Source organism: Ranitomeya imitator, chromosome 4, assembly GCF_032444005.1.
Source record: "Ranitomeya imitator isolate aRanImi1 chromosome 4, aRanImi1.pri, whole genome shotgun sequence".
Lineage (NCBI taxonomy): Eukaryota > Metazoa > Chordata > Amphibia > Anura > Dendrobatidae > Ranitomeya > Ranitomeya imitator.
Window position 1 is genome coordinate 323,342,127 of NC_091285.1, and position 144,179 is coordinate 323,486,305.

Consider the following 144,179-nt stretch of genomic DNA (forward strand, 5'->3'; position numbering starts at 1 on the left):
TAGGAAGATGGCAGACGAAGGCCAGGAGAGGTATGTCAGTGACTGAAAGAATGATATCATCAGCTCACAGAAACTGACCATGTACCGGAGCCTACAGAGAGACTACAGACTGGCCCCATATCTGGAGAAACTCCCGGACCCCAGAGACCGCAAGATCCTGAGCCGATATAGACTCAGTGCCCACAGTCTGGCCATCGAATGTGGCTGACACAGGCAGAGCTACAAGCCCAGGGAGGAAAGACTGTGCCAACACTGTGATCAGGAGGCCATAGAGGACGAAACCCACTTCCTGCTACACTGCTCCAAATACTCAGCAGTGAAGGACACTCACTTCAGGAGACTCTCACATCTCTTCCCGGACTTCATCACCATGAAGGAGGAAGAGAAAACATATATCCTGCTGGGAGAAAAAGAGAGAGCGGTGGAGATAGCAGCACAGTATGTGAGCGAATGTCATAGACTGCAAGAAAGAGAACTATGATGCCATGGACTATAGCCCCCACAATGGATCTGCCCCCATCCACCTCCCCTATGCCATGGACTATAACCCCCACAATGGATCTGCCCCCATCCACCTTCCCTATGCCATGGACTAAAGCCCCCACCCTGGATCTGCCCCCATCCACCTTCCATATGCCATGGACTATAGCCCCCACCCTGGATCTGCCCCCATCCACCACCCCTATGCCATGGACTATAGCCCCCACCCTGGATCTGCCCCATCCACCTCCCCTATGCCATGGACTATAGCCCCTATCCTGGATCTGCCCCCATCCACCTTCCCTACAGCCCCTACCCAACATCCCCACAGTCCCTATCCCTATTGCCTTTATACACTTGCTTTGGCAAAACTGATGTGTATTTGGTCCTGCCAATAAAGCTTCTTTGAATCTTGAATCTATCTATATATATATATATATATATATATATATATATATATATATATATATATATATATATATATATATATATATATATATATATATATATATACATATGTTTTGCACTGGGACCCCAAGCTGTCAGTGTCTTCCTCTGTATCATACATCACACCAGAGGGAAGCAGTTCCAGCCATCATATTAGGGGTTAGCAGGGTAAATTGATAAGTTGATAATTTTGTATGGCTCCTGAATGATGGTGTAAATATCCAAAAAGTTCACTGGAAGAAAAAAAAAAACGTTTTCCACACCTGAATCAAGGTCTACAGATCTTACTTTACCTTCCTAGCTCAGGTCTTTAAATACCTAAATGGGGAGGCACCTGTATTTTAGAGAATGGACTATACATATCAATCAGGAACACAGCAGGAGGTACCTCCAGCGTTCAAATAATGAAATCAGTTGTACATATGCAACAAAGCAATTGTAAAGTGTTCCCATTGCATTCAGTGTGTGGCCATGAAGAGGGAGCACGCATCACATAGCTGAGCTGTAGACTAGCAGATTCAATAACAAGAAAATATTTTTTTATTTTTGTGGATAAGCAATATCATTCTTATGGAAAATTTTTAATATTCACATTAATTAAGAGTAGTTATAAATGCTAAAATGAATTTACTTTGTAAAATAGCTGTTATATTTAAACAAACCTCTAGATTTGAGCAAGGTTGAATCATTTGATACTTTATCGAAAGTCCTTTTATCAAAGAGCAAAGTCTATGTCTACTTTGCAACAAAGGAAATGTGGTAAAGCCATTAAGGATGCTTTGAAACCTGATCTTGATTTTTTTTTTTTGCCTCTCCAGTTGGATTTCATTAACTAAACATACACCCTTTATGACAAAAAGAGGCAGACCTCAAAACCAGCCTTATTACAGAGAAGAAAGACTGACAATTTCTCAATCACTGACGGGGAAGGTAAGCTCTATCCACATTTATTTACATGGAAACATGGATATTAAAATTAGGATCTTACAGACTTCTAGATACACACAACATATGATGAGCAAACACAAATAAGGAAGAAATAAATAGTACACTCAAACGTACACTAAGGCTAGTCATGTACAGAATAGAATTATCTGTAGACCAGAACAGATCAACCTATTCTTTGTAATATCTTATGAGTATAGGCACCACAGACGTCAGATTCCCAGAAGATATCACAAAATTTAGTTGAATCTACCATTGGTCTGCAGGCACATATCCTATGTCTATGGACAGTTTAAAATATTTGAAAGTACAACCTTCCAATGAACTGTATACTTGTATATGCCTGTATTTTATAACTTTTTTTTTTTTTTACTATTTTTGCTATTCTGTGGTCACAATCCATTTTTTCAGCATTTTTTGTATTATCATAATTCAGATGTTAACAAGATCATGTTAAATACAAAATTATCATTGCAAAGTTATCTCTTGTGTGTAAACATTTCTTTTGTTTTCATCTTGAATTTTTATTCTAATTGCCTTTCAATGCATGGATTCTTGTGGGTCTCATGTGTTCTGTCACTAATGAGTTCAGTATGGCTTTAGCCACAAGGTCATATTCATCGGAATTTAGGTTGCCCCCTGTAACTGTTAAATGCCATATGTTGAGCAACTGTGTTAAGCAATGTTTTGTTTTTCCTGGTAAAATTCTTATATACATTAGGACAAAACTGAATCCAGATTGGAGCCCACTATATGTTTACACACAGTATATATTATATAGTGTAAAAGAAAACTTTATACTGTGTCTTAGGAATCCTCATGTAGTTCACTTACATAACTCAGCTGGCATATATTTGTTCATACTTGGTCATTATTGACATTACAATTAGAAAGGTAAAAAGTTGGAATTCTAACAATTCTTGACAACTTGGTTTAGCTACATAATCTTTATGCAGTAAGGTGTATACTGACTAATATTAGTGATGAACGAGTATACTCGTTGCTCAGGTGGTCTCCGAGTATTTGTTAGGCCGGTTTCACACGTCAGTGGCTCCGATACGTGAGGTGACAGTTTCCTCACGTACCGGAGACACTGACTCACGTAGACACATTAAAATCAAATTAAAATCACATTACAGTGATGAATATGCGGCTCCACCTCCCATAGGGGTGGAGCCGCATATTCATCACTGTAATAAGCGGCACCACGTGACCGCTCATACAGGAAGAGCTGTGACACTGAGAGGAGTCATCGGGGGAGCTGGGTAAGTGTTATGAAAGGCAATTCAGAATCACAATGGACATGGAGGTCAGAGCACATACAGTGAACTGACAATAACCCAAAATAATAGAACGAGCTCTGAGACGTGGGAACTCTGCAGACCGCAATCCCTAAGCCTATCAAACCACACTAAAGGTAGCCGTGGAGCGCTCCTGACCAGAACCTAGGTGCCTCGTCACAGCCTGAGAAACTAGCTAATCCTGAAGATAGAAAAATAAGCCTACCTTGCCTCAGAGAAATTCCCCAAAGGAAAAGGCAGCCCCCCACATATAATGACTGTGAGTAAGATGAAAACACAAACATAGAGATGAAACAGATTTAGCAAAGTGAGGCCCGACTAGCTGAACAGAACGAGGATAGGGAAGATAACTTTGCGGTCAGCACAAAAACCTATAAAAAACCACGCAGAGGGGACAAAAAGACCCTCCGCACCGACTAACGGTACGGAGGTGGTCCCTCTGCGTCTCAGAGCTTCCAGCAGGCGAGAAAAACCAATAAAGCAAGCTGGACAGAAAAATAGCAACAAAATAACATAAGCAAAACTTAGCTTTGCAGAGCAGCAGGCCACAGGAATGATCCAGGGAAAAAACAAGTCCCACACTGAAACATTGACAGGAAGCATAGATCAAAGCATCAGGTGGAGTTAAGTAGAGAAGAAGCTAACGAGCTCACCAGATCACCTGAGGGAGGAAACTCAGAAGCTGCAGTACCACTTTCCTCCACAAACGGAAGCTCCCAGAGAGAATCAGCCGAAGTACCACTTGTGACCACAGGAGTGAACTCTGCCACAGAATTCACAACAGTACCCCCCCTTGAGGAGGGGTCACCGAACCCTCACCAGAGCCCCCAGGCCGACCAGGATGAGCCACATGATAGGCACGAACAAGATCGGGAGCATGGACATCAGAGGCAAAAACCCAGGAATTATCCTCCTGAGCATAACCCTTCCATTTAACCAGATACTGGAGTTTCCGTCTTGAAACACGAGAATCCAAAATCTTCTCCACAATATACTCCAATTCCCCCTCCACCAAAACCGGGGCAGGAGGCTCAACAGATGGAACCATAGGTGCCACGTATCTCCGCAACAATGACCTATGGAATACGTTATGTATGGAAAAAGAATCTGGAAGGGTCAGACGAAAAGACACAGGATTAAGAACCTCAGAAATCCTATACGGACCAATAAAACGAGGTTTAAACTTAGGAGAGGAAACCTTCATAGGAATATGACGAGAAGATAACCAAACCAGATCCCCAACACGAAGTCGGGGACCCACACGGCGTCTGCGATTAGCGAAAAGTTGAGCCTTCTCCTGGGACAAGGTCAAATTGTCCACTACCTGAGTCCAAATCTGCTGCAACCTGTCCACCACAGTATCCACACCAGGACAGTCCGAAGACTCAACCTGTCCAGAAGAGAAACGAGGATGGAACCCAGAATTGCAGAAAAACGGTGAAACCAAGGTAGCCGAGCTGGCCCGATTATTAACCCCTTTCTGCCATTAGACGTACTATTGCGTCCATGTGGGGTGGGCTTTACTTCCCAAGGACGCAATAGTACGTCATATGCGATCGGCAGCGCTCACGGGGGGAGCGCCGCCGATCGCGGCCGGGTGTCAGCTGTTTATCGCAGCTGACATCCGGCACTATGTGCCAGGAGCGGTCACGGACCGCCCCCGGCACATTAACCCCCGGCACACCGCGATCAAAGATGATCGCGATGTGCCGGCGGTACAGGGAAGCACCGCGCAGGGAGGGGGCTCCCTGCGGGCTTCCCTGAGCCCCCCGCAGCAACGCGATGTGATCGCGTTGCTGCGAGGGTCTCACCTCCCTCCCTGCTCCCTCCAGCCCCGGATCCAAGATGGCCGCGGATCCGGGTCCTGCAGGGAGGGAGGTGGCTTCACAGAGCCTGCTCAGAGCAGGCACTGTGAAGCAGCCTGCACTCCTATCAGATCAGTGATCTGACAGAGTGCTGTGCAAACTGTCAGATCGCTGATCTGTGATGTCCCCCCCTGGGACAAAGTAAAAAAGTAAAAAAAAAAAATTTCAAATGTGTAAAAAAAAAATAAAAAAAAATATTCCAAAATAATGAAAAAAAAAATAAAAATATTATTCCCATAAATACATTTCTTTATCTAAATAATAAAAAAAAAACAATAAAAGTACACATATTTAGTATCGCCGCGTCCGTAACGGCCCGACCTATAAAACTGGCCCACTAGTTAACCCCTTCAGTAAACACCGTAAGAAAAAAAAAAAAAACGAGGCAAAAAACAACGCTTTATTATCATACCGCCGAACAAAAAGTGGAATAACACGCGATCAAAAAGACAGATATAACTAACCATGGTACCGCTCAAAACGTCATCTTGTCCCGCAAAAAACGAGCCGCCATACAGCATCATCAGCAAAAAAATAAAAAAGTTATAGTCCTGAGAATAAAGCGATGCAAAAATAATTATTTTTTCTATAAAATAATTTTTATCGTATAAAAGCGCCAAAACATAAAAAAATGATATAAATGAGGTGTCGCTGTAATCGTACTGACCCGAAGAATAAAACTGCTTCATCAATTTTACCAAACGCGGAACGGTATAAACGCCTCCCCCAAAAGAAATTCATGAATAGCTGGTTTTTGGTCATTCTGCCTCACAAAAATCGGAATAAAAAGCGATCAAAAAATGTCACGTGCCCGAAAATGTTACCAATAAAAACATCAACTCGTCCCGCAAAAAACAAGACCTCACATGACTCTGTGGACCAGAATATAGAAAAATTATAGCTCTCAAAATGTGGTAACGCAAAAAATATTTTTTGCAATAAAAAGCGTCTTTCAGTGTGTGACGGCTGCCAATCATAAAAATCCACTAAAAAACCCGCTATAAAAGTAAATCAAACCCCCCTTCATCACCCCCTTAGTTAGGGAAAAATTAAAAAAATGTATTTATTTCCATTTTCCCATTAGGGCTAGGGTTAGAGTTAGGGCTAGGGTTAGGGCTAGGGTTAGGGCTAGGGTTAGGGCTAGGGTTAGGGCTAGGGTTAGGGCTAGGGTTAGGGCTAGGGTTAGGGCTAGGGTTAGGGTTAGGGTTAGGGCTAGGGTTAGGGCTAGGGTTAGGATTAGGGTTAGGGCTAGGGTTAGGGCTAGGGCTACAGTTTGGGTTGGGGCTAAAGTTACAGTTAGGGTTTAGATTACATTTACGGTTGGGAATAGGGTTGGGATTAGGGTTAGGGGTGTGTCAGGGTTAGAGGTGTGGTTAGGGTTACTGTTGGGATTAGGGTTAGGGATGTGTTTGGATTAAAGTTTCAGTTATAATTGGGGGGTTTCCACTGTTTAGGCACATCAGGGGCTCTCCAAACGCGACATGGCGTCCGATCTCAATTCCAGCCAATTCTGCGTTGAAAAAGTAAAACAGTGCTTCTTCCCTTCCGAGCTCTCCCGTGTGCCCAAACAGGGGTTTACCCCAACATATGGGGTATCAGCGTACTCAGGACAAATAGGACAACAACTTTTGGGGTCCAATTTCTCCTGCTACCCTTGGGAAAATACAAAACTCGGGGCTAAAACATATTTTTTGTGGGAAAAAAAAGATTTTTTATTTTCACGGCTCTGCGTTATAAACTGTAGTGAAACACTTGGGGGTTCAAAGTTCTCACAACACATCTAGATTAGTTCCCTGGGGGGTCTAGTTTCCAATATGGGGTCACTTGTGGGGGGTTTCTACTGTTTAGGTACATTAGGGGTTCTGCAAACGCAATGTGACGTCTGCAGACCATTCCATCTAAGTCTGCATTCCAAATGGCGCTCCTTCCCTTCCGAGCTCTGCCATGCGCTCAAACGCTGGTTTCCCCCAACATACGGGGTATCAGCGTACTCAGGACAAATTGGACAACAACTTTTGGGGTCGAATTTCTCCTCTTACCCTCGGGAAAATACAAAACTGGGGGCTAAAAAATAATTTTGGGGGCAAAGATTTTTTTTTTTAATTTTCACGGCTCTGCGTTACAAACTGTAGTGAAACACTTGGGGGTTCAAAGCTATCACAACACATCTAGATGAGTTCCTTAGGGGGTCTAGTTTCCAAAATGGTGTCACTTGTGGGAGGTTTCTACTGTTTAGGTACATTAGGGGCTCTGCAAATGCAATGTGACACCTGCAGACCATTCCATCTAAGTCTGCATTCAAATGGCACTCCTTCCCTTCTGAGCCCTCCCATGTGCCCAAACAGTGGTTCCCCCCACATATGGTGTATCATCGCACTCAGGACAAATTTGGCAACAAATTTTGGGGTCCAATTTCTCCTGTTACCCTCAGGAAAATACAAAACTGGGGGCTAAAAAAATAATTTTTGTGGGAAAAAAATTTTGTTTTATTTTTACGGCTCTGCATTATAAACTTCTGTGAAGCACTTGGTGGGTCAAAGTGCTCACCACACCTCTAGATAAGTTCCTTAGGGGGTCTACTTTCCAAAATGGTGTCATTTGTGGGGGGTTTCAATGTTTAGGCACATCAGTGGCTCTTCAAACGCAACATGGCGTCCCATCTCAATTCCTGTCAATTTTGCTTTGAAAAGTCAAACGGCGCTCCTTCCCTTCCGAGCTCTCCCATCCACCCAAACAGTGGTTTACCCCCACATATGGGGTATCCGCGTACTCAGGACAAATTGTACAACAACTTTTGGGGTCCAATTTCTTCTCTTACCCTTGGGAAAATAAAAAATTGGGGGCAAAAAGATAATTTTTGTGAAAAAATATGATTTTTTATTTTTACGGTTCTACATTATAAACTTCTGTGAAGCACTTGGTGGGTCAAAGTGCTCACCACACCTCTAGATAAGTTCCTTAGGGGGTCTACTTTCCAAAATGGTGTCACTTGTGGGGGGTTTCAATGTTTAGGCACATCAGTGGCTCTTAAAACGCAACATGACGTCCCATCTCAATTCCTGTCAATTTTGCATTGAAAAGTCAAACGGCGCTCCTTCCCTTCCGAGCTCTCCCATCCGCCCAAACAGTGGTTTACCCCCACATATGGGCTATCAGCGTACTCAGGACAAATTGTACAACAACTTTTGGGGTCCAATTTCTTCTCTTACCCTTGGAAAAATAAAAAATTGGGGGCGAAAAGATAATTTTTGTGAAAAAATATGATTTTTTATTTTTACGGTTCTACATTATAAACTTCTGTGAAGCACTTGTTGGGTCAAAGTGCTCACCACACCTCTAGATAAGTTCCTTAGGGGGTCTACTTTCCAAAATGGTGTCACTTGTGGGGGGTTTCAATGTTTAGCCACATCAGGGGCTCTCCAAACGAAACATGGCGTCCCATCTCAATACCAGTCAATTTTGCATTGAAAAGTCAAATGGCACTCCTTCGCTTCCGAGCTCTGCCATGCGCCCAAACAGTGGTTTACCCCCACATGTGGGGTATTGGCATACTCAGGACAAATTGTACAACAATGTTTGGGGTCCATTTTCTCCTGTTACCCTTGGTAAAATAAAACAAATTGGAGCTGAATTAAATTTTTTGTGAAAAAAAGTTAAATGTTCATTTTTATTTAAACATTCAAAAAATTCCTGTGAAGCACCAGAAGGGTTAATAAACTTCTTGAATATGGTTTTGAGCACCTTGAGGGGTGTAGCTTTTAGAATGGTGTCACACTTGGGTATTTTCTATCATATAGACCCCTCAAAATGACTTCAAATGAGATGTGGTCCCTAAAATAAAATGGTGTTGTAGAAATGAGAAATTGCTGGTCAACTTTTAACCCTTATAACTCCCTAACAAAATAAAATTTTGGTTCCAAAATTGTGCTGATGTAAAGTAGACATGTGGGAAATGTTACTTATTAAGTATTTTGTGTGACATATCTCTGTGATTTAATTGCATAAAAATTCAAAGTTGGAAAATTGCGAAATTTTCATAATTTTCGCCAAATTTCCGTTTTTTTCACAAATAAACGCAGGTACTATCAAATAATTTTTACCATTGTCATGAAGTACAATATGTCACGAGAAAACAATGTCAGAATCACCAGGATCCATTGAAGCGTTCCAGAGTTATAACCTCATAAAGGGACAGTGATCAGAATTGTAAAAATTGGCCCGGTCATTAACGTGCAAACCACCCTTGGGGGTAAAGGGGTTAAGGGCGAACTCAGCCAAAGGCAAAAAGGACACCCAGTCATCCTGATCAGCAGAAACAAAGCACCTCAGATATGTTTCCAAGGTCTGATTGGTTCGCTCGGTCTGGCCATTAGTCTGAGGATGGAAAGCCGAGGAAAAAGACAAGTCAATGCCCATCCTACCACAAAAGGCTCGCCAAAACCTCGAAACAAACTGGGAACCTCAGTCAGAAACAATATTCTCTGGAATGCCATGCAAACGAACCACATGCTGGAAGAACAAAGGCACCAAATCAGAGGAGGAAGGCAATTTAGACAAGGGTACCAGATGGACCATCTTAGAAAAGCGATCACAGACCACCCAAATGACTGACATCTTTTGAGAAACGGGAAGGTCAGAAATAAAATCCATAGAGATATGTGTCCAAGGCCTCTTCGGGACCGGCAAGGGCAAAAGCAACCCACTGGCACGAGAACAGCAGGGCTTAGCCCGAGCACAAATCCCACAGGACTGCACAAAAGCACGCACATCCCGCGACAGAGAGGGCCACCAAAAGGATCTAGCCACTAACTCTCTGGTACCAAAGATTCCAGGATGACCAGCCAACACCGAACAATGAAGTTCAGAGATAACTCTATTCGTCCACCTATCAGGGACAAACAGTTTCTCCGCTGGGCAACGATCAGGTTTATTAGCCTGAAATTTTTGCAGCACCCGCCGCAAATCAGGGGAGATGGCAGACACAATTACTCCTTCCTTGAGGATACCCGCCGGCTCAGATAAACCCGGAGAGTCGGGTACAAAACTCCTAGACAGAGCATCCGCCTTCACATTTTTAGAGCCTGGAAGGTACGAAATCACAAAGTCAAAACGGGCAAAAAACAACGACCAACGAGCTTGTCTAGGATTCAAGCGCTTGGCAGACTCGAGATAAGTCAAGTTCTTATGATCAGTCAATACCACCACGCGATGCTTAGCTCCTTCAAGCCAATGACGCCACTCCTCGAATGCCCACTTCATGGCCAGCAACTCTCGGTTGCCCACATCATAATTACGCTCAGCAGGCGAAAACTTCCTGGAAAAGAAAGTGCATGGTTTCATCACTGAGCAACCAGAACCTCTCTGCGACAAAACAGCCCCTGCTCCAATCTCAGAAGCATCAACCTCGACCTGGAACGGAAGAGAAACATCTGGTTGACACAACACAGGGGCAGAAGAAAAACGACGCTTCAACTCTTGAAAAGCTTCCACAGCAGCAGAAGACCAATTGACCACATCAGCACCCTTCTTGGTCAAATCGGTCAATGGTTTAGCAATACTAGAAAAATTGCAGATGAAGCGACGATAAAAATTAGCAAAGCCCAGGAACTTTTGCAGACTTTTCAGAGATGTCGGCTGAGTCCAATCATGGATGGCTTGGACCTTAACAGGATCCATCTCGATAGTAGAAGGGGAAAAGATGAACCCCAAAAATGAAACCTTCTGCACACCAAAGAGACACTTTGATCCCTTCACAAACAAAGAATTAGCACGCAGGACCTGAAAAACGGTTCTGACCTGCTTCACATGAGACTCCCAATCATCCGAGAAGATCAAAATGTCATCCAAGTACACAATCAGGAATTTATCCAGGTACTCTTGGAAGATGTCATGCATAAAGGACTGAAACACTGATGGAGCATTGGCAAGTCCGAACGGCATCACGAGATACTCAAAATGACCCTCGGGCGGATTAAATGCAGTTTTCCATTCATCACCTTGCTTAATTCGCACCAGATTATACGCACCACGAAGATCTATCTTTGTGAATCAACTAGCCCCCTTAATCAGAGCAAACAGATCAGATAACAATGGCAAGGGGTACTGAAATTTAACCGTGATCTTATTAAGAAGGCGGTAATCTATACAAGGTCTCAGCGAACCATCCTTCTTGGCTACAAAAAAGAACCCTGCTCCTAATGGCGACGATGACGGGCGAATATGCCCCTTCTCCAGGGATTCCTTCACATAACTGCGCATAGCGGTGTGCTCAGGCACGGACAAATTAAACAATCGACCTTTTGGGAATTTACTACCAGGAATCAAATTGATAGCACAATCAAAATCCCTATGCGGAGGTAGGGTATTGGACTTGGGCTCATCAAATACATCCCGGTAATCAGACAAGAACTCTGGGACCTCAGAAGGAGTGGATGACGAAATTGACAGAAATGGAACATCACCATGTACCCCCTGACAACCCCAGCTGGACACCGACATGGATTTCCAATCTAATACTGGATTATGGGCTTGTAGCCATGGCAACCCCAACACGACCACATCATGCAGATTATGCAACACCAGAAAGCGAATAACCTCCTGATGTGCAGGAGCCATGCACATGGTCAGCTGGGTCCAGTATTGAGGCTTATTCTTGGCCAAAGGCGTAGCATCAATTCCTCTCAATGGAATAGGACACTGCAAGGGCTCCAAGAAAAACCCACAACGCTTAGCATATTCCAAGTCCATCAAATTCAGGGCAGCGCCTGAATCCACAAATGCCATGACAGAATATGATGACAAAGAGCAGATCAAGGTAACGGACAGAAGAAATTTTGACTGTACAGTACCAATGGTGGCAGACCTAGCGAACCGCTTAGTGCGCTTAGGACAATCAGAGATAGCATGAGTGGAATCACCACAGTAGAAACACAGACCATTCAGACGTCTATGTTCTTGCCGTTCAACTCTGGTCAAGGTCCTATCACACTGCATAGGTTCAGGTTTAAGCTCAGGTAATACCGCCAAATGGTGCACAGGTTTACGCTCACGCAAGCGTCGACCGATCTGAATGGCCAAAGACATAGACTCATTCAAACCAGCAGGCATAGGAAATCCCACCATGACATCCTTAAGGGCTTCAGAGAGACCCTTTCTGAATATTGCTGCCAGCGCAGATTCATTCCATTGAGTGAGCACTGACCCCTTTCTAAATTTCTGACAATATACCTCTATCTCATCCTGAGCCTGACAAAGAGCCAGCAAATTTTTTTCTGCCTGATCCACTGAATTAGGCTCATCGTACAGCAACCCAAGCGCCAGGAAAAACGCATTGATATTACTCAATGCAGGATCTCCTGACGCAAGAGAAAACGCCCAGTCCTGAGGGTCGCCGCGCAAAAAAGAAATGACAATCCTAACCTGTTGAATTGGGTCACCAGAAGAGCGAGGTTTCAAAGCCAGAAATAGTTTACAATTAGTTTTGAAACTCAGAAATTTAGTTCTATTTCCAAAAAACAAATCTGGAATAGGAATTCTCGGTTCAAGCAAAGAATTCTGGACCACAAAATCTTGAATATTTTGAACTCTTGCCGTGAGCTGATCCACACATGAAGACAGACCTTTAATGTCCATTGCTACACCTGTGTCCTGAACCACCCAAATGTCTAGGGGGAAAAAAAGACAAAACACAGTGCAAAGAAAAAAAAATGGTCTCAGAACTTCTTTTTTCCCTCTATTGAGAATCATTAGCACTTTTGGCTTCCTGTACTGTTATGAAAGGCAATTCAGAATCACAATGGACATGGAGGTCAGAGCACATACAGTGAACTGACAATAACCCAAAATAATAGAACGAGCTCTGAGACGTGGGAACTCTGCAGACCGCAATCCCTAAGCCTATCAAACCACACTAAAGGTAGCCGTGGAGCGCTCCTGACCAGAACCTAGGCGCCTCGTCACAGCCTGAGAAACTAGCTAATCCTGAAGATAGAAAAATAAGCCTACCTTGCCTCAGAGAAATTCCCCAAAGGAAAATGCAGCCCCCCACATATAATGACTGTGAGTAAGATGAAAACACAAACATAGAGATGAAACAGATTTAGCAAAGTGAGGCCCGACTAGCTGAACAGAACGAGGATAGGGAAGATAACTTTGCGGTCAGCACAAAAACCTATAAAAAACCACGCAGAGGGGACAAAAAGACCCTCCGCACCGACTAACGGTACGGAGGTGGTCCCTCTGCGTCTCAGAGCTTCCAGCAGGCGAGAAAAACCAATAAAGCAAGCTGGACAGAAAAATAGCAACAAAATAACATAAGCAAAACTTAGCTTTGCAGAGCAGCAGGCCACAGGAATGATCCAGGGAAAAAACAAGTCCCACACTGAAACATTGACAGGAAGCATAGATCAAAGCATCAGGTGGAGTTAAGTAGAGAAGAAGCTAACGAGCTCACCAGATCACCTGAGGGAGGAAACTCAGAAGCTGCAGTACCACTTTCCTCCACAAATGGAAGATCCCAGAGAGAATCAGCCGAAGTACCACTTGTGACCACAGGAGTGAACTCTGCCACAGAATTCACAACAGGTAAGTATTTTAATGCCAGCGGGCGGGCGCACAGGAGGAGGGAGGGGGGAGATAACCAGGAACTTTATTTTAATTAAAAAAAAAAAAAGATTTTTCATTCCTTCTCTCCTGCGAACGCTGCTGGGAAGAAGGAATGAATTCTGGATTCAGCACCTAAAGCAGGGGACAGCTCTTAACTCTAGCACTGTCTCCTGCATGGTGCCTGTGGTACCCAGTCGGCACACGGACGGCATACGGCTGCCACACGTGTGCCACACTGATGTGCCACGTGAGCACACAGACACACGGACACGGATAACTCCGGTACCGATTTTTCCGGTACCGGAATTATCTGGACATGTGGGACAGGCCTTAGTGCCCGGAGATTTAGTTTTTGTCCACGTAGCAGCATGATTTACGGTTGCTAGACAGGCTGAATACATGTGAGGATTCCCTAGCACGCCAACATGTGTTCAGGCTGTCCAGCAGTCGTAAATCATGCAGCCGAGGTGACGAAAACGAAATCTCCGAGCACTAGCAAGTACTCGGAGATCACCTGAGCATGCTCTGGAAAACCCGAGCAACAAGTATACTCGCTCATCACTACTGACTATACACAATTGTGGAAACTTTCAAGCGTTTTACTCATATCCCCATCTGCACATTGATAAAGAACATGGAACTTTTACAATAGAAATGTTCAAAGGGATGCGTTTTTCAATTAGAATAAGAATTAGATGTTTTAAAATGGTTTTTGGGGACTTTGATATTGATGGCTAATTCTCAAATTTCCTATACACAAACTAGCTGCATCTGTGCAGTCTCCCTGTCACCCCCCCCCCCCTTACACATGAATGCTTATCTTGAGTATCATTTACACTACAAAATAATTGTGAACGAGTTTTGTTAAAAAGTCTCCTTTCACGATTGTCTTACAGTGTAAACAGGCTGCCGATCACTCGATAAAAAGCAAAATTCTTGATCATTGGGTGAAATTATCTTTTGTGCATCACAAAAGATCATCGTTCTGGGCTGTTCATCGTCCTGTGTAAACAGGACTCGCTCTGCCAAGAACTAAGGCAGATTTTGCGTGCTAAGCAATATAGATCACTCAGTGTGCATCGCTTAGTTTGGTCTGCCTGTGTAAACAGGTCAAATACCCACTGATCTGTAAAAGTTTACCGATTGGTGGTCGTAAGGTGCTTCTGGTCAGTCCATGTAAACGAACCTTTAGTAAAGAACCTGTGTTTTCCCAAAAGGGAAGGAGAGAAGGCCGCTGCCAGAGGTTATCTCCCAGGAGAATAATATGGTTGAGTGTTTAAACTACCCACGCCTTCTGTCCTCCAACATCATGTGTCATGGGAAAGTGTGAAGGCCCCATACACATCAGGTAATCACCCACTCTTGCCAAAATCGACTGGTTTACCTGACTTTAATTTTCTATTTATGACTTTAGAGCAGGCAATTTATATCAGTTGGTGGGCATCTCTGTTGTGAATTCCGTTCTTGGGCTCCCTCCGGTGGTTGTAAATGGCACTTTGGTGAATTCTGCCCTTGGGCTCCCTCTGGTGGTTTTGAGTGGAACTGCTGCTCCTTTGGTTTAGCTTTAGCAGCTGCCTTCACTAATCGTCTCTCCTGGCTCTGCTATTTATCCTGGCTCTAGTCTTCAGCCTATGCCACTTGTCAATGTTTTCTGGCTGGATTCACATCTCTGCTTGGATTCTCCTGGTTTCCTGACCAGTTCTGCTAAGATAAGTTCTGGCTTTGCTCATTTCAGTCCACATGTTGTGGACTTATTGTTCTGTGCATTCTATTTTTGTCCAGCTTGTCATTATGGATTTTTTCTGTTAGCTGGAAGCTCTGGGAAGCAGATTTACCCTCCACACCTTTAGTCAGGTGTCGAGATTTTGTAAACTCTGTGTGGATTGTTTTGTAGTTTTTATACTGACTGCACAGTATCCTTTCCTGTCCTATCTATCAAGGTAGACTGGCCTCCTTTGCTAAAATCTGATTTCATCTCTGCGTATGTTATTTTCCCCTCCTCTCACCGTCAATATTTGTGGGGGGCTATCTTTCCTTTGGGGATTTTCTCTGAGGCAAGATAGGTTTCCTGTTTCCATCTTTAGGGGAAGTTAGATCTTAGGCTGTGCCGAGGGGTCTAGGGAGCGTCAGGTACCCCCCACGGCTATTTCTAGTTGCGCTGCTAGGTTCAGGGTCTGCGGTCAGTACAGATACCACCTCCTTCAGAGTTTGTCTCATGTTGTTCCTAAACCACCAGATCATAACAGTACAAGTGGCCAAAAATGAATTAAATGTATCTCAAAAGAAGGAAAAGAAATTTCTGAACCATTTTTTTTCCTGTGCTCTGGTTTGCCTCTTTTTTCCTCTTGATATCTAGGTGGTGCAGGATATATGCTCTGGCATGGATGCTCAGGGTTTGTTTTCTCGTGTGGATCAACTGGCTGCAAGAGTACAGAGTATCCAGGACTATGTTGTCCAGACTCCGGCTTTAGAGCCCAGAATTCCTACTCCGGATTTGTTCTTTGGGGACAGATCCAAGTTTTTGAACTTTAAAAATAACTGCAAATAGTTTTTTGCTTTGAAACCCCGTTTTTCAGGTGATCCCATTCAGCAGGTGAAAATCATCATATCCTTGCTGCGTGGTGATCCGCAAGACTGGGCTTTTTCTCTTGAAACAGGGGATCCGGCATTATTGAATGTAGACGCATTTTTTCAAGCGCTCGGATTATTATATGACGAACCTAACTCTGTAGAGCATGCTGAGAAAACACTGTTGGCCCTGTGTCAAGGTCAGGAAGCGGCAGAGTTATACTGCCAGAAATTTAGAAAATGGTCTGTGCTCACTAAATGGAATGAAGAGGCTCTGGCTGCTATTTTCAGAAAAGGTCTTTCTGAAACCCTTAAAGATGTTATGGTGGGCTTTCCTACGCCTGCCGGTTTGAGCGAATCTATGTCTCTAGCCATTCAGATTGATCGGCGTCTGCGCGAGCGCAAAGCTGTGCACCATATGGCAGTATCCTCTGAGCAAAGTCCTGAACCTATGCAATGTGATAGGATTTTGACTAGAACAGAACGGCAGGAATTCAGACGTCAGAAAAGGCTGTGTTTTTACTGTGGTGATTCGGCTCATGTTATCTCTGATTGCCCTAAGCGTACTAAGAGAGTCGCTAGGTCTGTTACCATTAGTACTATACAGCCTAAATTTCTCTTATCTGTGACCCTGATTTGCTCATTGTCGTCCTTTTCTGTCATGGCATTTGTGGATTCAGGCGCTGCCCTGAACTTAATGGACTTAGAATTCGCCAGGCGCTGTGGTTTTTCCTTGCAGCCTTTGCAGAGCCCTATTCCTTTGAGGGGCATTGATGTTACACCCTTGGCCAAGGATAAACCTCAGTACTGGACACAGATGACTATGTACATGGCTCCTGCACATCAGGAAGATTGCCGTTTTCTGGTGTTGCATAACCTGCATGATGTTGTTGTGCTGGGATTTCCATGGTTACAGGAACATAATCCGGCACTGGATTGGAAAACTATGTCTGTGACTAGTTGGGGTTGTCAAGGGGTACATAGTGACGCTTCTTTGATGTCAATTTCCTCTTCCCCCTCTTCTGAGGTCCCTGAGTTTTTGTCGGATTTCCAGGATGTATTTGATGAGCCCAAGTCCAGTTCCCTTCCTCCACATAGGGACTGTGATTGTGCTATTAACTTGATTCCTGGTTGTAAGTTCCCTAAGGGCCGACTTTTCAATCTGTCTGTGCCAGAGCATGCTGCCATGCGGAGCTATGTTAAGGAATCTTTGGAGAAAGGGCATATTCGGCCCTCTTCGTCACCATTGGGAGCTGGTTTCTTTTTTGTTGCTAAGAAGGATTGCTCCTTGAGACCCTGTATAGATTATCGTCTTCTTAATAAGATCACGGTCAAATTCCAATACCCCTTGCTTTTGCTTACTGATTTGTTTGCTCAGATTAAGGGGGCTAGTTGGTTTACTAAGATTGACCTCCGAGGGGCATATAATCTTGTTCGTATTAAATAGGGTGACGAATGGAAAACTGCATTCAATACGCCCAAAGGCCATTTTGAATACCTTGTGATGCCATTTGGGCTCTCTAATGCTCCATCTGTGTTCCAGTCTTTCATGCATGATATTTTCCGCAATTATCTTGATAAATTCATGGTCGTATATTTGGATGATATTTTGATTTTTTCCAATGATTGGGAGTCTCATGTGAAGCAGGTCAGGATGGTGTTCCAGATCCTTCGTGATAATGCTTTATTTGTGAAGGGGTCTAAGTGCCTATTCGGAGTTCAGAAGGTCTCTTTTTTGGGTTTTGTTTTTTCTCCCTCGTCTATAGAAATGGATCCTGTTAAGGTCCAAGCTATTCATGACTGGATCCAACCCACATCTGTGAAGGGTCTTCAAAAATTTTTGGGCTTTGCTAATTTCTATCGCTGTTTCATTGCCAACTTTTCCAGTGTGGTTAAGCCCCTTACTGATTTGACGAAGAAAGGCGCTGATGTGACGAATTGGTCCTCTGAGGCTGTTGAGGCCTTTCAGGAGCTTAAACGCCGATTTACTTCTGCCCCTGTGTTGTGTCAACCGGATGTTTCTCTTCCTTTTCAGGTTGAGGTCGACGCTTCTGAGATTGGGGCAGGGGCCGTTTTGTCTCAGAGGGAGTCTGATTGTTCTTTGATGAAACCGTGTGCTTTTTTTTCCAGAAAGTTTTCGCCTGCGGAACGCAATTATGATGTCGGCAATCGGGAGTTGTTGGCTATGAAGTGGGCATTTGAGGAGTGGCGACATTGGCTTGAGGGAGCTAAACACCGTGTTGTGGTCCTGACCGATCATAAGAATCTGATTTACCTCGAGTCGGCCAAGCGGCTGAATCCTAAACAGGCTCGATGGTCCCTGTTTTTCTCCCGTTTTGATTTTGTGGTCTCGTATCTTCCGGGATCTAAGAATGTTAAGGCTGATGCCCTCTCTAGGAGTTTTTCGCCTGATTCTCCTGGAGTCCTTGAGCCGGTTGGCTTTCTTAAGGAGGGGGTGATTCTTTCTGCTATCTCCCCTGATTTGCGCCGGGTGCTTCAGGAATTTCAGGCTGATAGGCCTGACCGCTGTCCAGTGGGGAAGCTGTTTGTTCCTGATAGATGGACAAGTAAGGTAATTTCTGAGGTTCATTGTTCAGTGTTGGCTGGTCATCCTGGGATTTTTGGTACCAGAGATTTGGTTGCTAGGTCCTTTTGGTGGCCTTCCTTGTCGCGCGATGTGCGTGCTTTTGTGCAGTCCTGTGGGACTTGCGCCCGGGCCAAGCCTTGCTGTTCCCGCGCTAGTGGGTTGCTTTTGCCTTTGCCGGTCCCTGAGAGGCCCTGGACGCATATTTCCATGGATTTTATTTCAGATCTTCCTGTTTCCCAGAAGATGTCTGTTATCTGGGTTGTTTGTGACCGGTTCTCTAAAATGGTCCATTTGGTACCTTTGCCTAAGTTGCCTTCCTCCTCAGATCTGGTTCCATTGTTTTTTCAGCATGTGGTTCGTTTGCATGGCATTCCGGAGAATATTGTGTCTGACAGAGGTTCTCAGTTTGTCTCTAGATTTTGGGGGGCCTTTTGTGCTAGGATGGGCATTGATTTGTCTTTTTCTTCGGCGTTTCATCCTCAGACTAATGGCCAAACTGAGCGAACTAATCAGACCTTGGAGACCTATTTGAGATGCTTTGTGTCTGCTGATCAGGATGATTGGGTGGCTTTCTTGCCATTGGCCGAGTTTGCCCTTAATAATCGGGCTAGTTCGGCTACTTTGGTTTCACCTTTCTTTTGTAATTTTGGTTTTCATCCTCGTTTTTCTTCTGGGCAGGTTGAGCCTTCTGATTGTCCTGGTGTTAATTCTGTGGTGGACAGGCTGCAGCAGATTTGGACTCATGTGGTGGACAATTTGACGTTGTCTCAGGAAAGGGCTCAACGTTTTGCTAACCGCCGTCGGCGTGTTGGTCCCCGGCTTCGTGTGGGGGATTTGGTTTGGTCGTCTTCTCGTCATGTTCCTATGAAGGTTTCTTCTCCTAAGTTTAAGCCTCGGTTTATTGGTCCTTATAAAATTTCTGAAATTATTAATCCGGTCTCTTTTCGTTTGGCTCTTCCAGCCTCTTTTGCCATTCATAATGTTTTCCATAGATCTTTGTTGCGGAGATATGTGGTGCCCGTTGTTCCCTCGGTTGACCCTCCTGCCCCGGTGTTGGTTGAGGGAGAGTTGGAATATGAGGTTGAGAAGATTTTGGATTCTCGTTTTTCGAGGCGGAGGCTCCAGTATCTTGTCAAGTGGAAGGGTTATGGCCAGGAGGATAATTCTTGGGTTGTTGCCTCCGATGTCCATGCTACCGATTTGGTTCGTGCTTTTCACTTGGCTCGTCCTGATCGGCCTGGGGGCTCTGGTGAGGGTTCGGTGACCCCTCCTCAAGGGGGGGGTACTGTTGTGAATTCCGTTCTTGGGCTCCCTCCAGTGGTTGTAAATGGCACTTTTGTGAATTCTGCCCTTGGGCTCCCTCTGGTGGTTTTGAGTGGAACTGCTGCTCCTTGGGTTTAGCTTTAGCAGCTGCTTTCACTAATTGTCTCTCCTGGCTCTGCTATTTAACCTGGCTCTAGTCTTCAGCCTATGCCACTTGTCAATGTTTTCTGGCTGGATTCACATCTCTGCTTGGATTCTCCTGGTTTCCTGACCAGTTCTGCTAAGATAAGTTCTGGCTTTGCTCATTTCAGTCCACATGTTGTGGACTTATTGTTCTGTGCATTCTATTTTTGTCCAGCTTGTCATTATAGATTTTTTCTGTTAGCTGGAAGCTCTGGGAAGCAGATTTACCCTCCACACCTTTAGTCAGGTATGGAGATTTTGTAAACTCTGTGTGGATTGTTTTGTAGTTTTTATACTGACCGCACAGTATCCTTTCCTGTCCTATCTATCAAGCTAGACTGGCCTCCTATGCTAAAATCTGATTTCATCTCTGCGTATGTTATTTTCCCCTCCTCTCACCGTCAATATTTGTGGGGGGCTATCTTTCCTTTGGGGATTTTCTCTGAGGCAAGATAGGTTTCCTGTTTCCATCTTTAGGGGAAGTTAGATCTTAGGCTGTGCCGAGGGGTCTAGGGAGCGTCAGGTACCCCCCACGGCTATTTCTAGTTGCGCTACTAGGTTCAGGGTCTGCGGTCAGTACAGATACCACCTCCTTCAGAGCTTGTCTCATGTTGTTCCTAAACCACCAGATCATAACACATCTCCCACTCCGACCACCTACTTCAATCAGCTGATTAAAATAGCCATGGTACTTCAGTGAGTGCCACATCCCACCTTACCAGGCACATTTCCATCTATTTTGCAGTAGCATTACTTGTTATTGCAGCTCAATCTCATTGAAGTGAATGGAGCCGAGCTTCAATACCAGTCACAGCTACAACTTAACCCACTTTTTTTGTTTTTGGTATTTTGTTTTCCCTCTCAGGCCGGGATCACACATGCGTCACTCAGAAGCGGAGCGTGCGGCCGCATGTATTGCTATGCAGCCGACGCTCCGCTCTTGAGTGACGGCTGCAATGCCGGGTATTACCATGTGAGACTCGGACGTATTTCTCGCATGTGTAATCCCGGCCTAAGAGCCATAACTTTGTATTTTTCTGTCACCACAGTCATAGGAGAGCTTGTTTTTTTGCGGGACAAGTTGCAGTTTTGAATCCCACCATCCATTTTATCATACAATGTACTGAAAATTGGGGAAAAAATATCACGATGTAGTGAAATTTTGGGAAAAAAATGCAATTCTTCCATTGGTATTTAGGTTTTGCTTTTACAGCATTCATTGTGTGTTAAAAGTGACTGGCAGCATGATTGTCCAGGTAAGTACGATTACGGTGACATGAAACTTTTCTAGTTATTTGTTATTTTACTTGTGAAAAAATTCTGAAAATTATAGAAAAAATGTTGTTTACTTCGACATTTTCTGAGACCTGGAACTTTTTTATTTTAATGTCCACAGAGCTGGCCAAAGGCTTATTTTTTGCACATTGAGCTGATGTTTTCTTTGATACCATTTTGAACTACATATAACATTTTGATAGCAATTTATTTTTTCTTGGAGGGGATGGAGTGTGGCCACCAAAAACAGCAATTTTGATGTTTCAGTTTTTTTATTCACCATAAAGTTACATACATCAGATTTATTGCAGACATTTCTGCACCTGAAACCAGTTTTGTTCATTATAATGAGATGTTCTAGAAGCAAGCATGTGGATTGTTTAACTTTTATTTACATGAATGGGTCAGTTGCAAAATTTTTTAGACAAATTTGCTATGAACACTTCCTTTAATATCCTTAAAATAAGTAATAATATATTATGTTTGTGTCAATCGTATTATAATCATGAGTCTACATAAATGGAAATATTTCTGTTCAGAGAAAGTTCTAGTTATGAAATTCATGATGTACTAAATAGAAATAACGCATTTCTTTGTACATCCGCTATTTTTATCAAACGCTTTACAAAAATATTGCCAGCTATCTAGATCCAAATTACAATATATGTTAACCATTAAAAAAAAATCAATATATCAAGATTTTTTTTGTCAACTGTAACATTTTACTAACACATGAAACTATACATTGGTGTTGTACAGTAAAGGAATGGAATAGGACTGGATGTGTTTTATTAACATTACAAATAAATGAATTAGTATTGCATAATGATAAAAGTACAAACGTGTTAGCATTTTGTCTTTTTTAAAAGACGTGGAAAGGAATTCTACTTTATGGTAATTTAAATATTAAGTACAATTCACTAATTAAAAGACACTATTTTTCTTGTTAAGGTATAACATGATATGTTCTCAGAACTGGTGGACATCAGTTTCAGATTCATTTCACTTATAATGTCTCGACTTTGCAGTATGTTGAATGCCAAAAACATATTTCCCTGGTGACCTATTTTTATAGTCAGGTAGGCCAAATATCTTTCTAATAAATAGTCTCCAGAACTTGTACGTTAGTTAACAAAATCTGAAAAAGCATTTGTTATAACACAGTTCAATCAGAATGTAGTAAAATAGTAAAACATAAAGGACTTTCAAATAAACTAATAAGTGTGCAAAAAAAAAAGAGAGAGAGCAAACAAATACTCCTGTGTAATTAATTGTAAGGAGTACAAGCATTTTTGTAAATAGGCATTTCCTAGTTGTCAGTAATAAAAGCATCAGGAAGGTGGAGGAAAATGAGGGATCTCACTTATGTGATCATCGTAAGGGCAGTCTCACACGTCCAGATAATTCCGTTACCGGAAAAATCGGTACCAGAATTATCCGTGTCCGTGTGCCCGTGCGTTTCTGTGGCACATCAGTGTGGCACAGGTGCGGCACACGTGTGCCGCCCGTGTGCCGACTGGGTACCACACGGAGCGTGCAGGAGACAGCGCTAGAGATAAGCACTGTCCCCTGCATCTGGTGCTGAATCCGCCATTCATATCTTCTCTGCAGCAGCATTTGCTGTAGAGAAGATATGAAAAATCCCTTTTTTTTTTGTTTCTCGTGTTTAAAATAAAGATCCCTGTCCCCACCCCCCTCCCACCCCCTGTGCGCCCGCCCGCTGTTATTAAAATACTCACCCGGCTCCCTTGCAGTGTCCTGTCCTCGCCGCACCTTCTCCTGTATGAGCGCTTACGTTCATTACAGTAATGAATATGCGGCTCCACCCCTATGGGCAGCCACACGTGACCGCTCATACTTGAGAAGGCCTAACATAAATGCATGTGTTGTGAATGCCCTAATAAATACTCCTAGACACTATCTCACAGCACACTACAGAACTAAGAAAAGCCTCCTACATGTTCTTTCTGAGCTATGCACAAAATTTGTCAACAGTCTTTAGGTTTTGCTTCATTCTATTTGTTTTTTAAAGACCTTTTACATAAGGCAATAATTTAGCATAAAAAGTTAGATCCAGCAAATGTTCTGGTTTTATTTTCCGTTTATAATGTGTGTTGCTGAGTCCAGAGACCTAAATTGATTGCTCAACCCACTCTGAGAGCAGCATAATGTAGAGATAGAAACCCTGATTACAGCTATGTGTTACTTACTGGCCTACTTGCTGTAGTTTTGATAACCTTCTACTGCTAAAACAGTAATTTTATCACTAGAGGACTCGGAAACATGCTACCATGAAGTCCTCCATATGCATGCCCTCTGGGTAACCCCACTGCCACCACTGATTGGAAGCTTTCTGCCTATGCACAGAGTACATAGAAACCTGTCAATCAGTAGTGTAGGCTGGGTTATACAGACCTCATCATTCAGAGTACTGTTAGGAGAGGTGTAGCTAGTAGTTCAGCTCAGGGGGGCAAAACATCTGAGTGGGCCCCTAATCCCTGATTACAACTACGCTGGCTCACTCTAATTATGGGTATAGGGGAACCTCAGCAGATGACCCTGCTGTAACTGACAAAAAAAATCTCCACAAAGACCAACATTGATATTACCGCCATATAGTGACCATATAGTGATACAGTGGGTACAGAAAGTATTCAGACCCTGTAGTGCAGCGGTAACACTATGCAGTGATGAGGCAGTGACCCAGCCAAGTTCAAAGCAAAAAGTCTCTTTAATGTTTAACTCACAAATAGTGCACAACACACAATATCCTCCGGATCGCAGCCAGGAACCATATCCTCTGGATTATAGCCTATAAACACGCCAGTCCACCTTCTAGACCAGTGGCTGTGGGCAACTTCACCGCTGTGTAAGCTGTGGGTGCCAGGAGTTTGCTCTGCTGGGCTCCGTGTTACTCTCGCACAAGCTGAGCTTTTGCAGATCTGTCTGTTCTACACCATGAAAACTCCACTCTGATATGGACACACCCAAGCCCTATACGGCAGGGTTTTTAACTTGAATCTGTGGCCTCCAGCCACATGGAAAGCCTGGCCCAGAATGAAACAGACTGCATGACTACCATCCTGCAGTCTGTTTCAAAACACAAAAGCCCAGAGCAGATTTTCCCTAAATCTACCTTGGACAACCAGCATGTCCAAGACCTATATTCACTTTCGTCTGCATTGCAACCACAGCTACACCTGTGACTGCAATGCCTTCTCATGGCCTCAATATGCCTCTGCGCATCCTGGGGGAAACATACATCAACCCAGTCACTGCGTCACAGACCCCTTTAAATTTTTCATCCTTTGTTTCATTGCAGCCATTTGGTAAATTCAAAAAGTTAATTTGTTTTCTCATTAATGTACACTCTGCACCCCATCTTGACTGAAAAAAATCAGAAATGTAGAAATTTTTCCAAATGTATTAAAAAAGAAAAACCGAAATATCATATGGTCATAAGTATTCAGACCCTTTGCTCAGACACTCATGTTTAAGTCATATGCTGTCCATTTCCTTGTGATCCTCCTTGAGTTTTGAGATGGTTTTCCTCCTCCACTGGAGTCCAGCTGTGTTTAATTAAACTGATAGGACTTGATTTGGAAAGGCACACGCCTGTCTATATAAGACCTCACAGCTCACAGTGCATGTCAGACCAAATGAGAATCATGAGGTCAAAGGAACTGGCCAAGGACAGAATTGTGGTAAGGCACAGATCTGGCCAAGGTTACAAAATAATTTCTGCAGTACTCAAGGTTCCTAAAAGCATAGTGAACTCCATAATCCTTAAATGGAAGAAGTTTGGGACCACCAGAAGTCTTCCTAAACCTGGACATCCAGTCAAACTGAGAAATCGTGGGAGAAGAGCCTTGGTGAGAGAGGCAAAGAAGAACCCCAGGATCAGACATAACTGCAACAGACCGGACATAACTGCAAGAGAAGTATGCTGCCTTCCAGGTGCGATGATCAAGGATGTGACCGATAGGATACCAAAGCTCTTCAGCTCCAAGGACGTCCACCCATTTCTTCTGATACATGTTGGCACCAATGACACGGCAAGGAAGGACCTACCGACAATCTGCAAGGACTTTGAAGAGTTGGGGAAGAAAGTAAAGGAACTGGATGCACAGGTAGTTTTTTCTTCTATCCTTCCAGTAGACGGGCATGGCACCAGGAGATGGAACAGGATCCTTGATGCAAACAACTGGCTAAGACGATGGTGCAGACAACAAGGATTTGGATTCCTGGACCACGGTGTGAATTACTGGTATGATGGACTCCTTGCCAGAGACGGACTACACCTCAACAAACCTGGGAAACACACATTCGCCAGAAGACTCGCTACACTCATCAGGAGGGCGTTAAACTAGAAGAAGAGGGGACGGGAAGAAAAACATTAGACTCGAACAAAGACGACCCAGGAAAACATACTCAGAAGGGAGGTAAGAACATTTCTAAAACAATCCACAGTGAGGAGATTGGAACAAAACAAAATCCTCTAAACTGCATGCTCGCAAACGCCAGAAGCCTGACAAACAAGATGGAAGAACTAGAAGCAGAAATATCTACAGGTAACTTTGACATAGTGGGAATAACCGAGACATGGTTAGATGAAAGCTATGACTGGGCAGTTAACTTACAGGGTTACAGTCTGTTTAGAAAGGATCGTAAAAATCGGAGAGGAGGAGGGGTTTGTCTCTATGTAAAGTCTTGTCTAAAGTCCACTTTAAGGGAGGATATTAGCGAAGGGAATGAGGATGTCGAGTCCATATGGGTTGAAATTCATGGAGGGAAAAATGGTAACAAAATTCTCATTGGGGTCTGTTACAAACCCCCAAATATAACAGAAAGCATGGAAGGTCTACTTCTAAAGCAGATAGATGAAGCTGCAACCCATAATGAGGTCCTGGTTATGGGGGACTTTAACTACCCGGATATTAACTGGGAAACAGAAACCTGTGAAACCCATAAAGGCAACAGGTTTCTGCTAATAACCAAGAAAAATTATCTTTCACAATTGGTGCAGAATCCAACCAGAGGAGCAGCACTTTTAGACCTAATACTATCTAATAGACCTGACAGAATAACAAATCTGCAGGTGGTTGGGCATTTAGGAAATAGCGACCACAATATTGTGCAGTTTCACCTGTCTTTCACTAGGGGGACTTGTCAGGGAGTCACAAAAACATTGAACTTTAGGAAGGCAAAGTTTGACCAGCTTAGAGATGCTCTTAATCTGGTAGACTGGGACAATATCCTCAGAAATAAGAATACAGATAATAAATGGGAAATGTGTAAGAACATCCTAAATAGGCAGTGTAAGCGGTTTATACCTTGTGGGAATAAAAGGACTAGAAATAGGAAAAACCCAATGTGGCTAAACAAAGAAGTAAGACAGGCAATTAACAGTAAAAAGAAAGCATTTGCACTACTAAAGCAGGATGGCACCATTGAAGCTCTAAAAAACTATAGGGAGAAAAATACTTTATCTAAAAAACTAATTAAAGCTGCCAAAAAGGAAACAGAGAAGCACATTGCTAAGGAGAGTAAAACTAATCCCAAACTGTTCTTCAACTATATCAATAGTAAAAGAATAAAAACTGAAAATGTAGGCCCCTTAAAAAATAGTGAGGAAAGAATGGTTGTAGATGACGAGGAAAAAGCTAACATATTAAACACCTTCTTCTCCACGGTATTCACGGTGGAAAATGAAATGCTAGGTGAAATCCCAAGAAACAATGAAAACCCTATATTAAGGGTCACCAATCTAACCCAAGAAGAGGTGCGAAACCGGCTAAATAAGATTAAAATAGATAAATCTCCGGGTCCGGATGGCATACACCCACGAGTACTAAGAGAACTAAGTAATGTAATAGATAAACCATTATTTCTTATTTTTAGTGACTCTATAGCGACAGGGTCTGTTCCGCAGGACTGGCGCATAGCAAATGTGGTGCCAATATTCAAAAAGGGCTCTAAAAGTGAACCTGGAAATTATAGGCCAGTAAGTCTAACCTCTATTGTTGGTAAAATATTTGAAGGGTTTCTGAGGGATGTTATTCTGGATTATCTCAATGAGAATAACTGTTTAACTCCATATCAGCATGGGTTTATGAGAAATCGCTCCTGTCAAACCAATCTAATCAGTTTTTATGAAGAGGTAAGCTATAGACTGGACCACGGTGAGTCATTGGACGTGGTATATCTCGATTTTTCCAAAGCGTTTGATACCGTGCCGCACAAGAGGTTGGTACACAAAATGAGAATGCTTGGTCTGGGGGAAAATGTGTGTAAATGGGTTAGTAACTGGCTTAGTGATAGAAAGCAGAGGGTGGTTATAAATGGTATAGTCTCTAACTGGGTCGCTGTGACCAGTGGGGTACCGCAGGGGTCAGTATTGGGACCTGTTCTCTTCAACATATTCATTAATGATCTGGTAGAAGGTTTACACAGTAAAATATCGATATTTGCAGATGATACAAAACTATGTAAAGCAGTTAATACAAGAGAAGATAGTATTCTGCTACAGATGGATCTGGATAAGTTGGAAACTTGGGCTGAAAGGTGGCAGATGAGGTTTAACAATGATAAATGTAAGGTTATACACATGGGAAGAGGGAATCAATATCACCATTACACACTGAACGGGAAACCACTGGGTAAATCTGACAGGGAGAAGGACTTGGGGATCCTAGTTAATGATAAACTTACCTGGAGCAGCCAGTGCCAGGCAGCAGCTGCCAAGGCAAACAGGATCATGGGGTGCATTAAAAGAGGTCTGGATACACATGATGAGAGCATTATACTGCCTCTGTACAAATCCCTAGTTAGACCGCACATGGAGTACTGTGTCCAGTTTTGGGCACCGGTGCTCAGGAAGGATATAATGGAACTAGAGAGAGTACAAAGGAGGGCAACAAAATTAATAAAGGGGATGGGAGAACTACAATACCCAGATAGATTAGCGAAATTAGGATTATTTAGTCTAGAAAAAAGACGACTGAGGGGCGATCTAATAACCATGTATAAGTATATAAGGGGACAATACAAATATCTCGCTGAGGATCTGTTTATACCAAGGAAGGTGACGGGCACAAGGGGGCATTCTTTGCGTCTGGAGGAGAGAAGGTTTTTCCACCAACATAGAAGAGGATTCTTTACTGTTAGGGCAGTGAGAATCTGGAATTGCTTGCCTGAGGAGGTGGTGATGGCGAACTCAGTCGAGGGGTTCAAGAGAGGCCTGGATGTCTTCCTGGAGCAGAACAATATTGTATCATACAATTATTAGGTTCTGTAGAAGGACGTAGATCTGGGTATTTATTATGATGGAATATAGGCTGAACTGGATGGACAAATGTCTTTTTTCGGCCTTACTAACTATGTTACTATGTTACTGTGGCTGAGCTCCAAAGGTGGAGTAGGGAGATGGGAGAAAGTTCCACAAAGTCAACTATCACTGCAGCCCTCCACCAGTTGGGACTTTATGGCAGAGTGGTGCGACGAAAGCCTCTCTTCAGTGCAAAACATATGTAAACCCGCATAGAGTTGCTAAAAACACATGAAGGACTCCCAGACTATAATAAATAAGATTCTCTGGTCTGATGAGACGAAGATAGACCTTTTTGGTGATCATCCTTAGTTGTATGTGTGGAGAAAACCAGGCACTGCTCATCACCTGCCCAATACAATTCCAACAGTGAAACATGGTGGTGGCAGCATCATGCTATGGGGGTGTCTTTCAGCTGCAGGGACAGGATGACTGGTTGCCATTGAAGGAAACATGAATGCGGCCAGGTACAGAGATATCATGGATGAAAACCTCTTCCAGGGTGCTCTGTAACTCAGACTTGGCTAAAGGTTCACCTTCCAACAAGACAATGACGCTAAGCACACAGCTAAAATAATAAAGAAGTGGCTTCAGAACAACTCTGTGACCATTCTTGACTGGCCAGCCAGAGCCCTGACCTAAACCCAATTGAGCATCACTGGAGAGATGTGAAAATAGCTGTCCACCAATGTTCACCTTCCATCCTGATGGAAATGGACAGGATCTGCAATAAAGAATGTCAGAGGATTCCCAAATCCAGGTGTGAAAAAAAAACAGATTAATTACTGGTAATGCTCTTTTATAGAGCCCACGACAGCACCCACTGAGAGACGATCCGCCCCTAGGAACAGGAAACCTACAGAGAGATAAAAGGGGTGGCCCCCCCTCGCTCCTCAGTTGTATTACAGAAAATAGAAGGAACCGCCACTAGGTTTTAGTTAACAAGACCATAACAATTATATATCTATATACATATCTACAATTTCTCAATCTTTAAAGTTCATTATCCACTCCTCACCACCTAAGTACCATGTGTGATTTAAAAGGGAGGATTGTGAGTGGGTGCTGTCGTGAGCTCTATAAAAGAGCATTACCAGTAAGTAATCTGTTTTTTTCTATTTGCCTTGACAGCACCCACTGAGAGATTTACAGAGACAAGTCAGAAGAAGATGATAGGTCTAGCCTGTAGTGCCTATAAAAGGTAGAAGGTGAGGACCAAGTTGCAGCCTTACATATAAGGTCTATAGGCACGTCCGCTTTTTTGCCTAGGAAGTCGACATAGCCCTTGTAGAGTGTGCTCCCACCTTTTCTGGTGGGTCTCTTCCTTTAGCTTTATATGCTAGAATTATGGCATCTCTAATCCAGAGGGATAACGTATTCTTTGTGACCCTGGAGCCCTTCTTTTTACCCTGGAAAGATACAAAGAGAGCCCTGCTCTGCCTCCAGTCCTTGGTCCTGTCTAAATAGGCCAAAACAGTTCTCCTTACATCCAGACCATGAAGTTTCTCTTCCTCTGGAGTCAAGTGGTTTTCATAAAAGGTAGGTAGAAAGATCTCCGGGGACCTATGAAATTTAGAAGCGACCTTGGGAAGATAGATTAATTTTAAGGACAGACCCGTCCTATCAGGTTTTATTGACAAAACGGAGGATCTATTGATAAAGCTTGGAGACCCTAGCTGATACCAAGGCGACTAAAAATGTTGTTTTCAACTAGACATATTTCAAAGAGGCTTTACTACAAGGCTCAAAAGGGCTTTCTGTTAATTCGTCCAGAACTAAATTTAGATCCCATGGTGGGACCTGTGGTATATGGATCGGTTTTGATCGTTGACATGCAGATATAAAACAAGATACCCATCTATTACCTGCAATGTCATAATTAAAGAGAGCTCCTAGAGCTGAAATTTGAACTTTCAGAGTGTTTACAGATAGACCTAATTCAAGTCCATTCTGCAGAAACTCTAATATGGGAAATATGGGTATGTCAGTAGATAATTGTGCTGTGTGAAACTCAAGAAACCTCTTCCAGACCTTAGCGTAAATCTTTGTAGTGGATGGTTTTCTGCTTTTCATAAGAGTATTTATTAAACCAGAGAATCCTTTAATTTTTAATAATTGCCTTTCAAATTCCAAGCTGTCAAGTTCATACCCTTGACCTGAGGGTGGAAGAAGGGCCCCTGTGACAGTAGGTATCTGGTCTGTGGAAGAATCCAAGGATCGGAAATCGACATTGCCCTTAGCCATGAAAACCATGTCCTTTTGGGCCAATATGGAGCTATCAACATTATTCTTGCCCCTTCGTCCCTTATCTTCCTGATAACTACAGGAAGAAGATTCCACGGGGGAAAGGCATATGCCAGACTGGATGTCCATGGAACCTGCAGGGCGTCGAAAACGTCCGGATTGTCCTGTCTGCACAACAAGGCGAATGTTTTGACCTGTCTGTTGGATCTTGTTGCAAATAAGTCTATTTGAGGTACACCCCATTGGGTAGTTATCATTTTGAAGATCCGTCTGCTGAGCATCCATTCTCCTTGATGAAGGGTGTGGAGGCTGAGAAAATCTGCATGAGAATTGTCTATGCCCCTGATATGCACAGCTGACAGGGACAAAAGATGCCTTTCTGCTAGATTCATGATATTTGTTGTAACGCTCATGAGACTGTTTGACCGTGTACCTCCTTGATGGTTTAGGTAAGCCACTGAGGTAGTGTTGTCGGAAAGAATTCTTGTATGGGAGCCTCGTAGCTGCGGAAGAAAGTAGAGTATGTCATAATATATAGCCCTTAATTCTTTGACATTAGAGGAGTCACTAGTCTCAGCCCTAGACCATTGACCCTGAACTATTTCATCGTTGAAATGTGCACCCCAGCCCCAAGGACTAGCATCCGTGGTAATAACGTTTGAAGGGACTATTAGCCAAGGAACTCCACCTGAAAGATTTTTCAGGTCTAACCACCATGTAAGGGAGTGAACTACTTCCGAAGAGAGGAATATAGTGTGTTCTAAATGCCCCTGCATTCTAATATCTTCCTCTAGGACCAAACTTTGTAGTTTTCTAGTATGTAGTTGTGCCCACCTTACTGCAGGGATACACAATGTTAATGTACCTAGCAAGGACATGGCTTTCCTTAATGACATACTAATTTTTCAAAAGCTAGGTTCACTTTATTAATTATGGATATCTTCTTTTCCTCCGGAAACAGACACCTCTGACTTACTGAGTCTAGAAGAAGTCCTAGAAATCTTTGACACGTCACAGGCTGGAGTCTGGATTTTTCCCAGTTGATAATCCAGCCAAGTGTTTGCAAAGAAGAAACCACCTCTCCCAACCTCTGTTCACATTGAAAGGGGGATCTTCCTACGATTAGGAGGTCATCCAGATGTGGAATAACCAGGGTGTCTTTAAGAAGCAGATAGGACATTACTTCTAACAACAATTTGGTAAAAATTCGGGGGGCCATGGACAACCCGAAGGGCATTGCTTTAAATTGGAGATGACAAATCTGGCCTCCTAAAGACACAGCTACACAGAGGAACTGTTGATGTGATTCGTGTATAGGTAGATGATAGTATGCATCTTTGAGATCCAGAACTGCCATATAGCAGCCAGGAAACAAGTTCTTAATAGCTGACCGGATGGACTCCATTTTAAAGGTTTTAGATTTTAAAAAGGTGTTTAAGAAGAGAGAAGATAGTATTCTGCTACAGATGGATCTGGATAAGTTGGAAACTTGGGCTGAAAGGTGGCAGATGAGGTTTAACAATGATAAATGTAAGGTTATACATATGGGAAGAAGGAACCAATATCACCATTACACACTGAACGGGAAACCACTGGGTAAATCTGACAGGGAGAAGGACTTGGGGATCCTAGTTAATGATAAACTTACCTGGAGCAGCCAGTGCCAGGCAGCAGCTGCCAAGGCAATCAGGATCATGGGGTGCATTAAAAGAGGTCTGGATACACATGATGAGAGCATTATACTGCCTCTGTACAAATCCCTAGTTAGACCGCACATGGAGTACTGTGTCCAGTTTTGGACACTGGTGCTCAGGAAGGATATAATGGAACTAGAGAGAGTACAAAGGAGGGCAACAAAATTAATAAAGGGGATGGGAGAACTACAATACCCAGATAGATTAGCGAAATTAGGATTATTTAGTCTAGAAAAAAGACGACTGAGGGGCGATCTAATAACCATGTATAAGTATATAAGGGGACAATACAAATATCTCGCTGAGGATCTGTTTATACCAAGGAAGGTGACGGGCACAAGGGGGCATTCTTTGCGTCTGGAGGAGAGAAGGTTTTTCCACCAACATAGAAGAGGATTCTTTACTGTTAGGGCAGTGAGAATCTGGAATTGCTTGCCTGAGGAGGTGGTGATGGTGAACTCAGTCGAGGGGTTCAAGAGAGGCCTGGATGTCTTCCTGGAGCAGAACAATATTGTATCATACAATTATTAGGTTCTGTAGAAGGACGTAGATCTGGGGATTTATTATGATGAAATATAGGCTGAACTGGATTGACAAATGTCTTTTTTCGGCCTTACTATGTTACTACTATGTTACTATGTTACTAATTTCTTTAAATTTATTATAGTCTTGAACGAACTGTCAGGTTTGGGAATCAGAAATAAGGGAGAGCAAAATCCCTTCTCTCTTTGAGATGTCAGAACTTCTATTAACACTCTTTGCCAAGAGAGATTTAATCTCTAGCTCTAATGCATTCTGCTGTGGCTGAGATTTTAAGGAAGTCAAAAGGATAGAACCCGGAGGTCTTCGGATAAGGTCTAAGGTTAGGCCGGATGAAACAATATTAATGGCCCAGGAATTAGCAGTTAGGCTACGTTCACACTAGCGTTGCGCCGCCGACGCAACGCGCGACGCACGAAAAAACGCGCGCAAAAACGCGTGCGTTTTGCGACGCGTGCGTCGTTTTTTGACCAAAATCGGACGCACAGAAAATGCAACTTGTTGCATTTTCTTGCGTCCGACTCTAGCGTCGGAAACGACGCAAGTGTCGAAAAACGCCACCCTAAAAACGCACGCGTCCCCTATGTTAAACATAGGGGCGCGTCGCCGCTGCGTCGCCGCTGCGTCGCCGGCGCAACAGCGACACACATTGGCGGAACGCCAATGTGAACGTAGCCTTATTTCCCTCCATTAGTGACTGAAATTACGTAATCTACCGCCTACTGGCAGGGAAGAACTAGCGAGATCTATCAGATGGTTTGAAGGGGCATCTATTAAATAGGTTCCCCTTCTGTCTAAATTCTTTGTTATTCCAGCGATCTTTATAGTCTCTTCTGCCAAATGCTGGTTTTCTGAATGCCCTTCTGTAGGAGGGAATGAAAGGATTAGGAAACCCTTTTTTCATCTGCATTAGTCAGGATATCGTCAAGTACAGTTCCAAAGAGGTACTCGCCCTGACAGGGTATTGAACACAGCTTAGACCTGGATTGGGCATCCCCTTTCCAATTCTTTAACCATAAAGCTCTACGGGCTGTATTGGTTAGATTAGCAGTCCTAGCTGCCAAACGGAGAGAGACTATAGAGGCATCTGATAAAAAAGCAGCAGCACCCTTAACCAAGGGAATCGTAGCCCGTAACTTCTCTCTCGACATTCCGTTTTTAATATTCTGGTCCAGCTCATCCAGCCAAACCAGCATAGATCTGCCCGTACATGTGGCTAAAATTGCCGGTTTGAATGCAGTTATGCAGGCTTCCCAGGATCTTTTTAGAAGTGCATCCGATTTGCGATCCATAGGATCAGACAAGGCCCCTGCATCCTCTACAGGCAAGGAAGAGCAGCGAGAAGTAGAAGCTACCGCAGCATCTGCCTTAGGCACTTTAGCCCAGGTTGCTAGGTCCTCGTCATCAAATGGGTAGCTTCTCTTACAAGCTATGGGCATTAACCCTTTCCCCTTTTTGTTCCACTCTCTTTTAACCACATCTTTAATAGTCTGAATTACAGGGAACACCCGACCTTTCCGCTGGGAGAGACCCGCAAACATAACTTCTTGCGGAGTCTGTGGTTCTTTGGATTCTGAAAGACCCATTGTGTCTCTTACGGATTTAATTAGATTATTCACACCGTCTGTCGGAAAACAAACAGTCTTCTTCATCTGAAGATACCGATGCCTGTGAAATATTTTAATCTATCTCCCCACTCTCAGAAGATGTATCTGCTGTGGGTGAGGGCAATCTCTTGCTGGATTTTCTTTCTATATTCGTAGAAGGGCCACTAAAGGACTGTAGTTCCTGCCGTATCATTAGACGAATGTCGTCCATTTTGACTGACCCTTCCTCCTGTAAAGTACTACTTATGCAAAACTGGCATAATCTTTTGGGATAAGCATCGTGTAGAGGTTCAGTACATAAAGCACACTGCTTATGCTAGGTCTTTCCTGTCTTTTTGGCCTATGAAAGCAATAGAAACAAATAGGCGACCATGAGACCAGTGAAGTTTAAATCAGAACTTACCCGGTTGTATAATCATATACAATACCGGCTGTGATGTCTGCTTAGTCTGGGGTGTGGACCAGGTTGATCCTCTGTCCTTTCCCGATTTTTCAGTGGAATCACTCATCTTGGAGCATCCACTACCCATTTTGCTAGTATCACGTGGTGGTGACATTAGCTCCTCCAGAGGGCGCACAGTATTATCACTTGGGGATGACATATTGGTGCACCTGCTAGCGTAACTGAGTGCCTTATATAGTGGAGGTGAATTCCTGCAGCCACACACACTCCTCCTCCTTTTTTTTTTTTTTTAAATTGCCACACCTGTAGAACCCGTTCCGGATAGGACCGCATCTGCACCGCTGCACTATGTGCCCCAGAATAGGTTCATCCACAGCAGCCGCCCATCATTCCTCCATTACCGCGCTCCCGGAAGTATACCTACAGTGGGGCAAAAAAGTATTTAGTCAATCAGCAATAGTGCAAGTTCCACCACTTAAAAAGATGAGAGGCGTCTGTAATTTACATCATAGGTAGACCTCAACTATGGGAGACAAACTGAGAAAAAAAAATCCAGAAAATCACATTGTCTGTTTTTTTTAACATTTTATTTGCATATTATGGTGGAAAATAAGTATTTGGTCAGAAACAAAATTTCATCTCAATACTTTGTAATATATCCTTTGTTGGCAATGACAGAGGTCAAACGCTTTCTGTAAGTCTTCACAAGGTTGCCACACACTGTTGTTGGTATGTTGGCCCATTCCTCCATGCAGATCTCCTCTAGAGCAGTGATGTTTTTGGCTTTTCGCTTGGCAACACGGACTTTCAACTCCCTCCAAAGGTTTTCTATAGGGTTGAGATCTGGAGACTGGCTAGGCCACTCCAGGACCTTGAAATGATTCTTACAAAGCCACTCCTTCGTTGCCCTGGCGGTGTGCTTTTGATCATTGTCATGTTAAAAGACCCAACCACATTTCATCTTCAATGCCCTTGCTGATGGAAGGAGGTTTGCACTCAAAATCTCACGATACATGGCCCCATTCATTCTTTCATGTACCCGGATCAGTCGTCCTGGCCCCTTTGCAGAGAAACAGCCCCAAAGCATGATGTTTCCACCACCATGCTTTACAGTAGGTATGGTGTTTGATAGATGCAACTCAGTATTCTTTTTCCTCCAAACACGACAAGTTGTGTTTCTACCAAACAGTTCCAGTTTGGTTTAATCAGACCATAGGACATTCTCCCAAAACTCCTCTGGATCATCCAAATGCTCTCTAGCAAACTTCAGACGGGCCCGGACATGTACTGGCTTAAGCAGTGGGACACGTCTGGCACTGCAGGATCTGAGTCCATGGTGGCGTAGTGTGTTACTTATGGTAGGCCTTGTTACATTGGTCCCAGCTCTCTGCAGTTCATTCACTAGGTCCCCCCCGCGTGGTTCTGGGATTTTTGCTCACCGATCTTGTGATCATTCTGACCCCACGGGGTGGGATTTTGCGTGGAGCCCCAGATCGAGGGAGATTATCAGTGATCTTGTATGTCTTCCATTTTCTAATTATTGCTCCCACTGTTGATTTCTTCACTCCAAGCTGGTTGGCTATTGCAGATTCAGTCTTCGAAGCCTGGTGCAGGGCTACAATTTTGTTTCTGGTGTCCTTTGACAGCTCTTTGGTCTTCACCATAGTGGAGTTTGGAGTCAGACTGTTTGAGGGTGTGCACAGGTGTCTTTTTATACTGATAACAAGTTTAAACAGGTGCCATTACTACAGGTAATGAGTGGAGGAAAGAGGAGACTCTAAAAGAAGAAGTTACAGGTCTGTGAGAGACAGAAATCTTGATTGTTTGTTTCTGACCAAATACTTATTTTCCACCATAATATGCAAAAAAAATGATAAAAAAAAACAGACAATGTGATTTTCTGGATTTTTTTTTCTCAGTTTGTCTCCCATAGTTGAGGTCTACCTATGATGTAAATTACAGACGCCTCTCATCTTTTTAAGTGGTGGAACTTGCACTATTGCTGACTGACTAAATACTTTTTTGCCCCACTGTATCTACTTCCGTGGCGCACTCCATACTGCGCATGTGCGCGTCTGTGATATCGGCGCTATGCGGCAGCGCCTCTTACCGGACTCCAGGTGCTCTCGCTCCACACACCACTCTGGGAGAAAGGCGGCAGGCCTCCGGCCCCAAACTTGCGATGCTCTCTCATCGCCGGGTCACTGCTGAACAGGCTCGCTCCACCTACAGCATACAGTAATTTGCATAAATTACTACATTTTTGTTTTTTTTTCAGTCAAGATGGGGTGCAGAGTGTACATTAGTGAGAAAATAAATTAACTTTTTTTTAATTTACCAAATGAATGCGATGAAACAGAGTGAAAAATTTAAAGGGGTCTGAATACTTTCGTACCCACTGTAGATATCAGTCCTACAGAACATACAAGTGATTACAACACAGTTATAGATAGTAACTTACAGCTGACATTCTTTCTGATAGAATTGTTCACTTTTCCCCTTACATCGTAACATGTATAAAATGTCACACACTGTATATAGGGCCCTCACTGTATGATGGCCTGATATTAGCCTTCATAATGTATAATGGTCCTTGCATTACCTCCCATGCTGTATAGAAACCCATGCATTAGCTACCATGCTGTATAATGACCCGAGCATTAGCTCTCACGTTGTATAATGGCTCCTGCATTAGCTTTCACGCTGTATAATGGCTCCCACATTGGCTTTCACGCTGTATAATGTTCCCCACATTTCATTCCCATGCTTTATAGTAACCCCTGCATTAGCTCCCATGCTGCATAATAACCAGGGGCGGATTATCAGAGGGTCAATATGGGCGGTAGCCCAGGGCCCAGTGGTCTGGGGGGGCCCTGGGCTACCGCACAGATTGACCCTCCACGAATTGTCTGAATGCCCGCCGGCATTTGTGTGCCCCCGGACCCGGTGGGCAGAGAGAGGGGGCCCGCATTGGTTGGGAGGTGTGTGTATCAGCCGGTCAGCTGAGAGCTCCGAGTCCCTACACCAGGCCTGCACAGCAGCACACCACATAATGGCTGATCTGTGCACAGGACCTGTGAAGAGGTCACAGGATGGGAGGAGTCAGGGGTCACATGATCGGGAGGAGGACCTCCGTGTACAGGACTTTGCTGGTTGCTATGGCGCCGGAGGAGGGTAAGGCAGCGTATGTGTGAGGTCAGGAGGTGTTTACAGGGTGGATGTAGCAGAGCCGTGTGTGTACGAGGTGTATGGATCAGAGCAGCGTGTGAAAGGTCTATGGAGCGGAGCCGCGTGTGTACGATGTGTACGGAGCCGTGTGCATGAGGTGTACGGAGCGCAGCCGCGTGTGTACGAGGTGTACGGAGCAGAGCAGCGTGTGTATGAGGTGTACGGAGCGGAGTCGTGTGTGTACGATGTGTACGGAGCCGTGTGCATGAGGTGTACGGAGCGCAGCCGCGTGTGTACGAGGTGTACGGAGCAGAGCAGCGTGTGTATGAGGTGTACGGAGCGGAGTCGTGTGTACAAGGTGTACGGAGCACAGCCGCGTGTGTACGAGGTGTACAGAGCACAGCCGCGTGTGTACGAGGTGTACGGAGCGCAGCCGCGTGCGTACGAGGTGTACGGAGCGGAGTCGTGTGTAAGAGGTGTACGGAGCCATGTGTACAAGGTGTACGGAGCACAGCCGCATGTGTACAAGGTGTACGGAGCGGAGTCGTGTGTAAGAGGTGTACGGAGCCATGTGTACGAGGTGTACGGAGCACAGCCGCGTGTGTACGAGGTGTACGGAGCGGAGCCGTGTGTACGAGGTGTACGGAGCACTGCCGCGTGTGTACGAGGTGTACGGAGCACTGCCGCGTGTGTACGAGGTGTACGGAGCACAGCCACGTGTGTATGAGGTGTACGGAGTAGTGCCGTGTGTGTACGAGATGTATGGAGAGGAGCCGTATGTGTATGAGGTGTACGCAGCGGAGCTGTGTGTGTGCAAGGTATGCGGAGCAGTGTGTGCAATGTGTATGGAGCGGAGCGGTGTGTGTATGAGGTGTACGGAGTAGTGCCGTGTGTACGAGATGTATGGAGCGGAGCCGTGTGTGTATGAGGTGTATGGAGCGGAGCCGTGTATGAGGTGTATGGAGCAGAGCCGTGTGTGTATGAGGTGTATGGAGCAGAGCCGTGTATGAGGTGTATGGAGCGGAGCTGAATGTGTACGGAGCGGAGCCGTGTGTGTATGAGATGTATGGAGTGGAGCTGTGTGTACGGAGCGGAGCCGTGTATGCAAAGTTTATGGAGCGCAGCCGCGTGTGTAGGAGTAGCTATGTGTGGCCATTATCATGTGCGGCCAATATACAGTATGGAGCATCATGTGCGGTCATTATACAGTATTATTGAGCATCATGTGCGGTCATTATACAGTATGGAGAATCATGTGTGGCCATTATACAGTATGGAGCATCATGTGCGGTCATTATACAGTATGGAGCATCATGTGCGGTCATTATACAGTATGGAGCATGATGTGCAGTCATACAGTATGGAGCATCATGTGCGGATATTATACAGTATGGAGCCTCATGTGCGGTCATTATAAAGTATGGAGCCTCATGTGCGGTCATTATACAGTATGGAGCATCATGTGCGGCTATTATACAGTATGGAACATCATGTGCGGTCATTATACAGTATGGAGCCTCATGTGCGGTCATTATACAGTATGGAGCATCATGTGCGGCTATTATACAGTATGGAACATCATGTGCGGTCATTATACAGTATGGAGCATCATGTGTGGCCATTATACAGTATGGAGCATCATGTGCGGTCATTATACAGTATGGAGCATCATGTGCGGCTATTATACAGTATGGAGCATCATGTGTGGCCATTATACAGTATGGAGCATCATGTGCGGTCATGATACAGTATGGAGCATCATGTGTGGCCATTATACAGTATGGAGCATCATGTGCTGTCATTATACAGTATGGAGCATCATGTGCTGTCATTATACAGTATGGAGCATCATGTGCAGTCATTATACAGTATGGAGCATCATGTGCTGTCATACAGTATGGAGCATCATGTGCAGTCATTATACAGTATGGAGCATCATGTGCGGCTATTATACAGTATGGAGCATGATATGCGGTCATTATACAGTATGGAGCATCATGTGTGGCCATTATGGAGCATCATGTGCGGTCATTATACAATATGGAGCATCATGTGTGGTCATTATACAGTATAGAGCATCATGTGCGGTCATTATACAGTATGGAGCATCATGTGTGGCCATTATACAGTATGGAGCATCATGTGTGGCCATTATACAGTATTGAGCATCATGTGCGGTCATTATACAGTATGGAGCATCATGTGCAGTCACTATACAGTATGGAGCATCATGTGTGGCCATGATACAGTATTGAGCATCATGTGGGGTCATTATACAGTATTGAGCATCATGTGGGGCCATTATACAGTATTGAGCATCATGTGGGGTCATTATACAGTATTGAGCATCATGTGGGGCCATTATACAGTATTGAGCATCACGTGGGGTCATTATACAGTATTGAGCATCATGTGGGGCCATTATACAGTATGGAGCATCATGTGTGGCCATTATACAGTATTGAGCATCATGTGGGGTCATTATACAGTATTGAACATCATGTGTGGCCATTATACAGTATTGAGCATCATGTGGTCATGTGGGGTCGTTATACAGTATGGAGCACTGTGTGGCCATTATACAGTATCGAGCACTGTGTGGCCATATTTTTTTTTTATAATTATTCTTTATGAACAGTGTGATCAGCAGTGCTAAATGGGTGTGGTTGAGACATGGATATGGGTGTGACTAGTGAATGGGTGTGGTCAGAGGTGTGTCCTAAAATTTGCTGCGGCGCGCAACGCGCGCCGCAAACTTTGTCCCTCTTTCCCAACTTCAAAAGTTGGGAGGTATGGTAATATGTGGTCTGGAAATGGTGCGGTGGTATTTGTCCCTTGTATGTGCTATTATTCGATCACTGTGGTTGTAATTTGTGGTCTGGTCATGGTGCGGTGGTATTTGTCCCTTGTATGTGCTATTATTCGATCACTGTGGTTGTAATTTGTGGTCTGGTCATGGTGCGGTGGTATTTGTTCCTTGTATGTGATATTATTGGTCAAGATATACCTAAATTGTATTGCAGATTTTAACAAATATTTCCTAGGTTACAGTAGAGTAGGGCCCGGCCCTTTTTCTGGAATAATCTGGTTCGGGTATATCACGTGACCCCCGTCACATGACCCCCGTCACATGACCCCCGTCACATGACCCCCGTCACATGACCCCCGTCACATGACCCCCGTCACATGACCGGGGGGAGGGGGGCCCACAGTGTGTGAACAGCCCGAGGCCCTGGCCACCCTTAATCCACCCCTGATAATGACCCCCGTATTATCTCCCATAGTGTATAATGATCCGAGCATTAGCTCCCATGCAGTATAATGACCAAGCATTAGCTCACACAATGTATAATGACCCCTGCATTAGCTTCCATGCTGTATAATGACTAAGCATTAGCTCCCATGGTGGATAATGACCCCCCGCATTAGCTCCTACACTGCATAATGGAACCCGTAATAGCTTTGATGCTATATAATGACAAAACATTAGCTCCCACGGTGTATAATGGCCAAGTATTAGCTCTCACACTGCATAATGGAACCTGCAATAGCTCCCACGGTGTATAATGACCAAGTATTAGTTCCCATGGTGTATAATGACCCCCGCATTAGCTTCCACGGTGTATAATGACCCACACATTAGCTCCCACTCTGCATAATGGAACCCGCAATAGCTTGCACGGTGTATAATGATCCCCACATTAGCTCCCATGCCGCATAATTGTCATGGATGTGGTTTGTGGAACCACTGTGCCTTGGACCATGGAGAGCCTGGAGGGGCTGTGACTAAGCAAGCACCGGACTGTTCACTAGAGCCTCTGATTGTGAGGTTTGGCTTGGCTCCCGATGAACACAGGGTTCCACTCCAGGACAGACCAACAGATGCTCGGCAGCTGGACTCAGAAGGACAGACTGGATGGTGCAGCAGGCAGAGTTTGAATAAGAGTGCAGCAGGCAGGATCTGCACCAGAGTGCAGCAGGAATGATCTGCACCAGAGTGCAGCAGGCAAGATCTGCACCAGAGTGCAGCAGGCAGGATCTGCACCAGAGTGCAGCAGGCAGGATCTGCACCAGAGTGCAGCAGGCAGGATCTGCACCAGAGTGCAGCAGGCAGGATCTGCACCAGAGTGCAGCAGGCAGGATCTGCACCAGAGTGCAGCAGGCAGGATCTGCACCAGAGTGCAGCAGGCAGGATCTGCACCAGAGTGCAGCAGGCAGGATCTGCACCAGAGTGCAGCAGGCAGGATCTGCACCAGAGTGCAGCAGGCAGGATCTGCACCAGAGTGCAGCAGGCAGGATCTGCACCAGAGTGCAGCAGGCAGGATCTGCACCAGAGTGCAGCAGGCAGGATCTGCACCAGAGTGCAGCAGGCAGGATCTGCACCAGAGTGCAGCAGGCAGGATCTGCACCAGAGTGCAGCAGGCAGGATCTGCACCAGAGTGCAGCAGGCAGGATCTGCACCAGAGTGCAGTAAGGACCAGTACGCAACCTTACACAACTTAGACTCCAGAACAGGAAGGTTGCTCATGCATCTCCTAATGGAACCCGCAATAGCTCCCATGCTGTATAATGACCAACCATTAGGTCCCACGCTGCATAATGGAACCCGCAATAGCTCCCATGCCTTGGTTTCTGGTCTATGTCCGTCCCTTTCTGTGGGCTGCTACTTGAACAGCCCTGATATGCATGAGAAAGAGCTAAATAGAAGAAAATAGAACCAGTTAGTAAGTGTATATAGTGGCCAGAAATGGGTATAGCTCTCTGAATGTATCCAGCTAACCCTAAAAGAAATACTCTTGTCTGGACAAGACCCAAGAGAGGGAAATGGAAACAAGGAGGGAATCCGAAGAAAGAAGGGGGGGTAGAATATCTAAAGAAGAAATTGTGCCCCTGACTCCTCTGTTCCTCTCTTTTTCCCTTCTCTCCTTTTGGGGTCTTGTTGTCTACACTCAGTATATGTTCAGGGGCCTGCACCCATATGTGATTTTCTGTATTCACCTACTGGTACTTGCTGTTTCTATTATCTTCTATCTGGCTATTTCACTATATAACACAATTTTTGTCTCCAGCTTTTAAGTGCTATATTCCAGTTACTCATGTCAAGAAAAACTATTTAATTAATTATGGACTTTGCTTTTGTGACCAGGACAATGAAATATTCAGTTTTACGTATTTGCATAAGGAAATCGAAAATGTTCATAATTTCTTTTTGTTGATACAGTTACAAAAACATTGTATATGTGTTTAATATTGGCTAAGAATGACAAGAGTGGTTTAGATGTGAGTAGCTTTTGTCGATTTCTGATTATACTGCAAATCACTTTCACGAATCAACCCACAAATATACTCCCCCATCATGTTCTCAATATACTGTCCTTGGTAGCCTTGTTCAAAGTCCTTTATATCCTGATGAAAGTGCTCACCTTGCTCATCTGAGTAAGCACCCATGTTTTCCTTGAATTTGTCAAGTTGAGCATCCAAGATATGTACTTTGAGAGACATCCTACATCCCATTTTTCCAAAGTGCTTAATCAGAGTCTGAACCAGTTGCACATACAGGTCCTTCTCAAAAAATTAGCATATAGTGTTAAATTTCATTATTTACCATAATGTAATGATTACAATTAAACTTTCATATATTATAGATTCATTATCCACCAACTGAAATTTGTCAGGTCTTTTATTGTTTTAATACTGATGATTTTGGCATACAACTCCTGATAACCCAAAAAACCTGTCTCAATAAATTAGCATATTTCACCCATCCAATCAAATAAAAGTGTTTTTTAATAACAAACAAAAAAAACATCAAATAATAATGTTCAGTTATGCACTCAATACTTGGTCGGGAATCCTTTGGCAGAAATGACTGTTTCAATGCGGCGTGGCATGGAGGCAATCAGCCTGTGACACTGCTGAGATGTTATGGAGGCCCAGGATGCTTCAATAGCGGCCTTAAGCTCATCCAGAGTGTTGGGTCTTGCGTCTCTCAACTTTCTCTTCACAATATCCCACAGATTCTCTATGGGGTTCAGGTCAGGAGAGTTGGCAGGCCAATTGAGCACAGTAATACCATGGTCAGTAAACCATTTACCAGTGGTTTTGGCACTGTGAGCAGGTGCCAGGTCGTGCTGAAAAATGAAATCTTCATCTCCATAAAGCATTTCAGCCGATGGAAGCATGAAGTGCTCCAAAATCTCCTGATAGCTAGCTGCATTGACCCTGCCCTTGATGAAACACAGTGGACCAACACCAGCAGCTGACATGGCACCCCACACCATCACTGACTGTCGGTACTTGACACTGGACTTCAGGCATTTTGGCATTTCCTTCTCCCCATTCTTCCTCCAGACTCTGGCACCTTGATTTCCGAATGACATGCAAAATTTGCTTTCATCAGAAAAATGTACTTGGGACCACTTAGCAACAGTCCAGTGCTGCTTCTCTGTAGCCCAGGTCAGGCGCCTCTGCCGCTGTTTATGGTTCAAAAGTGGCTTTACCTGGGGAATGCGGCACCTGTAGCCCATTTCCTGCACACGCCTGTGAACGGTGGCTCTGGATGTTTCCACACCAGACTCAGTCCACTGCTTCCTCAGGTTCCCCAAGGTCTGGAATCGGTCCTTCTCCACAATCTTCCTCACGGTCCGGTCTCCTCTTCTCGTTGTACAGCGTTTTCTGCCACATTGTTTCCTTCCAACAGACTTACCATTGAGGTGCCTTGATACAGCACTCTGGGAACAGCCTATTTGTTGAGAAATTTCTTTCTGGGTCTTATCCTCTTGCTTGAGGGTGTCAATGATGGCCTTCTTGACATCTGTCAGGTCGCTAGTCTTACCCATGATGGGGGTTTTGAGTAATGAACCAGGCAGGGAGTTTATAAAAGCCTCAGGTATCTTTTGCATGTGTTTAGAGTTGATTAGTTGATTCAGAAGATTAGGGTAATAGGTCGTTTAGAGAACCTTTTCTTGATATGCTAATTTATTGAGACAGGTTTTTTGGGTTATCAGGAGTTGTATGCCAAAATCATCAGTATTAAAACAATAAAAGACCTGACAAATTTCAGTTGGTGGATAATGAATCTATAATATATGAAAGTTTAATTGTAATCATTACATTATGGTAAATAATGAAATTTAACACTATATGCTAATTTTTTGAGAAGGACCTGTATCTCTCATCCTTGTGATTGCCCAGGAAAACATGCACAACTGCAGCAAAGCAGCTCCAAGCTGCTTTCTCTTTTCTAGTCAGCTTCTTTATGAATTCTTTGTTCTCTAGAATTTGCTTGATTTGTGGTCCGACGAAGATACCAGCTTTTACCTTTGCCTCAGACAGCTTAGGAAAGAGATCTTGTAGGTACTTGAAGGCTACCGATTCTTTGTTGAGAGCTGTGACAAACTGTTTTATCAGGCCTAACTTGATGTGCAGGGGTGGCATAAACACTTTCCGTGGGTCAACCAATGGCTCCCACTTCACATTATTATTTCCCACAGAAAGCTCGGTCCTCTGTGGCCAGTCCTGCCTGTGATAGTTTAAAAGGGGGCCACAGATACACCAAACACTGTTTTCTTATACCTGTGCCACGATTAGCAAAAACATAGATAATAGTTAATATCAGTGACCAGTGTTCTGTGGAAAACGTGAACCGAACCACTAGCAAGGGAGCAGGGACAACCACAGCCAATATATAGATACAAAAACCATAAAAGTACACCAAAGAAGAAGTAGATATAAAATGCCTTTATTATTTTATATTCCAATATATAAACAAATATATATATATAAAAACAAGGGAAAATGAAAAAGGCTGACCAAATATAAGTCTTTATGTTGTAAGGTCGGTGTAACCCCTAACAGCATATAATAGAAAAAAATATATAATTTTTCTGGGTACAAAGTTCGTGGTGACTAAAAAAATTATATAATATATAAAAAAGAGCCTTAAACCTGAACCATATTCCTGAAGTAATAAGTGCAAAAAAAGGGGGGGGGGGACGTATAACCCAGATTATAAGGTGATAAAACTCAATCAATGCCACTCCATAAGAGCAAAAAAATTATACACTTATATGTTATGGAGTTTATATAAAAAAGTGCTATGTGCAAAAACTAGCATTAAGGAGATGAGAATAAAGCTCTGTAAAGTGCTCATATAAAGGGAAATGTGCAAAACCGCACACTATCATCAGGTGCATTCAGCTCACTTTGCGGTTTTGCACATTTCCCTTTTTCATTTTCCCTTGTTTTTATATATATATTTGTTTATATATTGGAATATAAAATAATTTTTGTCCTTTTGTGCGCACATTGTCACTTTTATATAATTTTATTTATATGTTTTTTGCCGTCCATATTTAATAAAGGCATTTTATATCTACTTCTTCTTTGGTGTACTTTTATGGTTTTTGTATCTATATATTGGCTGTGGTTGTCCCTGCTGCCTGTGATAGTGCTGATTGGTGTCCCGGCTGTCCCAAAGGCAAAGAAATCAAGGAAACTTTGTAAAACCGCCTTGGAGGCCCATCAGAAATGCCCCCATTTTGAAGTCTCCAATGACGTCCCAGCCATAATCCTCGTACTTCAAGACACATAGCAGCAGCTTAACACTGTGTAGTCCTCTTTGAGGTGAACCGAGTGCGCCACAGGCAGACATGGGTACTTGTTTCCATTATGCAGCAGCACGGCTTTGAGGCTCCTGGATTAACTATCTATGAATAAGCGCCACTTGCTTGAGTTGCACGTGATTCCTATAGCTTCGAATAGACCTGCTACATTGTTGCAGAAGCATAATGCATCTTACTGACTGGAGAAGCTTGCAAAAGTTTGATGACACTTTCTCTGAAATAATGGCGAGTGTAGGAATTTGAAAAACCTGTACATGTCCCAATAAGGCCTAGATTGAATGTGACCCATTCTATCTATATATTTTTATAACTGCCTGTGGCATCGGTGCACCCTATTTACCACGGCGGGTGAAGCTAGATCAGATGCAGATACATCACAGGCAGTTTGCGGCGAACGGAGATGTTCGCGGACGGGAAGTGACGTTGGCGGTTCATGATGTACCGCTTGCATTCCAGTTACTAGGCGCGATGCAGCCACAATGGAGCATGCTCCCTGCATTCCGGAAGTAGTGAGTCTGGCGTCCGGAAGCGTGGCGCCATAGTGCTGGAGCATTCTATTTAAGGCAGGTAATTAGAGGAGCACGGCAGCTCTGCTCATTTTTTTAAAATGTCAAGATCCCCTGATGAATCAGTGTGAGGAAACGCGTCGGGAGACATTACGATATAAGGGAACCACGCAGCAATATCAGAATGAATACTGCCGGTGATGATCCTGCCTGGGGTTTCTCAGCAAGTAATCCTGCGGACCCAGATAAGTATATAAACAACGCAAAGTATATCTGATCCACTGTTTGAACCCATGCTATAGATATTGGCATTGATGTATTCGTATGTATAAAGTGGATAATCGTTGCGTGGTTGAGATGTGATTGATGGGACATCTCGAAAAAAAAAAAAAAGATGAGCATGCTGATATATGCCACTAGATGCTATATCTTCTGAGTACTGTATATGAGATCGAAGATAGTGATTAATTCCCGATACGGGATCGATCCCAGAAGCTACTATAGCTGCACTGATATGTCAGGACAAAAGAAAGTGTTTTCACAGGTGAAGTGAACACTTAAGTGGAATAATCTTGATAAAATAGGCTGGTTAGAATGACCAGGTTATGATAATATAATGGGTATATACCCAATCAAATACAAATACCCTGATATATACAGAAAGTACTCTATGTGATGTGAGAACTTTACTAGAGTGTCCCAACTATCTAGATAAACCCTAAAGGGCATTCTGGTAAAGAGAACAAATCCTCAGCAATATATCTAGTGGTAACTTTCCTTTTATACTGCCTTTTTTTTCTATTTTTATCTATTTTTCTTGCACCCAGCACTTTTCTATGCACGGTTTACATGCACCTTAACTAAGATATTTTTAATAGAATCTAGTAAAAGCTATGTTTTAATAATCTAATTGATATCCGTTGCTACTCCTCATTAATTTTTTTCGGATTTATTAATAAGGCCTTTGCTGATTTAATAATGTTACCTGAGACTCGGTTTATGGTGTGTATTAATAAACCGAATGGACTGTTTAACCCTGAGTATACCAGAGTATGCCTCAACGACCAGCCAAGTGAGTACCCCCCGTCCGCAGCACAGAGAGTGGAGAATCGTCACAATGTGTGTATATATATATATGTTATATATATATATATATATATATATATATATATATATATATATATATATATATATAATTAGAATAGCACAATATTACAACATCGGGCGCACAGGCCTCCCCAGAAATTCATCAAATACTTGCCAAAAAAGTCCATAAACAGGGAAAAGGAATGCAGCACTTCATATAGTTTTGGGCGAAAAAGTGGATTTTTATTCAGACCCACATGGCGTGGCAAGATTTTTGGCTCACACTGAGCCTTTTTCAAGCAGTGAATTCATCATACAAACAGATATATATAGGGGTAGTTACAAATGTATCAATTTACAACAATCTTCATAAAAAATGCAATTAATTACATGATTACATCCCAGGTGCAATACACAATAGTAACAATACATTACTACAAAGTGCTTGTGCCATAAAGTGCATAATAAACATGTACAGTACTCTCAAAAATGAATAAATTACTCATAATGATTCATTTAGTGCATCTGTACAAATATATATTGGATTTCCTCACCAGGTGTTCATTGCTATACTCCACGTTGAGGACGCCATAAGAGCCGAATTTGGCATCTCTTAGTCACTTACTGCGCAAATCTGTGTGCGTCATAAGTGTGTCACAGTTGGCCAGCCTATAGTAGTATGGAAGCGGCGAGTTTCACCTGCACATGTGTACAAATACAATACGGACAAGTCCGCACCATGCTTAGTAAGTATAGCCCCATCACTTCAGTGCGCCTGCGTATCGGTTATCTTGCCAGAATCTGCAACTTAACCACTTCACTACCACCGTTGTTCATTATTACATTACATTTTACAACCACAGTTCAAATCTTCTTGTTTTTATGCATAATGATATAGGAGTTATAATATACTTATTACCAATAATTCTTATATGGGTGGCAAAACAGGTTATATAGCTTATTCCTGAATGGGATACTGTGAGAATAAGGATATAGGTATCTACCCTTACCCTGGCATTCCAGACAGTCCCCTCTAAGGGGATACTTCCACATACCAATGGATCCCAAATGGAGGAATGAAGCCTTCTCAGGGACCCATACCTCTACCAATGTGTCCATAAAGGCAAATGTGGGTATATGTATCTATCCATAACACAGACCACTCAAATCAGCACAGAGCGACCAGCTTAGAGTATTTATTAGATAATTTATTCGTTCATATTCATAAATATTGGTTGACGATCCATGACAGGAACAGTAATGAATAACAATCTTTTTGAATCAAAAATAACAACTAGAAAAATAGAATTAGACTTACTGGTAATTCGGTCTCTAGGAACCTTCCACGACAGCATAGGAGGTTGTCTCCACACCCTAATGGAGGACAGGAAGCACAAGAGGTTAAACGCCCCTCCCACCTCCAACTCTCCAGTGACTTATAATCAACACCATAGCACTGGTTACCTTTAAGCTCCCCGGAATACTCCAAGGAAAATAGGGTGGGAATTAGTGCTGTCGTGGAAGGTTCCTAGAAACCGAATTACCGGTAAGTCTAATTCTATTTTCTCTAGTCACCTTCCACGACAGCATAGGAGGAATACCAACTAATACAGCACTGGGGGGGACCACGGCCTGGAGTACTTTCCAGCCAAAGACTAGATCCCTATTTGACTATAAGTCCAATCTATAGTGTTTTGTGAAGGTATGCAGTGAAGACCATGTTGCAGCTCTGCAGATCTGCTCGGTGGAAGCGCCTGCCCTTTCTGCCCAGGAGACAGATGTGGATCTTGTAGAGTGGGCCCTGACCCCGATCGGGTGTGTCATGTCCTGGGCCAGGTACGTTTCGGATATGGCTTTTTTGATCCAACTCGAGATGGTGCTTTTTGACACCTTCTTCCCTTTACTCCGACCTGATGAATGTACAAACAGGTTCTGATCAATTCTCCAAGGACTGGTTTGTTCTAGGTAGAATAGGATGGTATGTTGAACATCAAGGGTATGGAATTCTTCCTCTTTTGGATTGCCTGGATACTGGCAGAAGGAGGGAAGGACGATCTATTGAGACTGGTGAAAATCAGACACAACCTTAGGGAGGAAGGATGGATGAAGACTATAGAGTCATCTCTTATTATTAAATAAGGCTCTCTTACTGAAAGAGCCTGTAATTCTCCTACACGCCTTGCCATGGTGATGGCGACAAGAAAGGCAGCTTTGTATGCCAGAAACTGAGGAGTGCAGGAAGACAGAGGTTCAAATGGAGGTCTTGTAAGCCCTTTGAGGACTATATTTAAGTCCCAAGGAGGGACAACAGTCTGCCTTCTGGGGTGTGATCTGAGGGCTGAAGATATGAATCTCTAAATCCAACGGTGGTTGGCCAAATCCTGTTCGAACATAGAGCTTAGGGCAGAAACCTGAACTTTCAGAGTACTAGGTTTAAGGCCAATGTCTAGTCCTTTTTGTAAGAAGTCCAACACCTGTGGAATATTTGGATGGAATAGATCAGGTAGATTCGGGAGACAGAAGGATGAAAATTTCTTCCATATATTATTATGTATGGCATTCGTAACTGGTGTCCTACATCTATGTAGGGTAGCAATTACCGTGTGTCACGCTCACGCCCTGACTGGTGGGCGTGAGCTCGGGGGGTTTGTGGCCCCACTGTGCCACAAACCAGACTACCCTGGAAGGGGCGTGACTATGACAGCTGCCTGGGTTTTCACTGGAGCCTCTAATGGTGAGGACAGGCTTGTGCAGCAGGCAGCTGCCAGGTGCTACTCCAGGGTGAGGTCTGGCTGTGGCTGCTGATCCCACTTGGGAGACAGGAACACCTGGATTGGTGCGGGCATTAAGCAGGACTGGCAGAAGAGCACGGCTGGAACACAGACGAGTAGGCTGGCACGGCTGAGACAGGGCTGGCAGAGACACGGCAGAGAACTCAGGGCTGGCAGAGACACGGCAGGAAACAGGACTGGCTAGGACAGCAGGAACACAGGACTGGAAGGCAGGGCAGGAACGGCAGGACTGGCAGGAACACAGGATTGGGAGGCACTGCAGAGAACACAGGACTGGAAGGCAGGGCAGGAACGGCAGGACTGGCAGGAACACAGGATACACAGGACGGGTTGATGTGGTATATGAATCAGGCTGCACTCTGATGACACCCGAGTGCAGTCCTATTGTGAGTGTGATGAAGGAACAGGTAGGGACCTGTACACACAGAAGATGCAGGTACGGAAACAAGCCAGAAGGAAAGGAGAATGAAGGAACAGGTAGGGACCTGTTCACACAGGAGGACCAAGTAACAAGTAGAAGGTGGAACTAAGAGAAGAGAAGGAGAAGGCAGAGCCAAGGACGGAGCCGCAAGAGGCGGAGCCAAGGGCGGAGACGCTGGAGGTGGAGCCAAGAGCGGATACGCTGGAGGCGGAGCCAAGAGCGGAGACGCTGGAGGCGGAGCCAAGAGCTGAGACGCTGGAGGCGGAGCCAAGAGCTGAGACGCTGGAGGCGGAGCCAAGAGCGGAGATGCTGGAGGCAGAGCCAAGAGCGGAAACGCTGGAGGTAACGCCAAGAGCGGAGACGCTGGAGGCGGAGCCAAGAGCAGAGACGGAGCCAAGTGCAGAAACACAGGAGGCGGAGCCAGATAGAACCGCAAAGAGCGGAGCCACAGAGCAAAGCCAGAGAGTGCAAAGCAAGGTCTGAGTGCAGAGCCGCAAGAGTGCGGAGTGTAAGCAGACAGAAAACACAAGGAAAGAAAGCAGGGAAGGAAGCCACGGACAAGGAGACCGAGAAAAGACAAAGTACAGACAAGGCAATAGAACAAGACACAGGGACAAAGACACAGGGACCAGGATATTCTGCCTCCTGGAGGGCGGACTACAAGAACAAGGCAAAAGCACAGAGAAAAGCTCAGAGGGAGTAACCCAGAACAAGGCCAGGCAAACTCAGCAGCTAAACACTAACTGAGCTAACACATTGCACAGGCCCAGACCACAGGGTGGAGCTGCACTATATACAGGAGGCCTCTTGGTAATTGGTCAGGAACTGATTGGACAGATGCACCTGATTCCTATAAGAGCCAGAGAGTTCAGGCGCCGGCCCCCTATACACATAGCCATGAGGCATGTACAGAGCAGAGACACAGAACATGGAGCTGACATTAAAGAGAAAGCACATCATGGCCTGGAGCAGTGGGTAAGATTGTGTGAGAGATGTGAGGCCATGCTGTGATGCCAGCAGAGTTGTTACAGTACCCCCCCCCCTTTACGGCCCCTCCTCTTCAAGCCCGCCAGAACAACCTGTAGAAGAAGGTTAGGAGGACACATAGTCATAGCCATCACAACATTCCTCTCGTAGAATGAGGTATTTGAGACATTAAAGATCTCAGGATGCTCAGTCTCTTTGAGTCCAGTAAGATCAGACTTCCACTCAGAAGACACAAGGGACAGGACTTCTTTCATCTGGTCAACAGAAAGCAGGGACTTGGAAGCTTGTGATTTGACCACAACATAGTCTGATTCTTTGGACAGTGAAGACACCTTCACTGGATCCAACTTAAGTCCATCATCACAAGAAAATTGGACCTCCTCCTTTGGACCGGTGGGAAGCAGAGATGAGAATACTTCAGTCTTGGGATCTTCGCCCGATAGCCAGATGGAAACTGGTGGCATACATATAGGAAATATCTATGGAAAGGTAAATGGGGCGGCACAGCCTTCAAAATCTCAAGCCAAGTGGTAAATTCACACTTCAGTGCTTAAATGGGTTAACCTTTGCTGCCACATCGCACACCTCGGGTGCTCCTCGCATATGAAACAAGTCCAACTATGCAGTCCAAAAAGAAAAAGGAATAACGAGGGCACTCACCAGTCTTCTTATTGTGCAATAATCGCTTACTTTATTAATGTGACATCTAAAAATTCAAGGTCGGGCTACCGATGGAGCCGAAGCTCAGGTGAGCAGGGGGGAGTGGAGACGACGGCCGTTTTGCGCTGTGCTTGCGCTTCTACGGGTCAGTGCAAGTGAGAGCAAGACAGCGGAAATATAGTACCGGCCAAGGTACCACCCCCCTCCGCTACCTCCCTCCCACAAACCTAAAAACACTCAATAAAAAGCACAACTTAAAATAATGCAGACGTATCAAATATATCTTACATTAAAGTCTACACAGAATATATTGAATGACCAAACATACATTTTTGTGCGCAAATACAAACATGCTAAATATCCCTATTATCGTATTAATCACATTAAAAAACAGTGTGGCTGCTCAAAGATTCTACTGAACCTAATCTCGTGGTTCTGATATCTCACAGAAATATGGATAAATCTACCCTATCATTGAATCCCAGGGGGCCCGTCGCCTCACAACGCATAATCCACCTAGCCTCAACTCTAAGGAGTAAGTTATTCAAATCGCCCCCTCCAGCTGGTAAAGACACCTTTTCGAGTCCTGCAAAAGTGAGGCAATCTACTTTACTCTCATGTTTTTCCCTTACGTGCGAGATCAGGCGCGGCACCCCTTTGCCTGTGGCAATCGATCTACAATGTTCCCTGAACCGCATGAACAGAGGTCGAACAGTTTTCCCAATGTAGTAGTACTTGCAAGGACAAAAAATCACGTATACTACATGATCTGTCCTGCATGTAATAAAATTTTCTACTACATGTGTGATGCCCCCCATTCTAATGACCCGGTCTGTTAACCGTTGATTGCAAAATGAACAATGACCACACTTGAAGTTACCGTGTGGTGCGGTTTTGGCTAGCCAATTTTGGTTGGGTTTAGACAACCGATTTCTCACTAATTTGTCCCTTAGCCTTACACTTCTCCTATTTGCTATAAGGGGACCTCTGGCTGCTACAGCTGCCAACTCTTTGTCCTGACTTAAAATGTGCCAATTCCGTTTTATGGCTAGCCTGATCTGGCGGTCCATATTGTTGTACGCAAAACAAAAGGTGAATCTCTTTTCTTTCTTGTATATCTGTGCCGATGGAACAACCTTATTCTCCCTATTTCTTTCCCTCGTAACTTCCTCTTGTGCTGAAAATAATAGGCTTTCCGGGTATCCTCTTTCCCTAAATCTTTGCGCCATTTCTTCTGTTTGTCGTATAAACCCTTTATCTGTGTTATTAACCCGGCTAACTCGTAAAAATTGGCTGCGCGGTAATGCTGATTTAGTGTGGAAAGGATGGAAACTATCAAACCGCATCATGGTATTACCTGCCACTGGTTTGCGGTATAAGGACGTGCAGATTTTACCTCCCTCTATTTCTAACAAAACATCTAGAAATTCTAAACGATTTCCTCCATAATTTGATGTAAATGACATGTTCATATTATTACTTTCATTTAAATAAGACACAAAATTTCTGAACATATCCTCTGTGCCATCCCAGATCAATATCACATCGTCGATATATCTCTGATAATACTTGATGTACTGCAAAAAATTGTTCTTATTAGTATATACATATTTTTCTTCGAAAAGCCCTAAGAATAGATTTGCAAAAGTACAAGCTACCGGAGTCCCCATCGCAGTCCCCACTTCCTGTACATACCACTCATCAAAAAACATAAACGCATTGTGGGTCAAGATAAAATCTAACGCCTCACAAACGAAATTAACAAAATTCCGACTCCTATTCAAGGTGCACAAAATGTTGGCTAAGGGTTTAGGATTTTGCATCCCTCAGGAGTTCAACCTTACGGACTTTAAGATTGATCTTTTTAAATCAATTAGGAAAATTCACCTTTATAAAATGTTTAATAATAAAGTACCAGTCACACACATTCCAGAAGGAGAAAAACCGGTTATTATTGGGCCATTAGGCTTTATGGCAGGAACAGGGGCTCTGGCTGATGAAAGAGAGGAGGCAAGATTGCTCCTAGGTATTAATGACAACATGGATAGCCAGGCTTCGTTAGAGGATAAAGTTTTGCCTTTCACAGGTGGGGTGTCTTCCAGATTTATGCCGGTAGTATCTCCGGGGAATGTGATAGACTTATTTGAGGCTCAGGTGATCAAGGATGTGGAAGCGCTTATATATCCTAAACCCCTTAGTAATTTAACTAAAGAAGAACAGTTAGCCCTTAGAGAAATCCGGTCTTGGGATGATACAGTGGTGAGGGCTGCTGATAAAGGAGGAAAGATTGTATTGCTTCCCAGATCATATTACATCGACGAAGCTAGACGACAGTTATGTGACACACGGGTGTACAGATCATTGTCGGGGAGTCCCTTGCAGAAGTACAAAAGTGATCTTAGGTCCTTCCTAAGAAAGTATGTAGAATTGGGGGTAATAACTCAAAGAAAAGCGGAAGGCTTGCTACCGGAGTTCCCCACCAGACCCCACTGGTACCACATTCCGAAGGTGCACAAATCTGTTCAATGCCCCCCAGGTCGGCCGATCGTATCTGGGATAGGGTCGCTCACTGAGCCCCTGTCCCAGTATATAGATTGGCTTTTACGCCCGATGTTGAGGGATATTCCAGCATATCTAAAAGATACTAATTCGTTTCTCTCCAGTTTACAAGATTTTGATTGGCATGATGGGTACCCTTTAGCTTCCATTGATGTGGAAAGCTTGTATACGCGCATCCCACAAAAAACTGGAGTTGAGGCTATAGGACAGATTTTGTGCACCTTGAATAGGAGTCGGAATTTTGTTAATTTCGTTTGTGAGGCGTTAGATTTTATCTTGACCCACAATGCGTTTATGTTTTTTGATGAGTGGTATGTACAGGAAGTGGGGACTGCGATGGGGACTCCGGTAGCTTGTACTTTTGCAAATCTATTCTTAGGGCTTTTCGAAGAAAAATATGTATATACTAATAAGAACAATTTTTTGCAGTACATCAAGTATTATCAGAGATATATCGACGATGTGATATTGATCTGGGATGGCACAGAGGATATGTTCAGAAATTTTGTGTCTTATTTAAATGAAAGTAATAATATGAACATGTCATTTACATCAAATTATGGAGGAAATCGTTTAGAATTTCTAGATGTTTTGTTAGAAATAGAGGGAGGTAAAATCTGCACGTCCTTATACCGCAAACCAGTGGCAGGTAATACCATGATGCGGTTTGATAGTTTCCATCCTTTCCACACTAAATCAGCATTACCGCGCAGCCAATTTTTACGAGTTAGCCGGGTTAATAACACAGATAAAGGGTTTATACGACAAACAGAAGAAATGGCGCAAAGATTTAGGGAAAGAGGATACCCGGAAAGCCTATTATTTTCAGCACAAGAGGAAGTTACGAGGGAAAGAAATAGGGAGAATAAGGTTGTTCCATCGGCACGGATATACAAGAAAGAAAAGAGATTCACCTTTTGTTTTGCGTACAACAATATGGACCGCCAGATCAGGCTAGCCATAAAACGGAATTGGCACATTTTAAGTCAGGACAAAGAGTTGGCAGCTGTAGCAGCCAGAGGTCCCGTTATAGCAAATAGGAGAAGTGTAAGGCTAAGGGACAAATTAGTGAGAAATCGGTTGTCTAAACCCAACCAAAATTGGCTAGCCAAAACCGCACCACACGGTAACTTCAAGTGTGGTCATTGTTCATTTTGCAATCAACGGTTAACAGACCGGGTCATTAGAATGGGGGGCATCACACATGTAGTAGAAAATTTTATTACATGCAGGACAGATCATGTAGTATACGTGATTTTTTGTCCTTGCAAGTACTACTACATTGGGAAAACTGTTCGACCTCTGTTCATGCGGTTCAGGGAACATTGTAGATCGATTGCCACAGGCAAAGGGGTGCCGCGCCTGATCTCGCACGTAAGGGAAAAACATGAGAGTAAAGTAGATTGCCTCACTTTTGCAGGACTCGAAAAGGTGTCTTTACCAGCTGGAGGGGGCGATTTGAATAACTTACTCCTTAGAGTTGAGGCTAGGTGGATTATGCGTTGTGAGGCGACGGGCCCCCTGGGATTCAATGATAGGGTAGATTTATCCATATTTCTGTGAGATATCAGAACCACGAGATTAGGTTCAGTAGAATCTTTGAGCAGCCACACTGTTTTTTAATGTGATTAATACGATAATAGGGATATTTAGCATGTTTGTATTTGCGCACAAAAATGTATGTTTGGTCATTCAATATATTCTGTGTAGACTTTAATGTAAGATATATTTGATACGTCTGCATTATTTTAAGTTGTGCTTTTTATTGAGTGTTTTTAGGTTTGTGGGAGGGAGGTAGCGGAGGGGGGTGGTACCTTGGCCGGTACTATATTTCCGCTGTCTTGCTCTCACTTGCACTGACCCGTAGAAGCGCAAGCACAGCGCGAAACGGCCGTCGTCTCCACTCCCCCCTGCTCACCTGAGCTTCGGCTCCATCGGTAGCCCGACCTTGAATTTTTAGATGTCATATTAATAAAGTAAGCGATTATTGCACAATAAGAAGACTGGTGAGTGCCCTCGTTATTCCTTTTTCTTTTTGGAATACATATAGGAAACATCTTCAACCTGGTACCCTGAAAAAACTGGACCTCCTCTTCAAGATTAGAGGATGAGTAAGTCTCTGTCTTAGTATTATCAGCAAGTAGCCACTTGGAAGCAGAAGACATACATTTAGCAAGACCCATCAGCCAGTTGCTCTGACAAGACTGGACCATTTCTTCCTCCGGATTGGTGAAGAACAGAGATGCAAAAGCTTCAGCTTCAATTTCTTCATCCACCTGCCACATGGAATCCGAAGGCATCATTACAGGAAGCATCTTCTTCCCAAAATTCATAGAAATTTTTTTAAGTGACAGGGATGTTCCTGGGAACTGGTCACAGGTATTGACACTGGAGGTGTGCGGAGAGGACGCCTCTGTTTCCTTTACTTCAGTGAGGTCAGCACACCGTGACTCAATAGCCAGCTGATTGGATGGAGAAGATATCAACACTGTAGGTTGACCTAGCAGTTTAGGAACAAGAAACTTCTGGAGACTTGATAGTTCCAAACGCAGAACCACGCTGGGTCTTTGGACCGGAACGGGCAGGAGAGTATCCGGTTCAGAACGACCGACGGGCGGACTGGTCAACAAGTGGAAAATAAATCTCTCCGTATACAACGCTCCGATTTGGAGCTGTATTTGTCCCTTCAACACTGGAGTGTTCATAAGTAGGACTCGGCAATCATCAAACACCTTCACAGGATTCTGGAGCAGTGGAACAGGAATCACACTTAGACTCCGTCTGGTTAGCAGCTTTAACACATCTGCAGGACCGAAGCTCCCACAAGGCACTGGAACAGACTCAGACTTTAGCGGAAGGGAGTTATTCTCACCAAGGGCAGTCTCTCCTACTGGCCCGAGGTTTTGGAGCTTTAGATCCCCTGGACAGAGGTCTTCCAGGTGTTCCTCACAACAGCAGCGACATAGTAAGCCCTTCTTACGACTGGTCTTAGACTGATGCTTTGCCAGTCCACTCTTGACAGTCTTTTTGGGTTCTATTAGAGTAGCTGCTTTAACGGGTAGAGGAACTGGAGGATCACAGACGGTCATGGCTTGACGTGGAGGTTTCCTCACAGGTTTCGCCCGTCTAGAGCGCCTCTCGGAACTAGATGGGGAAGACTTCACAGGAGCAGCAGGACGAGGCTTGTCAAAGACTATACGGAAGGCCACCAGGAAGGCCCCAAGACTCATGACGATAGGATCCCCTGCTTCCCAGAGGGGACAAATCCATAATAAAGCATCTCCTGCTAGGTAGGACATGATGTAGGCCACCTTAATCCGGTCAGAGGGAAAACAAGCTGCATTCTGCAGGATGTAGCGTAAGCACTGTTCCAGGAAGCTTTGGCATTCCTCTGGATTCCCATAGAACCTAGGTGGGTCAGCTGGGTCGTGCTCCTCCTCATAGGCCCGGAGTTGATCGTAGAGAGCGTTTGAAATTATGATTGGGCCCGAGGTCTCCTCAATTGGAACGACACAGGGCGGAACAAATTCTTCAGCTTGCTCATACCGGTAGAGAGAAAGTTCATCATGCTCTGAGAGCGGTAGGACATGGGATACAGCGGAGGCCATGGCCTGTGCAAACTGTCACGCTCACGCCCTGACTGGTGGGCGTGAGCTCGGGGGGTTTGTGGCCCCACTGTGCCACAAACCAGACTACCCTGGAAGGGGCGTGACTATGACAGCTGCCTGGGTTTTCACTGGAGCCTCTAATGGTGAGGACAGGCTTGTGCAGCAGGCAGCTGCCAGGTGCTACTCCAGGGTGGGGTCTGGCTGTGGCTGCTGATCCCACTTGGGAGACAGGAACACCTGGATTGGTGCGGGCGTTAAGCAGGACTGGCAGAAGAGCACGGCTGGAACACAGACGAGTAGGCTGGCACGGCTGAGACAGGGCTGGCAGAGACACGGCAGAGAACTCAGGGCTGGCAGAGACACGGCAGGAAACAGGACTGGCTAGGACAGCAGGAACACAGGACTGGAAGGCAGGGCAGGAACGGCAGGACTGGCAGGAACACAGGATTGGGAGGCACTGCAGAGAACACAGGACTGGAAGGCAGGGCAGGAACGGCAGGACTGGCAGGAACACAGGATACACAGGACGGGTTGATGTGGTGTATGAATCAGGCTGCACTCTGATGACACCCGAGTGCAGTCCTATTGTGAGTGTGATGAAGGAACAGGTAGGGACCTGTACACACAGAAGATGCAGGTACGGAAACAAGCCAGAAGGAAAGGAGAATGAAGGAACAGGTAGGGACCTGTTCACACAGGAGGAGAAGGCAGAGCCAAGGATGGAGCCGCAAGAGGCGGAGCCAAGGGCGGAGATGCTGGAGGCGGAGCCAAGAGCGGAGACGCTGGAGGCGGAGCCAAGAGCGGAGACGCTGGAGGCGGAGCCAAGAGCGGAGACGCTGGAGGCGGAGCCAAGAGCGGAGACGCTGGAGGCGGAGCCAAGAGCGGAGACGCTGGAGGCGGAGCCAAGAGCAGAGACGGAGCCAAGTGCAGAAACACAGGAGGCGGAGCCAGATAGTACTGCAAAGAGCGGAGCCAGATAGAACCGCAAAGAGCGGAGCCACAGAGCAAAGCCAGAGAGTGTGAAGCAAGGTCTGAGTGCAGAGCCGCAAGAGTGCGGAGTGTAAGCAGACAGAAAACACAAGGAAAGAAAGCAGGGAAGGAAGCCACGGACAAGGAGACCGAGAAAAGACAAAGTACAGACAAGGCAATAGAACAAGACACAGGGACAAAGACACAGGGACCAGGATATTCTGCCTCCTGGAGGGCGGACTACAAGAACAAGGCAAAAGCACAGAGAAAAGCTCAGAGGGAGTAACTCAGAGCAAGGCCAGGCAAACTCAGCAGCTAAACACTAACTGAGCTAACACATTGCACAGGCCCAGACCACAGGGTGGAGCTGTACTATATACAGGAGGCCTCTTGGTAATTGGTCAGGAACTGATTGGACAGATGCACCTGATTCCTATAAGAGCCAGAGAGTTCAGGCGCCAGCCCCCTATACACATGGCCATGAGGCATGTACAGAGCAGAGACCCAGAACATGGAGCTGACATTAAAGAGAAAGCACATCATGGCCTGGAGCAGTGGGTAAGATTGTGTGAGAGATGTGAGGCCATGCTGTGATGCCAGCAGAGTTGTTACACCGTGTCTGAAAGTCCTCTAGCTCTCAGCACCTGGACCTCAGTAACCAGGTGGCTAGATTCAATTTTTGTGGTTCGGGATGAAGAAGGGGTCCTTGAACGAGAAGATTGGCCTCCTCTGGTAGGTGAACTGGGCCGTCTATATGCAGCTCTACAATGAGGTTGAACCAACTCCTTTTTGGCCACACTTTAACCACCGAGATGGTTGGGACCCGATCTTCCCGCATCTTTTGAGTCTTTGCCAACATCAGGATTGGTGGAAAGGCGCAGGCCAACCGAAAGCTCTATTTTTGAGCAAAGGCATCCACTGCCCTGGCGTTGTCCCTGGGATTCAGGGAGAAAAAGGACTCAACCTGGGTGTTTTGACCTGAAGCAAGTAGGTCGATTTCGAGTAGGTCCCATCTGTTTACCAACATCCTGAAGACTTTCTTGTTCAGGCTCCATTCCCCTGGTTGTATGTCCTGATGGCTCAGGAAATCCACCTGGCGATTGGAGGTTCCCTTCAGATGAACTGCTGTCAGGGACAGAAGGTGTTTTTTGGCCCAGCAAAATATACGACCCGAAATGCCCTTTAAGCTGTTGAACCTTGAGCTCCCCTGATGTTTGAGGTGGGCTACTATAGTCATGTTGTCTGAATAAATTCTGACATGACATCTGGATACTAGGTCGGTTGCGGCCAGGAGAACTTCCTCCACCGCTTTCAGTTCCCGAAGTTGGAGGATTTGCTGCTTGTTCTCTGATCCCAGAGTCTCTGAAAAGGAGCACGAGACACTATGGCACCCCAGCCTTGTTTGCTGACAGCGGATGTCACAGTAACTAGGGGGGATTGTGACCAATTTACCCCTCTGCAGAGGTTTCTGGGGCGCAACCACCATGCTAGAGAGGCTCTTACATGTCCTGGAGTCTGTACTCTTGTTCAGAGAGCTGGGACTCCCATTCCACGTCCTGAGGATGTGGGCTTGGAGAACTCTGGAGTGGGCCTGTGCCCAGGACACAGACTGAATGCAGGCTGTCATGGAGCCTAGTACTGACATGGCTTCCAGAAAAGTAGGGAATCTTTGTTTCCTGAAAATTGTGACTTTGGTCATCAAAATCCGGCGATGGCCTTCCAGAAGAAATGACATCTGCTTCCCAGAATCTAACAGAACCCCCAGAAACGTCCTTATTTTGGAGGGCTGAAGCTGGGATTTTTCCAGATTGGGCAGCCATCCCAGAGATCGCAGGATGTCGAGAGTTTTTGATACGTGAATACTGAGAATCTGAGCAGAGGAACCTACAACTAGCAAATCGTCAAGATAAAGAACTATGCAGACTCCTTGTTTCTGGATATAAGAAACTGCCTCTGCCATTATTTTGGAAAAAACTCAGCGCCGAAGAGATGCCAAAGGGGAGCACGTTAAACTGGAAGTGCTTCACCTGCTGATTTTGCTGTACCGCAAACCTCAGGTACTTCCTGTGTTGTGGATTGTTGAAAATGGAAGTAGGCATCCTTGAGATCTATGGTCACCATGAAGAAGTCTGGGCCTATCAGGGGAATGGCCTATTTTACTGATTCCATCTTGAATCTGAGATAAAATATGTGTTGGTTGAGATTTTTTAGGTTTATAATTATGCGCGCCTGCCCTGAAGGTTTCTTTACTAAGAAAAGATGGGAATAGTGGCCTATTCCCCATTGCTCTGGAGGTACTGGGGACATAATGTTTGACCTTAGGAGATCCTGAAGGTCTGACATTAGAATTAGTTGGGCTCCCACAGATGGAAGGGAGGTGATCCTCAGATCTCAGAGGAAGAGAGGAACCGAACTCTATCAGCAGGCCTTCCTTAATGATATTGAGGACCCACTAGGAGTTGGAAATGGCCTGCCAATGGGGAAAAATTTTGCGAGCCTTCCCCCCACCGGGTCGGAGACATTGCTTATCTTGCTGAGGCTGTTGCTGGGGAACCAGGAAGTCCATCTTCCAGTTTTACCCTTTCCCCTTGTCTGGGGGGTCTGGGATTGTGGGACACAAAAAAACGCTTTTTGGGAGGCTTTTGCTCAGGAAGGGCTTTTCTCTTGTCTGTGGCCCTCTCTATGTTTTTGGCCCTGCTCTGGATGAAATCTTATTTGCCCTTAATAAAGGGGATTGAACACAATTTAACTTTCCCCGCTCCACATTTTGAGTCATAGAGCCCTTCTGGCTGAATTAGACTGGACTAGGGACCTGTTGGCAATCCTGATTGATTCCATAGATGCAGCCACCAGAAAAGCCTGAAGCTCTTTGGAGAACAGGAAGGGAATCCAGTAGTTCACCCCTTGATGTACCCTGGGATATATGATTTTCCAATTCATCAAGCCATCTGTAGAGAGCTCTGGCTACACAGGTGGAGGCGATACTAGATCTTAACGCAGAGGTGGACATCTCCCAGGATTTTTTCAGCAGACTATTTTTTTATCCATAGGATCCTTCAATTGTGAAGAATCCTCAAAGGGGAGTGAGATTTTTTTAGCCACTCTAGCCACCTGAATGTCCACCTTAGGAATCTCCCAAGCAGGGGAATTATCATCCAAGGGAAACCTATGTTTCAACTCTGAGGGGGTGGATAGGCGTTTTTCTGGAAGTTCCCATGCCTGAGCTATCAGGTCCAGAATGTTTTTATGAACTGGAAAGGCCATACGTTTCCCTGCTTTCAAGCGCCCAAACATTTCATCCTGAATGGACTGTGGTACTGACTCCTCCTCCAACCCCATAGTAGCACGCACTGTGCCTACCAACTCTTCTATATATTCTGAAGAGAAAAAGTATTTTCTAGCCTCTGAAACTCTGAAGGACGAAGATTCTTCCCATTTTTCACAGGATGAGGGATAAGAGTGTTCGGACTCAAAGTCAGAGTCCACTATCTCAATCTTCTGTTTTTTAGAGGAAGATGGCCCTGGAAGGAATGGTGGTGGAGGAGGGGTAAAGGTGGCTAAGGAGGACTGCACCTCCTGCTTGACCAGTGAATGGATCTCCTCGATGAGATAGGACTGTTCTGCCCTGACTACTTTGTCTGTGCATGCCTGTCAGAGCTTCTTTTCTCAGCTTCTTATTGCAGACAGCTCATTTTGGAGGCTTTTTAGCAGGGGTACTGTGGGCAGACTTGTCTCCCTACAAAAAGAGGGAGAGTATTGTAAGTAGAGGGACCTTAATCTACCAAGCCCCTAACCTAGGACTCACCCAATATCCGACTTACAGGAGCAGCGTGGGGCTCTGCAGATACAGGGCAGGAAGCACCATCCATACTGGGTATCAGTCTTACCTGGAAGGTGTCTTCGGGCAGGTTTAAATAATTGTAAACCCTGCCCCAGCGTGCTAGGCGTTTCCCTTCTTCCCCCAGGGTCAGGAGCAGGCTTTGGCGAACCTTTGCATGCTCAGCACGCTGTTCAGCAGTTCCGGACCCAGAAGTGCATGCGTTCCACCATGGAACGAAAGGCATGGAAGTGACGCATCTCTCACAGCAACGTCACTTCCTGGACACCGAACAGTGTGTAAAAGAGGAAGAATGACCGGAGAGCTACGGGAGGCCTCTGGTCGGAGATCACCGGCCCACTTTACCCCCCATGTGGGAACGCAGGTGAGCCGGGAAGGTCCCGAGGCCAACTGGTGATGGGATCAGAACGGAGGAGGAGGGACGAACCCATGACCACCACTGCCCAGTTTTAAACAAAAAAGATAAGGTACGCTGCAGTCACCGGCCCCTACAGCATGCGATAACTTCTCCATGCCCCTTGGGCGACAGGAAAGACACTGGAGAGTTGGAAGGGCTTTTAACCTCTTGTGCTTCCTGTCCCCCAGTAGGGTGTGGAGATAACCTCCCATGCTGTCATGGATGGTGACTAGAGAAAAATTTTATTTTTGTCCTCAACATAGCAATATATCCTCCTAGGTGGGTATAAATCCTCATGGTGATTTTCAAATTGTGATGTAGCTTTGAAAATAGACATATATCATTGGTTAAAAGTAAATTTAATAGTTTCATATATTTCATTAAGATATTTCTGAAAGTCCAACAACTCAACCTGAATACCTGTCCAGAGGAGGAAGACACTAACGCATGTCGGAAGTGGTGGAATACATAGACAAGATCCTCCTCCAATGCACCCATGACTATGTTTGCATAAGCTGGCACCATATTGGCCCCCATTGCGGTGCCACGCCATTGTAAATAATAATCACCGAATAAAAAATAGTTCTCTCTCAAAATTATGGTCAAAACTTCAATAATAAATTTCTTTCCTTCCACTGATATATATTTTCTGAACCCAATTTTTTCCTACTGCTTTCAGAACCCTATCATGGTCTATAGACGCATACAATGAGACAACATCAAACGATGCTAATATTATCTCCCAATTAAGACATACTCTTTGTAATTTATTTAGAAAATCAGTGGTAACTTGGATAAATGTGGTCGCTTTTTTGCAATCGGGGTTCAGAATTTTTTCAAGAAACGTCTCCATTCTACTAAATAATGAGTCCACCCCTGAGACTATTATACGTCCCAGTGGGTTTTCTAGAGTCTTATATATTTTTGGGATAATATACTGTACGGTGTTCTGGGGTTCTCAACTAATAAGTAATCCAACAGATCTTGATCAATAATTTGCACATTTAGTGCTTCCTGTAGACATTTCTTAATGAGCTTTAAAACCTGGAATTTGGGATCCCCGTCCAGTCTCTGATACACATCCCCATCACTTAATTGTCTGTTAACTTCTAAGATACTGTATATTTATCCTTGTCCATGATGACAACAACCCCACTCTTATACGCGTGTTTGATTATAATGTCATCGTCATGGACAAGTTAATTTAATGCCTTAAATTCTTCCTCAGTAAGATTAGGGCGTGTATAACCATCTCCCACTTTATTTTTTAGAGTTTCTATGTCCTGTTTTAACGCTTTTATGCATGCATCTATGGCTGCTGAATTCGTTGGGGAAACAAAACTACTTTTAGTTCTCAATGCTACTTGGGATAGATCAAATTCACTTATTTTTACTTTTTCCCACAGATTTGAAACTATTGAACCATTCTTTTAATTTGATTGATCTGAAAAACTGTTCCAGGTCAATTTGAAGTTGGAACCAATTCACATGAGTACATGGGCTAAAGGATAAACCCTTACTAAGTACAGAGATTTGTGAGTCAGTAAGTACCTTTTTGGATTTATTTACTACTAGTTCTGTTCCTTTCTTCTTAGTGTCGCTTGTCTTTGTGGCTGGGATCTGTTTTTCTCTTGTTTCCCATTTCTGCTGACGATGGTGACGCTTGCCTCCTCGTCCTTTTGTGCTACCATGGTTTCTTATTGGATTGTCCATGTCTGTAATAAATAAAGTCATTAGCAACAGATAAAAACCCAGTCCTGATTAAAGGTACCGTCACACATAGCGACGCTGCAGCGATACCGACAACGATCCGGATCGCTGCAGCGTCGCTGTTTGGTCGCTGGAGAGCTGTCACACAGACAGCTCTCCAGCGACCAACGATCCCGAGGTCCCGGGTAACCAGGGTAAACATCGGGTAACTAAGCGCAGGGCCGCGCTTAGTAACCCGATGTTTACCCTGGTTACCATCCTAAAAAGTAAAAAAACAAACGCTACATACTTACCTACCGCTGTCTGTCCTCGGCGCTCTGCTTCTCTGGTCTGGCTGTGAGCGCCGGGCAGCCAGAAAGCAGAGCGGTGACGTCACCGCTCTGCTTTCCGGCTGACCGACGCTCACAGCCAGAGCAGGAGGAGAGCAGAGCACAGCGCTGGAGGACAGACGGCTGTAGGTAAGTATGTACTGTTTGTTTTTTTTACTTTTAGGATGGTAACCAGGGTAAACATCGGGTTACTAAGCGCGGCCCTGCGCTTAGTTACCCGATGTTTACCCTGGTTACCAGCAAAGACATCGCTGAATCGGTGTCACACACGCCGATTCAGCGATGTCTACGGGGAGTCCAGCGACGAAATAAAGTTCTGGACTTTCTTCCCCGACCAGCGACATCACAGCAGGGGCCTGATCGCTGCTGCCTGTCACACTGGACGATATCGCTAGCGAGGACGCTGCAACGTCACGGATCGCTAGCGATATCGTCTAGTGTGACGGTACCTTAAGTCCTAGTCAGGTTTGTGTCCTGATGAAGAGGTCCTGCGCTGACCTCGAAGCGCGTTGACTATGTAAACCTGTTAAAATAATGTTTCTAAGGATAATTTTCGCTTAAATTAAATATCAGCAGTGCATCCAGTGACACTTCACCCGGATATGTTCTATGTAATTTATTTACATTAACATCAATTCTCTCCTTAAACACAGTCCATTCTTCCACTTTTGTGCACTTGAATTTTATGCTCTAACTCTCCAATACCATCTTGTAAGTTTCTAATCTCCAACTGCAAAAATTCTATGTTTAAAAGGATTACATCCATGGCATATTTATTGGAGATCATGGAGAACCATGTGCAAAAAAATGAATTCCCGGTGAACAAATTAGGACGTACATTTGACCGTAATCCCCTCATAATCTTAAGTTTCTTACAATATTGTTCCAATGTGGTAAGATGCAATTGTAAAGTAAATAGGTGTTTCATATCACTTTCATTTTTACGCTTTATATCCTGAATGTAGAGTGTGTTGAGAAAGATTGCATCACCCTCCATTCCAAGAATCCTTTCCTCATCCTCAGTAGTATAATTGAATACGCCGGGTTCCAAAGTCTTTTTTGTTTTGCGGTCCACAATAAGTAGATTAGAAAAAAAAAAAAAACAGGTAAACATACCACTTGTTCAAAAATTTCTGGATGTAAATGTATATAGAAAATTGGAACAGTACAATATTACAACATCGGGTGCAAAGGCCTCCCCAGCAATTCAAATACTTGCCAAAAAAAAGTCCATAAACAGGAAAAAGGAAGGCAACACTTCAGATAGTTTTGGGTGAAAAAGTGGTTTTTATTCATACACACATGGCGTGGTACATATATATGTAATCAGTAACGTGCACTGATAGATATGATCCCATATATCTTCATCTGTGGTGTCCTGCAGCTGGGGTCACATTTATCAGTGCACAATACTGACCAGCCTTGTCAGTATCTATCTGAAAGCACCATGAGATTTATGGCAGCTGCTTTGAAGTCTTTTACAGATCTGGTGATGCTTGGGCAACTCACACTGAAGGTGACCCGACCTGTGTAAAAGTTCAAGCAGTCGCCATAAACCTACTGTGCCTCAAATAGAGACTGAAGATATAGCACAAGAATCTGGCCTGGTCTTATCAACAGGGGAGCAGAGTCCTGTTCACTACCTCACTGAACAGTGCAAACAACTCTGGGCGGTACAGGCAGAAGTCTGAGCTGTTACTTACAGCACCACTGAGTCCTGTCTGGATGGAAGAAGCAGCGATGTGCGTCCTGGCTTGGTGTTTATGCACTATACTGGAGGCAGCTGTAGCAGGTACAGTGCCGGCACCCAGCGTTCCAGTGGTCATATACTCCGCTTCAACCCTCCCAGCACAGCCCATCCCTTGGTGTAAAGAACAGACTGCGATAATGGAGGGAGATTGTGTCTCCCTGCACTACCACAAAGCTCTACCCATAGAGGCGAGCTGTGTACGCTCATAAAGGTAAGGGTAGCGTTGCTCCAGATGTACCTCTGTGCACGGGGCCCAGGGCAACGGCACCCTCTCCTTCCCTGGTAGCTACGCTACTGACTGTTAGATTTGCAGTGATTTTATCAAAACAGCAGCAAGAAGCCCAGTAAGTGACACATAAGAGAATTCAGGGTCTCTGCTCCTACATCATTCTGATTGAACAACACATAGAAAAACAAAAGTGCAATAGGGTCTTATCTGGTGTGTTTATGGGGAATCAGGGTGCTGGGAATTACTCAAACAACTTGATAATGTCAACTACTGCAGACCCACAGATTTTGTGGCTTGTCCTGATGATTTTGAAATGCGTTGACACAGTAAACATGACAGAAATATCCGGTATTTCTTGGTTTCATCTACTGGTATCTTTGGTAGTGCAGGGAACCCAATTTCTCCATTATTTCTTCTACATTGTGCTGCTCTCAGATGGGGATGCAAAAACAGGGTGTCAGATTCCCATATGAAAACCTCTGCTGCCGATCGCTTAGCAGGCAGAGGCACTGAGCTTCTGCATATGCACAGAAAAGTGTACAGGTCCAATAGGAAGTCTATGAGCTCGTACTCCACTCCGTATACAGGCTCATAGAATTTTTACTGCACATCATAATTTACATGCTTGTCATTAAAATATTGTGGCGTGTAAGCAGCTGGTTTCTAGGTACAGAAGAAAACACCTTTTTACTTCTTATATAATAAAAAGTCATTAAAGGAAACCTGTCACCTAAAAAAAACACTATTAACCTGCATATATGGGGTTAATCTGCAGGTTAATAGCATTCAGAAGCCATGTGTCCGGCACACTTAAAGCCCGGCTGCATTGAGGAAATTAACTTTATTTCTCCCGGCAGCCTTAGTCTTTCAGTCACAGAGGCGGGGCTTAGCTGTGCATTAGTACAGAACTGGCTGTCAGTCACTGCTGGAGTGGGGTTACAGCCACCACTTACTACAGTGCCTTGCAAAAGTATTCGGCTCCCTGAACTTTTCAACCTTTTCCCACATATCATGCTTCAAACATAAAGATACCAAATGTAAATTTTTGGTGAAGAATTAATATCAAGTGGAACACAGTTGTGAAGTTGAACGAAATTTATTGGTTATTTTAAATTTTTGTGGAAATTCAAAAACGGAAAAGTGGGGCGTGCAATATTATTCGGCCCTTTAACTTAATACTTTGTTGCGCCACCTTTTGCTGTGATTACAGCTGCAAATCGCTTGGGGTATGTTTCTATCAGTTTTGTACATCGAGAGACTGAAACTCTTGCCCATTCTTTCTTGGAAAACAGCTCAAGCTCAGTGAGGTTTGATGGAGATCGTTTGTGAACAGCAGTTTTCAGCTCTTTCCACAGATTCTCGATTGGATTGAGGTCTGGACTTTGACTTGGCCATTCTAACATCTGGATACGTTTATTTGTGAACCATTCCATTGTAGATTTTGCGTTATGTTTGGGATCATTGTCTTGTTGGAAGGCAAATCTCCATCTCAGTCTCAGGTCGTTTGCAGACTCCAGCAGGCTTTCTTCGTTTTTGGTTTCATCTGACTAGAGCACCTTCTTCCACATGTTTCGTGTGTCTCCCAGGTGGCTTGTTGCAAACTTTAAACAACACTTTTTATGGATATCTTAGAGAAATGGCTTTCTTTTTGCCACTCTTCCATAAAGGCCATATTTGTGCAGTGTACGACTGATTGTTGTCCTATCGTCAGACTGTCCCACCTCAGCTGTAGATCTCTGCAGTTCATCCAGAGTGATCATGGGCCTCTTGACAGCATCTCTGATCAGTCTTCTTGTTTGAGATGAAAGTTTAGAGGGACGGCCGGGTCTTGGTAGATTTGCAGTGGTATGATACTCCTTCCATTTCAATATGATCAGTGCTCCTTGGGATGTTTAAAGTTTTGGAAATCATTTTGTATCCAAATCCGGCTTTAAACTTTTCCACAACAGTATCACGGACCTGCCTGTTGTGTTCCTTGGTCTTCATGATGCTCTCTGTGCTTCAAACGGAACCCTGAGGCTATCACAGAGCAGGTGCATTTATACGGAGACTTGATTACACACAGATGGATTATATTTATCATCATTAGGCATTTAGGACAACATTGGATCATTCAGAGATCCACAATGAACTTCTGGAGAGAGTTTGCTGCACTGAAAGTAAAGGAGCCGAATAATATTGCATGCCCCACTTTTCAGTTTTTGAATCTCCACAAAAATGTAAAATAACCAATAAATTTCGTTCAACTTCACAATTGTATTTCACTTGTTGTTGATTCTTCACCAAAAATTTACATTTGGTATCTTTATGTTTGAAGCATGATATGTGGGAAAAGGTTGAAAAGTTCCAGGGAGCCGAATATTTTTGCAAGGTGCTTTATGTATGGAGCGGTGACTGAAGCCGTGCCTCTAAGACTGAAAGCCCAAGGCTGCCGGGAGAATTAAAGTTCATTTACTCCCGTCAGTCTGGCTTTCAGTGTGGCTGCCACATGGCGTTAGAACGGAACTAACTTGCAGATTAACCCCTTATCTGCAAGGGTTAATAGTGTTTTTTTTCCACATGAAAGGTTCCCTAAAAAAACATGGCGCCACTTTTTCCCAGGCAGGCACACATTTATCACTGACCTTTCATAAATAGATGCCCAAGTGAACACACATCATGGAAAATGGAGGTTTCTCAAAGCCACAAATTTTAATCTTGATCCTTCAGTTTTGGCACTTGCTTCCCATCTCTGTGCACTTTTAAGTCCATTGTGAGAAAAGCGCAATACAAATGTTTGTTGTTGTCTGCTATTAACAAGAAAAGATGCACCAAGCACTTTACTAACTTTACTTTACTAACATTTTTATTTATTTCACCTTTGAAGATAATATTACATCTAACATCCAAGTGTGGCAAAATGTTGAAGTCGGGCATCCACTTGTGCCTACTGTGGTTTTCTGCGACTATCCTCATTAGCATTAACCATGGCCAGAGATATAAACAAGCAAAATCACCTCTTTTGCAGAATAGACCTTTTATTGCAATTTGGAACGCACCTACACAGCAATGCAAACAACGATATAAAATTGACTTGGATCTCACCGTCTTTGATATAGTTGTAAACCCCAATGAAACCCTGAGCGGTCAGAATGTAACAATATTTTATCATACTCACCTGGGATATTATCCATATGTTACTGATGATGGGGAGTCTGTATATGGTGGTGTGCCACAAAATGGAAGCTTCGAGAACCATTTTACTAAGGCTGTACAAGATATTACCAGCAGAATACCAGCTGAGGATTTCCATGGTCTTGGAGTTATTGACTGGGAGAACTGGAGACCACAGTGGGATAGAAACTGGGGAATTAAAAGTATCTACAGAAATAAATCAATGATGTTGGTAGAGGCTCGCCATCCAGATTGGCCTATAAACTTAATCACAAAACAGGCTAAGGAAGAATTTGACACTGCTGCAAGGAGCTTCATGAGAGATTCTGTTATTCTAGCTCGTGAGATTAGGCCACAAGGCCATTGGGGATACTACCTGTTTCCTGATTGCTACAATTATGATTATAAGGAGGATCCTTATACAGGAGAATGTCCAACAATTGAAATAAAGCGAAACGACTACCTGCAGTGGATGTGGGAATATAGCAGTGCACTTTTCCCTTCCATCTATTTGGACTATGTTCTTCAGTCAAGCTCAAATAGTAAAAAATTTGTCCATCATCGTCTTAAAGAAGCAATTCGAGTTGCGTCAATGTCAAAAAGACCATATGAACTTCCAATTTATGCATATGCAAGGCCTTTCTACGCATTAACGCTTTATACTCTATCTCAGGTAAGTGTATTATTAGTTAGTTTGCACATGAATTGAAATATAAAAATGAGAATTGTTGGTGTATGAATAATTCAAACATTCACAGGACCTGCTGATTCTGTCAGCCACGTATTGTGTCTTGGGGTGCTTCTTTCCACAGTGGCACATGTCATGGGGAAATTAGCATCAAGCATGTTGGATTCTACAATGCTAAATCTTTTTTTTCTCAAAGTATATCAGCCCCCATTAAACAAGTCTTGTGCTCTTGCAGCGCCCCAGGGTCCTGGTCGTTGCAGTAATATCATTCTCCTAATAGGGGGGAGTGAGGTTACGTCTGATGGCAGTAAAGGAAATCTTCTTACCAGGTATCACAAACCATACACCACACTTCACACTCCAGTCCGCCAGAGGGAGCTATGCTCCTATCTATTAGGGCACTCTTCACAATTAGGCAAAACTGGTGGGCTGGATAGGAAGTTAGGCAGAAGCTGACTGGGCTTCACCCAGGCAGCACCCGTCAGGCAGACAGGGGGAATGAGGAACATCTAAGAGCTGCAGACAGAGTGGTCCCTGACAGGGGTGGCATCCTGTCAGAGGCCTAGATAGAAGGCCACGGAGCTGCGCCTGCCCGACGTGGGGCAGCATCCTAAGAAAGGACTCGAAGGGAATTGTGTTGTAGCGGGTGAGAAACGAAGTCATAGCACAGGAGAGGAAACCAGAAGGAGTTCTGCCCTGTAAAAGGCTGCCTCCTTTCTGAGGCGCAGAAGCCGGTAGCCAGAACACCGTGGGAGTAAGGATCTCTACGCTTTACTTCAGAGACTGGCAGGACAGTTAATTCCACGTTGGCTGCCCGACCTTATACCCAGGAGGCACGGTGGCAACTTGTGGGGGCTGGGGCGTGATAGGGTCCCTGTAAAAAGCCTCAGGCCATCAGTCATACGATAAACCTACAAAGAGGGCACCGGAGGTAAATGCTCCGTCATAATACATATCATAGACACCCAAAAGAGAAATGGACACTAGAGCTTAAAATTAAACAATTTTATTAAAGAACCATATGAAAAAATACAAAAAATGCAAATAGAAACCAAGTAAAAAGATGCAATGAAAAAATGAAAAGGCGACACTAGTGCCACACACGGATGTGATGCTGCACTGAAGAGCAAAAACAGTCAATTGTACTAATACCACGAGTGTAAATATGCACATGAGTAGCATACATCAGTCAATAGGGTAATACATAATGCGTTGTGCAAACAATAGGAACCATACTGATGTATTATAAATGAGTGGCCGAGCAAGTGGTAACAATAGACAATAAATCTAATATATAATTGCCTAGAATACTACTTCCTGCAATTTATGCCAACTTCCGTGGCTTTGTCCGGAGCTAATGTCCGGAGCTAATGTCCGGAGATAAGTGACGTCAACAGTGTCCAGTGTCTGATTGGTTGCCGCCTGCTGCGAGCGACCAATCAGAAACGTGCCGTACTGTGACACACTCCGCCCGCCATTTTGGTGTGATTTTTGAATTTGTACCTCACAGCAAGTTTCTACTGCGTGGAGGCGGGCCCAGTGACGTTGCTCTTCAAGCTCCTGCCGAATTTCGTCAAAAAAATGATAATACCATTTACCAAAACTATATATATTTAGTTGTGAAGTGGTTCAGTGACATTTTCACACCAATTTTGAACTTTTGTTTGGTGTTTTCTCCATATACTGCCTATTATTTTTGTTCTTTCTTACTATTATTTATTAATTGTATTATTCTTACATTTGAATAAATATAGTATATATGGATTCTAGACTCCCGATTCTTTAGAATCGGGCTGCCATCTAGTATATAATAAATGATCACAGGTAAGGTACTAATGCAGGGAGATACAAAGCATACAGGAGAGTATCAAGTAAAGTGCCTGGTGCAATAATATGTATACTGAAAGGTACCAATAAAGTGCCTAGTGCAAACTTGATGTAGCAGGGTATACCATATAGCCCATGCTTGCCAAGACCATGGGCATGGATCAATCATTAAAGGGAAAGTCCCATATAGTTAAATAGGTGGAACCTAATACAAGCCTGCATACCGCTGATAAGACGGCACGTACAAGGAGTACCAACCTGCAGCCGTGTGTGGAGAGAGGAGCCCCGATGCGCGTTTCGCAGATGCTGCTTCCTCGGGGGGCTCTCATCAGTCATACGAGTTGTTCCTATCCATCTGGGGGACAGAGAGAAAGACTTAACATATAGAACACCAACAACAGGTGTGAGGACCTCACTGAGAAGCTCAGCAGGGGGGGACTACAACACTTAGGTGCTAGAGAAGGCTACTGATTTCCACCTGGATAAGGGGACTCTGGAATTGCCTTCAGACCGGCCGGACTCTGCCTACCCTGTGATCTGGTGCTCTGGACTGTGGACGCTGAAGCCTTCAGTAAAAAGGTAAAGAGACTGCAACCTTGTGTCCTCGTTCTTCACTGCGCCTCACACCATCCACCATCTACACTTCGGGAAGCCCTGGGGATATACTTCACCTGTGGGAAGGTATACCATCTAGCTGCCATAAAATCGCCCCATCGGACCCCTAAGCAGCGTCGGTCACCCTGACCACAGGTGGCGTCACGAACATTTCCCCTTTAACCCCTATCTGACCTCGGACGGGATAGTACGTCCGAGGTCAGATCCCCTGCTTTGATGCAGGGCTCCGCGGTGAGCCCGCATCAAAGCCGGGACATGTCAGCTGTTTTGAACAGCCGACATGTGCCCATAATAGGCGCGGGCAGAATCACGATCTGCCCGCACCTATTAACTAGTTAAATGCCGCTGTCAAACGCAGACAGCGGCATTTAACTACCGGGGGTTGGCGATGCGTCTGGATGGTAACCATAGAGGTCCTAGAGACTAAAACTTTGCTAAGAAAAAAAAAATTGCGCAATTTTCCCATACCCGTAGCGTCTTCATTTTTCGTGATCTGGGGTCGGGTGAGGGCTTATTTTTTGCATGCCGAGATGACGTTTTTAATGATACCATTTTGGTGCAGATACCTTCTTTTGATCACCCGCTATTAAATTTTAATGCAAGGTCATGGTGACCAAAAAAACTTAATTCTGGCGTTTCAAATTTTTTTCTCGCTACGCTGTTTAGCAATCAGGTTAGTCCTTTTTTTATTGATAGATCAGGTGATTCTGAAAGCGGCGATACCAAATATGTGTAGGTTTGATTTTTTTTTTTAATTGTTTTATTTTGAATGGGGCGAAAGGGAGGTGATTTAATCTTTTATTTTTTTCATATTTTTTAAAAATTTTTTTTACATTTGCCATGCTTCAATAGCCTCCATGGGAGGCTAGAAGCTGGCATAGCCTGATCAGCTCCGCTACATAGGAGCGATCGTCATATTGCCCCTATGTAGTAGATTTACAGCATTGCTATGAGCGCCAACCACAGGGTGGCGCTTATTATAATCTGGCATCAACAACCATAAAGGTCTCAAGGAGACCTCAGGTTGTCATGCCGACGCATCGCTGACCCCCGTTCATGTGACAAGGGTCGGCGATGTGCTCATTTCCAGCCCAATGGCCGGAAGTGGTAGTTAAATGCCGCTGTCAGCATTTAACAGCGGCATTTAACTAGTTAATAGCGGCGGGTGAATGGCGATTCCACCCGCCGCTATTGCGTGCACATGTCAGCTGTTCAAAACAGCTGGCATGTCCCGCCTTTGATGCGGGCTCACCGCCGCAGCCCGCATGAAAGTGGGGATACGGACCTCTGCAGTAATAGGACGGCGAAGGTCAGGAAGAAAAAAAGAACTTCTTTACTCACGCTTCTCAGGTCCCGCCCAGAGTCTTTGCCTCTGCTTACTGTGTCTGTATTTGTCTGCAGCGCTGCCATCACGTGAATAGCACTGCAGCTAATTACTGAGCTCAGTGGGTGCCTTGACAATGCTGGAAACAGTAAGGGTATGTGTCCACGTGCAGGAAACGCTGCGTGTCTGACGCTGCATAGAGCCGCAGCGTCAGACACGCAGCGTCCAGATGTTACAGCATAGTGGAGGGGATTTAATGAAATCCCGTCTCCACTATGCGTGGTAACACGCACGCGGCGGCCCTGCGACTCCGGACATGCTGCGCGTCTTTTCAGATCGCAGCATGTCCGTATATCTTGCGGCGACGCTGCGTCGCCGCAAGATATAGCACAGGGCCCTATGGTGGGGTGCGATGATCCCGGATGTGTTGTATGAACACATCCGGCATCATCGCGTCCCAGAAAGGGGGCGGGGCTTACCGCAGAGCGGCAAAGCCGCTCCGACGATACCGCCGGCCATCCTGAAAGTGAACACATACCCTAAAAGACACCGGGAACAATGACAAAAACTCAGCGCATGATATGTGGGAAAAGGTTGAAAAGTTCCAGGGGGTCGAATAATCGCAAGGCACTGTATATATGGCACAATTTGGAAGCGGGTGTATGGAACAGACTCATGCGTCGAGCCCACCCCACATCTGGCACGCTGTGGCATCGCTGCATAAAGCACAACAAATCAAACAATCGCATCCTTAAGAGCCATAAGAGATAAGAAAAGTAAAAAAATAAATAAATTTTATAAAATATGGAAAAAAATTAAAATATAAAATAAAAGTTCAAATCACCCCCCTTACCCTCATTGAAAATGAAGATATTAAGAAAACTAAAAAGCACACTTATTTGGTATCCCCGGGTTCAGAAAAGTCTGATTTATCAAAATATAAAAACAAAAAACAATTAACCTGATCGGTAAACACCGTAAACGGAAACAATTTAAGAACACCAAAATTAAGTTTTTGGTGTCCACAATTTCACAAAAATACTGTCATAAGCGATCAAAAAAAAAAAATTACATCTATCTCAAAATCATACTAAAAAAAAAAAACTTTGTCTCATCCCTGCAAAAATAAGCCATCACACAGATCCATTGGAAGAAAAATTAAAATGTAATGGGTCTGGGAAAATGGTGACACAACTCGGAAAATATTTTTTGTAAGCTTCAGATTTTTTTTCACCACATGGACATGTTTGGTATCGCTGTTAGGCTGCCTTCACACTAGCAGTATTTGGTCAGTATTTTACATCAGTATTTGTAAGCCAAAACGAGGAGTGGAACAATAGAGGAAAAGTATAATAGAAACATACGCACCACTTCTGCATTTATCACCCACTCCTGGTTTTGGCTTACACAAACTGATGTAAAATACTGACCAAATACTGCTAATAGTATTGATGAGGAAAATCATAATGCATGGTAATTCTTACCACAAAATATACACAGTAAAAACAATTCCCAAAAAACAATATCAGAATCTTTTTTTTTTGTCACAATTTCACCGCACTTGGATTTTGTTTTACCGTTTTTGAGTACACTATGTGGTAAAATGGTCTAAACCTTCAGTCCCCCCTTTGTGGATTTGTCTTTTACTATGTCACAGTTATTATCTACTAAGTTCACCATAGTTATCCATTGCATTTAACTCTTTAACAGACCCTTTTCTAAATCCCGATCTATGCCACTAAGGCTAAACATGACATCAATTCTTATACAGATGCTTGATTTGTGCAAGTTTTCGCACATGTTGTTTTTCTTTTCTTACAAGGTGGTCTCAACAATAATTAAGTATATACAGTTGGGAAAATAAGTATGTGATACACTGCCAATTTTGCTCGTTTTCCCACCTACAAAGAGTGGAGAGGTCTGTAATATTTATGGTAGGTAACCTTCAACTGTGAGAGACAGAATCTACAAATAAAAAAACTGAAAATCACATTGTATGATTTTTATATACCGTATATACTCAAGTATAAGCCGAGTCGAGTATAAGCCAAGGCACCTACTTTTGCCACGGAAATCTGGGTAAGCTTATTGACTCAAGTATAACTGGTCATGCAATGTCCCCTCATCCCTGTCCTACTATGCATGGCTCCCCCTTCCCTGTCCTGGTATGAATGCCTCCCAGTCCCATCCATGTCTGCATGCCTCCTCCATTCCTTCCCTGTATGCATGCCTCCCCCTTCCCTGTCTGGTATGAATGTCTCCCCCATTCCATCCCTGTCTGCATGCCTCCCTTGTTCCGTCCCTGTATGCATGCCTCTCCCTTCCCTGTCCTGGTAAGAATGCCTCCCCATCACTATCCCTGTCTGCATGCCTGCCCCGTTCCATCCCTGGTATGAATGCCTCCCCATCACTGTCCCTGTCTGCATGCCTCCCCCGTTCCATCCCTGTATGCATGCCTCTCCCGTTCCATCCCTGTATGCATTACTCTCCCTTTCCTTTCCTTTCCTGTCCTGGTATGAATGCCTCCCCATCACTGTCCCTGTCTGCATGCCTCCCCCGTTCCATTCCTGTATGCATGCCTCTCCCTTCCCTGTCCTGGTATGAATGCCTCCCCCGTTGCATCCCTGTAGGCATGCCTCCCAGTTCCGTCCCTGTAAGCATGCCTCCTTATCCCCTACCCCTTGTGAATGTTTCCTATTGAATAAAAAAACAAAAAAACATCCTACTCACCTACCTGCGCTCCACGCCTATGGGAGTGGAGACGCGTCCATATTCATTACCCTAATCAGCGGTACCACGTGACTGCTGAGCACAGGAAGAGCTGCAGGCAGGCGCCGGTGGCCGGAACGAGATGCAGTGCCAGCACCTAGGGCACGCAGGTAGGTGAGTGGGATGTGTGCATTGGCTCCTGGCACCCGCTGCTCTGCCACCCCCTCCCCCACCGTCTTTCTGTACCGTGACTCGTGTATAAGCTGAGGGGGTTGTTTTCAGCACAAAAAAGTGCTGAAAAACTCGGCTTATATATCAGTATATACAGTAATTAGTCCACAAACAAGAAGAAATGAGGGCACTCACCACTCTTCACAGGATTTGAAAACTTTATTATCGTGATCTTCACATAAAAATCATGGACCCGTAGAAGCGCAAGCACAGCGTGAAACGGCCGTCGTCCAAGCGCTCCCCTGCTCACACGAGCTGTGCCGCTGCAGGCTCCGGCCATGATTTTTATGTGAAGATCACGATAATAAAGTTTTCGAATCCTGTGAAGAGTGGTGAGTGCCCTCATTTCTTCTTGTTTGTGGACTACATGGTAATCTATTAAGAGGTGCACCCGAGTCAGGAGATCGATAGCTGTGGTTCCTAGTGTCTGATCAGCACGCAGTCTGTATTGGTGGAAACTTTGTGCCGTTGACAAGCTGTGCCACCCGTAATTTTTCTTTTTTTTTTCTTTCTATAGTTGGACTTGATATACAGTAATTAAATTGCATTTTATTGCATGAATTAAGTATTTAATCACCTTCCAATCAGCAAGAATTCTTGCTCTCACAAACCTGTTAGTTTTTCTTTAAGAAGCCCTCCTACTCTGCACTCATCACCTGTATTAATTGCATCTGATTGAACTCATTTTTGTATAAAAGACACCTGTCCACACACTCACATTCCAACCTCTCCACCATGGCCAAGACCAAAGAACTGTCAAAATTGCAGACCTGCACAAGGCTGGAATGGGCTACAGGACAATAGGAAAGCAGCTTAGTGAGAAGGCATCAACTGTTGACACAATTATTAGAAAATGGAAGAAACACAAGATCATTGCTAATCTTCCTCTGTCTGAGGTTACATGCAAGGTCTCACATTGGAGAGTAAGCATGATTCTGAGAAAGATGGAGTCCAAACATTTTCAAAAATTAGGGGCAGACACTAAGAAAAGTGGCATCAATTGACCCACAGTGGAAATGTGATAATGGCACAGCAGCAGTCAGCCATGGGCCAAGCATGAGGTATTGGAGTCTGGGCCAGCATTTATAACTTTGAATTTAAGTTTAAATAAGGACAAGGTGGTTGATGGACCAGTGTAAGCCTGCTTTTCTGTGTGCCCTGATACCTCAAGCAACAGCTCAAACAGCTCAGCCACATTTAGGTGGCACAAAAATCAGCTTGGTACACAACTGTCAGAAAAATTTAAGGAAAGTAACACAGGTAGTTCACTGAAAGTAAGTGCATGGCCTGCTGGTCAGGGAGCCCCACTGCTACAGACAACACACCTGAAGGAGACCCAACTTGGAGTCTTCCAAATTTGAAAAAATTATTGCCACACATCACTAAAGTGGCATCAATAGTCTCACAGTAGAAATAGTGTAATGGGGCTCTGACACCTCTTGCACTACAGGCAACCCACCAGATGGAGACCCAACTTGGAGTTTCCACATTTCCGAAAATTATTGGCACATACCACTAAAGGGGCATCAATTTTCCTAGAGTAGAAATAGTATAATTGTGCAGCATTTTGACAACTTTTGTTACTGGACGAGCTACTTGACTCCCTTTCTTTGGCAGCTGCACAGCGGTATTCTTATTATTATTTATTCCATGGCGCTTTACAAGTGAAAAAGGGGCAAACATAATAAAAACATGTACAATAATATTAAATAATACAAGTCACTGACTGGTACAGGAGGAGAGAGGACCCTGCAAGTGAGGGTTCACAGTCTACAAGGCATGGGTAAGGATACAATAAGTGAGCTGCTTGTGCATCGCTTCGGTGGAACGATGGTTGCTGTAGGTTGTAAGCATGTCGGAAGAGATAGTTCTTCAGGAAATTAGTGCTGGCGTGGAAGGTTCCTAGAAACCGAATTACCGGTAAGACTAATTTTATTTTCTGTAGTCACCTTCCACGACAGCTGCATCGGAGTAATACCAACAACTAATTTCTTATGGAGGGACTACAGCCTGCAGAACTTGTCCGCCGAATGTTAAATCCCTATTGAAACTTAGTCTGTAGTGTCTGGTAAACGTATGGACAGAAGACCAGGTGGTGGCTATGCATATCTGCTCAGTAGATGCGTCCTCTCTCTACCCACGATGCTGATACTGAACATGTAGAATGAGCCTTCAGTGATGCAAGAGGAGATAAATCTGTGATGAGTATGCCAGGCAGATGGCTTGTTTGATCCAAATGGCGATCGTATTCTTAGCCACCTTTTTGCCCTTATTTCGTCCTGAGGGCTAAATGAATAAGTTTTGGTCAATCCTCCAGCCCTTTGTTTGTTGAAGGTAGTAGAGTACCACCCTGCAAACATCAAGGGTGTGAAATGCTTCTCCCTTCGTATTAGAAGGATCTGTGCAGAATGAGGGTAGCACAATATCCTGACCTCTGTGAAAGTCTGAGCCTACTTTAGGCATGAAGGAGGGATCTAAATCAGACAATAATGCTGTCTGCAGTAATTGTTAAGTAGGGCTCCTGTATTGATAGGGCCTGCAGCTCCCTTACACGTCTAGCGGTAGTAATTGCTTAAGAGAAAGACAGCTCTAAGGGTAAGGTTTTTTAAACTCATGGATGACAGGGGTTCAAATGAATCATTGGTTAAACTCTTAACCACCAGATTTAAATCTCAGGGGGGAATTTGGCTATGAAGCCTAGGTCGGATTCTAGCCGCTGAGGTCATGATACACTTAATCCAGCGATGACTAGCCAAGTTCTGGTCAAAGAAAGAGCTAAGACCTAGATCCAGCCCCTTTTGAAGATAATTCTGAATCTGCACAATGTTAGGATGAAAGGGATCAGGAACATTCGGAGAACACCAGTATGAGAATTTTGGTTACTGGCTTCCTAATATTCTGTAGAGTTTGTATCACTTCATCTGAAAGCCCTTTAGCTTTTAGGATTCTGGCTTCAGTAGCCAGGCCGCAAGATTCAACCTGTGAAGGTCCGGGTGTAAAAGGGGGCCATGGTGAAGGAGGTCTACACTCGGGATAGAAGTAGCGGACCTTCGTGGGCCATGTCCATCAAAGCGCTGTACCAACTTCTTCCCAGCCACATGGGAGCGGTCAGAATCGTGGTTACCTGATCTGACCTTATCTTCTTGAGCGTGCTTACTAGAATCTGGATCTGTGGGAAGGCATAGGCCAGGTTGACCCTCCAAGGGTGAGAAAAGGCATCTATTACTTGTGCCCCATCCGGGAGACTGAGGGATAAGAACGTCCTCACCTTCGCTTTCTGGCACTGGCAAATAGATAAACATCCGGAATCCCCCATCTCGACACAACGGATAGAAAGACTGCTTGGTCCAGGCACCACTCCCCTAGATGGACGTCCTTTCTACTGAGCAAGTCCTCCTGGACACTGGTGGACCCCTTTAGATGGACTGCTGTGATGGACAGAAGATGTTTATCTGCCCAGTAAAAAATTCTTGCAGCGATTGATTTCCAGCTGGCGCTTTTCGTGCCTCCCTGGTGTCAGAGGTAAGCCACTGTAGTCATATTGTCGGAAAAGACACCTACATGATGACCTTGGACAAGGGCAGATGCGGCTTTCAATGCCTCCTCTACTTATTTAAGTTCTCTGAGGTTGAGGACCTGGATCTGATGTCTGGGGCCCATAACCCCTGGAAGTGGGTTCTCTCTACCACAGCGCCCCAGCCTCTTTGATTGGTGTCTAAAGTGAGTATCTTCAGGGGAAGCTGTTCCCAGCTGACTCCCTGATGGAGGTTACGGTAGTTTAGCCACCATGAAAGAGAAGACTTCACATGATCGGGAAGGGGAACTCTCCTAGTCAGAGAATTTTGATGCATTTTCCAAGACAGAAGGACATGAGTCTGGAGGACTCGCGTATGGGCTTGAGCCAAGGAAACTGCCTGGATGCATGATGTCAGCGATCCCAGGATAGACATTGAGTCCTTCAGGGTAGGAGCTCTCTGGTCTCTGTACTTGGAGATCCTCTGAAAAAGATCAGGTTGACGATCTTTGGGCAATAAGGATGCTCTTTTCCCTGAATCCAAGAAAATTCCAGGAATTTCTTCCTTGATGAAGGATGAAGATCCCACTTCTCCAAATTTGGGATTCAGCCCAGGGATTCCAGGATCTCCAAGGTTTTTGCCACATCTAAATTTGTGAATTTCCCATGAAGAGCAATCTCTGTCTAGGGGGAAACAATATTTTTTTAAAAACTGACAAGATGCTAAGCCCTTTCTCAGGGAGGTCTAATTCTCGAGGGATAAGGCTTTGAATGTTATCGCGTAGGGGAAAACCCTGATTTTTTAGGTTTGAACCCCCCAAACATCTCGTCTTGCACCGAGCATCTCACTTCTTCCTCCTCAACCTCCCCATGGTGCTTCTCTCCATACTAATCAATTCCTCCATATCTTTGGAGGAAAAATAACATTTTATTATCGGACTTGGGGGTGGAAGTGGAACCCTCATTCTCCCAAATATCATCTGAACGAGAGGCACGGACTTCGCCCGAGTCTGATTCAGATTCCACAGGTGCCATCTTCCTTTTTTTAGAAGGGAGGGGTTGTGGCACCATACTATTCAATTCCTCCATATCTTCGGAGGGAAAATAAAATCTTTTATTATTGGACTTGGGGGTGGAAGTGGAACCCTCACTCTCCCAAATATCATCTGAACCAGAGGCACGGACTTTGCCCGAGTCTGATTCAGATTCCACAGGTGCCATCTTCCTTTTTTTAGAAGGAGGGGGTTGTGGTACCAGGGCCTGGGAAAAGGCAGACATAGTTCATTGAACCTCTTGCTTGATGAGAGATTTGATGCTGTCCAACAGGGAGGGCTGTTTGGCACGCAACACATTGTCAGTGCAGGGCTGGCAAAGCTTTTTATATGCTGAGGGAAGCCTGGTAGCACATACACCACACTGGGGCTGGGCACTTCTTAGGAGTAGGGTTCATAAGGCCATAACCCTCCGGACCTTCATCCACTATTTACAGTATTGGGCTCTGCAGAGGCAGAAAGGGATTGTTTGTCGCCATCCATGGTCAGTCTGTCAGCAGTCACAGATGGACACAGACAATGGGCTTTACCTGGAGGCATTCCCCGATCAGGATTTATATAATCGATGTCCCAGCATTTTGGTGTTTGCGCTCCTCCTCCCCCAGGTCGTCAGGGGGAACCCTGAAGGGAACACCCCAATCATGCGAGTAGCTCTGGAGTACACCCGAGACATGCCAGGAGCTCGTGCATTCCACCCTGGAACGCACCAGAAAGTGAATTGGAAGTTCGGCTTAACGTTATTTCCGGTACACGCTGACTCTGGAACTAGACGACATGTGGTAAGGAGGACGCCGGGGAGCTGCAAGAGGACGCTGGCCGCACATCATGCCCCGCTTTACCCCCGAGGAGGCGCAGGAGGGACATGAGAGTTCTCGAGTCGCATGGAGATCATGGAGACTGGAGTAGCCCACGGAGGAGGAGAGCGGTGCCCCGACCTCAGCTGCTCGGCATTGTGTAGGTAAGCTTAGGGTGCTCCAGATTGCCGGCCACGGCAGCACCATCAGAGAACCTCATCAAGCCCTATAGGGGACAGGAAAACACTGGTGGTTGCAGGAAGGGGAGAGGTATTTAACCTCTTTGTGTTTCCTGTCCCCCATTAGGGCGGGGAGACAACCTCTGATGCTGCTGTCGTGGAAGGTGACTAGAGAAAATTACAATAATTTTACTACTACATGCATGAACCGGCACATGCGCAATCAACATGCATTAGTCTGTGAATCTCACTGTGTTAAAATGCGGCCTAGTGGGTCTCGCCAACCACCAGCCACCCCATATGCTGCTTCTTGCTCCTCCATCACCGTGGCAAGTGTCCTCACACAGGTCTCCAGCAGCAGAACCTCCACTTGTTTAGCCACTGCAGTTTGGGTGAGTGAGAGCCGTCAGCTGGTACGGAAGTAGACATGCCTGTTTTTTAATGATCTCAGACACTGAGCACATCACATCTTTCTCAATCCACCATAATATATCTGACTGCACCTCATTCACAGTCCAGCAGTTTGTTGTATTCACTCTACTCCACCCTCTCTCAGCATAGCAGCCAGCTCTCGGTCCCGCAGTCCCTCTTTTAACCAGCAGGTTCAAAACCCTAGGCCCACACCTGTCAGTCACCTATCAGTAAATTGACAATCTGTATTTATTTCCTGAAATAGTGTGGCTGGTCCACAGAATTAGCACAAAGGATTTATATTCTGAAATGTGGATTCCTGGCTGGACCACAATATTAGCCCAAACTATTTTGATTATGAAATGTGACCTGGTGCCTGCACCAGTGTATTTCCCCAAATGATTTTTATTATAAAATGTGGCCTAGTGCCTGCACCACACTTATAGCACACACACGAGTAAGATGCTGGAAGGTCGCTTCCACACAAGATCCTATGTAGCTGAACTAACTGACAATAAATCGCCTATCTGACTACTTGCAGCAACAGGAGCTGCCTCTCTGCCCTGCTACACTGACAAAATGATGGAAAAACAACATGTCTTCTTTATATATGGAGAGGGACATGTGACTTTGGCAGCCAATGACACAAGCTCTTGTGTCTGGATGTTGTGGATGGCTTCTGCACCCCGACTGGGTGCTGGAATCTCCGCACATTAAGTTAATAAAGTATGACCTCTCCCCACCCCCTCCCCTCATTAAACATGCCCCCTCACCTCATCATACAGCACCACTATCCTAGTCAAAGTCCTAACAAAGGCATTAGTGGAAACACGATCCTTTACCAAACTTCACCAGAATTCTACTGACGTTCAGAGAAAATGGTCGGAAATCCAAACACGAATCCGAATGAAATACGCTCATCCCGAATTTGAGATTGGTGGACATTTTCGGAACAAGTTCACTCATCTCTACTTATGAGAGCCAAAAAGTGCACTGTCATGCAAATGTGTTATTTTATAGTATACATAACATTCATATACAGTAATATGTGCGTTGCAGAATACACATCTAATATGTAACCAGCTATTTACATTATTATAGATGCAGAATTGTTTTTTGACATGTCATATTTTCTTATTATTATAGATTGACTTAGTACATACAATTGGAGAAAGTGCAGCAATGGGTGCAGCAGGTGTTGTATTGTGGGGAGGCAGTGATTACTCCAGCACAGTGGTAAGATTGCTCATAAAAAAAAAATGTAAAACTTCATCAAGGAGATTATTTATTCAGTTTGTACTCTCTTTTTTATAGGACAGCTGCAATTTAGTGAAGAAATTTATTGGTGGACCTTTCGGACACTACATAGTCAATGTGACTAAGGCTGCTAAACTTTGCAGTAAAGTCTTATGTAACAAAAATGGGAGATGTGTAAGAAAGAATGAACATTCAGCAGCTTATCTGCACTTGAATCCAAAGAATTTTAAGATCAAGACCCATTTGTCTGGTAAGGGACATTATGTGACTGGGCATCATGGAAAGCAAGATGTTAAATACATGAAGCGGAAGTTTGTGTGCCAATGCTTTGAAGGTTGGACTGGGATGTTCTGTGAATTCCCACAATTTGAGGCTATAAATTTGAAATCAAAAATCTCACATAATGGATCTAGCTTACCATTCCATTCTTTTAGCATTTTCTGTGTGATGCTCCAAACTATCATGTTACTAAGAGTTTACAATTAATTTAGTAAATGATCTGTCAAATTTACAATTATTCCACAAAAAGGATGGTTCTGCTATTTCCCAACAGGACTCTGCTGTTGGCCTTTAATTTGATAAGCGGGGCAAGTAAATAGTACTTAAAGAGAATCATTACCCAAAATTTACATAAATGATAGGTAAGAATGACAGCTAAAATTCTGCAAGGAAATTATGTCTTACTAAATGAGCATGACTATTAAAGTTTTTATCCTCTTAATATATTGCAATCACAATATATAACAGTGTGTACTTACAATTTCTCATTTTGCCTTTCTATACAGTTAATTCTTCTCTTTTCTCTGCTCTATGTAGAAACAGGAAATCTATTTTCCCTGCATTCATTATGTCCCTGTTCAACTTCTGACCCAGCTGCTTTCTCCTCCCCCAGCCAGGGACTTGTAAAGACTTATGACTTATGCAGGGAAAATTGAACTCATGTTTCTACATAGAGCTTAGAAGAATTCAGCTAGTCAGTTTTTTAATCATATGATGTCATGTAAATAATGAAAAAGAAAAAAATTAGATGGGTGGAAGAGCAAAATAAGCAATTGTAAGCACGCAATTCTATATGATATAATGATTGCAATACTGTATATTAAGAGAATAAAAATGTTGGTGGGAGTGCTTCTTTAATCAGACATCATTTAACCCCTTCATGACCAGGGGATTTTTCGTTTTTCCGTGTTCGTTTTTCGCTCCCCTCCTTCCCAGAGCCATAACTTTTTTATTTTTCCGTCAATTTGGCCATGTGAGGGCTTATTTTTTGCGGGACGAGTTGTACTTTTGAACGACATCATTGGTTTTAGCATGTCGTGTACTAGAAAATGGGAAAAAAATTCCAAGTGCGGTGAAATTGCAAAAAAAGTGCAATCCCACACTGGTTTTTTGTTTGGCTTTTTTGCTAGGTTCACTAAATGCTAAAACTGACCTGCCATTATGATTCTCCAGGTCAGTGCGAGTTCATAGACACCTAACATGACTAGGTTATTTTTTATCTAAGTGGTGATAAAAAATTCCAAACTTTGCTAAAAAAAAAAAAAAAAGTGCGCCATTTTCCGATACTTGTAGCGTCTCCATTTTTCATGATCTGGGGTCGGTTGAGGGCTTATTTTTTGCGTGCCGAGATGAAGTTTTTAATGATAGCATTTCGGTGCAGATACGTTCTTTTGATCGCCCGTTATTGCATTTTAATGCAATGTCGCGGCGACCAAAAAAACGTAATTCTGGCGTTTCGAATTTTTTTCCCGCTACGCTGTTTAGCGATCAGGTTAATACTTTTTTTTAATTGATAGATCGGGCGATCCGGAGCGCGGCGATACCAAATATGCGTAGATTTGATATTTTTTTTATTGATTTATTTTGATTGGGGCGAAAGGGGGGTGATTTAAACTTTTATGTTTTTTTTATTTTTTTCACATTTTTTTTAACTTTTTTTTTTTTACTTTTGCCATGCTTCAATAGCCTCCATGGGAGGCTAGAAGCAGGCACAACGCGATCGGCTCTGCTACATAGCAGCGATCTGCTGATCGCTGCTATGTAGCAGAAATGGAGGTGTGCTGTGAGCGCCGACCACAGGGTGGCGCTCACAGCCACCGGTCATCAGTAACCATAGAGGTCTCTAGGACCTCTATGGTTACAATATACAAGCATCGCCGACCCCCGATCATGTGACGGGGGTCGGCGATGACGTCATTTCCGGCCGCCCGGCCGGAAGCGGTAGTTAAATGCCGCTGTCTGCGTTTGACAGCGGCATTTAACTAGTTAATAGGTGCGGGCAGATCGCGATTCTGCCCGCGCCTATTACGGGCACATGTCAGCTGTTCAAAACAGCTGACATGTCCCGGCTTTGATGCGGGCTCACCGCGGAGCCCTGCATCAAAGCAGGGGAGCCGGCATCGGACGGTATAGTACGTCCGATGCCGGTAAGGGGTTAATCATTTACTTACAGAATTTTAGTTCACTCTTACCTCTAATATATGTAAATTTTTAATAGTTGGGTAATGATGCTCTTTAACCCCTTAACTTCTAATGACGGGCAAAGTCCTTCATTGGACAACTTCCCATTGTTTGGTACGGGCTTAGGTGTTGTGCCTGCACCTTTACCAGCACATGACAGCTGATCTGATCAGCTGACATGTACCCCTATCAGCCGCGAGTAAAATCACTAATCACCCATGGCTGTTAACATGTTAAATGCCGCTGTCAAACTCTGACAGCAGCATTTAACATGCATGCGCAGGAAGTACGTCATTACCTCCTCCCATCGGCGCCTGTGTCACATGACCGTGGGTTGCTGATGGGTCGGCATGACAACCCGGAGTCAGCCGGAGACCCCTGTGGTTGTCATAGCCAGATAGCTATGTGAGGTATTCTGCTACATTGGGCCGATGTAGCCGATCAGGTTATGGCAGCTTCTAGTCTCCCATGGAGATTATTGAAGCATGCCAAAAGTAAAAAAAAAAAGTTTTTAAAAATATTTAAAAAATAAAAAAATATATAAAAGTTCAATTTACCCCATTTCGCCCCATTCAAAATAAAATTAAAAAAATCAAATATAAACATATTTGGTATCGCCGAGTTCAGAATAGCCCAATCTATCAATATATAAAAAGAATTAATCCAATCGGAAAACAGTGTAGCAAAAAACAAAAAAATCGAAACTACAGAATTACATTTTTTTGGTCGCTGCTACATTCAAATATAATGGAATAACGGGCGATGAATAGATGGTATACATGCCAAAATGGTATCAAATAAAACATCAGATCAGCGCGCAAAAAATATGCCCTCACCAGGCCCCAGATCCCGAAAAATGGAGACATTACGGGTCTCGGAAAAAGGAAACTTTTTTTTTGTAACAAACTTTGGAATTTTTTTTCACCACTTAAATAAAAAAGAACCTAGACATGTTTGGGGTCTACAAACTCGTAATGACCTGGAGAATCATAATGGCAGGTCAGGTTTAGCAGTTGTGGAATTCCACTTTTTTGTAATTTCACCGCATTTGGATTTTTTTCCCCATTTTCTAGTACATGATATGGCAAAATCAATGGTGCCATTCAAAAGTACAACTCATCCCGCAAAAAAAACAGCCCTCACATGGCCATACTGATGGAAAAATATAAAAGTTATGGCCGTGGGAAGAAGGGGAGCAAAAAATGGAAATGCAAAATGGAAATACCTGTTAAGGATTATCTACTTACCCTGCTTATCAAATTAACTCAGACACTGGCATTTTGCAGAACCAGTATTGTTTGTCACATTTGAACTGTCACATTAAATTTTGCAAATATGTTTAATGCATAAGCTAGGAAGTATTTGTTAAATGAATGATCCAGGAAGAGATTGTAAAAAACCCCACTTACCCATATAATATATTTAACACACATTTTTTTCCTAGATAACGTTGTCTATAATGTTTAAATATGCTTTAAAACAATGGACTTCTGAGTTTATGGATACTATGGCTGCTTTTTAACGTGCAAGCGTATACATTGCACGCATGAATAAAATGTTACATGAAAATAGCCTAATTAATTGTAAACCTTCACTATATTGATAGGGAATACTTACAAAAAAAGTCATTTTCTGATAAACTAGTTCAAAAGTTACAATAAATATGGTTTGACTTCCTGTTAAAAAAACGGCAGCAATAATAAAAGTGAAACTACCAATACCTCCATTTACAGGGACTGTCTGACGGCACAGACTGACCGCCAATTGTTAAACATTTACTTGATTTGCTGGTTGTTAAATCCTGTAACAAGGATAAAGGAGTGAACAATGTGCACTTGGAAGTGAAAACAGGATTAAATGACCACCAATCAGTTAATGTTCAGCCTATGTGCGATGATCTTTTTCGCTTTACAAAAGATTATTTCTCCAGATTTTTCAGTGTAAATGCAACTTAAAGGGAATCTGCCAGCACATTTTTTGTTAGGTAATCTGAATACAGAAGGAACAACACCAAAAAACTCCCTTCACACAAGGCCAATAAAAGCAATAAAGTTTATTAATTTGTAATAAAAACAGTAATCCGTAAAGGGTATATAACCACAGCACAGGCAAAACGGTGGGACATCCAGGCAGAAACTCCAATAATAGTGGTTAAAGTAATCATTCCATAATATAATACACCATGTGCAAATGTGCCATGTGACCATGTACAAACATGCAAATAAGGATAGACAGGTAAATAATACAAGTGTATAAATCAATATATGATGACAAAGTAGTTACCTATGAAGCGCTCCTAGAGACCCACCACACCCGACGCGCGTTTCGCACTGAAATGCTTCGTCCGGGGGTGGTTGGGTGCTGGCCAATAATAGTATATATATCCGCAAGGACCAATCAAAGAGGTACAACAATTAGATTAATAATAAAAGACTCCTGTGTCCGCATGCGCAATTGAAACATATGGCCGCCGAGGTGATAACCGCCCACTCACAGATGGAGCGACGAGAAGCAGGAGTAAGTCAGGGCATTGGCATCTGCGCACAGCATTGGCAACCAGAAACCTCATGACCCAATATCAACATGGGTTTACTAGGGACCGTTCCTGTCCGACAAATCTGATCAATTTCTATGAAGAGGTAAGTTTCAGACTGGACCAAGGGAAAGCAGTGGACGTAGTGTATATGGATTTTTCAAAAGCTTTTGATACGGTGCCACACAAAAGGTTGATATGTAAAATGAGAATAATGGGGATAGGGGAAAATATGTGTAAGTGGGTTAAGAGCTGGCTCAGGGATAGGAAACAAAGGGTGGTTATTAATGGAACACACTCGGACTGGGTCGGGGTTAGCAGTGTGGTACCACAGGGGTCAGTATTGGGCCCTCTTCATTTTAACATATTTATTAATGACCTTGTAGGGGGCATACAGAGCAGAATTTCAATATTTGCAGATTACACTAAACTCTGCAGGGTAATCAATACAGAGGAGGACAATTTTATATTACAGGATGATTTATGTAAACTAGAAGCTTGGGCTGATAAATGGCAAATGAGCTTTAATGGGGATAAATGTAAGGTCATGCACTTGGGTAGAAGTAATAAGATGTATAACTATGTGCTTAATTCTAAAACTCTGGGCAAAACCGTCAATGAAAAAAACCTGGGTTTATGGGTGGATGACAAACTCACATTTAGTGGTCAGTGTCAGGCAGCTGCTACAAAGGCAAATAAAATAATGGGATGCATTAAAAGAGGCATACATGCTCATGAGGAGAACATAATTTCACCTCTATACAAGTCACTAGTTCGACCACACTTAGAATACTGTGCACAGTTCTGGTCTCCGGTGTATAAGAAAGACATAGCTGAACTAGAGCGGGTGCAGAGAAGAGCAACCAAGGTTATTAGAGGATTGGGGGGTCTGCAATACCAAGATAGGTTATTACACTTGGGGCTATTTAGTTTGGAAAAACAAAGGCTAAGAGGTGATCTTATTTTAATGTATACAGTCATGGCCAAAAGTATTGACACCCCTGCAATTCTGTCAGATAATACTCAGTTTCTTCCTGAAAATGATTGCAAACACAAATTCTTTGGTATTATTATCTTCATTTAATTTGTCTTAAATGAAAAAACACAAAACAGAATGAAGCAAAACATTGATCATTTCACACAAAACTCCGAAAATGGGCCAGACAAAAGTATTGACACCCTCAGCCTAATACTTGGTTGCACAACCTTTAGCCAAAATAACTGCGACCAACCGCTTCCGGTAACCATCAATGAGTTTCTTACAATGCTCTGCTGGAATTTTAGACCATTCTTCTTTGGCAAACTGCTCCAGGTCCCTGATATTTGAAGGGTGCCTTCACCAAACTGCCACTTTTAGATCTCTCCACAGGTGTTCTATGGCATTCAGGTCTGGACTCATGGCTGGCCACCTTAGAAATCTCCAGTGCTTTCTCTCAAACCATTTTCTAGTGCTTTTTGAAGTGTGTTTTGGGTCATTGTCCTGCTGGAAGACCTATGACCTCTGAGGGAGACCCAGCTTTCTCACACTGGGACCTACATTATGCTGCAAAATTTATTGGTAGTCTTCAGACTTCATAATGCCATGCACACGGTCAAGCAGTCCAGTGCCAGAGGCAGCAAAGCAACCCCAAAACATCAGGGAACCTCCGCCATGTTTGAATGTAGGGACCGTGTTCTTTTCTTTGAATGCCTCTTTTTTTCTCCTGTAAACTCTATGTTGATGCCTTTGCCCAAAAAGCTCTACTTTTGTCTCATCTGACCAGAGAATATTCTTCCAAAACGTTTTAGGCTTTTTCAGGTAAGTTTTGGCAAACTCCAGCCTGGCTTTTTTATGTCTCGGGGTAAGAAGTTGGGGTCTTCCTGGGTCTCCTACCATATAGTCCCTTTTCATTCAGACGCCGACGGATAGTATGGGTTGACACTGTTGTACTCTCGGACTGCAGGGCAGCTTGAACTTGTTTAGGTGTTAGTCGAGGTTCTTTATCCAACATCCGCACAATCTTGCGTTGAAATCTCTTGTCAATTTTTCTTTTCCGTCCACATCTAGGGAGGTTAGCCACAGTGCCATGGGCTTTAAACTTCTTGATGACACTGCGCACGGTAGACACAGGAACATTCAGGTCTTTGGAGATAGACTTATAGCCTTGAGATTGCTCATGCTTCCTCACAATTTGGTTTCTCAAGCCCTCAGACAGTTCTTTGGTCTTCTTTCTTTTCTCCATGCTCAATGTGGTACACACAAGGACACAGGACAGAGGTTGAGTCAACTTTAATCCATGTCAACTGGCTGCAAGTGTGATTTAGTTATTGCCAACACCTGTTAAGTGCCACAGGTAAGTTACAGGTGCTGTTGATTACACAAATTAGAGAAGCATCACCTGATTTTTCGAACAGTGTCAATACTTTTGTCCACCCCCTTTTTTATGTTTGGTGTGGAATTATATCCAATTTGGCTTTAGGACAATTCTTTTTGTGTTTTTTTCATTTAAGACAAATTAAATGAAGATAATAATACCAAATAATTTGTGTTTGCAATCATTTTCAGGAAGAAAATGAGTATTATCTGACAGAATTGCAGGGGTGTCAATACTTTTGGCCATGACTGTATATATATGAGGGGACAGTACAAAGACCTTTCTGATGATCTTTTTAATCATAGACCTGAGACAGGGACAAGGGGGTATCCTCTACGTCTGGAGGAAAAAAGGTTTAAGCATAATAACAGATGCGGATTCTTTATTGTAAGAGCAGTGAGACTATGGAACTCTTTACCGTATGATGTTGTAATGAGTGATTCATTACTTAAATTTAAGAGGGGACTGGATGCCTTTCTTGAAAAGTATAATGTTACAGGTTATATATATTAGATTCCTTGATAGGGTGTTGATCCAGGGAACTAGTCTGATTGCCATATGTGGAGTCGGGAAGGAATTTTTTTCCCCAATGTGAAGCTTACTCTTTGCCACATGGGCTTTTTTTTGCCTTCCTCTGGATCAATATGTTAGGTTAGGCTATCGGTTGAACTAGGTCGACTTAAAGTCTTCCTTCAACCTTAATAACTATCTATAATATAACGCTGGGAGCGTCACTCTGTCCGAAGCCTTTATAGACTGCACAAGCGCAAGCACCGGCGCAGTTTAGACCCCACAGAGTTACGCAGTCCAGGAGATCGCGGTATGCGTAAGCACTGAATGCACACCGCGATCTCCAATGGTGAAGCAGGGACATGCCAGGAAGGTGAGTATGCTATATTCACCTGTCCCCGTTCCACCGCTGTGCGCCGCCGTCTTTCGGGTCCTCTACTGTAACGTTCAGTTCAGAGGGCGCGATGACGCTCTTAATGTGCGCCGCCCTCTGACTGAACAGTCACAGCCAGAGGACCCGGAAGACGGTGGCGCGCAGCACTGGATCAGGGCCAGGTGAATATAGCAAGTGTCGGGGGCCTGAGCTTGCGGCGACTTTGGCACCTGACCCCCACAGCGCGCCGGTGTCCCCGCCTGCTCAGGCCCCTCAGCACTTTTTTTATATATATCGCAGCAGCATACGGGGCATATATGGGGGCCATCAACATTTATGGCACAGCATACGGGGCATATACTATGGAGCATCTTATGGGGGCCATCAACATTTATGGAGCAGTATACGGGGCATATACTATGGAGCATCTTATGGGGGCTATCAACCTTTATGGAGCAGCATATGGGGCATATGGATGGGAGCAGCAAATTATAGAACGGAGGCGCAGGATGGGAGGAGCACATGACAGAACTGTGGCGCAGGATGGGAGCAGCACATGAAAGAATAGGGCAGCACATGACAGAACGGGGGTGCAGGATGGCAGCAGCACATGACAGAAGGGGGGTGCAGGATGGAAGCAGCACATGACAGAACGGGGGTGCAGGATGGGAGCAGCAAATGACAGAATGGAGGTGCAGGATGGGTGCAGCACATGTCAGAATGGGGGCGCAGGATGGGAGCAGCGCATGACAGGATGGGGGAGCAGGATAGGAGCAGCAAATGACAGAATGGAGGTGCAGGATGGGTGCAGCAAATGTCAGAATGGGGGTGCAGGATGGGAGCAGCGCATGACAGGATGGGGGAGCAGGATGGGAGCAGCAAATGACTGAACTGGGGCGTAGGATGGGAGCAGTACATGACAGAATGGGGGCTCAAGATGGGAGCAGCACATGACAGCATGGGGGCACAGGATGGGGCTGCACATGACAAGATGGGGGCACAAGATGGTAGCAGCACATGACAAGATTAGGGCGCAGGATGGAAGCAACACATACCAGGATGGAGACCATATACGAATATAAATGATCGCCACCCGGGCGTAGAACGGGTTCAATAGCTAGTGTTACTATGTTAAGATATGGAGGACTGAGTGGTGTATTATACTATATAGATGATTGAGTATATTTTAATATATGGAGGACTATAAGGATTGTATTATACAATATAGAGGACTATGAGGAGTGTATTATATTATATGGAGGACTGAGGAGTGTATTATACTATATGGTGGACTAAGCGGTGTATTATACTATATGGAGGACTGAGCAGTGTATTTTAATAAATGGAGGACTATGAGGAGTGTATGATACTATATGGAGGACTGAGGAGTGTATTATACTATATGGAGGACTGAGGAGTGTATTATTCTATATGGAGGACTGAGCAGTGTATTATACTATATGGAGGACAGAGCAGTGTATTATACTATTTGGAGGACTATGAGGAGTGTATTATACTATATGGAGGACTGAGTAGTGTATTATACTATAAGGAGGACTGAGTGTATTTTAACATATATAGGACTATGAGGAGTGTATTATACTAGAACTCAAGACAGCCTACAGCCTGCAATAACCATTCTGCCGACCTCACCACCACCCGAGCTGCTGCCTCACTAACCACCCGAGCTGCTGCCTCACCAACAACCCGAGCTGCTGTCTCACCAACCACCTGAGTTGCTGCGTCACCACCACCCGAGCTGCCGCGTCACCAGCTGCCAGAGCTGCCAAGTCACCAACCGCCAGAGCTACCGCGTCACCAACCGCCAGAGCTGCTGCATCACCACCGCCAGAGCTGCCGCGTCACCACCTCCAGAGCTGCCGCTTTACCACTTACCAGAGCTGCCGCCTCCCCACCACCAGAGCTGCCACTCCCCCGACCTTCTGTCTCCTCCCCATTATCCGGTAGAATGTAAGTCCGCAAGAACAGTGTCCTCTCCCCTCTGTACCATCTGTCATTGTAAATTTGTTTACTGTAAACATTATATATAACCCTGTACGTAACCCATTTTCTCATGTACAGCACCATGGAATTAATGGTGCTATATAAATAAATAATAATAATACTGTTGGAGGACTATGACGAGTGTATTATACTATATGGAGGACTGAGGAGTGTATTATACTATATGGAGGACTATGGGGAGTGTATAATACTATATGGAGTACTATGAGGCGAGATTTATACTATATGGAGGACTGAGCAGCGTATTTTAATATATGGAGGACTATGAGGAGTGCATTATACTATATGGAGGACTGAGGAGTGTATTTTAATATATGGATGACTGAGAAGTGTATTATACTATACGGAGGACTATGAGTAGTGTATAATACTATATGGAGAACTGAGGAGTGTATTTTAATATATGATGGACTATGAGGAGTGTATTATACTATTTGGAGGACTATGGGTAGTGTATAACACTATATGGAGGACTGAGGAGTTTGTTTTAATATATGGATGACTATAGGGAGTGTATTACACTATATTGAGGACTATGGGGGTGTATTATACTATATGGGGGATTATGGGGAGTGTATTATACTATATGGAGGACTATGGGGTTTGCATTTTACAATATGGAGGACTGTGGTGCACATTATACTATGTGGAGGACTATGGGGTGTATTATACTAAACAAGAAAAATGTTGCATATTCATTGAGTGATTGGATTGTTTATGCCAAAACCAAAATCATTGTTCTCAGCAGCACATTGTCGGTGTAAACTGCAGATATGCTGCTGATAACATGATACTGTATGGGACAGATTGATCTAATAATGATTGTTCTATTCCCATTATTCTTTCTCAGTTGGAGTAAAGAGGCTGGGAAAAAAGCGAACGACTTCAATATTGTCGATCACACTCCTTTAGCGGCCTGAACACAGCGCATGTAAATACAACAGAAATGCTTCTGTGTGATGTGCAATATGATAGCATTTGGGGCCCGATTTTAAACTTTTGCCCTGGCCCCACTTTGCCTAAAACTGGCCCTGGATATGAGTTGTTATGTGCAGAAGTTATACGCCTCTCCAGTGGTGTCCCGAAGAGATTTCAATTAGTATTTGCTTTTGTATTCCGCTTTTTGCAAATATGTGAACATTAGGTCCTAGAAAGCTGAAACCTGATTGTTTTTGTATTCCATTTTTTTGCGAATATGTTGATAATGGTTGGTTCTAGAGAGGTTTAAAACCTTCTAAAGCACCCGATCTATGTATGTTGACAATTTAGGGCAGATTAATTTATTAATATTTGATTTTGTATGCTGTTTTTTTCTCTGTGATTCTTTTTAGAGAAAGGTAGGACCCAGTCGAAAACCATCCAAAGCATTTGACTTACTTCTATGACAAATTTGAGGCAGATTAGTCCAGTGATTTGGTTCTAAATTAATTTTCATTTCTGTATTCAATTTTTTGTGAATATATTAAGCACAGCAGTTACTAGAGTGTGGAAATCTGGTATAAAATCTTCCTAACTATCTGTAAACCTGAAAAAAAGGTTAGCCCCTATCAATTCCTGCTCTGACGCAATGAATAGTAAAGTTCTATGGATGAATTCTAAATATAGACATGCAGTCCTCCATTCGGTGGAGGATCGGTGATGATTTGAGGATGCTTCAGCAAGGGTGGAATTGGGCAGGATGTGAAGGATGTATGAATCAAGCCGCATACAAGGTTATCATGGAAAGACAGTTGATTCCTTCTGCTCAGGCAATGTTCCCCAACTCTGAGGACTGGTTTTTCCAGCAGGACAATGAGCCATGCCACACAGATAGGTCAGTCAAAGTGTGGATGAAGAACCACCACATCAAATTCCTGTAATGGCCAGCCTAGTCTCCAGACCAGAACCCCATTGAAAACCTCTGGAATGTAATCAACAGGAAGATGGATAGTCACAAACCATCAAACAAAGAAGAACTGCTTACATTTTTCTAACAGGAGTGGCATAAGGTCACCCAAAGCAGTGTGAAAGACGGGTGGAAAGCATGCCAAGACGCATGAAAGCTGTGATTACAAATCATGGTTATTCCACAAAATATTGATTTCTGAACGCTTCCTGAGTTAAAACATTAGTATTGTTGTTTCTAAATGATTATGAAATTGTTTTTTTGTTTTTTTTTGCATTATTTGAGGTCTGCAAGCAATGCATTTTTTTTGTTATTTTGACCATTTCTCATTTTCAGAAAATAAATATAAAAATTTATTGCTTGGAACTTTGTAGACATGTTTTATATGTTTATAGAATAAAAGAACAATTTACATTTTACTCAAAAATGTACCTATAAAGAGAAAACTCAGACAAACTGAAAATTTTGCAGTGGTCTCTTAATTTTTGCCATAGCTGTAAATACATAGCTGAAGGTATCTGTGGCTAGGAATAATTTTTCTTGCATCTGAATCCTGCTAATTTTATTACAGAGCAATCCAGAGCCCCCTTTTTACTATGTTTATTTGATTGCTCACACTGGAGACTACAGCCAGATCATTTTAATACAACAGCGTGAAAATCCCAAAATTTAAAACGGCTTTGTACGTTCCAGGCATCACATCTGAGTGCGCAGAAAATTCTGGCCTTTTTCGTGGGACTGTAGCATTTTTTAGAGTGTCTTACAACATTTCTGGGCACCATTTTGCTTACCAAAAAATATTTAGGTGGCCAAAAAATATTTAGCTACAGTTCATATATTTATCACTGTGTTTTGTATGCCACATGCATCGCATATCATTGTGCTAAATATTTTACAATTTTAGTACTCTAACTTTTTTTTTAGTGTCATAGCCTACTTATTGACACAATTTTGGTGGGCCAAAAAAAAAAATCCAGGCCACATATTTAACAGTGTTCTATCTCCGTCAGACGCCAGATCTATCTGTGGTCTACAAATTGTGTCATTTCCAGCCTATATGCCACTGTTTTTGCTGTTGTTACCCTAGGGCTATACAGTATTTTGGGGTAAAAAAATTTTTAAAAAATCCAGGTCACATGTTGAACAGTCTGTTATCTCCGTCTGACACCTGGTCTATCTGTGCTCTACAAATAGTTGCTTTTCAGGCCTACATTCCACTTTTTCCACCCTAGGTCTATACACTATTTTGGGGTAAAAAATAAAAAAATACAGACCACATATTGAACAGTCTGGTATCTCTGTGACACGCCTCATCTATCTGTGGGCTACAAAGTGTGCTTTTGAGGCTTCCATTCACCTTTTTTTGCTGTGTGCTACCTTGGCTCCAAACACTATTTTGGAGTAAAAAAATTAAAAAAATACCGGCCATATATTGAACAGTGTGGTATCTCCGCAACTTGGCTCATGTATTTGTGGGCTCCAAATTTGGGCATTTCATGCCTAAATTAAAATGTTTTGGTTAAGTGGTTTTGATGGAGCATTTATATTCTTGCCAAAGAAACTAAATATGATCAATGAGATGGATATATCAAAAATAACTTGGCACTCAATCATTTGTGAAGAAAAGAATGTTCAATTTATTTTGCGTCCAGACACAGAACCAATAGTTGTTGAACGCTTTCGGTCCTAAGTGGACCTTCCTCAGAACAGTTCAGTTTATCCAATACAGAGATGTGTATAAAACAGAAAAACAAAAAAACTATGAGTAAAATAAGAAGCAAAAGCAAACCAGACAAAGTTGAAAAAACCTCAGTGCTTGTCTGGTATCACATGGTACACAATGTGTTAATAAACTAGATATGGTCTATACATGTCAAAACTCAGTAATATATAGATAGCTATTGCAGCCTCAAACATATCCAAGGTGCAGGTACTGCTTTAATCATCATACAATCTGAAAACAAGATACAAGACGCAGTCGTAATAAGAGCTTAAAGAGAGGGAAGCCGTAATAGAAAAAGGATACACGAGGTGGGGCTTCCTTGCAGACATAGTTCAGTGCTGTGGACGGTTTCTTCCTTATAAACTAGATATATTCAGCGTCGGACTGGAGTACCTTGGGCCCACCAGAGAAAAATCATTCTTGGGGCCCACCATGCCGTTTAAAAATACCACACAGGATAGATCCTATATACTACACCACACGGGAGAGCTGAGAGATCCTCTATATACTACACCACACAGGAGAGCTGACAGATCCTCTATATACTACACCACACAGGAGAGATAACAGATCCTCTATATACTATACCACACAGGAGAGCTGACAGATCCTCTATATACTACACCACACAGGAGAGCTGACAGATCCTCTATATACTACACCACACAGGAGAGATAACAGATCCTCTATATACTATACCACACAGGAGAGCTGACAGATCCTCTATATACTACACCACACAGGAGAGCCGACAGATCCTCTATATACTACACCACACAGGAGAGCTGACAGATCCTCTATATACTACACCACACAGGAGAGATAACAGATCCTCTATATACTATACCACACAGGAGAGCTGACAGATCCTCTATATACTACACCACACAGGAGAGCTGACAGATCCTCTATATACTACACCACACAGGAGAGCTGACAGATCCTCTATATACTACACCACACAGGAGAGATAACAGATCCTCTATATACTATACCACACAGGAGAGCCGACAGATCCTCTATATACTACACCACACAGGAGAGCTGACAGATCCTCTATATACTACACCACACAGGAGAACTGACAGGTCCTCTATATACTACACCACACAGGAGAGATAACAGATCCTCTATATACTATACCACACAGGAGAGCCGACAGATCCTCTATATACTACACCACACAGGAGAGCTGACAGATCCTCTATATACTACACCACACAGGAGAGCTGACAGATCCTCTATATACTACACCACACAGGAGAGCTGACAGATCCTCTATATACTACACCACACAGAAGCTGACAGATCCTCTATATACTACACCACACGGGAGAGCTGACAGATCCTCTATATACTACACCACACGGGAGAGCTGACAGATCCTCTATATACTACACCACACGGGAGAGCTGACAGATCCTCTATATACTACACCACACAGGAGAACTGACGGATCCTCTATATACTACACCACACAGGAGAGCCGACAGATCCTCTATATACTACACCACACAGGATAGATCCTCTATATACTACACCACACGGGAGAGCTGACAGATCCTCTATATACTACACCACACAGGAGAGCTGACAGATCCTCTATATACTACACCACACGGGAGAGCTAACAGATCCTCTATATACTACACCACACAGGAGAGCTGACAGATCCTCTATATACTACACCACACGGGAGAGATAACAGATCCTCTGTATACTACACCACACAGGAGAGCTGACAGATCCTCTATATACTACACCACACAGGAGAGCAGTAATGTAGGTCCAGTGTGTGTAGAAAAATACTTACCGGTGGCCATATTCCACTGCAATGAAGAAGACAGAAGCAACGACACAGCGGCAGAAGACGGCGACTGCTGCGTATTTTATTACACACAGGGAAGCTTTCTGTTGGGGGCGAGACATTGTTTTTATTAGTACGATTTTGGGATAGATGTGATGTTTTCATAATTTGTTATAGCTTTTTTTGTGGAATTGTGGCGAACAGAGAAAAGGACATTTGGAATTCTTGAGTTGTTTCTGTTTACGGTGTTTACTGATCGAGTTAATTGTTTTTATATTTTGATAGATCGGACTTTTCTGAACCCAGCAGTACCAAATATGTGTTGTTTTTTATTTTTTAAATATATTTATTTTCAATTGAATAAAAAGGGGTGATTTGAACTTTTAGGAATTTTTTAAATTTAGTTTTTACCTTTCACTGGTACAGTTAGCCCCCTTAGAGGACATGAAGATTCGATCATCTGATCGCATGTGCTATTATATACAGTGATGCCACAGCATCACTGCATATAGCAGAAATCACAGTCTACTCTAAAGCCTGGCCACAGGAAGAAGACCCCTGGCTGTCATGACAACCCATCGGCGACCCATGATTACATCATGGGAGCCAATGGGTGAGAGAATGATGCGCACGCATGTTGGAATGTGTTATATGCTGCTGTCAGAGATTGACAGTGGCATTTAAAGGTACCGTCACACATAACGATATCGTTGCTTTTTGTGACGTAGCAACGATATCGTTAACGAAATCGTTATGTGTGACAGCGACCAACGATCAGGCCCCTGCTGGGAGATCGTTGGTCGCTGGGGAAAGTCCAGCACTTTATTTCGTCGCTGGACTCCCTGCAGACATCGCTGGATCGGCGTGTGTGACGCTGATTCAGCGATGTCTTCACTGGTAACCAGGGTAAACATCGGGTTACTAAGCGCAGGGCCGCGCTTAGTAACCCGATGTTTACCCTGGTTACCATTGTGAATGTAAAAAAAACAAACACTACATACTTACATTCCGGTGTCTGATCACGTCCCCCGGCGTCAGCTTCCCACACTGACTGAGCGCCGGCCGGCCGTAAAGCAAGAGCACAGCGGTGACGTCACCGCTGTGCTTTACAAGCGGCGCTCAGTCAGTGTGGGAAGCTGAAGGCGAGGGACGTGATCAGACACCGGAATGTAAGTATGTAGTGTTTTTTTTTTTTTACATTTACAATAGTAACCAGGGTAAACATCGGGTTACTAAACGCGGCCCTGCGCTTAGTAACCCGATGTTTACCCTGGTTACCAGGGGACTTCAGCATTGTTGGTCGCTGGAGAGCTGTCTGTGTGACAGCTCTCCAGCGACCAAACAGCGACGCTGCAGCGATCGGGATCGTTGTCTAGATCGCTGCAGCATCGCTAAATGTGACGGTACCTTTACACGCGCTATACATGTAAGGCTGATGTCGTAAAGATGTTAATTACCTGAGGACCCCCTTCACCACTGTGTTACCCAATATCCTGTGGGCCCCCTCCCCCACTGTGTCACCTCTATTTTCCTGTGGGCCCCCTCCCCCACTGTGTCACCTCTATTTTCCTGTGGGCCCCCTCCCCCACTGTGTCACCCAATATTCTGTGGGCCCCTCCCCCACTATATCACCTCTGAATTCCTATGGGCCTAGTCAGAGAGGGAAAGGGGAGCCACAGTAAAATAGAGGTGGTTGACACAATGGAGGAGGGGGCCCACAAGAAAATTAGAATATCACTGTGGGCCCCCTCCCCTGTGTCACCTATATACCCAAAACAGACACTAGGCTTTCTGTGGCCCACTATTTGAGAGAGATGGCACACAGGACTGGCACACAAGCACAAAGGCCAATATTAATCTCCCACTGTTTATTTTTATTTTTTTCAGGGAGAATTTTAAAACCCAAAACAGACACTAGGCTTTCTGTGGCCCACTATTTGAGAGAGATGGCACACAGGACTGGCACACAAGCACAAAGGCCAATATTAATCTCCCACTGTTTATTTTTTTTTTCAGGGAGAATTTAAAAACCCAAAACAGACACTAGGCTTTCTGTGGCCCACTATTTGAGAGAGATGGCACACAGGACTGGCACACAAGCACATAGGCCAATATTAATCTCCCACTGTTTATTTTTTTTTCAGGGAGAATTTAAAAACCCAAAACAGACACTAGGCTTTCTGTGGCCCACTATTTGAGAGAGATGGCACACAGGACTGGCACACAAGCACAAAGGCCAATATTAATCTCCCACTGTTTTTTTTTTTTTCAGGGAGAATTTAAAAACCCAAAACAGACACTAGGCTTTCTGTGGCCCACTATTTGAGAGAGATGGCACACAGGACTGGCACACAAGCACAAAGGCCAATATTAATCTCCCACTGTTTATTTTTTTTTTCAGGGAGAATTTTAAAACCCAAAACAGACACTAGGCTTTCTGTGGCCCACTATTTGAGAGAGATAGCACACAGGACTGGCACACAAGCACAAAGGCCAATATTAATCTCCCACTGTTTTTTTTTTTTCAGGGACAATTTAAAAACCCAAAACAGACACTAGGCTTTCTGTGGCCCACTATTTGAGAGAAATGGCACACAGGACTGGCACACAAGCACAAAGGCCAATATTAATCTCCCACTGTTTATTTTTTTTCTCAGGGAGAATTTAAAAACCCAAAACAGACACTAGGCTTTCTGTGGCCCACTATTTGAGAGAGATGGCACACAGGACTGGCACACAAGCACAAAGGCCAATATTAATCTCCCACTGTTTATTTTTTTTTTTCCAGGGAGAATTTAAAAACCCAAAACAGACACTAGGCTTTCTGTGGCCCACTATTTGAGAGAGATGGCACACAGGACTGGCACACAAGCACAAAGGCCAATATTAATCTCCCACTGTTTATTTTTTTTTTCAGGGACAATTTAAAAACCCAAAACAGACACTAGGCTTTCTGTGGCCCGCTATTTGAGAGAGATGGCACACAGGACTGGCACACAAGCACAAAGGCCAATATTAATCTCCCACTGTTTATTTTTTTTTCAGGGAGAATTTAAAAACAAAAACAAAAACAAAAACAACAAAAAAAACAGACACTAGGATTTCTGTGGCCCACTATTTGAGAGAGATGGCACACAGGACTGGCACACAAGCACAAAGGCCAATATTAATCTCCCACTGTTTATTTTTTTTTTCAGGGAGAATTTAAAAACCAAAAACAGACACTAGGCTTTCTGTGGCTCACTATTTGAGAGAGATGGCACACAGGACTGGCACTCTAGCAGAAATGCCAATCTTAATCTCCCACTACTTTTTTTTTAGGGAGAATTAAAAAAAAAACAAAAAAAAAAACAGGGACTGTCCTACAATTACTATGTCCCTGCAGTAATCTCAGCCAGGTATAGCAGGCAGCAATAACAAGGAGTGGACTGCTGCACAAATTAAATCAAAAGTGTGGACAAACAAAAAAGATAGCTGTGCAGAAAGGAAGGAACAACAGGATTTGTGCTTTGAAAAAAGCAGTTGGTTTGCACAGCGGCGTACACACAGCAATGCAGCTATCAGGGAGCCTTCTAGGGCAGCCCAATGAGCTACAGCGCTGAGGAAAAAAAAATGTAGCTTCCACTGTCCCTGCAAACAAAAGGTGGTGTTGGACAGTGGAAATCGCTTTAGCACAAGCGCTTTGGGGGTTAATGGACCCTGCCTAACGCTATCCCTGCTTCTGACGAAGCGGCAGCAACCTCTCCCTATGCTCAGATCAGCAGCAGTAAGATGGCGGTCGGCGGGAATGCCTCTTTATAGCCCCTGTGACGCCGCAGACAGCAAGCCAATCACTACAATGCCCTTCTGTAAGATGGTGGGGACCAGGACCTATGTCATCACGCTGCCCACACTCTGCGTCCACCTTGATTGGCTGAGAAATGGCGCTTTTCACGTAATTGAAACGCGACTTTGGCGCGAAAGTCGCGTACCGCATGGCCGACCCCACACAGGGATTGGGTCGGGTTTCATGAAACCCGACTGTGCCAAAAGTCGGCGACTTTTGAAAATGACCGATCCGTTTCGTTCAACCCTATTATTAACGTTTCAACTTTTATTAGAGCCATCATGTAATCATTCCCTTTGAGAGGGACCCAAGTCTCTAGTAAGTAGTGCAGATTCTCTCTGTCTGCAAGTCCACTGAAAGCAAGACCTTCTGCGTCATGTCCAGAAGCATTATCTTCGCAAAGTCTTCTTTCGCTTGTAAAACCAGTAGGGAGCACCTTTAAGAAGGTGCAAACTATATACAAAAACAGTTTTGAATCATTCACCGTCCATGATCCGGCAGTCTTTGAAACAATGATGAACTTTGTGCAAAAGTAGAAAAGAATTAGAGAACATTAGGGATCCCGGGTAAACAAAGGGATCCCTAGGAGTTAACCCTAGTCGGGTTTAAAGTAGCAGCAACAGCAGGAAACAGTTAACTATATAAAATTCAGATCTCCGAGGTTTATTTCCTTGGCGTTAGTGGTTGTGACAACTCCACCGGCAGCAGGGGGCGGGGCCACCCCGCCGGGTACTCGCGGGCACTCGGTGTGGTCACAGGAGCTCCCGGGCTCCAGTCAGGGGTCTGTATGGCGATTGTCCTGAATCTTGCAACAACCGAGGCGCCAACCACTCCCGAGGTCGAGCTCTCCGCTACCACCATAGTAACAGTGTCCACAGTGCAAGTGGTGGTTTTCACAACAGTACATGTAGGGGTCACCACCGTGGTCTTGGTGACGGTCGTGGTCCGGTCACAAGGGGGCACCCTCGCTATGAGGGACGGCTTCTCCGCCACTTTGATCGATGAGGTCATGGGGACTGGCCACTTGCGCACATTCAGGGTGAACCAACCCCTCTCCCCGAAGTGCCGGGTGTAGGTGACTTCGTCCCCCTTGTATAGATCCCGGTCCGGGTGGCCATTTTTGAGATGGAACTCTACATCCCTCCGGTTTACGAAAACCTCAGAATATAGGTCCGGCTCCTTAATGAAGCCCCATCCTCCACGGAGCTGGCAATCAACAACGGTGCCCTGCCTGCGCGGGGCCTGGTGGGTGGTACGGTCCTTGCGGGCCCGGTCCTTCACTTCAAGGTCTCGCCGGTAGTGGGCTTCTCGCTGGGCCTGGTGCTGTCTCTCCGTCTCCTCCCACCGCCGATCCAGCTGGGCCTGGTACTGCTCCCAGCTAAGGGCCTCCATCATCTCTCCCTCCCGTGTCTGCACCCCGGGGAACCCCATGATGTTCGACCCTGGGTTCACCCAGCAGCACACCGTGCGCTCCGCGTAGACCTCGCCTGGCATGGTAAGTGGCGAGATCGGGGCCTTTAGGAAGTGCTCCATGCCCGTGGGTTAGTCCCATTGTGGAAGGCGCTGGAGTTTATAGGTCCCAGGGAGAGGGGGCGCCGCGACCGGGCCTATCAGTAGGTCCTCCGCGGCTGGGGTGGGATCGGCGGACTCACCGGTCGATGTGGCTTCCTCCGGTGCGACCGACTCCAACGGTGGTGAAGGTTCCAGAGTCGGGAGTTCCTCTGCGGGTACCTCTTTGCACGAGGCCTCGGTCTCAAGCCGCCACTGGAGAAGCTGCTCCACAAGATCCTCAATCTCACCCTGTAGGAGACCCAGATGTGAGGCCCTGGCTGTGATGCTCATCCGGGTAGCTGGGGGAGCCCTCTGCTTCGACCCCGCAGTCTGGGTCTGAGCGGTCAGCCATGGCGTCCTCCACGTGGGTCGCTTCCTGGTCCCTTTCCCGCTCTCTCCTTCGTGGGCGGTTTCGTTTCTTCCATTGAGGATCAGGAGGCGGATCTCTGCTGCTGACGGACACGTCCTCAAGGTGCAGAAATATTTAGACTGGGCGGCCATTATCTTTCACGCTCTCCAGCTCACTTACGCCCACTTCCACGCCCTTCTTCTTCTCCTGCGCTCCTCGTGGCGCTACAATGGTGGCGGTTTTGGCGGGAATCTTGCGGCAGATAGCAATACACAGTCCTTGCAATAAATCACAGTCCAACACGTTTCAATCACAGTTCCAAGGCACACATGACCCAATTCTTCAGGCTTAAGTACGATCCTGTTCGTGACGCCAAGTTGGATCGCCCCCAGACACAGGGCCACGCGTTTCGGTACTGGGCCTCTCTGGTCCGGTTCTGAGGTTGTCACGGTGGCTAGACCCGGTCCGCGACCCTGCTAAGGGGCGTCCAATAAAGGTGGTGGTACAGTCTGTCAGGGGTTCGTGACGCCACCTGTGGTGTTCGGTCAGGGTGACCGACCCTGCTATGGGGTCCGCTGGGGTGATGGAATGGCAGCTGGATGGTATACCTTCCCACAGGTGAAGTATGTCCCCAGGGCTTCCCAGTGGTGTAGGTAGCGATGGTGTGAGGTGCAGGCAATAACAAGGACACAAGGTTGCAGTCTCTTTACCTCTTTACTGAAGACTTCAGGATCCTCAATCCAGAGCACGTTTAACAGGGCTATCAGAGACAGGCCGGTCTGATGGGCACTTCCAGAGTTTCCCTCGCAGATGGAAATCGTTGCCTACCACTAGCGCCTGTGTGTTGTAGTCCTACCCTGCTGAGCATTCGGTATAGTCCTTACAACTGCTGTTCTCGTTCGTTCGTTCTCTACAGCTCTCTCTCTCTCTTGTTCCAGATGTTACTAGTTTCTCGTCCCCCAGTATGTTTTGGCTAGGACGCACCCGTATGACGGGAAGGCTTGGAGGTCTTCCGGGACCCTAGAGACGCCCCTCTCCCAATGTTGCCCCCTATGTCTTCTTAGGAAATTTAAGGTAGACAGCCAACCTATCATTAACTGTCCTGCGGAGTTCAAAGTAAGGCCTGAAGTCAGTTACTCCTGCGGTGTTCCGGCCACCGGCTACACGCCTCAGTAGGATGTTGCCTCGGTCTCACGGCACGACTCCTACTGGTACTTCTTTTTTGCTTGATCTCGTTTACACTGTTCCACAATATCCTTCCCTTCTTCTGTCTTTCTTAGGACGCTGCCGCAGGAGGTGCAGGCGCGGCTCCGTAACGTTCTGTTCTGTTCGCTAGGCACCTGCCAGGTTCCCACGCCTGACAGGGACCCCCCTGTGTCTTCTCCCCGCAACACCCCCTGCCACGGGATATTGCCTGAATCCAACCCAGTCAGCTTCTGGCTAACTTCCTCCCCAGCCCCTAGTTTTGCCAGTGTGAGGAGTGGCCCAATAAATAAAGCCTTTTTCTCCCACTAGTGGCCGGAGTGTGAAGTGTAATGTGTTCTGGTGATACCTGGTCAGGAGAATTCCTTCAGTGCCATCAGACGTACCATCACTCCCCTTAGTGGCAGAGTGTCATACTGCAATGACCAGATCTCTGGGGCACTGCATAAACATCGGGGAGCGGAGGATGGGGCTAAACCAAAGTAGGTCAAGATAGGGAATAATCACACACCCAAAACTTAGTAACAGTTACAGATAAATCCACCAAACACCATTTTTTCAAACATTGGAAGCAGCAGTTGGACATTGAGGAGATTCCTTGCAAGATCAGAGCAGGGTGGAGCATGTTCAGGAAACACATTATAAATGAAGTATGGAGCGAAACCCAATATAAATGTACAGTATGTATGGAGCCATCTATGCTTTTAATATACCTAAAAAAGATCCTCTATCAGGATTCTATCTAACAGAATGTCCTAAGTGTCACCTTCCTAACTCTAAACTTATGCATGGCCTTTGGTCTTGACCAGCATCAATTTCATCTTGGGCACTAGTATAAAATCTGGTTAATAATATGTGGGGTTCGGGGTACACCGTGTCTCCTTATTTAGCCTTATTGCACTTTTGGTGTGATATGGATAATCTTGGCAGGTATACTGATGCATACCTTGCTTATATTAGTGAAGAAACTGCTCCTTAAATACTGGTTAGATCCAAACTCCCCCCATTGCAGTATTGATAGCGCAAATTAAGCATTTTATGGAGGTGGAACAAAGGGATGCTTTGGATAATAAAGAAGAACAAGCGGGCAAGTTTCTTCTGAAATGGAGGCAGTTTATTGTGAATTGTTGCTCTTTGGTGGAAAAAAGGAATATGGTTGGGCCCTTCACATCTACAGCTTGGCATATACTAGAGGATCTCAAAAACAATATGGGGTTACTACTGCTGAATTAAAGTAGGGGAGGATATCTCTAGGACAAAATTTATAATTCAATTACTGTATGACAGTTTTCTTCATGAAGGCGTTCAATAAAGATTAATTTCAGCTAGTTTACACACTTAACTTGTGGATGATAGTTTGCAGTCTTTAATTTTAATTTTTGTTTTCTATACCATACTAGCTTTATTCACAAAAATCTGAATTATATGACTTGTCTGCGTATGGGCAACTGATTTCCTCTTACAGTCTGGTTTGTTATTGTACTTTTTGAAAAGTTCAATAAAAATGAGGTTATAAAAAATAATCCACCAAACGTCTTCTCCAATAACAACCACCAACAATGTCCAGCCATGCAGCCAAAGCTAGCTCTGATAATGAACCAGGGTCCAGATTATAAAGGAGATGGGAGTGGCTAACAGTGCACAACTGAGAGCCTGAAAGCTTCCAGGAGCTCTCAACTGAACCAATTAACCTCTGCACTTCTAAAAGAAAATTACACCGTTTAATATGAAGATCAAGTGCTTCTAAGGCTACTTTCACACTTCCGTTGTTTGGCCAATGTCGCAATGCGTAGTTTTGGAGAAAAAAGGCATCCTGCAAAGTTGCCCGCAGGATGCGTTTCTTCTTCCTAGACTTGCATTAGCGACGCATTGCGACGTATGGCCATACGTTGCATGCATCATCCACTGGATGCGTCGGGTTTTGGCGGACCGTCGTCTCGGAAAAACGTTCAAGGGAACGTTTTTCCATACGTCGCATCCAGTGTTTCACAATCTTTCCTGCTCGGCAACGCAGACGGAAATGTGAAAGCAAACACTTCTGTCGGTACATCGCGCCGACGCTTCGTGACGGCCCTGTACCGACGGAAGTGTGAAAGAAGCCTAATCAGTGCAAGAGTAGGAGAAATCAGACCCTGCGGTCTTCTGGCTCCTTTCTGTTGTGGTAAATCTATGGCAACTAGTTTCTCCATACAAGAGGTGTCTTGAGGCCAGAGCTGGACTGGCTATCTGGCGAAAGCCAGATGGGCTGGCTGGGCCATATCAACTGCGACTCTGTGTTAGCACCATGCCTGAGTCCTGCTCTGACAGGCAGGGTCTCTGGCGTGTCACTTCACTCACCCGTCCGTGCTGTGGTCAGTTCTTCCCTTCCCCATGCTCTGCATGCTTCCAGCCAGTCCTCTAGCCATGTTCTTAGGGCATGCACGAGTGCACTTCCGCCCTCTTAAAGGGTCAGCGCATGCACTTGCTATTTCTTCCTCAGCCAATAACTGTGGGACATTATGTATATATTGATTCCTCCCCACTGGGGAGGTGCTTGAGCAACCTTCCTGTTTTGCAGTTTAAGTTGTGTAAGGTTGCATACCTGTCCCTGCTGCACTCCAGTACAGATCCTGCTTGCTGCACTCTGATGCAGATCCTGCCAGCTGCACTCTGATACAAACACTGCCTGCTGCACTCTGGTGCGAACTCTGTCTGCTGCACTCTGATGCAAACTCTGTCTGCTGCAATCTGATGCAAACTGTCTGCTGCACTCTGATGTGAACTCTATCTGCTGCATTCTAAAACAAACTCTGCCAGCTGCTCCCTCCAGTCTGTCCTCTGGGTCCAGCTGCTGCGCGTCCATTGGTCTGTCCTGGAGTGGCACCTGGCGTTCATCGGGAGCCAAGTCTATCCTCACCATCAAAGGCTCTAGTGAACAGTCAGGTGTTCACTTAGTCACGCCCCTGCAGGCTCTCCACGGTCTGTGGCACAGTGGTTCCACAAACCACATCCGTTAAACTCTGTTAAAAGTATTTGTTGTTAACAGCTGTGAAGGAGCTTCAGCTCCATGGTCCATCACTTATTCCGGCTGGTCACAGGATACTTTTGGCCTGCAGCTTGCTGGAGGCCGGAGCCTCACAAGTGATGTTGGGGGCGTGATGACTTCACTGCCTCACACCACTGGCATTCACTGCAAGATGCGATAGAACAGGAAGTAGCTGCTGTGGTGGACGCAGATGCTAGATTAGGTGAGTATATAAATATTGTTTGTGAGCCGTGATACCCATAATACTGTGAGGCCATTATATTGTATTGGGGCTGCAAGGGGGACAATCATACAGTGTTGCATATGGGGCTGTGAGGGAACCATCATACTCTATTGGGGCTGTGAGGTGGACCCTCATAGTTTATAGGGCTGTTGGGGACCATCATACTGTGTTGCATATGGGGCTGTGAGGGAACCATCATACTCTATTGGGGCTGTGAGGTGGACCCTCATAGTTTATGGGGCTGTTGGGGACCATCATACTGTGTTGGTGCTGTGAGGGAGATCCTCATACTATGCAGTATGTGGGCTTTGGGGGACCATCTTATTGTATTGGGGCTTTGTGGTTAACCATCATACTGAATGAGGCCTGTAAAGGGGTTCATCACATTATATTAGAGCTGTAGGAGACCATCATACTTTATTGGGGCTGTGAGGCGGACTAGAGAATATCGTACTATATAAGAGCTGTGGGGGCCATCATTCAGAATTGGGGATGCGAGGCGGACCTTCATACTATATAGTGACTGTAAGGTACCATCATACTGTATTGGGGTCCCGAGGGTGACGATCATACTAAATATATGCAATATTATTACTATTCACAATAAATCTTATATATTGGAAATATAGGAAGTAGTACATTTTGATTTCATTCAGGCATGGTAATTTAATTAATAGAGACCCCCAAACTGAGGAAGGGGATGGGGCTGGCATGAGCCTGTGTGCTTTCAAATGCCAGGGCTGAATTTTAGCCCCAGTCCATCCCTGCTTGAAGCTGTCATCGTCAACAAAGGCTTTTGTACAAAGCATTAAATAAATTTCAGTAAGCGTTCAATACGTTTTCCCTGTGTCGTTCCTCATTATTACATATAACTAAATGTATGGAGATCTATGCAGTGATTTCTTTGCCTGTGTGGATTGGATGGGTTGACACTGACATCTAGTGAGACTTTCATGTCAATAGAATATTTAGAAATATATTTACTTAGACAATTGGTGACATGTTCAGTACTTATTTCACAATGAGTTACACTGTAATAAATGAATAATTTTTATGTACTTTATTATAAGCATTCACAAAAAAAGTAAATGTGCAGATCACATTATGAAAAAAGCTTTGAACTCTCAAGAAGTGCACGGATATTGAATTCCAGTTCAAAGGATAATAGAACACATGTGAAAAACACTAATCTTGTACAGTACTCATTCTCTAATTTTTTCAAGTAAAAAACAAAAACTTTATTGATGTATTAAAAAGATACAAAAAAAACCCACAAGTTTAAAAACAGGTTATCCTGTGGAAAATCCTAAAAACTGTACATATTTCTAGGCTCGAAATGCATAGGATTTTTTTGCAACATAGCCTTGTGAAGAATATGATGAATATAATTTCATGCAAATTGACTATCATATGCAGTCCAAGATTATATACCTCCTTCAAAGTGTGAAACTGAGGCAAGACACCTGGCTTAGCAAACGGTCCAGCTTCAGAAGTTCCAACGGAAAAACTCACACCCCCAGCAACCTAGCTTGTACTAAAATTTCCTGGCGGAATGAACATCTTTGGAAAGTCCAAGCTGCTTAATTGGTTCAAAAGGTTCCCCCCAGACAGGATTCGTAATTTCATAAGGAAATATGGAGTTATAGTACGTCCTAGACATATGGATCGCCCCCAGACACAGGGCCACGAGTTCTCGGTACCGGGCCTCTCTGGTTCGGTTCTGAGGCTGTCACGGTGGCTAGACCCGGTCCGCGACCCTGCTAAGGGGCGACCAATAAAGGTGGTGCAGTCTGTCAGGGGTTTGTGACGCCACCTGTGGTGTTCGGTCAGGGTGGGGTCCGCTGGGGTGATGGAATGGCAGCTGGATGGTATACCTTCCCACAGGTGAAGTATGTCCCCAGGGCTTCCCAGTAAGGTCGATGGTGATGGTGTGAGGTGCAGTCAATAACGAGGACACAGGGATGCAGTCTCTTTACTGAAGACTTCAGGATCCTCAATCCAGAGCCCGTTTAACAGGGCTATCAGAGACTGGCCGGTCCGATGGGCACTTCCAGAGTTTCCTTCGCAGATGGAAATCGTTGCCTACCACTAGCGCCTGTGTGTTGTAGTCCTACCCTGCTGAGCATTCGGAATAGTCCTCACAACTGCTGTTCTCGTTCGTCGTTCTCTACAGCTCTCTCTCTCTCTTTAGTTCCAGATGTTGCTAGTTTCTCGTCCCCCAGTATGTTTTGGCTAGGACGCACCCGTATGAAGGTAAGGCCTGGAGGCCTTCCGGGACCCTAGAGACGCCCCTCTCCCACTGTTGCTCCCTATGTCTTCTTAGGAAATTTAAGGTAGACAGCCAACCTATAATTAACTGTCCTGCAGAGTTCGAAGTAAGGCCTAGAGTCAGTTACTCCCGTGGTGTTCCGGCCACCGGCTACGCGCCTCAGTAGTAGTAGTAGTTGCCCCGGTCTCACGGCACGACTCCTACTGGTACTCCATTGTGCTTGATCTCGTTTACACTGTTCCACAATATCCTTCGCTTCGTGTCTCTTTCTTAGGATGCCGCCGCAAGGAGGTGCAGGCGCGGCTCCGTTACGTTCTGCTCTGTTCGCTAGGCACTTGCCAGGTTCCCACGCCTGACAGGGACCCCCTGTGTCTTCTCCCTGCAACACCCCCTGCCACGGGATGTTGCCTGAATCCAACCCAGTTAGCTTCTGACTAACTTCCTATCCAACCCCTAGTTTTACCAGTGTGAGGAGTAGCCCAATAAATAAAGCCTTTCTCTCCCCCTAGTGGCCGGAGTGTGAAGTGTAATGTATTCTGGTGATACCTGGTCAGGAGAATTCCTTCAGTGCCATCAGACGTACCATCACTCCCCTTAGTGGCAGAGTGTCATACTGCAACGACCAGATCTCTGGGGCGCTGCACTACCCCCGGTTAAATCCAGTACTCCTGGACTGGGAAGAAGAACAACAATACATAGCAGCAAAAGACATACAAATTTTTTGAAATGCTAAAACAAGTAAATAGAACAATGCTTCCCTTTATGGGAGGTGAGGACACTTGAACGTTACAAACAAAATTAAATATTTTTTTTAAAATAACATGTTGACTATAAATAACTCTCAGTACCCAGCCGGGTATTCTGCCAAGTGCAAACTTTGAGCAATAAGTTAACTTCTCCTTTAAGGGTGTATAAGCTGAACCCACTAAAGGCCTACTATAAAATACTATATAAATAACTCAACTTTTCTTTCCGTTCTAACTTCCCCAATGCAGGACCGCCTAGCTCCTTGGCTGGGCCTACTGTCATTGTGCCGACCATCTTTCTACAGTTCTCAGGAGGACTCTCTCTCTAACCCCTACGGGTTCACTTTCAAGCTTTCCTGTCCTCAGTCTCTATCAACATTATCAAACTTTCTAAATTTCAACATTATTAACGTTTCAACTTTTATTAAAGCAATCATGTAAACATTCCCTTTAAGAGGGAACCAAGTCTCTAGAAAGTAGTGTAGATTCTCTCTGTCTGCAAGTCCACTGAAAGCAAGACCTTCTGTGTCATGTCCAGAAGCATTATCTTCGCAAAGTCTCCTTTCTGTGTAAAACCAGTAGGGAGCACCTTTAAGAATGTGCAAACTATATACAAAGCAGTTTTGGAATCATTCACTGTTCATGATCCGGCAGTCTTTGAAAGCAATGATGAACAAACAAAAAGAAGAAGGATCCCGGGTAAACAAAGGGATCCCTAGGAGTTAACCTTGGACGGGTTTAAGGTAGCAGTTTGAAGATAAAGAGTTAACTATGTACATATTCGGATCTCCGAGGTTTATTTCCTCGGCGTTAGTGGTTGTGACAACTCCACCGGCAGCAGTGGGCGGGGTCACCCCGCCGGGTACTCGCGGGCACTCGGCGTGGTCACAGGAGATCCCGGGCTCCAGTCAGGGGTCTGTGTGGCAATTGTCCTGGACCTCGCAGCAACCGAGGTGCCAACCACTCCTGAGGTCGAGCTCTCTGCCACCGCCGTAGTAGCAGTGTCCACGGTGCAAGTGGTGGTTTTCACCATGGTGCAAGCAGGGGTCACCACCGTGGTCTTGGTGACGGTCGTGGTCCGGTAACAAGGGGGCACCCTCGCTATGGGGGACGGCTTCTCCGCTGCTTTGACTGGTGATGTCATGGGGACTGGTCGCTTGCGCACATTCAGGGCGAACCACCCCCTCTCCCCAAAATGTCGGGTGTAGGTGACTTCGTCCCCCTTGTATAGATCCCGGTCCGGGTGGCCTTCCTTGAGATGGGACTCCACATCCCTCCGGTTTACGAAAACCTCGGAATATAGATCCAGCTCCTTAATGAAGCCCCATCCCCCACGGAGCTTGAAGTCCACAACGGTGCCCTGCCTGCGCGGGGCCTGGTGGGTGGTGCGGTCCTTGCGGGCCTGATCCTTCACCTCGAGGTCCCGCCGGTAGTGGGCATCTCGCTGGGCCTGGTGCTGTTTCTCCTGCTCCTCCCACTGCCTCTCCAGTTGGGACTGGTATTCTTCCCAGCTAAGGGCCTCCACCATCTCCCCTTCTCGTGTCTTCACCCCGGAGAACCCCATAATATTCGACCCCGGGTTCACCCAGCGACAGGTGGTGCACTCAGCGTAGACCTCGCCTGGCATGACGGTCGGCGCGATCAGGGCCTTGTAGAAATGCTCCATGCCGGTGGCTCGGTCCCAATGTGGAAGAGGCTTGCGAGCATGGGGCCCGGGGGAAGGGGCGCCGCGAGCGGGCCTATCAACAAGTCTTCCACTGGCAGGGTGGGGTCGGCGGACTCACCGGTCGGTGCGGCTTCCTCCGTTGCAGCCAACTCCAAGGATGGTACAGGATCCGGGGTCGGGAGTTCCTTCGCGGGTACCTCCTGGCACGAGGCCTCGGTCTCAAGCCTCCACTGGAGAAGCTGCTCCATAAGGCCCTCCATCTCACCCTGCAGGAGACCGGTCCCGGATGTGAGGCTCTGGCTGTTGCACTCGTCCGGGTAGCTGGGGGAGCCCTCCGCTTCAACCCCGTTGTCTGGGTCTGAGCGGCCGGCCATGGCGTCCTCCACGTGGGTCACCTCCTGGTCTCTTTCCCGCTCTCTTCTTCGTGGGCGGTTTCGTTTCTTGTTCCTCCGCCCCCCAGTGAGGATCAGGAGGCAGATCTCAGCTGCTGATGGACACGTCCTCAAGGTACAGAAATATTTAGACTGGGCGGCAATTATCTTTCGCACTCTTCAGCTCGCTCATGCCCCCTTCCACGCCCTTCTTCTTCTCTTGCGCTCCTCGTGGCGCTATAATAGCGGCAGTTTTGGCGGGAATCTTGCGGCAGATAGCAATACACAGTCTTTGCAATAAATCACAGTCCAACACGTTTCAATCACAGTTCCAAGGCACACATGACCTGCTTCTCAGGCTTAAGTACGATCCTGTTCATGACGCCAAGTTGGATCGCCCCCAGACACAGGGCCACGAGTTCTCGGTACCGGGCCTCTCTGGTTCGGTTCTGAGGCTGTCACGGTGGCTAGACCCGGTCCACGACCCTGCTAAGGGGCGACCAATAAAGGTGGTGCAGTCTGTCAGGGGTTCGTGACGCCACCTGTGGTGTTCGGTAAGGGTGACCAACGTTGCTGTGAGGTCCGCTGGGGTGATGGAATGGCAGCTGGATGGTATACCTTCCCACAGGTCAAGTATGTCCCCAGGGCTTCCCAGTAAAGTTGATGGTGATGGTGTGAGGTGCAGTCAATAACGAGGACACAGGGTTGCAGTCTCTTTACTGAAGACTTCAGGATCCTCAATCCAGAGCACGTTTAACAGGGCTATCAGAGACCGGCCGGTCCGATGGGCACTTCCAGAGTTTCCTTCGCAGATGGAAATCGTTGCCTACCACTAGCGCCTGTGTGTTGTAGTCCTACCCTGCTGAGCATTCGGAATAGTCCTCACAACTGCTGTTCTCGTTCATCGTTCTCTACAGCTCTCTCTCTCTTTAGTTCCAGATGTTGCTAGTTTCTCATCCCCCAGTATGTTTTGGCTAGGATGCACCCGTATGATGGGAAGGCCTGGAGGTCTTCCGGGACCCTAGAGACGCCCCTCTCCCACTGTTGCCCCCTATGTCTTCTTAGGAAATTTAAGGTAGACAGCCAACCTATCATTAACTGTCCTGCGGAGTTCGAAGTAAGGCCTAGAGTCAGTTACTCCTGCGGTGTTCCGGCCACCGGCTACGCGCCTCAGTAGGATGTTGCCTCGGTCTCACGGCACGACTCCTACTGGTACTCCATTGTGCTTGATCTCGTTTACACTGTTCCACAATATCCTTCGCTTCGTGTCTCTTTCTTAGGATGCCACCGCAAGGAGGTGCAGGCGCGGCTCCGTTACGTTCTGCTCTGTTCGCTAGGCACCTGCCTGGTTCCCACGCCTGACAGGGACCCCCCTGTGTCTTCTCCCTGCAACACCCCCTGCCACGGGATGTTGCCTGAATCCAACCCAGTCAGCTTCTGACTAACTTCCTATCCAACCCCTAGTTTTACCAGTGTGAGGAGTGGCCCAATAAATAAAGCCTTTCTCTCCCCCTAGTGGCCGGAGTGTGAAGTGTAATGTGTTCTGGTGATACCTGGTCAGGAGAATTCCTTCAGTGCCATCAGACGTACCATCACTCCCCTTAGTGGCAGAGTGTCATACTGCAACGACCAGATCTCGGGGGCGCTGCACATATACCGGTTACATTTTTGAGATCTGAAGAACAGGTCAAATGCCCACCTGGGTCTCGATGCATTCTAGCACTCCGGGGGGATACGTAGAACCACAAGTAGAAGCCATGTAGCAAAGCTGGGTTTAGTCAACAAGCTAAACGAATGCCCCGTTGGATGGTGCCAAAACCACCTCCCTGTGACCTTCCTTTGAGATGTTATGATCCAGCATAACGTTTGGAGTTTCAGCTACTAGACCCTAGAGAAGGGAAACAAGAACCATCCCAGGTGTAAAAGGGGTTAAATGCTCGTGTGAGGCTTTGGCCCGAGTTCACTTCTAAGGAGTTCATGCTGTGTATCATGTTGGAAGAAACCAGAAACAGCTGGCACCCCTTACCTCCCATGTGGCTGCCAGCAACAAGGCCTAACATCAAGCCGGTAACTGACTTGTGTATCATCTGCTTATACTTATTGTACTACCACCTGAATTTGCATATCTGACGATTATATATCTATATCCATTGTGTATATAGTGTTTTGTCTAGTGTGTCCTTAAGGTGATTAAATATTCAATTTAACATTGTGCTGCTCTTTGGTTTAACGTCACATGCTACCGGGGCTCGTTTCTGGCCCAATATAATCCCGTAAAATGACAGATCTTTTATGTAACGAGGAACTTGTGGAAGTCCTATCAGGCTGTCAAGCTTTTGTTTCACTGGTGCTAGTGTAAGGGGTCTCTCATCCTGTCTGGGTTGTGAGCGAGTGTTGTGCCACACAGAAATGCGTAGGCCACTCTCTCTCACTCCGTGTTCCTCTTTGTGCCTGGGTGGACAGGGGGTGTCTGTGTAAAACTGTGCCAAGGTGACATTACGTGTCCCCAGGATGTGCGGAACGTCATGTTGAAGAAAGTGGGGAGACCGCACCACTTGATCCCTCTGACGTACCAATGATGTCAGGGGGGCTGCGAGGTGCAGTTCTTCACAGTCCTGATTCTAAACTTGTGTGGTTTTTCATATCTTTTTAATGGATCAATAAAGACCTTTTTTTAATTGAAAATTTTAGAAATTGAGTGCTGGACAAGATTAATGTTTTTTTTCATTTGATTATAAGACTTCATGATTTTGTGAATAACCCTTTAAATGAATATGACTTAAAGGGACACTGTCACCTGAATTTGGAGGGAACAATCTTCAGCCATGGAGGCGGGGTTTGGGGGTTTTTGATTCACCCTTTCCTTACCCGCTGGCTGCATGCTGGCTGCAATATTGGATTGAAGTTCATTCTCTGTCCTCCATAGTACACGCCTGCGCAAGGCAAGATGGCCTTGCGCAGGCGTGTACTACAGAGGACAGAGAATGAACTTCAATCCAATATTGCAGCCAGCATGCAGCCAGCGGGTAAGGAAAGGGTGAATCAAAAACCCCAAAACCCCGCCTCCATGGCTGAAGATTGTTCCCTCCAAATTCAGGTGACAGTGTCCCTTTAAAGGGAACATGTCACCTCGGAAAAAGCTATCTACATGCAGGGTTAATCTGCAGGTACATAGTGTTACAATGCTGCCTGGTGACCTTACTGAAAATGTGGCTGCTGGAAGAAAATGAATTTATTGCCTTCTGAGCTTTCAGTCACGGGGGGCATGCACAGTGTAGACTATAATTACACCCCAACACTTTGATTGTTACCTGGCTCTGCACAGTTGCAGTGCACTGTGAGCTGTCAATATACAGTAAATGCCAGGCATGATTACAGCCGCTGCTCACATAATAGTGGGGGTTGCAGTGATCGATGATTCTAGCCACTCCATGTTTGCCCTCACGACTGAAAGCTGGTGACTCTCAGGAGGAAATAATTTTATTTTCTCCCGGTAGCTGCACTATCAGTAAGGCGACCAGGAGTATTACTATTTACCTGCAGATCAACCCAATATTTCCAGGTAAATCGCTTTTTCTGATGTGATATGTTTCTTGTAATATTTGTCTATTTCTAACTATAGCTGCTTTCTATGATTCACCTTATGAAAATGCACTGAGTAAAGGTGTAAACTAGCTCATTAGTATTATTATAGGAAGTGACATGTCATTAAGCAGTTTAGACGTACTAATCTTTGGCACACCCTAGACTTATGTGTAACCATTTAGGCACACACGATTTATAATGGCCCTGTTACTAGTCACACAGAGTAAATGTTACTATTATATCACTGTCTGCTTTGGGAGTCATAAATCAGAATATAAAATTGTCATGTAAAATTTCTTCAGGAAAATTAGTACATGTTTTGATGTTGCCTGAAACATTTTTAACATATAGTTTCCTTTTAAAGGGTTGGTTCAGGATTAGAAAATCATGGCTGTGTTGTTCCAAAAAACAGCGCCACATCTGACCACAGGTTGAGAGTGGTATAGCCAACTAGCACATGGGAGCCCATCTAGGGTAGTGGACAGACACAACCCATGGACAGCTGCCTTAGGCTGGGGGTCACATTATCAGTATTTGGTCAGAATTTTACCTCAGTATTTGTAGCCAAAACCAGGAGTGCAACAATTAGAGGAAAAGTATAATAGAAACATACGCACCACTTCTGTATTTATCACCCACTCCTGGTTTTGGCTTACAAATACTGATGTCAAATACTGACCAAATACTGACATGTGACCCCGGCCTTATTCTGAAAGGGAAATATTGGCATAACTTATAGCAATGATCTCATGCAAAAAATATGGCGTTTATAGATTGCATTCAAATGTAACAGCTGCATTATAGTTTATTGCCACAACGACAGCAAAAAGGCAATTTTACTAAGTTTGTGAAAGTATCCTTTGATATTATACTCCCATTTAATGCGAATCTGTCACCAGATTTTCGCTACCACATCTTTGAGCAGCATGATGTAGGGGCAGAGACCCTGATTCATACAATGTATCAATTACTGAGCCCCCTGCTATTGTATTGAACAAAAAATCTCTGTTTGTTCAGCTACAGATTTACCAGTTAAAGGCCTGTCCCACACGTCCAGATAATTCCGGTACCGGAAAAATCGGTACCGGAATTATCCGTGTCCGTGTGCTCACGTGGCACATCAGTGTGGCACACGTGCGGCATCCGTGTGCCGCCCATGTGCCAACTGGGTACCACACGCACCGTGCAGGAGACAGCGCTACAGTTAAACGCTGTTCCCTGCATCTGGTGCTGAAGCCGCCTCCCTGTGGGAGGTGGAGCTGCATATTCATCACTGTAATGGGCGGCACCACGTGACCGCTCATACAGGAGAAGCTGCGGCGAGGAGAAGAAGCAGCGAGGGAGCCGGGTATGTATTTTATTAACAGCGGGGGGTGGGGGCGCATAGGGGGTGGGAGGGGGTTGGGGACAGGGATCTTTTTTTTAAACACCAAAAAAAGATTTTTCATATCTTCTCTCCAGCGAACGCTGCTGGAGAGAAGAAATGAATGGCAACTTCAGCACCACGCTGGGGGGACAGCGCTTACTGTAGCGCTGTCTCCTGCACGGCACACGGACTGCACACGGATAGCATCCGTGTTTTACACGGATCCATTGACTTTAATGGGTCCGTGTAATGCGCTCCCACGAACACTGACATGTCTCCGTGTTTTTCAAATGGACACACGGTCCGTGAAAACACGCTGACATGTGCAGAGACACATTGATTTTAATGTGTCTACGTGAGTCAGTGTCTCCGGTACGTGAGGAAACTGTCACCTCACGTACCGGAGCCACTGACGTGTGAAACCGGCCAAACACAGAGCTCTGCCCATACCTCTGATTGACAGTTTTCTGAGTACATTGTGCATAAGCAGATAGCTGCCAATCGGTGTTTGGGACAGGGTTGGACTACCTGGCTGCTGGCTAAGTAGTCCTGTACTAATAATTTGCTGCTGATAAAACTGTGATTTTATGAAAATTACAGCAAGCAGCGCAAGAAGTGACACATCACTGGAATCAGAGTTTCTGTCCCTACATTATGCTATCAGGTTAAACAGCGAAAACCTGATGACAGATAACCAGTGCGGCCTCCTTGTCATTGAATGATGTAGGGGCTATTATTATTGCATATGATGTTTGTTTTGTTTTAACCCCTTAGTGATGGAGCCAAATTTTTGAAATCTGACCAGGGTCACTTTATGGCCTGGATCACACATACGCGAGATACGGTCGAGTTTCGCAGGTGAAATCCCTCCTCTAGCACCAGCACTCCGGTGTAGAGTGTGCAGCCGCATAGCAATACATGGAGCTGCATGCTCCGCTCCGCAGTGCCAACGCCAGAGATGAGTTTGCACCCGAGAGACTTGGACGTATCTCGTGCATGTGTGATCCTGGCCTATGTAGTAATAACTCTGGAGTGCCTCAACAAATCCCAGTGATTTTAAGATTGTTTTTTCATGACACATTATACTGTATGATAATGGTAAATTTGAGTCGATATGTTTTGTGTTTATTAAAAAAAATCAGAATTTTGAGAAAAATGTAAAAAAATTAGCAATTTGCAAACTTTGAATGATTATCCCTTTAATTCTGATAGTCATACCACAGCAAAACATTAATAAATAACATTTCCAACATGTCTGCTTTACTTCAGCACCATTTGTAAAATGGTCTTTTATTTTGTTAGCATTTTAGGAGGTTTAAAAATGTAGCAGTAATTTTTCAAGGAAATGTACAAAATTATTTTTTTAGGGACCTATCCATGTTTGAAGTGACTTTAGGGGTCCCATATATTGGGAAACCCCCAAACGTGATACCATTTTAAAAACAGCACCCTCTGACATATTGAAAACTGCGGTAAGGCTGTTTATTAACTTTTCAGATGCTTTTCAGGAATTAATGCAAAGTGGTATAACAGCAATGAAAATGTGTATTTTTACCACCTAAATGTCTCCAACTTGTGAACAGATTACTACAGCCGTCAGACTCTAAGGCTGCTATTTGGTCATGAATTGCCATGGCAAACATCAGGACCACACAATCATGATCTGAGGGCACCAATAGGGATAAAGAGGAAGCCCCCACACTCTGTTAACCATTTATAATGAAGTAGTCACTACTGACAGCAGCATCTAAGGGGTTAAACAGAGATGGATGGTGGAAACAGTGATCATGGCTGATGCAGCAAGTTGTCAGCTATAGTGGACAACCAACAGATGGATTGTTACCTGTATGGGGATACTATTCTCTTATATCTCCGGTAAGTTAAAAGACGTATTGGCGGTCATTAAGGGGTTAAAGTGGACAATACTGGCAGCAGCATAATAAATAGCTTTGGACAGTAACTTTGTTTTATCTATCTCAGTGAAATTCGCAAATACAAAGCTATTTTTTCTCTGTTCTAGGAGTATTAACCCTTTTCTGACATCGGGAGTACATTTGTGCAGATGTCAGACTCCCTCCCTTTGATGGGTGCTCCGGCAGTGAGCCCACATCTTTCCCATTACATGTTAGCTGTTTTGAACAGCTGATATGTGTCCGGAACAGCCGCGAGAGGAATCGCAATCCATCCGCGGCTATTAACCCGTTAAATGCAGCTGTCAATTGCTGACAGCGTCATTTAACTCGCGCTTCCAGCCATCAGGCCGCAAATCGCCCACGATTGACCCCGTCACGTGATCGTGGGTCACCAGTTTGTTAGCATGACAACCAGAGGTCTCCTGGAGACCTCTATGGTTGTCACTGCTGACTTGCTGTGAGCGCCGACCACCGCAAGTGAGTAATTCTACTACATAGAGGCAAAGTGATCATCGCTCCTATGTAGCAGAGCCAATCGGGTTGTGGAAGCTTCTAGTCTCCCATGGAGACTATTGAAGCATGCCAAAAATAAAAAAAATATATGTTTTTAAAAATATAAAAAAATATAAAAGTTAAAATCACCCCCTTTTCGCCCCATTCAAAATAAAACAATAAAAAAATCAAACCTACAGAAATTTGGTATTGCTGCGTTCAGAATCGCCCGATCTATCAATAAAAAAAAGGATTAACCTGATCGCTAAATGGCATAGTGAGAAAAAAAGTCAAAACAGAATTACGTTTTTTTGGTCGCCGCAACATTGAATTAAAATGCAATAACGGGCGATCAAAAGATCATATCTGTATCAAAATGATATCACTAAAAACGTCAGCTCGGGTCGCAAAAAATAAGCCCTCACCCAACCCGAGATCACGAAAAATGGAGACACTACGGGTATCGGAAAATGGTGGATTTTATTTTTTTTAAAGTTCGGAACTTTTTTCACCACCTAGATAAGGCTAGGGTCACATTGCGTTTTAGTGTGAGCGCTAACGGACAGCGTTGCACGGCGAAATTAATGCCATTCAACGCGCCCGTTAGCGCTCCCATAGCCTGCAATGTAACCAGCGCATTGCTAGCGCGTGTCCTTTTTGGCACGCGCTAGCGATGTGCTGGTCTTTTGCAGCGCGCCTCGGACGCTGCTTGCAGCGTCTGCGGCGCGCCCGAGGTCCGTTCCCCGCTCTCGCAGATCGGGGATCTGCAAGAGCGGGGACGTTCACGCGACCCCGAAATGCGGCCCCTTAAAAGCATTGCGTTAGCGCAATCCGCTAGCGCTAAACGGATTGCCCTAACGCAATGTGACCCTAGCCTAAAAAAGAACCTAGACATGTTTGGTGTCTATGAACTTGTAATGACCTGGAGAATCATATTGGCAGCCAAACGAAAGACAAGTGTGGGATTGCACCTTTTATGCAATTTCACTGCACTTGGAATTTTCTTCCCGTTTTCTAGTACATGACATTGTAAAACCAATGATGTCATTAAACCCCTTAGCGACCGCCGACACGCCTTTTAACGGCGGCCGCTAAGGGTACTTAAAGCACAGCGCCGTTAATTAATGGCGTTGTGGAAAAAGTCAATAGCGCCCCCCAGAGTCGGATTTTCTCCGGGGTCTCGGCTGCCGGGGGTAGCCGAGACCCCAGAGAACATGATTCGGGGGGTTTTTAACCGACCCCGCATTTGCGATTGCCGGTAATTAACCGTTTACCGGCGATCGCAAAAAAAAAAAAATGCGATCTCTTTTTAATTTCTCTGTCCTCCGATGTGATCGCACATCAGAGGACAGAGAAAAGGGGTCCCAGGTAGCCCCCCGATACTCACCTATCTCCCCCGGTGCTCCTCGTGGCTCCCGGTGGGCGCCGCCATCTTCAAAATGGCGGGCGCATGCGCAGTGCGCCCGCCGGCCGGCACCGGGAGAATCTTTGGGGTCTCGGCTGCCGGGGGTAGCCGAGACCCCAAAGAACATGATCGGGGTCAGTTTTACCGACCCGTTTTGCGATCGCCGGTAATTAACTGTTTACCGGCGACCGCAAAAAAAAAAAAATCAAAGTGTAATTCTCTGTCCTCTGATGTGATCGCACATCAGAGGACAGAGAAATAGGGGGATTCGGGGACCCTATTATACTTACCGGTGTCCCTGGGTCCTCCTGCTGCTCCTCCTGGCCGCCGGCATCTTCTGGGCAAAAGAAAATGGCGGGCGCATGCGCAGTGCGCCCGCCATCTATCGCCATCTGCCGCCTGACAGAAGAAGAGCAGTTGGGGCTAAAATTAGGGTTAGGGCTAGGGTTAGGGCTAAGGTTAGGACTAGGGTTAGAGCTAGGGTTAGGGCTAGGGCTAGGGTTAGGGCTAGGGTTAGGGTTAGGGTTGGGGCTAAATTTAGGGTTAGGGTTGGGGCTAAATTCAGGGTTAGGGTTCTTTCAGGCCGGCTTCACACTCAGCGTATGAAAATACGGTCCGTTTTTTATGGCCGTAATACGCTGAAAAGTCCCCAAAATAGTGGTCCGTAGCTCCTCCGTAGGCAGGGTGTTTCAGCGTTTTTTGCGCATAGCATCCTCCGTATGTAATCCGTATGTCATCCGTACTGCGTGTTTTTATCGCAGGTTTGCAAAACCGACATACGGCTATACAAGGGATCCATGTGTTAAAATAAACAAAAACATATATACTGTCTATATATATATATATATACATATGTCAGTAGACACATATATGTATATATATTAATATTTCATCCAGCGCGATATAGCAGAAAGCCGGTAATTCAATTATTCTTTCTCCTTCCTAAACCCGACATGATATGAGACCTGATTTACATACAGTAAACCATCTCATATCCCCATTTTTTTTTGCATATTTCACACTACTAATGTCAGTAGTGTGTCTATGCAAAATTTGCACGTTCTAGCTATTAAATTAAAGGGTTAAATGGAGGAAAAAATTGGCGTGGGCTCCCGCACAATTTTCTCCGCCAGAGTAGTAAAGCCAGTGACTGAGGGCAGATATTAATAGCCTGGAGAGGGTCCATGGTTATTGGCCCCCCCTGGCTAAAAACACCTGCCCCCAGCCACCCCAGAAAAGGCACATCTGGAAGATGCGCCTATTCTGGCACTTGGCCACTCTCTTCCCATTCCCGTGTAGCGGTGGGATATGGGGTAATGAAGGGTTAATGTCACCTTGCTATTGTAAGGTGACATTAAGCCAAATTAATAATGGAGAGGCGTCAATTCTGACACCTATCCATTATTAATCCAATACTAGTAAAGGGTTAAAAAATAACACACACACATTATTAAAATTTAATTTAATGAAAAAATCACAAAGGTTGTTGTATTAATTTATTCTACTCTCAATCCACTCACTGAAGACCCTCGATCTGTAAAGAAAAAAAAAAAAAAAAACCAACAATATACATACCTTCCGAGGATCTGTCACGTCCAACGATGTAAATCCATCTGAAGGGGTTAAAATATTTTGCAGCCACGAGCTTTGCTAATGCAACTGCTCATGTCTGCAAAACCCCGGAGAATGTAGGTAAAGTAGGTCATTGACCTATATTTACCTGCATTTGCGGTGAGGCGCCCTCTGCTGGCTGTTCCTAGATCGTGGGAACTTTCCTAGAAAGCTCCCAGGCTCGAGATCATAGGAGGGCGCCCTCTGCTGGTTGTCCTCATATGAACTCGAGCCAGGGAGCTTTCTAGGAAATTTCCCACGATCTAGGAACAGCCAGCAGAGGGCGCCTCACCGCAAATGCAGGTAAATATAGGTCAATGACCTACTTTACCTACATTCTCCGGGGTTTTGCAGACATGAGCAGTTGCATTAGCAAAGCTCGTGGCTGCAAAATATTTTAACCCCTTCAGATGGATTTACATCGTTGGACGTGACAGATCCTCGGAAGGTATGTATATTGTTGGTTTATTATTTTTTTTTCTTTACAGATCGAGGGTCTTCAGTGAGTGGATTGAGAGTAGAATAAATTAATACAACAACCTTTGTGATTTTTTCATTAAATTAATTTTTAATAATGTGTGTGTGTTATTTTTTAACCCTTTACTAGTATTGGATTAATAATGGATAGGTGTCAGAATTGACGCCTCTCCATTATTAATTTGGCTTGATGTCACCTTACAATAGCAAGGTGACATTAACCCTTCATTACCCCATATCCCACCGCTACACGGGAATGGGAAGAGAGTGGCCAAGTGCCAGAATAGGCGCATCTTCCAGATGTGCCTTTTCTGGGGTGGCTGGGGGCAGGTGTTTTTAGCCGGGGGGGCCAATAACCGTGGACCCTCTCCAGGCTATTAATATCTGCCCTCAGTCACTGGCTTTACTACTCTGGCGGAGAAAATTGTGCGGGAGCCCACGCCAATTTTTTCCGCCATTTAACCCTTTAATTTACTAGCTAGAACGTGCAAATTTTGCAAAGACACACTACTGACATTAGTAGTGTGGAATATGCAAAAAAAATGGGGATATGAGATGGTTTACTGTATGTAAACCATGTCTCATATCATATCGGGTTTAGGAAGGAGAAAGCAAAAGCCGGTAATTGAATTACCGGCTTTCTGCTATATCGCGCTGGATGAAATATTAATATATATACATATATGTGTCTCACTGACATATATATATATATATATATATATATATATATACCTATTCTATGTGTACACATTTATTCTACCTATTCTACTGTAAGCTGTCAGTGTGATTTTACTGTACACCGCACTGAATTGCCGGCTTTTCTCTCTAACAGCGCTGCGTATTTCTCGCAAGTCACACTGCTGGTCCGTGTGTAATCCGTATTTTTGGGGCTTCCATAGACTTTCATTGACGTTTTATTCGTGCAATACGGTGACAAACGCAGCATGCTGCGATTTTCTACGGCCATAAAAAGCCGTATAATACTGATCAGGAAAATACGGCAGATAGGAGCAGGGGCATAGAGAATAATTGTGCCGTATTTTAATGCGAGTTTTACGGACGTAGTTTCTGCGCTCTTATGTCCGTAAAACTCGCTAGTGTGAGGCCGGCCTCACACTTACGTCGGTACGGGGCTGTCGCAATGCGTCGGCCCGACAAACCGACGCACGTTGTGAAAATTGTGCACAACGTGGGCAGCGGATGTAGTTTTTCAACGCATCCGCTCCCCAATCTATGTCCTGGGGAGGAGGGGGCGGAGTTACGGCCACGCATGTGCGGTCAGAAATGGCGGACGCGACGTACAAAAAAACGTTACATTGAACGTTTTTTGTGCTGACGGTCCGCCATAACAAAAACTGATCCAGTGCAAAACGGATGCGACGTGTGTCCATCCGTCGCGATCCATCGGCAATACAAGTCTATGGGCAAAAAAACGCATCCTGCGGGCACATTTGGAGGATCCGTTTTTTGTCCAAAACAATGGATTGCGACGGATGCCAAACGACGCAAGTGTGAAAGTAGCCTTAGAGCTAGGGTTAGGGTTGGGGCTAAAGTTAGGGCTAGGGTTGGGGCTAAAGTTAGGGTTAGATTTGGGGTTAGGGTTTGGATTAGAGTTGGTATTAGGGTTAGGGTTGGCATTAGGGTTACGCTTGGGATTAGGGTTAGGTTTGGGATTAGGGTTAAGGTTAGGGTTGTGATTAGGGGTGTATTGGGATTAGGGTTAGGTTTGAGGTTAGGGTTGAGATTAGGATTAGGGGTGTGTTGGATTTAGGGTTTTGATTAGGGTTATGGTTAGGGTTGACATTAGGGTTGTTTTGGGGTAAGGGTTGTGATTATCGTTAGGGTTAGTGATTAGGATTATGGATCGGGTTGGGATTAGGGTTAGGGGTGTGTTAGGGTTAGGGTTGGAGCTAGAATTGGGGGGTTTCCACTGTTTAGTTACATCAGGGGGTCTCCAAACACGACAGCCAATTTTGCGCTCAAAAAGTCAAATGGTGCTCCCTCCCTTCTGAGCTCTGCCGTACGCCCAAACAGTGGGTTACCCCCACATATGGGGCATCAGCGTACTCGGGATAAATTGGACAACAACTTTTGGGGTCCAATTTCTCCTGTTACCCTTGTGAAAATAAAAACTTGGGGGCTACAAAATCTTTTTTGTGGAAAAAAAAATATTTTTTTGTTTTCACGACTCTGAATTCTAAACTTCTGTGAAGCACCTGGGCATTCAAAGTTCTCACCACACATCTAGATAAGTTCCTTGGGGGGTCTAGTTTCCAAAATGAGGTCACTTGTGGGGAGTTACTACTGTTTACGTACATCAGGGGCTCTGCAAACGCAACATAACGCCCACAGACCATTCTATCTAAGTCTGCATTCCAAAACAGCGCTCCTTCCCTTCCGAGCTCTGCCGTGCACCCAAACAGTGGTTTACCCCCACATATGGGGCATCAGCATACTCGGGATAAATTGGACAACAACTTTTGGGGTCCAATTTCTCCTGTTACCATTGTGAAAATAAAAACTTGGGGGCTACAAAATCTTTTTTGTGGAAAAAAAATATTTTTTTATTTTCACGACTCTGAATTCTAAACTTCTGTGAAGCACTTGGGCATTCAAAGTTCTCACCACACATCTAGATAATTTCCTTGGGGGGTCTAGTTTCCAAAATGGGGTCACTTGTGGGGGGGTTACTACTGTTTAGGTACATCAGGGGCTCTGCAAATGCAACATAACGCCCACAGACCTGTTATGACCTGGTGGTTAGGACAATAATGGACCTGGTGGTTAAGAGCACACGGAATGACCTGATAGTTACAAATAATACAGGACGAGCTCTGAGACGTGGGAACTCTGCTGACCGCAATCCCTAATCCTATCACACACACTAGAAATAGCCGTGGATTGCTCCTAACGCTCCCTATGCAACTCGACACAGCCTAAGGAACTAGCTAGCCCTGAAGATAGAAAAATAAAGCCTACCTTGCCTCAGAGAAATTCCCCAAAGGAAAAGGCAGCCCCCCATATATAATGACTGTGAGTAAAGATGAAAATACAAACACAGAGATGAAATAGATTTAGCAAAGTGAGGCCCGACTTACTGAACAGACTGAGGATAGGAAAGGTAACTTTGCGGTCAGCACAAAAAACTACAAAAAGACCACGCAGAGGGCGCAAAAGACCCTCCGCACCAACTCACGGTGCGGAGGTGCTCCCTCTGCATCCCAGAGCTTCCAGCAAGCAAGACAAAAATCAAAATAGCAAGCTGGACAGAAAAATACCAAACTAAAGAAAAACAAGCAGGAACTTAGCTTCTGCTGGGAAGACAGGTCACAAGAACGATCCAGGAGTAAACTAGACCAATACTGGAACATTGACAGGTGGCATGGAGCAATGATCTAGGTGGAGTTAAATAGAGCAGCCAGCTAACGAATTAACCTCGTCACCTGTGGAAGGAAACTCAGAAGCCGCAGCCCCACTCACAACCAACAGAGGAAGCCCATGGACAGAACCAGCCGAAGTACCATTCATGACCACAGGAGGGAGCTTGACAACAGAATTCACAACACAGACCATTCTATCAAAGTCTGCATTCCAAAACAGCGCTCCTTCCCTTCCGAGCTCTGCCGTGCGCCCAAACAGTGGTTTACCCCCACATATGGCACATCAGTGTACTCGGAATAAATTGGACAACAACTATTGCGGTCCAATTTCTCCTGTTACCCTTGTGAAAATAAAAACTTGGGGGCTACAATATCTTTTTTGTGGAAAAAAAAATATTTTTTATTTTCACGACTCTGCATTCTAAACTTCTGTGAAGCACTTGGGCATTCAAAGTTCTCACCACACATCTAGATAAGTTCCATGGGGGGTCTAGTTTCCAAAATGGTGTCACTTGTGGGGGGTTTCCACTGTTTAGGCACATCAGGGGCTCTCGAAACGCGACATGGCGTCCAATCTCAATTCCAGACAATTCTACATTGAAAAAGTAAAACGGCACTCCTTTTCTTCCAAGCTCTGCGGTGCGCCCAAACAGTGGTTTACCCCCACATATTGGCTATCGACGTACTCAGGAGAAATTGCACTACAACTTTTGTGGTCTAATTTCTCCTGTTACCCTTGTGAAAATAAAAATTTGGGGGCAAAAATATCATTTTTGTAGAAAAAATGCGATTTTTTTATTTTCACGGCTCAATGTTATAAACTTCTGTGAAGCACATGGGGGTTCAAAGTGCTCACCACACATCTAGATAAGTTCCTTAAGGGGTCTAGTTTCCAAAATGGTGTCACTTGTGGGGGGTTTCCACTGTTTAGGCACATCAGGGGCTCTCTAAACATGACATGGCGTCCGATCTCAATTCCAGCCAATTCTGCATTGAAAAAGTCAAACGGTGCTCCTTCACTTCCAAGCTCTGCGGTGCGCCCAAACAGTGGTTTACCCCCACATATGGGGTATTGGCGTATTCAGGAGAAATTGCATAACAAAATTTATGGTTACATTTCTGTTTTTACACTTGTGAAAATAAAAAAAATGGTTCTGAATTAAAATGTTTGCAAAAAAAAGTTAAATGTTCATTTTTTCCTTCCACATCGTTTCAGTTCCTGTGAAGCACGTAAAGGGTTAATAAAGTTCTTGAATGTGGTTTTGAGAACCTTGAGGGGTGTAGTTTTTAGAATGGTGTCACACTTCATTATTTTCTATCATATAGACACCTCAAAATGACTTCAAATGTGATGTGGTCCCTAAAAAAAGGTGTTGTAAAAATGAGAAATTGCTGGTCAACTTTTAACCCTTATAACTCCCTAACAAAAAAAAAATTTGTTTCCAAAATTGTGCTGATGTAAAGTAGACATGTGGGAAATGTTATTTATTAACTATTTTTTGTGACATATCTCTCTGATTTAAGGGCATAAAAATAGGGATTTTTGTGTTACTCACCGTAAAATCCTTTTCTCCGAGACGCTCATTGGGGGACACAGGACTGTGGGTGTATGCTTCTGCCGCCAGGAGGCTGACACTAAGTAAACTTGAAAAAAAAGTTAGCTCCTCCTCCATCGTATACACCCTGACACTGGCTATCAGAGACTCCAGTTTGGTGCAAAAAGCAGTAGGAGAACAAAACACAAAAAAATAATATAACAGCATAAATACAGAAAACTTATGTCTAGAAAAGATCCTACTGACTAATGTAATCAGATATAACCAAAGCAGCCATAAGGCTACCAGGGAGGGAGCTGTGTCCCCCAATGAGCGTCTCGGAGAAAAGGATTTTACGGTGAGTAACACAAAAATCCCTATTTCTCCATCGCCTCATTGGGGGACACAGGACTGTGGGATGTCCTAAAGCAGTCCCTGGGTGGGAAAAAATAACTCACCAGTAAAAGACAACCAGATGATGGTTGTCTATAAATGCGCCACTGCCGCTTGAAGAATCCTTCTACCCAGACTTGCATCTGCAGAGTTCTGGGAGTGGACATTATAATGTTTGACAAACGTATGCAGACTAGACCAGGTCGCAGCCTTGCAAACCTGTTCTGCTGAGGCCTGGTGCCGAATGGCCCAGGAAGCCCCCACTGCTCTAGTCGAATGAGCATTGATTCCGGCAGGAACCGTCATGCCCATGGAGCAATAAGCCTCCTGAATGGTCGCCCTTATCCACCTGGCCAGGGTAGATTTTGAAGCCGCGCATCCCTTCCTGCGACCCTGCGGTAGGACAAACAGAGCATCTGTCTGTCGAAAAGGAGCCGTTCGGGAAACGTACCTCCTCAGAGCCCTCACCAGATCCAACGTATGGAGAGTTTTTTCTACACAGTGCGTAGGTGCCGGACAAAAAGAGGGCAGAACAATATCTTCATTGATGTGGAATGATGAAACAACCTTCGGCAAAAAGGACGGTGCTGGTCTGAGGACTACCTTGTCCTGATGAAAACGCAAAAAAGGGGGACGACAAGAAAGGGCTGCCAGCTCCGATACCCGTCTTATGGACGTTATGGCCACTAAAAATACGACTTTCCAAGAAAGAAACATCAAAGAAACATCTTGAAGAGGCTCAAAAGGAGCGTTCTGTAAAGCCCTTAAGACCAGATTAAGGTCCCAAGCTTCCAAAGGAGTCTTATAAGGAGGGACCTTATGAGCGACTCCCTGGAAAAAAGTCCTGACCTGACGATTAGTAGCAATCTTGCGCTGAAAAAGGACTGATAAAGCCGAAATCTGCCTTTTAACCCCTTTACCCCCAAGGGTGGTTTGCACGTTAATGACCAGGCCAATTTTTACAATTCTGACCACTGTCCCTTTATGAGGTTATAACTCCGAAACGCTTCAACGGATCTTAGCGATTCTGAGATTGTTTTCTTGTAACATATTGTACTTCATGATAGTGCTAAAATTTCTTCGATATAACTTGCGTTTATTTGTGAAAAAAACGGAAATTTGGCGAAAATTTTGAAAATTTCACAATTTTCCAACTTTGAATTTTTATTCTGTTAAACCAGAGAGTTATGTGACACAATATAGTTAATAAATAACATTTCCCACATGTCTACTTTACATCAGCACAATTTTTGAAACAAACTTTTTTTTTTCAAGGAAGTTATAAGGGTTAAAATTTGACCAGCAATTTCTCATTTTTACAACCAAATTTACAAAACCATTTTTTTTAGGGACCACCTCACATTTGAAGTCATTTTGAAGGGTCTATATGGCAGAAAATACCCAAAAGCGACACCATTCTAAAAACTGCACCCCTCAAGGTGCTCAAAACCACATTCAAGAAGTTTATTAACCCTTCAGGTGATTCACAGCAGCAGAAGCAACATGGAAGGAAAAAATTAACATTTTACTTTTTAGTCACAAAAATGATCTTTCAGCAATAATCTTTTTAATTTCCCAAGGGTAAAAAGAGAAAATGGACCTCAAAAGTTGTTGTCCAATTTATCCTGAGTACGCTGATACCCCACATGTGAGGGGGAACCACTTTTTGGGCGCATGGCAGGGCTCAGAAGGAAAGGAGCGCCGTTTGACTTTTTCAAGCTAAATTTGGCTGGAATTGAGATCGGACGCCATGTCGCGTTTGGCGACCCCCTGATGTGCCTAAACAGTGGAAACCCCCCACAAGTGACCCTATTTTGGAAACTAGACCCCCTAAGGAACTTATCTAGATGTGTCATGAGCACTTTTATCCCCCAAGTTATTCACAAAAGTTTATAACGCCCGGGCGTGAAAAAAAAAATTCCTATTTTTTCCACAAACATGATCGTTTAGTCCCCAATTTTTTATTTTCTCAAGGGTAAAAGGAGAAATTGGACCCCAAAAGTTGTTGTCCAATTTGTCCTGAGTACGCTGATACCCCATATGTGGGGGGGGACCACTGTGTGGGCGCATGGCAGGGCTCAGAAGGAAAGGAGCGCCGTTTGACTTTTTCAAGCTAAATTTGGCTGGAATTGAGATCGGACGCCATGTCGCGTTTGGCGACCCCCTGATGTGCCTAAACAGTGGAAACCCCCCACAAATGACCCCATTTTGGAAACTAGACCCCCTAAGGAACTTATCTAGATGTGTCATGAGCACTTTTATCCCCCAAGTGCTTCACGAAAGTTTATAACGCCCGGGCGTGAAAAAAAAAAATCCTATTTTTTCCACAAACATGATCGTTTAGTCCCCAATTTTTTATTTTCTCAAGGGTAAAAGGAGAAATTGGACCCCAAAAGTTGTTGTCCAATTTGTCCTGAGTACGCTGATACCCCATATGTGGGGGGGGACCACTGTTTGGGCGCATGGCAGGGCTCAGAAGGAAAGGAGCGCCGTTTGACTTTTTCAAGCTAAATTTGGCTGGAATTGAGATCGGACGCCATGTCGCGTTTGGCGACCCCCTGATGTGCCTAAACAGTGGAAACCCCCCACAAATGACCCCATTTTGGAAACTAGACCCCCTAAGGAACTTATCTAGATGTGTCATGAGCACTTTTATCCCCCAAGTGCTTCACGAAAGTTTATAACGCCCGGGCGTGAAAAAAAAAATTCCTATTTTTTCCACAAACATGATCGTTTAGTCCCCAATTTTTTATTTTCTCAAGGGTAAAAGGAGAAATTGGACCCCAAAAGTTGTTGTCCAATTTGTCCTGAGTACGCTGATACCCCATATGTGGGGGGGGACCACTGTGTGGGCGCATGGCAGGGCTCAGAAGGAAAGGAGCGCCGTTTGACTTTTTCAAGCTAAATTTGGCTGGAATTGAGATCGGACGCCATGTCGCGTTTGGCGACCCCCTGATGTGCCTAAACAGTGGAAACCCCCCACAAATGACCCCATTTTGGAAACTAGACCCCCTAAGGAACTTATCTAGATGTGTCATGAGCACTTTTATCCCCCAAGTGCTTCACGAAAGTTTATAACGCCCGGGCGTGAAAAAAAAAAATCCTATTTTTTCCACAAACATGATCGTTTAGTCCCCAATTTTTTATTTTCTCAAGGGTAAAAGGAGAAATTGGACCCCAAAAGTTGTTGTCCAATTTGTCCTGAGTACGCTGATACCCCATATGTGGGGGGGGACCACTGTTTGGGCGCATGGCAGGGCTCAGAAGGAAAGGAGCGCCGTTTGACTTTTTCAAGCTAAATTTGGCTGGAATTGAGATCGGACGCCATGTCGCGTTTGGCGACCCCCTGATGTGCCTAAACAGTGGAAACCCCCCACAAATGACCCCATTTTGGAAACTAGACCCCCTAAGGAACTTATCTAGATGTGTCATGAGCACTTTTATCCCCCAAGTGCTTCACGAAAGTTTATAACGCCCGGGCGTGAAAAAAAAAATTCCTATTTTTTCCACAAACATGATCGTTTAGTCCCCAATTTTTTATTTTCTCAAGGGTAAAAGGAGAAATTGGACCCCAAAAGTTGTTGTCCAATTTGTCCTGAGTACGCTGATACCCCATATGTGGGGGGGACCACTGTTTGGGCGCATGGCAGGGCTCAGAAGGAAAGGAGCGCCGTTTGACTTTTTCAAGCTAACTTTGGCTGGAATTGAGATCGGACGCCATGTCGCGTTTGGCGACCCCCTGATGTGCCTAAACAGTGGAAACCCCCCACAAGTGACCCCATTTTGGAAACTAGACCCCCTAAGGAACTTATCTAGATGTGTCATGAGCACTTTTATCCCCCAAGTGCTTCACGAAAGTTTATAACGCCCTGGCGTGAAAAAAAAAATTCCTATTTTTTTCCACAAACATGATCGTTTAGTCCCCAATTTTTTATTTTCTCAAGGGTAAAAGGAGAAATTGGACCCCAAAAGTTGTTGTCCAATTTGTCCTGAGTACGCTGATACCCCATATGTGGGGGGGGACCACTGTTTGGGCGCATGGCAGGGCTCAGAAGGAAAGGAGCGCCGTTTGACTTTTTCAAGCTAACTTTGGCTGGAATTGAGATCGGACGCCATGTCGCGTTTGGCGACCCCCTGATGTGCCTAAACAGTGGAAACCCCCCACAAGTGACCCCATTTTGGAAACTAGACCCCCTAAGGAACTTATCTAGATGTGTCATGAGCACTTTTATCCCCCAAGTGCTTCACGAAAGTTTATAACGCCCTGGCGTGAAAAAAAAAATTCCTATTTTTTTCCACAAACATGATCGTTTAGTCCCCAATTTTTTATTTTCTCAAGGGTAAAAGGAGAAATTGGACCCCAAAAGTTGTTGTCCAATTTGTCCTGAGTACGCTGATACCCCATATTTGGGGGGAACCACTGTTTGGGCGCATGGCAGGGCTCAGAAGGAAAGGAGCGCCGTTTGACTTTTTCAAGCTAACTTTGGCTGGAATTGAGATCGGACGCCATGTCGCGTTTGGAGAGCCCATGATGTGCCTAAACAGTGGAAACCCCCCACAAGTGACCCCATTTTGGAAACTAGACCCTCTAAGGAACTTATCTAGTTGTGTGGTGAGAATTTTGAACCCCCACGTGCTTCACTAAAGTATATAATGCCCAGGCGTGAAAATAAAAAATCCTATTTTTTCCTACAAAAATGATATTTTAGTCCCCAATTTTTAATTTTCCCAAGGGTACCAGGAGAAATTGGACCCCAAAAGTTGTTGTCCAATTTGTCCTGAGTACGCTGATACCCCATATGTGGGGAGGAACTACTGTTTGGGCACACGTTGGGGCTCGAAAGGGAAGTAGTGACGTTTTGGAATGCAGACTTTGATGGAATGTTCTGCTGGCATCATGTTCCATTTGCAGAGCCCCTGATGTGACTAAACAGTAGAAACCCCCCACAAGTGACCCCATTTTGGAAACTGTACCCCCTAAGGAACTTATCTAGTTGTGTGGTGAGAATTTTGAACCCCCACGTGCTTCACTAAACTTTATAATGCCCAGGTGTGAAAATAAAAAATCCTATTTTTTCCCACAAAAATGATATTTTAGTCCCCAATTTTTAATTTTCCCAAGGGTACCAGGAGAAATTGGACCCCCAAAGTTGTTGTCCAATTTGTCCTGAGTACGCTGATACCCCATATGTGGGGAGGAACTACTGTTTGGGCACACGTTGGGGCTCGAAAGGGAAGTAGTGACGTTTTGGAATGCAGACTTTGATGGAATGTTCTGCTGGCATCATGTTCCATTTGCAGAGCCCCTGATGTGACTAAACAGTAGAAACCCCCCACAAGTGACCCCATTTTGGAAACTGTACCCCCTAAGGAACTTATCTAGTTGTGTGGTGAGAAATTTGAACCCCCACGTGCTTCACTAAAGTTTATAATGCCCAGGCGTGAAAATAAAAAATCCTATTTTTTCCCACAAAAATGATATTTTAGTCCCCAATTTTTAATTTTCCCAAAGGTAACAGGAGAAATTGGACATCAAAAGTTGTTGTCCAAATTGTCCTGATTACGCTGGTACGCCATATGTGGGAAAAAACTGTTTAGGCACACGTTGGGGCTCGAAAGGGAAGTTGTGACGTTTTGGAATGCAGAAATTGTCTGCGGTCGTCATGTTCCGTTTGCAGAGCCCCTGATGTGCCTAAACAGTAAAAAAAACCCACAAGTGACATCATTTTGGAACCTAGACCCCCCCCAAGGAACTTATCTAGATGTGCCCCCTTTTTGGAACTAATGTACGCTTTCTTGTAAAGTAAATTAGTAGTGCATGGAGGAGTGGTACAATCTGAAGCAATCCTTCATACACAGGCCAGGTTTTTCGGGGCAGGTGTCGCATTGATAAATGGTGTCCTTGCGTATTCCCCTTTTGTAACACACTCGGCACCTTTTTTGCGGCTTACCTTTTCTGCCGGTTGGCGGGACCACCCCCGGAAAATGCTGGCCTGGTACGATACGAGCACCTTCAGTTCCGGAAGTACTGGGGCCCTCTCCTTCCGGAGTACCAAATATCAGGGCCTTAACCACTACCTCCTGGAACTGAAGGTACGACGTATCGGTGTGGCGTGCACATCGTAACAGCAGGAAAGCGTTGAGCATTGCCATTTGTACGATGTGGACGGCCAACTTTTTGTACCACACCTTGGCCTTTCTCAAAGCACTGTATGGTTGGAGGAGTTGATCAGAGAGATCAACCCCCCCCCATGCTTTTGTTGTAGCCCAGTACACAGTCCGGTTTGCAGACCTGTGTAGAGGTACCCCGTACAGTGCTGAGGGCTCTGCCATCACCATGTATGGTGGTCAAGAGAAGGACATCCCTCTTGTCCTTGTACTTGACCACCAGCAGGTGGTCGCTACATTGGGCCTTGCTCTCACCTTTTCTGAGCATCTGCCGAAGTAGCGTCTTTGGGAGGCCTCTCTGATTTTTGCGCACAGTACCGCAGGCTGCGGTACCTCGCGCAGAGAGGGATTTGTAGAGTGGGATGCTGGTATAAAAGTTATCAGTATAGAGGTGATAACCTTTATCCAGCAGTGGGTGCACCAAATCCCACACGATCTTCCCACTCACTCCCAGGACAGGAGGACACTCAGGGGGTTCAATCCTGCTGTCCTTCCCTTCATACACTCTAAACCTGTGGATGTACCCTGAGGCACTCTCACACAGCTTGTAGAGTTTGATTCCGTACCTGGCCCTTTTGTTGGGCAGGTATTGACGGAATCCGAGCCGCCCCTTAAAATGGACCAAGGACTCATCCACGCAGATGTCCCTTTTGGGCACGTACACTTCAGAAAACTTTTTGTTGAAGTGTTCGATGACCGGCCGAACTTTGAACAGACGGTCAAAGTTGGGGTCATCTCGTGCGGGACACTGTGCATTATCGGAATAATGCAGGAATTTATGGATGGCCTCAAAACGTCTCCGAACCATGGCCATTCGGAATACTGGAGTGTTATATAAAACATCTACACTCCAATATTGCCGCATTTCTGGCTTCTTCACGATCCCCATGTGGAGGACCAGGCCCCAAAACTGCATCATTTCAACTGCGTCTACAGGAGACCAGTTGGAAAATGATGTACCGGGGTTTTGCTCCAAAAATTGACGAGCATACAAATTAGTTTGCTCCACCATGAGGTTAATAAAATCCTCAGAGAAAAAGACTTTGAAAAAGTCTGTTTCTGTGAGGCCCGTGGTGTCAAACTTGATTCCTGATTCTGCCACAAAATCAGGAATCAGTGGCTCGTAATTTTCGGGGGGCGAGGTCCATGTGGGTTCCGCAGTGGGGAGCGCTGGTTCAGGAGTGGTGGGGGCTGCCTCATCTTCTGTCCTGGGGCGTCTGCGTGGTGGTTCCGCAGGACCCGAGGAGGAAGAGGAGGAGGAGGAGGAAGAGGAGGAGGAGGAGGAAGAGGATGAAGAATCAGAAAAGTGAAGAAAAGTGGGATCCTCTCCCTCGCTATCAGTGTCGGAGGCAAGGAAAGCATATGCCTCCTCCAATGAATAGCGCTGTTGGGACGAACGGGACGAGCGGGACATTTTTGTGTGAATATGGTGATTGGGTGCACTTTATTGATAACTGTATGTGTATGTGTGGGGGGATAGTGATTTGTGCAAACTTATCTGAAAAGAAAATGCTAAAAGGAGAAGAAAAACCTGTAAAAAAAAAAAAAAAGGCAGGCACAAACTCTGATAAGAGAACTGCGTCACTTATCAAAGTTTGGCGGCTGCGGGATGTGTGTACGGAGGTTGCGCAAAAAGGCTGAAGGGAAAAAAGCGAGCGCGAGAGTTGATCGGTGAACTGCGTCACCAATCAACGCTCGGCGGCTGTTAAATGGGCGCACGGAAGGAGGTGCAAAGGGGGGTAAAAAGAGGGGGAAGGGAGATGGGGGTGGAAGTGGGGATTGGGCAGGGATCAGTGATCAAAACGTACGGTTGTAGTCAGGTGGCGCAAAAGGGGGGTGAAAAAAAAAAAAGGAAAACGGCAGGCACAAACTCTGATAAGTGAACTGCGTCACTTATCAAACTTTGGCGGCTGCGGAATGTGTGTACGGAGTTGGCGCAACGGGGGTGAGGGAAAAAAAGCGAGCGCGAGCGTTGATCGGTGAACTGCGTCACCAATCAACGTTCGGCGGCTGTTAAATGGGCGCACGGAAGGAGGTGCAAAGGGGGGTAAAAAGAGGGGGAAGGGAGATGGGGGTGGAAGTGGGGATTGGGCAGGGATCAGTGATCAAAACGTACGGTTGTAGTCAGGTGGCGCAAAAGGGGGGTGAAAAAAAAAAAAAGGGAAAACGGCAGGCACAAACTCTGATAAGTGAACTGCGTCACTTATCAAACTTCGGCGGCTGCGGAATGTGTGTACGGAGTTGGCGCAACGGGGGTGAGGGAAAAAAGCGAGCGCGAGCGTTGATCGGTGAACTACGTCACCAATCAACGTTCGGCGGCTGTTAAATGGGCGCACGGAAGGAGGTGCAAAGGGGGGTAAAAAGAGGGGGAAGGGAGATGGGGGTGGAAGTGGGGATTGGGCAGGGATCAGTGATCAAAACGTACGGTTGTAGTCAGGTGGCGCAAAAGGGGGGTGAAAAAAAAAAAAGGAAAACGGCAGGCACAAACTCTGATAAGTGAACTGCGTCACTTATCAAACTTTGGCGGCTGCGGAATGTGTGTACGGAGTTGGCGCAACGGGGGTGAGGGAAAAAAAGCGAGCGCGAGCGTTGATCGGTGAACTGCGTCACCAATCAACGTTCGGCGGCTGTTAAATGGGCGCACGGAAGGAGGTGCAAAGGGGGGTAAAAAGAGGGGGAAGGGAGATGGGGGTGGAAGTGGGGATTGGGCAGGGATCAGTGATCAAAACGTACGGTTGTAGTCAGGTGGCGCAAAAGGGGGGTGAAAAAAAAAAAAAGGGAAAACGGCAGGCACAAACTCTGATAAGTGAACTGCGTCACTTATCAAACTTCGGCGGCTGCGGAATGTGTGTACGGAGTTGGCGCAACGGGGGTGAGGGAAAAAAGCGAGCGCGAGCGTTGATCGGTGAACTACGTCACCAATCAACGTTCGGCGGCTGTTAAATGGGCGCACGGAAGGAGGTGCAAAGGGGGGTAAAAAGAGGGGGAAGGGAGATGGGGGTGGAAGTGGGGATTGGGCAGGGATCAGTGATCAAAACGTACGGTTGTAGTCAGGTGGCGCAAAAGGGGGGTGAAAAAAAAAAAAGGAAAACGGCAGGCACAAACTCTGATAAGTGAACTGCGTCACTTATCAAACTTTGGCGGCTGCGGAATGTGTGTACGGAGTTGGCGCAACGGGGGCGAGGGAAAAAAAGCGAGCGCGAGCGTTGATCGGTGAACTGCGTCACCAATCAACGCTCGGCGGCTACTAAATGTGCGCACGGAGGCGGCACAAATGGGGGTGGAGGGGGTAAAAAGAGGGGGAAGGGGGGATTGGGGTGGATGAACGGGGATTGGGGTGGATGAACGGGGATTGGGGTGGATGAACGGGGATTGGGCAGGGATCAGGGATAAAACTTACGTTTAGTTGTCTTCTTTCTTTAGCAGGGATTGTGGTGCTACAGGCTGCTGTGGCACCACAATACCCAGCACGGCAGGGAGATCCAGGCACAAAATCCAGCAGGGAGATCCAGCAGTATGACCGCTCTGTAGGAATCCTCAGCTAGAATGAGGACCCTGCAGAGCGGTCATACACAGGTCAGGCAGGTGACACAGACAGGTCACAGAGCGGTCATGCTGCTGCTGTGACCTGTCATTGGTGGGATCGACCATAACATCGATCCCACCAATCAGAGCTTTCCTGGTGACCTGGCTGTGACCTGCCTAGGATCGGATCTGTTCGCGCCATCCTAGGCAGGTCACAGCCAGGTCACCTGCAGGGCACAGAGCGGTCACAGAGTGATCGCCGCTGCGCCCTGTGATTGGCGCGATCGACGATGACATCGATCGCGCCAATCGGCTCCTGCAGGCCCTGCTGGGCCTGCACTGTGTCCTATCCTAGGATCGGTGCTATTAGAGCACCGATCCACGCAGGTTCCGGCAGGGCACAGCGCGGTAATACCGCGCGGTGCCCTGCGATTGGCGCGATCGATGCGATCGGCGATCGCGCCAATCCGGGCTGTTCTTGCCGGTGCCTGGCGTTGCCAGGCACCGGACCTAGGATCGAGTACATCGGTACTCGATCCTAGCCTGTGACCTCATTGTTTCAGCCGCTCCGATTGGCTGAAACAATGAGAATGGCTGTGATTGGCTGTTCAGAATTGAACAGCCAATCACAGCGATCGAGAGGGCGGGTGGGCGGCGACAATGCCCTGGATGCCGAGGCCATCTCCCCCCAGGTGAGATGGCGTCGGAAT

General features: G+C 44.9%; 1 protein-coding gene across 1 annotated transcript; it reads left to right on the forward strand.

The window, feature by feature from the left end:
- Positions 1-1,792: 1,792 nt before the first annotated feature.
- HYAL4 (hyaluronidase 4) lies at positions 1,793-88,188 on the forward strand. The gene is made up of 5 exons (XM_069764907.1): positions 1,793-1,857; positions 66,355-66,491; positions 71,833-72,792; positions 86,610-86,699; positions 86,778-88,188. Exons 3-5 carry the CDS (start codon positions 71,866-71,868, stop codon positions 87,204-87,206), a joined length of 1,446 nt encoding a protein of 481 aa, XP_069621008.1. The 5' UTR covers positions 1,793-1,857; positions 66,355-66,491; positions 71,833-71,865; the 3' UTR covers positions 87,207-88,188.
- The last annotated feature ends 55,991 nt before the right edge of the window (positions 88,189-144,179 follow it).

What these genes read in the sequence shown, in the direction of transcription:
- HYAL4 (XM_069764907.1), top strand. Translation starts at nt 71,866, where the DNA reads ATGTTGAAGTCGGGCATCCACTTGTGCCTACTGTGGTTTTCTGCGACT. An exon ending in CGCTTTATACTCTATCTCAG is followed by an intron (nt 72,793 to 86,609) that starts GTAAGTGTATTA and finishes TTATTATTATAG; the next exon opens with ATTGACTTAGTACATACAAT. An exon ending in GTGATTACTCCAGCACAGTG is followed by an intron (nt 86,700 to 86,777) that starts GTAAGATTGCTC and finishes TCTTTTTTATAG; the next exon opens with GACAGCTGCAATTTAGTGAA.